The 144,179-nt window shown below is 39.5% G+C and overlaps 6 protein-coding genes and 1 non-coding gene across 15 annotated transcripts in view; 3 read left to right on the top strand and 4 right to left on the bottom strand.

Annotated features, from left to right (window-relative positions):
* Positions 1–1,977: 1,977 nt before the first annotated feature.
* Positions 1,978–70,689, bottom strand: LOC129765386 (ribosomal protein S6 kinase alpha-5). Of its 4 annotated transcripts, none has more exons than XM_055765654.1 (9): positions 70,547–70,689; positions 69,826–70,312; positions 47,049–48,105; positions 14,194–14,262; positions 13,992–14,125; positions 10,269–10,469; positions 9,601–10,204; positions 9,414–9,526; positions 1,978–9,352 (listed from the first exon to the last, which is right to left on the bottom strand). In XM_055765654.1, the coding sequence occupies exons 3-9, from the start codon at positions 47,821–47,823 to the stop codon at positions 7,421–7,423; spliced, it is 3,828 nt and encodes a 1,275-aa protein (XP_055621629.1). In that variant the 5' UTR covers positions 47,824–48,105; positions 69,826–70,312; positions 70,547–70,689; the 3' UTR covers positions 1,978–7,420. The 4 variants fall into 4 exon arrangements, with proteins under 4 accessions (XP_055621629.1, XP_055621626.1, XP_055621630.1 ...); XM_055765651.1 differs by having other exon boundaries at positions 69,480–70,312; XM_055765655.1 differs by lacking the exon at positions 69,826–70,312 and having other exon boundaries at positions 70,547–70,679.
* A 16,309-nt stretch (positions 70,690–86,998) lies between these two features.
* LOC129768504 (iodotyrosine deiodinase) lies at positions 86,999–88,141 on the bottom strand. Its single transcript, XM_055770200.1, has 2 exons — positions 87,859–88,141; positions 86,999–87,791 (listed from the first exon to the last, which is right to left on the bottom strand). Exons 1-2 carry the CDS (start codon positions 88,058–88,060, stop codon positions 87,085–87,087), a joined length of 909 nt encoding a protein of 302 aa, XP_055626175.1. The 5' UTR covers positions 88,061–88,141; the 3' UTR covers positions 86,999–87,084.
* A 421-nt stretch (positions 88,142–88,562) lies between these two features.
* Positions 88,563–89,310, bottom strand: LOC129768505 (CCAAT/enhancer-binding protein homolog 2). Its single transcript, XM_055770201.1, has 2 exons — positions 89,061–89,310; positions 88,563–88,989 (listed from the first exon to the last, which is right to left on the bottom strand). Exons 1-2 carry the CDS (start codon positions 89,136–89,138, stop codon positions 88,675–88,677), a joined length of 393 nt encoding a protein of 130 aa, XP_055626176.1. The 5' UTR covers positions 89,139–89,310; the 3' UTR covers positions 88,563–88,674.
* A 12,905-nt stretch (positions 89,311–102,215) lies between these two features.
* Positions 102,216–119,445, top strand: LOC129768502 (CCAAT/enhancer-binding protein zeta). Of its 2 annotated transcripts, XM_055770199.1 has the most exons (4): positions 102,216–104,126; positions 104,190–104,439; positions 118,229–119,132; positions 119,190–119,444. In XM_055770199.1, the coding sequence occupies exons 1-3, from the start codon at positions 102,308–102,310 to the stop codon at positions 119,112–119,114; spliced, it is 2,955 nt and encodes a 984-aa protein (XP_055626174.1). In that variant the 5' UTR covers positions 102,216–102,307; the 3' UTR covers positions 119,115–119,132; positions 119,190–119,444. The 2 variants fall into 2 exon arrangements, with proteins under 2 accessions (XP_055626174.1, XP_055626173.1); XM_055770198.1 differs by having other exon boundaries at positions 118,229–119,445.
* Positions 119,446–122,373: 2,928 nt separating this feature from the next.
* Positions 122,374–124,172, top strand: LOC129766998 (tigger transposable element-derived protein 2-like). The gene is made up of 2 exons (XM_055767599.1): positions 122,374–123,467; positions 123,617–124,172. Exons 1-2 carry the CDS (start codon positions 122,374–122,376, stop codon positions 124,170–124,172), a joined length of 1,650 nt encoding a protein of 549 aa, XP_055623574.1.
* A 4,606-nt stretch (positions 124,173–128,778) lies between these two features.
* Positions 128,779–144,179, bottom strand: part of LOC129771130 (probable serine/threonine-protein kinase yakA) — a 154,099-nt gene continuing 138,698 nt past the window's right edge. For all 5 annotated transcript variants that reach the window (XM_055774500.1, XM_055774504.1, XM_055774502.1 and 2 more), the window contains 2 exons: positions 138,578–139,133; positions 128,779–138,516 (listed from right to left, as the gene is read on the bottom strand). In XM_055774500.1, the coding sequence (XP_055630475.1) occupies positions 137,130–138,516; positions 138,578–139,133 (1,943 nt within the window). In that variant the 3' untranslated portion in view covers positions 128,779–137,129. The remainder of the gene's footprint in view (positions 138,517–138,577; positions 139,134–144,179) is intronic.
* Positions 143,574–143,644, top strand: Trnag-gcc (transfer RNA glycine (anticodon GCC)). Its single transcript has one exon. It is a non-coding gene; the product is annotated as a tRNA-Gly (tRNA).

Below are 144,179 nucleotides of genomic sequence, written 5' to 3' on the forward strand. Positions count from 1 at the left end.
AAATGAAGCGAATAAGAATCAAACTTCGGACACTAAATCAAATTTCGGACAGATTGAATTCAAATTTTGGACACTTTATTTTGTAATATTTTGGACGAAAATTACATTACACTTGATTATATTTTATAGTCAACTGCGAAACACTTACCAAGCCCAGTAAACTGTTAACGAGGATGAGAACTGATTAAACACGGGAGAATATTTATGAACGGGTAAATTCTACGTGCTCACGCTAAGCAACGGTCAAACTTAAACGATAATGAGAAGTGTTTTCAGATTTTTGCCGATTATGTTATAATTCAAATGTAGTTCTCATTGTTTTCAGATTTTTGCCGATTATGTTATAATTCAAATGTAGTTCTCATATGAAATGATAGTGAAACCAAGGGATTACTCAAAGAAGCAATTGTGATGTTAGTTTTATAGTCATATCATCAGTGCATTAAGCATTTCAAGATATTCCGAAATATGATGTTGTCCTAAATATGATTCAGAACGGTAGAAAAAAATTGTTGCAATATAGTTACTATCGATCGTCTAGCGTAAAATGTTGGTGTCAAAATATTTGTCATTGCCCGGCTAGCGTAAAATGTTGGTTGCCACCTGCCCATCTAGCGATAATGGCTCCAAAATGAAAAGTTTTTGACTTTTTCGCGCTCAAAAAAATCAGGCATTTTTCTAGATATCAGTACTACATAAGGCTAGAAGTAATAATTTATTGTTAGAGAAAAGAAAAAAATTAAATCGTTGGTGGCAATAGAGTGCAAATATTTCCCTCCCGCTATCTCCCATACTTGTTTAATTTTATCAATACGGCTGTATAATTTGCACCACCAAAGAATCTTCAATCATAGCATCAAAATATTAGGTGATTGCATCGTGACAGGGCCAATGCACACGGGAGCAGATACAAATGGGGTTTCAGCGTAGCGAAGATGCACTATTTTTACGTACGGGTAATGAAGCACGCATAGACGCACACAAATATCTGTATATCGATGGCTTGAAGCAACTAAATATACACATTTATCTCCGTTTTGCACTCTTCTCAACAGAAATCCTTTCTGTTAACATTACCGGTCTAGATTAGCGCATCTGTCATCCTTGGTGGAGAGAGCCGACAATAGCCTAGCTTGATCATTGCCCACACAGTTGTGTAGCTCAGAACCTGAATACAATAGCGTCAGTTTGATGCAATGATTGCAATCCCAGAGACATCAGCGAGTGAGTAATTTAGTCGCGTCCACAGCTCAATTCGAAACGAAGACATGTGATGACGCAAAACTAGGAAAAACAAGCGATGTTCATTGCTTTAAACATCAGAAAAAGTCTGAAAGTTTGCCTTCCTTCCTTTATTGAAGTAAAGAGACTTTCTTCAGTTTATTCGTCTCTAGCCTTCAAAAAGGCCCTTGGAAAACTCTATTCTTTCCCCCACCCCGATTGCCTTGAGGAAGGCACTCGATCCCTCGCCGTCCAGCTCGCCCAGCAACGGTGTCCTCACGAAGAAAGAAAGTTTGGCTCAGCGAGATCCACTGTTTATACTCTAGGCAAATATTCCCCTTCGTTCTTCTTCTTTTCCTTTGTTCACGGAGACTTTAAATCTTACAATTTCCCCTTCGTTTCTCGTCGATGAGTTACTCGATATTTATGGCACGGATAGAAAATCTCACAAATCAGCAGAACAAATGTATGGGAAAATGGAAAGCTTATAGTTTTCATGAATTTTAACCATTCACACACCAGAGGATTGTAATATGTAGCATATCAAACAAATCTTAGGGAATTTCCGATTCGTTTGGTATGTAAATCGCCAAAATCCGTTCGTGGTAAAAATAGTTATTAACGTTAACTTTATTTCATAGAAACGTGACCTGTTTTCTGATTTGGCACACTTAATGAAAGACGTAGTTCTACGTCAAAACAGTGAGACGAATTGGGATGTGATCTTCGCAATACGGGAGACAGCGCAATGCCGTGTTCATAGATATTTTCATTCAAAATTTTATTTATAATTTGTTTCCATTCAAATAAAAGTGTTTAACCTTCGCGTCCTCCTCCTCATCGTAACACATCGTTCAATTTGATAATAGAAAAAAGTGCGCTTAGAACTAAGCAAGAAAAAACAATTGCAATTAACTAAAAAACGTCTATTCAATTAACTTATACTTGTAACTAAAAGGATTTCCACTAACTGTTGCGTCAATCCAATGTTAAATTTGTCCTGTCCTACCGGATGTACATATTGTTAGATTGGTATCTTTATCTCTGATGCAATCTTCTGTGTATTTGTCGCTAATTATAGAATACAGCTAAAATGATTACATGATGGTAATTATGTGTTTTTTAAATTACTTGTTAATAAAAATACGGCTAGCTTTCCTCTGCCTGTCTCTTTCGCATTATCTATTTCGCTAAGAACATATGTTTTTGTTTTGTTTTATTCTCTACCTCTGGTCACTCTATTCAATTAAACTAACTAACGTTTCTCTTTTTTTTTGTATTTGTATTGTGTTGTGTTTTTCAGAATATGTTTGTCTGCACTTTTTCATAAATTATTATTTTTAGCATGGTCTTATCATCGATGATATATATATATATATATATATATATAAATTTTGTTTTTTTGTAATATGGTCTACTAGTACTGTTTCCTTGATCTAAAATAAACAACATTTCTTCGTGAGATATACCGCCCCCAACCGCATCTACTTCTTTAATTACAGTCCAACACACGCACACACACAACACACACATGCAGACTCGCGAATACCCATTTTTATCTTCTTATCAACTAGACACACACATGCAAACACACTCGATTGATACTATTTGGCATAGCGCCTTTACTAATTTGTTGTTTTGTTTTCACTTCGCGATTGCATTGCACATCCCTACTAGAGCATGTTCGTTGCATTCGGAAACTAACCCAGAACAATTCTGGGGATCTAATCCGGATGCAACAGAACACAACTTATGGTGGGATGGCTTCGGTACACTTTCTACTAAGTTTGCCTTGGTCACACAGCATTTATACATACTGTCTCTATTTACACGCGCTACAGATGATAAATAATTAATTGTTAAGAACAATAAAAAAACCTCATCATCCCTGTACCAACGTCTTTTCCCATCGAAAAAAAAGTTTTGATGTTTTCACCGGAACACATTGAGTCATACGCATCCGTGTCCAGCCCCTATTTTTGTCCTATGCTTTAATTTTAAGTTCCACCGTGATGCGAGAATGACAGATGTTGAGCAATTTTGATGAGTAAACCACTCAACACAACCTCCAACGATTCGAATACAATTTTCAATATGTCGCTGCTTCCTACACCGAAATAACGATCCATCCCATTGACCACCTTTGCAACTCAAGATAAATTTTTCGAAAAGTCATGTGTGTTTTCGCATATGCATTTCTTCGTGAACCATAGCTCGAGAACCGTTGATTGTAGTGGAATAGTGTCTGAGAAACAGTTGGAATTCCCTCAATGTAAAATTTCTAGATTTTGTTTTTAAACCCTTAAATTGATAATAATAAATATAGGAAAATAACTATCAAAGTATTTACGAAATTTTCTATAACATTCTTAAGACTGTCCGAATCAAACGCTCATAGCGATCAGCATTCTCATTACAGTGAATTTTTTTCTTGTGGGATCGATGCGTGCGCACAAAAGAATCGCGTAATTTATATTGCCGGCTGAACAGAGTGGTATGATAATCATTTCGATTGAAAATAAAATTTCCAACAGTAATATGCTTGTTAATTATTGGCCCGAAATTTTGATTCAATAGCTCAAAAGTTGCTTTGAAACAGATCATTGAAATCACACCAATCTGTATATAGGCTGGCGCCCGCTCGGAAATTCATTGAGTTGTGATTGCGATGTGACATGAGGATGGTCTCGCTCACAGGCCTATGCATTATGCTCTTCTCTCCCAACCCGATTTCGTTTCGGCCGCCGGACTGAACGGAGGCTTTAGCAGAAACGAATAGAGAATATTTCATATAATATCACATGAACTCCAACGCCGCAATCGATTGATGATTGTAATTGGTGGGGTGGGAGGGTATTATTTGTGCTGGACGAATAACCTTCAGGTTAAAGTACCTTAAATAACCGAGACCTGAACTGGAAATCCATTTGGTTATAATCGTGAAGCAGGTGTAGAATGTTATCGCTCGCTTACCAAAAACACTATTTTCCGTTTCTATTCTACTGCTGATCTAATCGAAGCCTCTAGTGAAAAACGAACTATCGATAATAAATCGATATAGATTGCGTACAAATGATGCCATTGGCTATGGAAAATTGCCGACTTTTCATGGGTTTACCTTCACACGCACTGACGAAACTACCCATGCAGCATCAATCATAGTAACCCATGAGTCAGCAGAAAAAAAATGACAGCTCTATCAGTCGAACTCCGTGATGGCTATCAGTCGAACACCGTGATGGCGAAAACAGTGAAGCTACTCCGTTCAGAAGTGTGCGCGTTCAAAGGACGGTACCCCGCCGCGTCGAAACCGACATCGTGCTGCACTTTGTGGACGCCGGATACGCCCGTTCCGTCATCTACAACATCTTGGCACTGTTGGACTACAATCAGAGCATCGAATGAAAGCCCGGTTCCGGACGGCCGACGACCCTGAGCGACAAGAAGTTCTAAAGTATCTCCAAGGGAAACTGGCAACATCGCTGCGTGCGCTTGGCCGAGAGGTCGGTGCAACCGGCCAAAACAATGAAAAAGTACCTGGCGAACATGGACATACATGTCAGAAACCGGAGGTACCGTCCACTGGCCTCGGAGCTGCAGGTAATGATGCAGCGGCAGCGGCTGAATAAGATGGTCAAGTCGATTCCCCAGCGAATCGCGACATGGCGGGATTCATGGACGACGAGACCTACCACACCCTGGATGGTAACGACTGGTTTTCGTCCACCATGGCGAATGTTCCGGTTAACTGCCGGAAGGCCGCTCGCAAGGGCGTACCTTTTTTTTGCAAGAAAGCTTATATAATTACCTTCTTTGGGAAATTTATCAAACTCATTTATCTGTCTTAGTTCTTTTTATCACCATCCGATAAAAGTCCATTTTTTAATGCCAATGATTCTTGACAAATAAAACACAGTTATTTGCGAAAAATGATAATCCAAAATGGCCGCCACCACAAAATGGGGATTATTTTTTTTCCAAAACCCAATCAATATGGGTATCAAATGGAAGGGCTTGACTAGTAGAATACAGTAGGTTTTGAAAAATCCAAATCCAAGGAGACCGCAGTCACAAAATGGCCCATTATTTTTTTTCCATGCAACACTCACATAGGACCCTATTCCAGAAAACGAGACGAGCAATTCGTCTCGTCTCGTCTCGGTTTCAGTCACTGTCGAGACGAGCAAAATATCCCATTCCAGTACACGAGTTTCATTGAAATGTTTTGTTTGGTAAACTGGAGAGACTTCAGTCAGTTTTTCTCGGTATGATCAGTGATGTCAGATGAGAAGACATGTTTTTGTTTTGAGAAAAACAACAAACAATTTTAAAATTGATCAATCAATACTCTTTTCTCAGTGCCAAAATTTTAAAAAAAAAAAACAAAAAGGAATAAGTTTCATATATCTTTTGGTTTCATTGATATTTTTCCTCGAGCATATGGTTTCATCACTCAGACGTTTTGTTATTATGGATTTATTGGGGGCAATGTTTGTTCACCTATTCAACGATTCATCTATATATATATATGTATTTCCAATAAAGTAGTTGTTTTGAATTACTCATTTTCGTTCAATATGTGAAGACCCTTTTCGACATTTGGTTGTGTTGTTTGGAAGAGGCCCATTTGAAAATCTATAAAATCTTGCAATTACTGAATTGAATTTGATGATTGCAGTTGAAAACATACATTGCTTATGCAATACTAGTTTAGCCGTGAAACCATTCTTGAAGATAAAGGCGGAGCAGAAGAATACCGATGCTTTCAATCAACAAGGTGAACAAACACATCTAACAAACTAGACGATTCGACTGATTCATTGACGAGCGCGGCCAAACGGTCGTCGAACTAGACGAGCTGCTCGTCTGTTTTTAGTCGAGCTCGGCTTCTGGAATATGAAAACAAACGAGACGAGCGCTCGTCTGCTCGTCTCGTTTTCTGGAATAGGGCCCATAATTTCATTTTAGTCTCATCAGGGCACTGATGATTAATGAGATTAATGAAGAAACGGGTGTAATAACTTTAAACTGCTACTTGCCTTTAATTACATTTCTGTATTATTATCATGTTCAATCATAATGAAACCGAGGAAAAACACATTAAGTGTATTTTTTATTCAGAGAACAATAAATTGTCTACAACTTTCTCTCAGAGACCATTCCGCTACAACCAACAGTTTTCGAGTTCTGATTTTCGAAAAAAATACGTATTTTGAAACATTATTCTTGAGTCATAGTGGTTAATTTGGATAAAAACATTATCTCCTTCACTGAAGACATATTGAAAATTTCATTCACACTGGATTTCTGATGAAAGGTCTGTTTCCCAGGTAGAAATTCGAAAAATTCGAAACTGAAAACAATCACGAAAAACAAACCAAATGTATGGTAATACACTCCGGAATTCGCTCGCTAACTGTTCGCTCATTGTTTTTTTTTTGTTTCTTTTGCTTGCTTGTTTATGTTTCGCTTTTGGTGATATGATTTAAGGCATATTCCTTCCGAAGGCTCTTCTTTTATATAGCTACTACTACAATTGATAAGTGGTTAACAGTCCCCCGGTTTTGGTCTGAATGAGTGAATGAGATAAGCGCGATTCGGGAAGATGGATGGATGGATGGATGACCATGATGGAATCGTTGAGTGGTAAATAAATATAAATACGACGCATCGCACTCAGCTCACAGGTTAAATACGTGTTGTGATAGACGAAACTGGCAGTTTTCAATTTGGGGAAAAATAAAAAATAATTAATTCACCTTATTCGTGACATAATGGTGTTTTGGTTCCACCAGCTAGAAACCGGATTTTTGTTGTCGTTTGGTTACAACAGCGGGAAGCCGTCCCCTCCGAATGTCAAATTCACGCGCCTTCAAATTGAACTCTGAACATAGAGGACATCTCTGCTGTCATTGTGTTGTATATGATACACGGTCTTAAAAAGTTGTGGTTCGTTCGGTTGGCGTACATTTATTTTAACAATGTGTTTTCCCCATCGTTAACACTTCGCTCTCTGCTCGTACTCTATATATAGTAACAAGTCTAATAAGTGCACTTAATGGTGTTCCATGTCTTACTACCAGAGTGTCCCTTTGCTTCAAGAGATGCTTGATTGCGTATACCGTCTCAAACAAGTATAGAAAAGGTTGTTTATGCAAGTACGAAGCGGAAGTGTCCGAACGACGGATGACGAACAATTCTAATATACATAATTAACGGTCGGTCGTAACCGTTTGGGTTTTCGGTTTGGTATTTCCTCCTGCTCGAGTCGTCTTTTGCGTAATCTACCCAAAGGATTGATTGTGAAACTGAGACTGATTGGGATTTCACGGTCGTTCAACTCAGATTCTTCGAACCCGCGGAATATGAACTCGTCGAAACCCAACTCTAGTTGTTCGGCATCGATCGAGGCCCTCAAGCCTTCCACCATCGATTCTTCCGAACAGGATGAAATATTATGATCGAATGCTTCCTCTAAATCTAAAAATTCGACTACCTCCTCATCGTCCTCCTCCGCCTCTTCCTCCTCCTTCTCCTCCTCATCATCATCCTTCTCTTCAGTCGCGACAGGAAGTTGTTCCTGCTGCGGCTGAGGACTCATGTTTTCATACACCAGAGGAACAGTACTACTGCTGGTTTCGCTGTCACATGATTTACTTCTTCGTGCTTCCACCACCCTTGCCTGTTGCCTCCTCGTCTCCGCCTGTTGTTCCTCAACGACCTCCTCGACATCATGGAGTATCTGATCCACTAGGAAATCGTCGATTTCATCCGGCTCGTCTTCCACCTTCGACGAGCTCAACTTTTTCACGTCATTGTTATTGCTTTCAGTCGTTGGCTTCGCCGGTTTCGTTGGCTTCAGCTCAATCTCATCCTCGTCGTCTTCGTCTTCTGGTTCGTCTATCACCACCACTTCGGAATTGTTGCTGGAAACGCTGGCAGTCCGCTGGTTATTGTCAGAAATAGAACTACTCTTGCTCGATTTGCTTCTTCCAATACCACTGGAGGTGCTTTCCTCCATCGAACTACTGTACTGGCTCTCGGTCGAATTCTTCGATTTGGTTCCATTCGACCGCCGCTGTTTCCTGTTCCCCCGACTTACCTCCCGAAGTCGGAAGCCTTCCTCCTCTGCCCGCCGGAACGCATCGTATGTATTCCTCACGTTCGCTTCCAGCTCTGGCAGGCTCTGCTGGGCGTAAACCATCTTCAACTGTCGATGCACTTCGGCCGTTCGGGACAGGTCCAGCCAATCGTGCACCAACAGCTGTTCCATCGCTATCCGCCTGCCCGGATCCACCGTCAGCAGACTTTTGACTATGTCTTTGGCATCTTCACTTACACAAACCCACGCGGAGGAAGCCAGGTCAAACGAACCGCGTCGAATCTTGTCGGTGATAATTTCCATCTGTTTCGCGGACGAGGCTAGATTTGGATGGCCGAAAAATTGCCTCGGCGTAAAAGGAGCCTGGCCGCACAGCATCGTGTACAGTATCACACCCAGTGACCACAGATCGCTCGATTCCAGCGCGTACGATCGATTTTCGAACACCTCCGGCGCAGTATAACCCAACGTTCCAGTAATCGGAGACGAAACCAAACAGTTGTTGTTCTCGATGCTTTTCGCGAACCCAAAATCGATCAGCTTCAAATGCTCCGAATTGGGTGACTCGAACAGCACATTCTCCGGCTTGAGATCACAGTGAGCGATGCCCTTTTGGTGCATAAACGCGACCGCCTGTACCATCTGGCGGAAGTAATGCCGCGCTTGGCTTTCGTTAAAACTCCTATTCTGGTTTATCCGATGCAACAGTTCGCCACCATCGAGCAGCTCCAAAACGATGTAGATGTGGTTCGAATCCTTCAGGGCCTCCACAAACCGGACGACGTTCGCGTGCCCCTGGCAGGCCTTGAGCGTTTCGATCTCTTGCCGGGCGTACGCCGCAGGCTCCGGATGGTTAAACAGTACCTTAACCGCGAATTTCTGGGACTTACTGCTATGGTTGTTACTTTTTTGGCTATTGCTGTTTGTGGAAGAGCCCGAAAGCGGACGACACTTGAGGCAGGTCGAGAAGATACCATCGCCAATCGCGTGATCAGACAATAGCTCGTATTTTTTGTAGAACGGCGAACTCTGAAAGGATAACATAAATTTAATGAAACACAAAATACAAATGAAAAGTTGGTAAACTCACCCTGCTAACAAATCGTCTAATGGAAGCCTCATGCGGTCGCATGTTTTTGTTCTTCGCGTACTTATTTCTATCGACTTTATTCGATAGTATACCGGGTGAAACGTACGAATAACCTGAAAAGAACAATACAAAACGTACTTTAATTTCACACCACCTAATGATCACCCATTTTCCCCCCTAAACTTACCTCTAAACAATCGTTCCGAGTTTGGTGGCGCGGAGGTGGGCGAATCGACCGGCGTTTGCCGCGTGAACTCATCGCTAAAGTTATTCGTGTCCAGTTCGTTCTCGATCACCGGCTTGAAGGGGGCCGCAATCTTCTTGTCCGCCAGCAGACGCCAGTTTATCGACTTGAAGAAGTTGTGCGATTTCAGTTCGGACGCATCGGCCGATCCCCCGCCCAACCGCCGGCGGGGATCCTTCACCAGCAGCTTGCGGATAAAATCTTTCGCCTCGCGGGAAAGATGCTCCGGTATGATCGCCTCGGTGTTGGTAATTTTCTTCGAGATTTCCGTCTGGGTTGCCAGTTCCTCGGAACTGAACGGTGAGCTGCCGGTGAGTAGTTCGAACGTCAGCACGCCGACTGACCACCAGTCGACCGACGCATCGTGACCATTCTGGTTTGATTTCACAATCTCCGGCGCCATGTACTCGATGGTACCGCAGAAACTGTGTGCCCGCTCGTTTTCATACACGAGCTCCCGAGATAGGCCGAAATCTGTCAGCACGATGTGCCCATCCGCGTCGATCAGGATGTTCTCCAGCTTGATGTCGCGGTAGATGATTCCCAGCTGCAAAATGCATACAATCGTAATTTTAGTCATGAATTCATAGTGAAAATCATTCAACACTGACCTTATGAAGTTGTTCCAGGGCGACGATGATTTCCGCGATGTATATTCGCACCTCATCCTCGGTGAAATGTTCTCTGTTGTAGAGATGGGTGAACAGTTCACCACCACTCACGTAGTCCAGAATTATGTGCAGCTTGGAGTCCGTTTGGAAAGCATAGTACATCGTCACTAGGAAGGGAGATGTTTTGATCGATTCTAGAACCTGTTGAAAAGGAAAAAGGAACCTAGTGAGCAGGGCGGACGAATTGGTTGAGACTTCATCTGCAACACATATGAGAGATTACTCTAATTTTATTATCGCCAATCGGTGGAAACTTTTTAAACAACGTTCAAAATGTGACGGTTCTATTCTCGATAGACCAACTTCAATTTTTCACATCATGATGTTGGTGGAATTCGTTGTCTTATCATGTACGTTTACTTAAAAGGCTTCTCAACGCAACAGCAGAAGCAGTCAAAAATTACATAGTCGGACATACTCAATTATTTATCTGAAAAATTTAAACCTAACACTTGATTTAGCCCTTTTCTCAATGATTTTGGGTCGTTTTTGACATATACTGTAGGAGCCTTGAACCCATACGACCATTAGTTATGAACACAATAATGATCACGCTGTAAAAATTATTTTTTAACGAAAGCCATTGGTGATATTTTGATTATTGTTCATAAATGATTTATTTTCCGGTAAATCACGAAAGTCGAAAAATTGTCAAACAAAAACATTGACCAAAACCTGTTTTTTTTCTTTTTAAGGAGGTTCAATCCAATGGTTTTTTTATACAATACAATTTTTTTATCAAACTATATGTACTGTAGAAAAGTTTACATCTTCTAGTATTTTATTAGGTTTAGTTATTTGGTTGATTATGTTAGGTTATGTACGTTCCACACATACTTGCTTTAACCGAATTTATTGCCCATTAAAGTTATACAGACTGCAAGCTGTTTCCCGCACAGAGACTAGAAAATCATGTACCGTGACGAATCTCATCACTGACTATACTAGAATAAATGAACGAACAAATGAACTTTCAAGTTTAAAACCTCTATAAAAAAACAAAACCAGTCCAATCCTGACAATACAATGTTTGTTTTTCATTTTCCATTCTAATGTTCAAAAACCTAAGTATTGTGAAAAATATTGAAACGAACGAAGCAATTTGGAGTAGCTACTTTTAGTATAATTTTCAACGGAATAGCAATATAATAAATAAAAATGAAATGAATTATGGTCCTAATCTCTCTGCACAAAAATACTTTCAAATCAATGGCACGAATTCTTGTCTTCGTTCTACGAATTTGGCACGCCGTATGAAACCACAATTTTGGAATAAGAGGCATATTGAATGTCTTGAAATATGGGGAAATCAAACGCTATCAAAAGATTTGAAAGTCCATGTTCCACCAGGAATATAAAACTCGAATAGAGTGGTCTAGAAGGGTTAAGGTCGGTAGTCTTACACAAGAAATCAAATCCACAGCTGAAGCGGGAACATCCTTTGGGATTTCAAGCAATAAGGATAAAATCGCTCGATACAATGTCTTACTTTGAGTTACTTTTTACACACTTTTCAAATAGAATGCATAACGGTGCAGAATCCATATTTCTTCCAATTGTGAAAATTTAAGTCCGTAAAGTTGAAATTGAAAGAAACGACTTGGCGCGGAAATGGAATGAAGAGAAGCGAATAGAATTCGGAGAACAGTAATCAACCGTTCCGTCTCTACCTGGTAGAGTCTACCACAAGGCAAGGTAGGTTTAACAGAATCTCGTAATTCAACAATAACATTATCCGCGAAATAGTCTGGCAAGGTCACCGCGAATAACGAAAATCACGGATAACGCGATATACGACTACAAATGGGGTTTAAACACAAAATAAAGATATTTCAGCATGAAAACTATGTTTTATCAATGCAGAAAGCATTAAACTATCTATCTGCAAGGTCGTCTGCACCAGTGGTCAGATAATATAAAAGCTATGACCAAAACAAAAGAGCAAGCGCCTACGTCTTACTGACAATTTTTTGGGAAGTTCTATAGAATTACTATGGAACTCGCTTTCGCGGATAATCGGGGTCCACTGTAAGTGTATAAGCTATTCGGGCAATCCAGAAATTAGTAGACGTTTTTGATTTTTCATTGCAGCGCACATTTCAACTGGTTACAGTGAGAGATATGTACCTCTCGCTAGTACAGTTTGTTGCGTACTAAGCGCTGGAAATTTCTAATATCAAGAGGGCAGCTCCAGTTTCGTTGCTGTCGTGCTAGTTTACAACGTTTGCTACTTTCTGGATAGACCTCGTATCTCAGAAAAATGAATACGAATGAATACAAAGAAGAATGAATACAAAGAAGATTCCCATAACCAAAGCCCTTAACCAAAGTGAAAATATTGATATGTAGAGGGTGAAAATTACTCGAGTATATCATCTCTTAACCGAACTTTGATGATAGCATTGAAAATGGATAGATACTAAAAAAAAAGGAGACTGAGGCACATATGGGAACAATTAAAAAAAAGATATTCTGCCATAACTAGGCCCTTACCACCGCAAAATGTTATGCATTTTTTTCTGAAAAATTTGTGTTCTTTGGATTGTAAAACTGTAAAACTTCATGAGTCTTAATGTTCCACGCAGGTATGGTGTTCAGCGATCTTAATGACGATGCTGTCGCTCTTGAATAGTGTTGGAGAAAACCCAAAAAATTGTTTTGCGATGGAGCACAATACTTCACGACTGTTAAACAGTGGTACCAACAATTCTGAGTTGAATTCACGATGTTGTAGTTACTTCCTAAAAAGAACTATACTATACAAACCATAAAGAAACATATCCTGATATTCAACGCAAAACAGTACATTTTTATTTGTATTGAAGAGCCTTGCCTAGCTTTGAAAAATACCGTTGGATAGGTCGATATGGCGACTGTGAACAGCTACTCTAGCGGCAAGAAAAAAAAAAGAATTTCTTCATCACATCTTAACGGGTGATGAAAAATGAATTTCTTACAACAACTCAAATAATTGAATGTCATGTTAACTCGATCAAATTGGCAATGTTTTGAATGATTGATTTGTAACCATTTTTCACAGTAAAACGCATTTTGTTAAAAAAAACAGTGAAAACTTAATTGCGCACCGAATATGAACGTTACAATACCTTGAGATTATCGAGATTTCTATCTAGAAAAACTGGATAGTTTTCAATAATTTTAAAGAGCTGAGAAATGCTTAAAAGTCTACTTAACCAATTGGGTTATCGCTAGTTTGTTCTTTAAAATGGAGTCATACCAATAGGAAATGAAGAAAAAATCTAGTGAGTCTGTGCCAGTGAATAAATCAAACTTTAAAGCTCATTACTGTCGACAGAAAAATTCGTAGATCTATGTATTTGTTTGGATATACGAATCCGCATGTAAAATATGCCCAATTCGATACAATCTCAACGAATGTTTTTCCGGTGTATGTTCTCTTCAAACACTATATATTTATCTTATCACTTGTCAATTGTCAGCTCGACGTTTCAAGCAATTTTAAGACATTTAGCATGATTTTTTTTAAACCCTTTGGTGTTCTTAAAATCACGAGATATATCATGTGAGCGTCTGCTGGATATAACGAGTAAGGTTTCACTATTGTGAAACCATTTCGACAAAACTCATTTTTATTGTATGAAGATTTCAGTATAAGAGGTTGTTTTACATTCTTACACATACCTGTCGTTCGGTTTTAGTATGCTCGGCCGTCTTTTTCTTCTGGCAGATGGTGGACTTCTTCAGCACCTTCATCGCGTACAGCTTGTTGTGGTCCACACCGCCGATCTTACGCACCAGGAATACTTTGCCATATGCTGGGAAAAATACGAAATTATTGGTTGATTATGGTTGCTAACTATGAGTAAATGTGTTTCGAACTTACCACCCGTGCCCAGCACTTTTAGCAGTTTGAAGTCGTCGATAGTTACCCGGTCATTTTCGCACAGTTTTACTGAAATGATAAAAAGAAAACATATTGATCAGAAGCTATCCTATAAATGCTAAGAAAAAGGAAAAGAGAGATTAAACAGGGTGTCGACTACCTTGAAACATCCTTGAAAATCAGGGAATATCAGGGAATTTCGACACCAATCTGGAAAAATTCAATTCCGCCATTTAGAATTTTTATTATTGCAATAATTTTGATGACACCAAAAGCTGAGGGCGTGATAAAATGAGCTTCATGATGATGTTAGACTTTGCCACGAATTCCAAACCTGAGAATTCTGAGCTCGATGAACTTCGCAAGCTATATTTTGTCGTTGGTTTCGACAAGTCTTTGAACAAGACTACAAAGAGGCTGCAGTTGCATCTGAATATCAGATTTTGGGATGAAGAATAAATGGAGGTGGTAAATCGTTACATGACGTCAATGTTCTTGGATCGTTCCCAAGCATCAGAGATTTACTTGCAGCTTTCAAAGAAGGTCTGGGAATTATATATTTGAACAAACTTCTTCTGGGGGTCTCTGTAGCCACATTGGTTGCGCGTTCGCTTAGTAAGCGATCGATCGTGAGTTCAAAACTCAGGACCCTCATTGACCATCTTTGTGTTGTTACAGAATAGCTACGTCCACGCAACAATCATCAGCGATGGAAATCGATCCACGGTCGAAATAAGATCGATTCATCCATACAACTGCTCTGCTCTGCAAGACACATCGGGCTGCTGTTCTATAAATAACTCAACAATGATCACTCAACTGTCTCCGCTATCCGGTGGTCCAACTGGATAATGGAAGAACAGAAAGAATACTCTTACGCCTAGATGGCTACTGTGTGAATGTACCATATGTAATGGTATAGAAGGAATAGTGGCGAATGGCAGATGTTTTTTTTTATCCCATTTATTTATTTAAGTCTCATTAGCATTTTAGCTGTAACAGAGCCGAATTTTAATCGTGTACATGTCACATGGTTATCATATCTATAATTAGCACATTACACAGTCTGAATGGCAACTGTGTAATGTGCTAATTATAGATATATGGTATCCATGTGACATGTACACGATTAAAAATTCAGCTCTGTTACAGCTAAAATGCTAATGAGCCTTGAATAAATAAATGTCTGAATGGCAACTGTGTAATGTGCTAATTATAGATATATGGTATCCATGTGACATGTACACGATTAAAAATTCAGCTCTGTTACAGCTAAAATGCTAATGAGCCTTGAATAAATAAATGGGATAAAAAAAAAATGGTTCTCAAATGGGGATCAACACTAGGGTAGGAGCCTGCCCGTTGGTCTCAACTGTTCCTATCTCACGCCTCCACGAAGATCATATGACGACATTTTTAGATCGGGCGTGAACTGGAAACACACACCTGGTCTTGGCTCCGAGAACGGGTGTCGAAAGTGGCTAAGTGAGGGGGTGCGAGCGAGTCAGAGCGCTATATCTCTCCCGGGGAAGGCCTCCCGGGTCATGGAGGCCTTGCCAACCCGCTGTCTCCCGGGCAAAGGAGATACACCCAGAAAATGGAGCTACGTTCACGAAGAATACTTAGAATGCGATCGCCCGAGGAGGGTCCCCGAACTGGAGCTGGTCCTGGAACGGGAGTAAGAGCGAGCGGCCAGCGGCTGGAGGGCGAGGTGCAAGAGCGGGCCACCAGCCGGGTTCAACCCGAAGAGCTACCGCCACACGGAAACAGCAGCCATCGACATCACCCAAGAAACGCTGCGCCTACGAGGCGTGTTGTGACTGCCAGACGGCAGTCGTCCACACTCGTGGGTACCACTAGGCGCCGGATCATGTGGACACACGAAATGAACGAATTCGTGATCCGCGCCTATTACATCTGCACTGCTTTGGAGACGGACATGAGCGGTCGCCCTCGAATACTAACAATGTTCGAGGAAGCGTATCCAGAGTTCGTCGGGAGGCTTGATCAGAACGCGATGAACGCGAGGCGTAGAGCGATAGTACGCAACAACATGCTCTCCCAAACGCAAATTGACGAGATCAAGCAGCAGGTGCAGAGAGAAATAAGCTCCAGGAACAACAGAGCAAGCGATGTGTCGAGACGAAGTTCAGTACGGCTGAGCAATTCATTCGCGAGTGGGGCACGCGAATCAGCACCAGTGGAGGCCACAGTACAACAACCCCCTGAGCCGGAAGACCCACAGCCAGATCAACAACTACTACGCGATCTGGTCTTCCACTACGACGAGGCGATCTCACAGTTCCGCGACACAGACCCATTGTCGCGCCCCAGGATCCCGAAGTTGCAGCATTCCCGCAAGCTGACAAGTGCAGTAAAGCTCATGAACGAGCACGTTCTTCCGCTGCACTTGGTTGATGCTGAGAACATGGAGGAGCTGCAACTGAAAGTTTACTGTGCTGCTGTGGCGACCGCCAAAAGTGGCGACCGCCAACATCTCCGTGAAAGGCGTGAGCCTCCATGGCGAAGGAGATTGGAGCAACGGATCCTAAACAAGCGCGCCGCAATTGGAAGACTGATGGCGTACAAAAGAGGCAGCAGATCGGCGAAATTATGTCGCCAAGTTGCTGTGATCGTGCGGCCTACTGAACTTCGCCAGCTGGGAGCTCACCAGCTGACGGAAAAACTCGACACACTGGTACAGCAATTGAGCGTCCTAACTAAACGGCTGAAACGTTACTCTGACTCTGCAAAGCGCCAGGAACAAAATCGGATGTTCAGAGATAACGAAAAAGCGTTCTACGACCACATTAGCGACGAGAAGCCCGACTACCGCGAAGGTTTGCCAGATATTAGCGATGTGACGAACTTCTGGGCTGGTAGTTGGGAGACCCCAGTACAACATCGCGACGGGCAAATGTGGTTAAGACGGGAGGAGGAGAGTTGTGGTAAAATTGGAGAGATGCCAGCTATCATCGTCGAAGAGAACGATGTCCGCGAAGCCTCGCGGTACCTGAGGAACTGGGCAGCACCGGGCTCCGATGGTGTTCAGAACTTCTGGCACAAGAAGCTAACCGTCGCACATTCAAAGATAGCTGAGTGCTTCAACAAGGTGCTACGTGACCCACACAACCTCCCTGAATTCGCCATCCGCGGCGTCACATTCCTCCTCCCGAAAGACAGCAACACATTGAACCCATCAAAGTACAGACCGATAACGTGCCTATCGAGTCTGTACAAGATATTAAGCAGCATCATAACCGCCAAAGTTTCTGCTCACTGCGAACAACATCACATCATCGCAGAAGAGCAGAAAGGATGCAGGAAGAATACGCATGGCTGCAAAGACCAGGCCATCATCGACGCAGCTATCGTCGGCCAGGCGGTTTATAACCAGCGGAACCTAAGCATGGCCTATATCGATTACAGGAAGGCTTATGACTCCATACCTCACTCGTTTCTCGTCCGGGTATTGGAGCTCTACAAAATTGATCCCGTCGTCGTTAGGTTCCTGCAGCATGCGATGAGGCAGTGGAGTACGTCTCTGCACCTTAGTGATGGGGAAAATGTGTTGCAGTCTAGAACGCTGCAGATAAAGAGGGGGATATTCCAAGGCGACTCTTTCAGCCCGCTTTGGTTTTGTCTGGACCTGAACCCCCTCAGTAGGACGCTCAATAGGAACGGTCATGGCTATAAGATAAGGTATGGGGATGGCGCCAACGAAGAAGTGACCCATACCTTTTACATGGACGATCTCAAGGTCTACGCTGATTCACGTCAGCGTCTAGGTGTAGCTATCCGGGTTGTCGAAGATATAAGCAGGGACATTTGCATGGAGTTCGGCCTCGACAAGTGCCGCTGTGTCCACCTGCTGAAGGGACAACTTACCGAATCCGGAGGCTACGAGGTCTATGACGGCGAGTTTATAAGAGACATGGTTCGTGGCGAATCCTATAAATACCTTGGATTCCGACAGCTCACCGGGATTCGCCACTCCGACATCAAGACGGAGCTGCGAGACAAGTTCTTGAGTCGAGTGAACTGTGTCCTGAGGACGTTCCTCAACGCGGGGAACAAGGTACGCGCGATCAACACATTCGCGGTTCCCCTGCTGACCTTCAGTTTTGGTGTAGTCAAATGGAGCAAAACTAACCTAGAGGACCTTGAGAGGAGGATGAGGAAAGCATTTAAAGAGGCCAGAATGCACCATCCTCAATCGGCACTGGAGAGAGTTTCACTGCCACGCAAAGAAGGGGGACTTGGAATAGTCGACATATCTGCACTGTGTGTTGCCCAGGTACGACAACGCGCTATACCGGGCTGTCTGCGCCGCTGACAGAGGATACAGCGCTCTGCACTTGGCGCAAGCGGAGTACCAACTAAACTGCAATCTGCAGACAGTGGAGGAGAAGATTGCAGCTTGGAAGCAGAAGGCAGTGCATGGTGCCCACCCCCATCAACTGGACCGGCCACACGTCGACAAGGCCGCATCTAATCTGTGGCTAACGCGTGGTGAACTCTCTTCAGTAGTAGAAGCCGACATGATAGCCATCCAGGACAGGTTAATGCCGACGAGAAACTGCAGGCGGTACGTCTGGCATCAAGACGTTGATGACATTTGCCGGATGTGTCATCAGCCAGGTGAAAACATAGAGCACATTATGGGAGGCTGTCCCGTTTTGGCCAACGCAGCCTACACCGAGCGCCACAACAACGTGGCCCGTATTGTTCATCCACAACTGGCGCTCCAATGTGCTCTACTGGAAGACAACGTACCAAACTACCGGTACCTGCCTGCACCTGTCCTGGAAAATGACCGTTTCAAGCTGTACTGGGATCGCACTGTTCTGACCGACCTCTCGATCCACCACAACCGCCCAGATATAATGGTTTACGACAAGAGCGACCGCAAAGTCACCATCATCGATGTCGCTATTCCACTGAACTAGAATCTGGAGGAGACCCACGGTCGCAAAATCTGCAAGTACCGACCATTGGCCGTGGAGCTCAAGGAACTGTGGGGGCTAAGGGAGGTCCCAAGAATTGTTCCAGTCGTTCTCTCTGGAACTGGAATCGTCCCGAAGACACTTCTGGAAGCGCTAAAGGTGTTGAATATGGAGAAGGAATTGGCCGGCATCCAAAAGTCGGTCATCCTTAGCACCTGCGCGATTGTCCGACAATTTCTCGGCCAGGACTGAAACAGCACGAGCATGCAGATACGTGCATTCCGCAGAGCCTAGTCCCCCTTTGGCATTCAGAAGCCCGGGGGCAGGGGAAAACTCTGGCTAGGTTCGCCTAGTTAAGAAGTGAGATAAGTCTGCCAAAAAAAAACTTCTTCTTGTGTCGATGGATGATACCAACTTGAATTGGTCATATTACGCGAGCTGCAACTGGACTTTCACAAAGGAGAAGAGAAAACTCTTGAATTTGGGTGGCTCCGGATTCATCAATAGATTGATGGATTAGCACTCCTATACTCTCGCGAAAATCGTAATTTGCGTACTCTAGACTATGCGCGTCTCTGTGTTATTGCTATTTTGTATTTTTAGGAGTTATTGGTATTTATTCAAAGAAAAAGATAAAATAGAGTGAAAAATCTTCAGAAAATATTTTTTCTTTAACTTCATTCAGTTTTAATAGCATAGATTGCAGTTGTAAAAGATTTGAATTGATTGATTGAAGTGCCTTTTAGAAGTGGAAAAATAGTTAAAATTTTTCGTTTTTTAAGGGTTTTATTATTATTTGATGATAAACTTGATTGTTTCTATCAACAAAATTAAAGCTCTCCAATCCTTCTACAATTCCTTCCTCGACACCACAATGTTATTCCTATTGTTATCTTTCACTATTTAAAATGTTCTACAACAGAATATTATGGAAAATTTTCTCATCTTTCAAATGAATTCAATTAAATTGTTCTATGTAGCGTACTTTTAGATTTGGGATCAATTTCAAGCAAAAACTGGTCTCAAGAAATGTTCAACTTTCATAGTTGAGATATGAGCTCGATTTCATAGTTGGGAATCAATGAATCGTGAGTTTTCTGATGTAATGCTTCTCCGCGAGCACTTTGGAAGCCGTCTAGACACTCAATGCAGAATGGTCTATAAGGATTTGAAAAATAATAAAATATCTTAATACGCTTTTAATACCCTCTGAAAATTCTCCGAACTATGGCGGAAAAGATTTTGAATTGTGCTACCGAGTAAAGGTGAATCGGAAATCCAGAGATTAGCAGTGATCGATCATTTTCCGGAGTGGGCAAAGATTTTTTTCATCTAAAATTTTGAGTAACACTGTAACTCTGCCATAAAACAATGCAGAACAATGCATCTCTGTAGTAAAATGTTCCATTCAAATGTAAAATGTTACATATGAATCAAATGGAAGCAAATTAATCAAGTTGATTGGATTATTACTGGCGTCTATGTGATATCAACGTATTTTTTTTGCAAGTGTTTAGAAAACTTTTATTATTATTAAGTGTATTCCATTTATCCATTTATTTTTATTTGATTGGCGATTGGCAATTACAATTAGTAAAGCTGAAGATCAATCTTTGAAGTTGTGTAGTTTATATTCAGATGCGAATTGTTCCTCATCTGGTCAACTGTAAATTGCGTGTTTCTGTGTTAGCAAAACCAGATAACCTTTATATATTCGCTTATAATGGAAAAACAAAAAATATCATATACTCACAAGTATTTCAAAATTAACCTCATATGAAGCATGTGCTTTGTTATTCTACCCATTTCTCTACCATACAAAAACAATGGGCCACGACTGGTACAGGGTACAACTAGTGAAATTTTAAATAAAAACAACCTAAGGGGGGGACCCCGGTCTGGAAAATCGAAAATATCGAATTTTTGTTATTTTTTGCATTTTTGGGAAGCTTATGCCCCTTTTAGATATTTGATTTCGTTGGAAAGTTACAGCCAAATGTATGACCTCACCTCAAGGGATATAGTGTTACTGTACGAATTTTGAAACGCGTTTTCCTCGATACCGTGTTTTTTCAACTGGTGGTATCAATATCTTAGCATCTGTTCGACCGATTTGGCTGAAATTTTTTATCAGCCTTTAAAAATGGATTATCTAAAGCGTTACATAGCGGTTTTTCGATTTTTTGATCTAATTTTTTCGATTTTTTATGAGCTTCTAAACAGCGATTTTTTATGAAAAATAACTCATTTTTAACAAAAATGGCCGCCATTTCGGCAACTTTTCGAATTTTTAAAAACCCCTATGTAACGCTTTAGGTATTGTCCTAATGTTTCAAAATATTCATTGAAATTTTTTCTACGACACCCCGTTGCTTCGGAACCGATTCCACCAGCAAGGTACCAATTTTCGGACAGCATCTACGCATCCAGCAGTGAACAGCGTAATAATCATTATTCATGCACTTAAAAAATGAAAAATACATCTACAAATATACCTTAAACAATAACTAAAATACCCGAGCTCTTCACTTTATTCGTAACATTCGAAAAAAAAATCCAAGAAAATTAATTATTTTCCGACCTTCCAGACAGGAAGAAAATGGAATTTAGGTGCAAATCAGTTCTTTCCTCAATTATTTTGATTATAAAAGGAAAAATGTCCACGTGGACAAAGGGGGGTAGGGCTATGAAAATGTCCACGCTTGTCCACGGAGGGAGAGGGGGGAGTATAAAACCGTGCTTTTTCTGTCCACGTGGTATGTGGACAGCCCCTAATAGGAAATGTAATTACCAGTCTACATCTGGAATTTTTCTGAAAAATTACTGGAAAATCAGGGAAATTTTCTTCGAGTTTTGAGTCGACACCCTGTTTAAAAAAGCTACCATTTGCTCGATTAAATAATCGTACCGCGCATTGAAAATAGTTCAAGATTCGCGTTAGTCATACGAACACCGCGTTCAAGCTCTTCAAGCAGGGGTCTGGACATTTTCCATGTTTGTTTTGGTTTACACCTTCTTGGTGTGGATGGTGGCCTTCGCGATGTGAAATAAGAGAGAGATAGCAAAAAAAAAAAAGAACCAAGTGGGTGAAACATAGCAGCACACAAGTTGGAAATTGACGAAGAGGAAAGTGCGATCATGTGGTCGTAGCGGATGCGCGAAGGTGGTGAAAGTCGTCACGAATAGCGGAATTAAAAGCAACAGTAAGTATACTGGTTTCATTTTCTGCGTTTCCTGGTCTACAGCGTCTTTAGATTACATGATGAGAGATTTGCCGTATGGCTAAAATCCCAATAATCTACCTTTTTTGAAGTGTATAGTCAATATTTTTCATAACTCGACTCCCGCAAAGTGACCCACCACCATCCTGTAAAGCGTAAACGTGTAACGAATGAAAAAAAAAGGCTGTACACCATGTATTCTCATCCCAATAAATGGTGTCACAAATTGAGACCATCACGAGTATACACACGATGCGTCACGCAAGAAACGCACCGACTTCTGAAGAATTCCATAAAGAACACACAGCGGCGGCCCGACACAAATTGACTGACCCACTTTTGCACCCGTCCGTAACCGTATATATGTATACGAGAATACATAATCACAACGGCAAAAAATTGCGTCTGTTCACCGTCTGTGTAACGCGAATGCACACAGCCTAACTTATCATCTTCGGAACAGCCCTTCCTCCGATGTAGTGGTGATGGTGGTGGTAAGCAGTACCTATGTACTCATCACAACATCACGTCGTTCATCCACACAACCCACCACCCACAACCATCGGCCTCCCAATAAAACATATGGTTCTCGCTATCGAACACATCTAAGCACCGCTAGAATGTGTAGTTGTGGGGGACTTGCTCCTGCTGAGAGGGGGGGGGGGGGGCGGATTGTACCAACACACGCCAAAGTCTGAACTTAGCTTTTCGCCGGCCGTTGTTTGGCTGTGTGCGGCAGGCGGCAATTTGTGCGACCTTCCCGTAGTCTCTCACCACTGCCACTGCGTCGGCTTTGTCTATGTGTGCGAAACTGTACTTGAAGCCAAGGAGCTTGAGAGTAACATTGGACATTGTAGGCAAAATTTTTGTTTTGCAGCTTTATATAACTGCGCTTTCTCGTTGTACATTCCGATGCACAACGTCTCACAACACTCGCGTGCGAACGTGAATGCGTGAATGCTTCAATTTCAAGGAACGGAAGCGATAAAGCAAGTCTTTTGAACACCTGTAGCTTGAAAGGGGTATAGATCTAATGGTGCACCGGAACAGACAATAAGGGGGTTTTCGGAATGTAACTGAATTAGGTTCAACTTTAAGTGGAATTATCAGTTATTGATGTGGAACTTTCTTTCAATAGCTATTTTGTGATGGCATATAGTATTGTATTCGAAGTATAACTTTTACATTTGACCTCAATATAAATTGACCCTGAATTCGTGGGGAAGATTTAAAGTCTGCTCTCGTGCAATATTTTTTGAAAAACAGTCATGAAGTTCGAACAAATCTACAAAGTGACATATGAATTTATGTGATAACTACAGTTCACCACAAATACCACAGAGTCATGATAACCACGATAAAAACCAAGCTTTTTAAATTACTGTATCTTGAACTGCAGTGATCGGAAGTATGTTAACCACGAAAGTGGACTCGATTTCCTTCTGGTTATTTATCTTGATTTGTGATCAGCATTTTCAAGAACGCCATGTCGAAAAGTGGAACTCCACATTCAATGATATTGAAAGGACAAACTTTTCTACACGTGTCTCGCGGTATCGTCGATACTTCCTGGCTCCTATGAAAATGAAAACAAAGCATCGAATTTCATAACACGCTACAGCAAGGTAAAGAAACAAATAAAACGATATGCAGTTGCGACGACATTAACAACGCTCTCTCCGTCATCGCTTGGGCGATATAATGATTGAATGCGTCGAAGCCAGAAACACAAGAACAAATTTCGCTACAATTCGTAAACAGCGAAGCAAGGCGGCGCGGCACGCGTTTCGGATTGTTTTTTTTTTCTTGTTTTCTCCACTGTAGACAGCGAATTACGTCAAGGCTGCAGCAGCGCGGTGTCTGTGTAGAGGAGTTTCTTGCAGAGCTTTTTTGTGCAAAGCAAAAAAAAATAAGATTAAACCATCTCTACAATTGTGGCATTGCAAGTGTGACTGACTTTAAAATTCAAGACTGCAAAAGAATACAATGCAAAACAGTATTTTGGTAACGCAAATCACATTATCACAGTTTGATGCAAGCACTTGTCGTTGTTATTATTCCCGCTTTCGTGAATTTAGAAAGTATTCAAATTGATTGATTAGTTGCGAGGTTCAATAATGTTTCATAGCTAAGTTTGGCAATTATAATTTTAAAAAATCAGGAAGAAATCAGGATAGCTCATATCGGGTTGTCCGGAAAGTTCGTGCCAATTTTTGGGGAAACGAAGATTTTATTTTTCTAGGCCAGTGGTTTTCAACCTTTTCTGCTCCATTCCCCCCTTTACGAAAATTAATCCCAGTGCTTCCCCTTATCAGTATTTTGTAAGATTTTTAATTTTTTAGTATTTTGTAGCATATCAGAAAAATAATGAAAGAATACAAAAGGCCTTCAAGTTATATTCGCAACAAATATGATTTTGTACTTGTATCTGATTACAAAAAAGGTTTATAAAGTCAGTTTGGCACCTGCGTCTGAATGATTTCCGCCAAAATCGTAATTCTTGAACACGTTGACGAAAAGCACACCTCATGTCATCTTCGATATCCACTCTGTTACGGTGTTTTCTTTCCATCAGCAACATTGTAGGAAATCCAGATTCACATAAATACTACACATAAGACAACAACACTCGTAACGCTTAATTCGCATATCAGGATAAAAATCGATCATTTGCAGATCGATGAGTTTGTTCTGAAATTGATCCGGAACTTTCGTCACTGCCAGTCGAAAGGGAATTCAAACCATGTCCAAATCTTGTTCTTTGATATAAGTAAAATATGTTTCACGTTTAACTTGTGGTAAAAAATCATGACAAATGCTGTACAATTTAGTTTTTAATGGCCTTCTGTACCGTTTCGTCGTCCGTTCCATCACCATTCTCCGACGAAAGTCTTTCAAACATTGTGAACATGCCAGATTTGGAAATGTTTGCCGAGGATCGCAAATTTGTGTTAATCATTGTCAAATTTTGTTAATAATTGTCAAATTCAAAGCGAAGTAAATGTGCAATAGTCCCTTGCAGAATTCCCCCTTTTAACGACCAAATTCTCCACTATGGGGGAATTCCTCACCGGTTGAAAATCACTCTTCTAGATGGACATAATTTTATCCAATTTCATATGCACAGTTTGGTTCCACAATCTTTCGCTGTGTTTCAAGCAACTTGAAAATTCTATCCTCCAGGAATATATTAGCTTAATCGCCGAAAACTGTTCAAGATATTTTTATGTTGTCCATGGAGGCATTGTTCTTGAGAGAATTTTGCAGGTACCTGTACCTGTAATAATCTGAAGGTGCCAGATCCGATTAGTTTAGCTGGGGAATAACACCTCCCAGTCAGACTACAAAGTAATGTGTCGTGTTATTGAAGAAACATGAAATTCGGCAATGTCCTGATGGAACACGACGTCTATCACATTAACTAATTCTAGAAGTTTTTCCTGCATCACCGCCTTTAATTTATCCAGTAGCGAACAGTACTTGTGAGAATATACCGACTGGTTGCTTGGTAGAAGCTCAGGGGTATTTCGCTAACCTCAAGTGTTTTTGCCACTCAACATTATTGTATCCATTTTCCGTTTCCATCATCACCCGTCAAGATTTGCTCCGAAACGGCATTTTCGTTGCGTTTATGCATCGAGTCGGGGATGGAAATGCAATCAATTAAAGTTTTTCCCATCAATTTGTGTACAACCCGCACATCGTGACGATTTTAATTATTTTCTTTCAAAATATAACATTGAGGCGCTTAGAATGCAAAGGGTGTAAGTGACTTGATCGATTTCTCTTCGTCAACAACAACTAATAGCACAAAGGTCCGATGTTTCTTGCTTTTATACTGCTTCGGAACTGGATTGATTGAAGGTAGCGATCCAGGGAAAACGCCTAGAATTAGTCATCATAGACATAGGCATTACATTGCAACAGGATATCATCATACCCCTTGATAATCCGACATTTTTTTAGAAGTTGGCTGGGATGTGCTACTACACCCGCCATACTCACCAGATTTTGCACCGTTAGATTACCATATTTTCGGACTTCAGAAAAAAGAACGTTGATAATTATTACGACGTGAAACCAAATATGTTCTGGTATGGATGGAATGTTCAAGCTGCGCGACAGATAACAAAAGATTGTTGAACAAAACGGTGCACATAAAATTGAAAAAATGTAAACACTACTTATAAAAATAATGTTTATTACTTTCCCCAAAACATCGGCACAAACTTTTTCTCATGTTTTTGCTCTTTTATATTTTCTCTCTCTCTAATACATCCATACCTCGCTTTACGGCTTAGATCCGTTCCACGAAACTTGGCCGCAAAGCGAAAAGCAGTATAAGGAATCAATTATAACAACACAAATTCAATCGGATCGTCATTTTATGATTTTATCTTTTTATTTCATTTAAAATCGAAATTACATACATAACAAGTACACACATTTGTACATTATATAATAATAGACTCCGAAAATCAACAATAATACATAAACAAAAATAAAACAACTTCATGTTACATAAAATATGTGTATGTATACTGCAATTCCAAACCAAACCACCACTATATCGATACATCGATCATCTGAATAGGTTCAGAAGTGTAAAAGATATGAATTTTTGAAAAAAGTCATTTTTGGAAAAAATGGGAAAAAGTTGATTTTTCGGAACACCCTAAAATGTAAATAGGCACCTCTATGAAAAATAAGAAACACGGGACCACTATTTTCCTACAAGGAGCAAAACTACCACTTTTCACGAAAATCTGAGAACTACTACATCGGTTTGACATGAAATGGTTGTATATCTACATCGAAAAAAAGTTTTTTCTGCCGTTATAACGAATCATTTTAAGCCGTAAAGCGAAAACCTGACTTAATTAAAGAGGGCCGTTATAGCGAAATGCCGTATAAAGAGCGGCCGTATAGCTAGGTATGGGTGTATATTCTTTATCTTATATTTTCTTTCTCTTATGTTCCCTTTTTCTCTTATTTGCTCTCTCTCATATGATCCACGTCTATTTTCAATCTCTTATATTATCTCCCTCTCATATTTTTTTCTCTATAATATTTTCTCACCCTATGATATTTTTTCTCTCTCTCTCTCTCTCTCTCTTATATTGGGTTGAAGAATAAATTCATAGTGTTTTTATATTTCTTTTATTTTACAACGATTTGTGTTTTGTTTGGTAAAGCGGAAGTTTTCATTTGACAGAACTCTATCTGTTCTACAAAACTATGTTAATTGTATTTTCTGTTTTTTAATTTTTAATTAGTTTAGAAATGGAATACCCAGGAGGCAAAAATCAACATTTTCGACACCTGCTCTTCTTTGCTTTTCATCGAGGTAAAAATGCTGCCGAGGCAGTCCGAGACATTTGCGACATGTATGGAGAAGGTCTACAGAACTTATTCCCCAACCCAATATTTTCTCTCTTCCTTTCTTCTCCTTCTTCCTCACATTTGATTTTCCATATTTTTTTTTAGAATTTCCTTTAGAAGAATTCTCTTTTCAGTGTGATAATACTATTCGACTCACCAAATTACGTTAGGTTTCATGATGCTCACTCGATACAGCCGAACAAAAAGGTCTGAGAATCATCCCATCGTATGATGGAAGAATAAAATCACATGATGACCATGACTATTTGCAATTCGGGTCAGACTGCGTAACCTAATTGGCCCACATTCTACAACATAGTAAGATAGAGAGAAAGTCCGATATCAAAAAGAAGTCTGAGAAAGAATGCAAAAGTGAAAAAAATGAGAGACTGAGAGAGAAAATGTGTGAGAAAGAATCGGAAAAGGATAGAAGAAGGAAGGATTTGCTTCGATTGCGCTCAAATTATCCATCGTCATCGAAAAAATACAGACTCGTATATATCGTATTATACTCGCACTACCAAATATTCCTCTTTTTTCGAAAAATCGTAACTTTCGAAATGCTATACCGATTTTCAGTCTCTTGCCAGCAAATGAAAGATATTTTGACGTAGGACTACGTCTAACCGGAAGATATAGGGGGTGAAATAGAAATCTAGGCACTGAACAAGTAGGAAAAAATGCAAGATTTGGAACGCTTATAACTCGAGCATTTCTCAATAGATCGCAAAGGTTTTTGCATCAATTGACAGGAAATATATCTACGCATCTCTCATAACGAATAACATTTCATTTTTCTTGAGATAAATAATTGAATAATTGTGAAATATCAAGCATTGTCCAAATACACTATGTGCCCATTTTTGATTGGTCCATTTTGTGCTCCTCAAATCGTACCGACCAAAACGGGCAACCAGAGCAGCAGCGAAATAGAATGAAGCACGATTGGAAAGGAAAAAGAAAACAATGAACGAAACATTGGTCGCAGTCTCACACATGCGTAATTCTCGAGCCAGCCAGTCAGCTTAAAAATCCCCGCTCCGCTGCCGTAAGGATCATTCTCATTAAAACCGTACACCACATCGGTTCGCATCACAACATATCAACAAACCAACACAAGCAGCCATGGTTGGATATGGCAAAGGAGGAAAAGTGAAGGGAAAGGCAAAATCCCGCTCGAACCTTGATCTGGAGTTCCCGCTCGTGTTGATCTGGAGTTCCCCGCAAGGGTAGCTAGGCCGAGCGCGTTAGTACCAGTGCACCAGTCCACCTAGCCGGCGTTATATAGCTTCGGCCGCCGAAGTGATCGAGTTAGCTGGCAAAGCTGCTCGCGACGATAAGAAAACCTGCATTCGGAACAGAACACATTCGGTTCGGTGGACATCAAGACAACAGGCAGTTGCAGCGAGTGGCGAGTGGCAAACGCAATCGCAAAACGGCATCAGGTAGCAGAAGAAAAAAGTTTGTTCTTTATACAAACTGCTTTGGTGGCAAATCCAGAACAAGGCGGCTTCGAGGGCGTTCGAAATGGTTTTTTTCAAAACCACGAGTACTAAGTTTTCTAAATTGGAACCATTCCATAAAACAAGGCGCTTTTCAGGGCCATTAAACCTTCCAAAAAAGAGTTTAGGAAATAAAGTTCAATGCTTTCTAAAACATTATCCAAAATAATAATAAAACACAAATTGATGTTTTCATAATTTGTTTGCCAGGATTTGATGAGTATGTGAATTTGGCAGTTGTTCTGAGCTTATTGATAGTTGGGAACTTTCCTGATTATTCAATTTTCACCAATTCTTAAATTGTTTCCAGATTGAAAGTACAGTAATCTACAATTAGTTCGACATTTAGCTAATTGGACGGACATGTAATGCGACTTATTTAGTTGGACATTTTTGTAAACATAGAGATCCAAATTATGACCCCACATTGAAATTCGACACTGTACCACTGTCATCGCAAATGTTCAATTACAGGTTAAAATTACCTCCAATCCGGCACTGAGTGGTGGTAATGCGACGTGCCATTGAATGGGAAGAAATTTTCCAACTGTGAAAGCTGTGGCGAGTGACAACAAATCGCTAAACAGGAAGGTTTAGCCGAACAAGATGGGGATATCGAGTGATAACAAAACAATAAACTCTTTAGACTTTTTGTGATCCTGAAAAGGACCCTTTTTAGTCTGTATGTGAATCCAACGAGCGAACAAATCGTAATGAATGTATTTTTTTGCCATCGCTCCCTTTTAACGCTCATTCGTTCGTCTCGTTGGACCCGCCCCTTTGGCTGAGTCTGCCGATTTGTCTCTATCCTGTGAGTGTGTACCGCTAGAGTATAAAAGCTGTCCCCTTTGTATAGTCCTACGTCACTCCGGTTATGTCCCCGACATTACCCACCCGTCTTTTTTAGCTTTATTCAGAGAATAGTATACTGCCACGAACATCTTTGAAAATAATAGTTTTTGTGTAATACCAAAAAGATTTATGATTTACGGAAGACTTTCACATAGCATGACAGATATAGCCGAATATAGCCATATACAGCCAAATAGTAGCTTTTCAATCGCATGCCCGATTTCCAATTCTTTCATACAGAAAATGAAAAGTATTTTGATAAAATTTCAAAGAAACTGCATACAAATGAAACGCCCTGATTTGATTAGTTCCGCGTATAAAGAGCCTGCTCAACTTTAGTTTTTGTTTATTTGCCAAATTTTCGGAGATGGCAAGTTCAACATAGCGGTTTGATTATATAACGGGGCTCGTACAGAGTCAGCACCACGGAAACGTGTGCGTACGATTCTAGCGCGATCTAAAATTAAGTTAGTAAATAAGAAATAAATGTAAACATAAGGGTTTATAAAAAGTTCTGAGCCAGTCGGCCCAGCGGGTTGCATGCATAGTACGCTAGATACCGCGTCGTCTTTTTACTGACCGGTGGCAAAACCAGCGCACAAAAAACTTCTTTTTTTTAAGCAAAAACTTTAGGAATATTAATTTCTTCTATTGAATTTTTTTTTTTAAAAACTATGGATGGGTTATACCTATGATATAACCGTAAGTTGGCGTAGGACTGCCGTTGGCTTAGTAATCAATTGTGTTTCTTCAATTAACAATAATCCCACCTCAGATGTTCCTCATTGGATACGATATCGCCGCTGCGCAGGGCTATCTTTTGTGTGTATTGATTAAATTATTGATTAAACTAGTGAATAAATGGAACTATTAACGAATTCAATTGCGACCAAATCCCAATTTGTGTCAATTCATGCATTATAGTAGTAGTTATCGCAGCAAATAGTTATCAACGTTTTGGCTAATCATCAAACGATATGCGTAGAAGTTCAGTGAGCTGGCGACATGGAGAGATATCCTCCAATGCAGTCTTGAATAGTCGAGCCAAAGCGATGCATTTGTACCGGCTTTTGTTGAACGTGTTAGCGGAATTCCGGAGTGTAAAAATGCATGGGGACATAAAAGTATAGCCGACTTGAATATATCTGCAATGCCGATTTTCCCAATCTGTATTGAATCTGTATTGGGAAAACACCTTCCGATTTGCAAAAATGCAGGCGAGTACAAAAGTACCCGCAGCTTGCATCTATTTTGCAATGTTGATTCCCCCAGGCTTCAAGTCTTTGTTAGGAAAACATTCCAATTTGCAAAAACGCAAACGAGTACAAAAGTACCCGCTGCTTGCATCTAATTTGCTATGCCGATTTCCACAAGCTCCATAGTTTTGAAGTCTGTGTTAGGGAAACATTCCGATTTCCAGAAACGCAAGAGAATACAAAAGTACCCGCAGCTCGCATCTATTTTGCGATGCCGATTTCTCCAGGCTTCATGATTTTGAAGTCTGTGTTAGGTAAACATTCCAATTTGCAAAAACGCAAACGAGTACAAAAGTACCCGCTGCTTGCAGCTAATTTGCTGTGTCAATTTCCCCTAGCTCCATGATTTTAAAGTCTGTGTTAGGGAAACTTTCCGAATTCCAGAAACGCAAGCGAGTACAAAAGTACTCGCAGCTTGCATCTATTTTGCAATGTCGATTTCCCCAGGCTTCATGGTTTTAAAGTCTGTGTTAGGGAAACATTCCAATTTTCAGAAACGCAAACGAGTACAAAAGTACCCGCTAGTTGCATCTAATTTGCTATATCAATTTCCCCTGGCTCCATGGTTTCGAAGTCTGTGTTAGGGAAATATCCATCCATTCCAGCGATCGTACCTCAATCGTTGCGCAATCATAACTGAGTGGATTTCCGAGCGACACTCGCTTATATACCGATTGGTGTGATTTCAATAGCCTGTTTTGAAAGCAATGTTAAGGCTATTGAAACAAGTTTTTGGATCAAAAAGTAACAAGCATATTACGCGTAGACATTTTATCTTTCGAATGAAGTGTTTATCATACCATTTCGTTCAGTTGTTTGGGAGCTATTAACACACAAAATCTTGATCTCCGGCGTAACGCTTTCGTTTTCGAAACTTTGAACTTGCATCCCAGTATAGAAATGGAAGACGTAGTCCTACGTCAATATATCTCAAAAACCATAGTTCTTCTTAAATTTTTGATATTTTATGTAATCGCATCGGCACTTTTCACAGAACGCCAACAAAAAAAATCCGGATCGGATCGGTTGTGAGGTGGCAACGGCGCCTTCAGTTTTCAATCGAAGAACATAGCTCTCACTATTTTCCTACTTCACATCCGGTCTAGAATGTGCAGAACTTTGACGTCACTTTTAACTCGGAAATAATGCCTGAATTATAGCTCTCATTTCATTGAACAAACACATATTTCATTGCACAGAAGGTTTCCAGTGAACGGCACGAGCAATCGGCACAGCAGCAATACTCTCAAATTAATTCCCAGTTTTAACACGTATGGTATTGGCTGATCGCTGTTTAGTGTGAAACCAAAAATTGAAACCACAAAGCACAACAAATTTATACCTCTTGCTCGATGCAACGTTACATCGAAGAAAGAAACCACACTTGTTAACGAACGCAAAAATTTTACATGTTGCATTGTGGAAGAATTTGAGTTATTTTTTGACGTAGGACTACGTCTTTCATTTCTATACCGGGGTGTAAAATCAAAGTTTGGAAAACGAAAGCGTTACGCCGGAGACCGAGATTTTGAGCGTTAATAGCTCCTAAACAACTGAACGAAATGGTATGATAAACACTTCATTCGAAAGATAAAATGTCTACGCGTTCTATACGTGTTACTTTTTGACCCAAAAACTTGTTTCAATAGGCTTAAAATTGCTTTCAAAACAGGCTATTGAAATCACCAATCGGTATATAAGCGAGCGCTCGGAAATCCACTCAGTTCTAATTGAACAGCGATTGGAGCATGTTGTCGCTGTTGTGGTGAAGCTCTTCGTTTATCATGAAAGCGCGGATGAACGGTGTCACCAAGAGCTTGTTTGTGCACCTTAGGCCAGACATGAATCCATCAGGAGGAGAGTGATGCCACAAACGGTTCCCCGGGAAGATCTCGAAGCAGCCGCTACACACACACACACATACACGCGCGGAATTCTTTCCGTTTGGATGCCATTCAGCATCGAGAAAGATCCGGAAAATAATCTGCCAGTTTCTCTGGGAATTTAAAAATACATTCATGTGAAAGAGTTCATTTGAATGTTTTCTATCCATGTAACACTATGATCAAATATATTTTGTTTTGTGATTTTTCAATCAATCGCAATTAACAGGATAGCTTCTGAAGATTATTCTTCCCCATCAGGAGGATATTTCCGTATCCAATATTGTATGCGCCCGCAATCGATTATTGCTCAGTCGCCGAAAGTTCCGAGCTTAGAGAGTTCATTCCCCTCTAGTTTGCCTTCCAAATTGCCATCGTAAACCACGCCTTCTCTCGATTCAATCACGCACAAAAAGCATACTTAAGCGATATTCTGGTGGTGAGACGCATTCATTTTTCGTGAGGACATCGACAAGACAACATCGTTGCTGAGGATGCTGGACGGCGAAGGATCGAGATCTGCCCTGAAACGCAAGCAGTTTGTTTGAAACTGTGAGGGAGCACAGAGAAGCCGATCCTTCAGGAGAAGAGAAGGTGACCATCGAAGCAGCCGCTACACACACACATACACGCACGGAATTCTTCCCGTTTGGATGCCATTCAGCATCGAGAAAGATCCGGGAAATAATCTGCCAGTTCCTCTGGGAATTTAAAATTACATTCATGTGAAAGAGTTTATTTTGATGTTTTCTATTCATGTAACACTGTGACCAAATATTTTTCAATCAAGTGCTATTAACAGATGGTTATCGAGTTAGCATAAACCACTGGTGGGCTTCCAGTGTCGAGGAAAATGTGGAAATATCTAATCGTTACTGAAAATAATCTGCCGGTTCCTCTGGGAATTTAAAAATACATTCATGTGAAAGAGTTTATTTGAATGTTTTCTATCCATGTAACACTATGACCAAATACATTTAGTTTTGTGATTTTTCAATTAATCGCAATTAACAGGATAGCTTCTGAAGATTATTCTTCCCCATCAGTAGGATATTTTCGTATCCAATATTGGATGCATAAAACCTTGTACCTCCAACGTAACGCTCTCGTTTTCGAAGTCCCCCAAATATTCATTTATTCATTCATTCAGAATGGATTCAGATTCAACTTCAAACAAAGGATCACTGAATCAACGATAGTCCTACGTCACCATTGCGGTTATACCATAGATATAACCCACTTTCTGTTTTTTTTTGTATTAATTTTTGATTGATTTTGTGAATTCTTCAAGACTCGTACGGTCACGTTTAAATTCAGCAACTCATCTTTCTCGAATGAAAGTAAAAGGTCCATTTAGAGTTTAAACAATCGTTCAAATTCAGAGAGCTTCGCATTCACTTTCATCGGTTTCATGCAACTTTGCGTATACATCTCGTGTCGAACAGATCCGCTAACGTCATGTGATGCACATATCGCCCCAATCATAACAACGATTCCGTGCACGATTATCGGCGTCAATCGAGATTAGCTGATGGATGATTGCCATCATCATCATCATTATCATCGGAGTCCGACCAATTGAGAGGAGGACACCTTGCAGTTGTTGAAATGTTTGTTTGTTTGTTTGCTGTCTCCCGCTGCATTGCTGTCCGCGGCAAACGGAAATTCCACGAAACTGTCCGAAGTGTAAACAACAAGAATACAACAAGCAATTAGGTAATTGCATAATTCTCTCGAGTGGTGTTGTCGTTCACTTTGCTTCGAGCGGTGGAAGTGATTCCACCGAGAAGTGATAAGCACATTTCCTCAGGCGTCAATTATTGTCTTTTTATTGCTGCTGCTGCTTCTCTGGCGAGGCGTAAAAGTGCATCTCCACAGTTGTACAATAATAATCATTTTCTAGGTTGGAAGTAAATGTGTGAGCGTGGTATTTGTACTTTTGGGAGAGCTCTTCATGTTCGTAAACAGAAGCAGAGTGTGGTATATACATGTAAAATGCATTGCAGTACACATATTGACGTGCGCAACGCTGGTTTTCTGATACCCCCACTCATGCGTTCGTACTTCGAAAAATGCGGAACAGCGGATGAGCGCTTGTTTTTTTATTTTGAACCAAAAATCTCCAGGTGTGTGGTACATGAAAGAATCTCTGCGTGTGTGTTGCTATTGACAGCTACCTTGAACTAGTTCTGCAGCTCCACGGATGGCACATATTAACTCCAAAAAGTCAGACTGCTGCTAATTGTTTCACAATTTGAACGGATTCATGTTGTGCGAACGATATATTGTTGTTACACAAGTTCATTCGATCAGTTTCAGAAATCACGTGGGAATTGAATTTCAGTTGCGGATAGTTATTACCAACACATTTTTGAAACGCATCCACTCGAATGCAATGCTGGAAACATTGCTATCGGTATAAAACGTTATACTTAATTTACTTAGTACACCCATACCTCGCTATACGGCCGCTCTTTATACGGCATTTCGCTATAACGGCCCTCTTCAATTCAGGCATGTTTTCGATTTACGGCCTAAAATGTTTCGTTATAACGGCAAAAAATGAAAAAAAATTGATTGGTTCAAAAATCACTTTCGTACAGAAGTGAAAAAATATTTGCGAGACAATAACTTAAGCAACATACAAATTAGGTAGGTGTAACATGAAGTTGTTTCATTTTTGTATATAGATTATTGCTGGTTTTTATGTATGTATGTTGTATGTATTGTATGTTTTATGTTTATATAATGCATGTATTTTTGATTTAAATGAAATAAATTTAAATGTATTCAATTTTTGATTCAAATGAAATAAAAATAAAAGGATAAAATGGATTTTGAATGATATACCATGTTACATATTTAGCAAATTTGGAGCCGATCTGATTAAATTGGTATGAATTTGTATTAGAATAATTGATTCCTTATGCGGCTTTTCGCTCTGCGGCCGAATTTCGTGGAACGTATCTAGGCCGTATCTAGGTGCTCCCGTGGCCGAGTGGTTAGCGTCATAACTAACATGCCGGGTGTTCGGGTTCGATTCCCGTTCTGGTCGGGGGAAATTTTCGTCAAAGAAATTGCACTGTGATCACGCGTATTCTAGAGCTTGCCACTCAGAGAATGCATTCAAGACGTGTTATTTGGCATAGAAATCTCAACTAAGTACTAATAAAACAAATGACGCAAGTAATACTACGTTGAGACGGCGAAGTTCCTCTAGGAACGTTAGTGCCATTGAAGAAGAAGAAGAATCTAGGCCGTAAAGCGAGGTATGGGTGTATATGTAAAGCAAACAGAACTGTTTTTTTAACTATGTTGAACATCTCTTCAGAATATGATCAACGAAGAAAAACATGAGATGTCTTGTTCTTCAAAGAAGCAACTAGACAAATACTTATAAAGGATATATAAAAGACACTAAAGTACTGTTAGAACCGATAAATATAATACACAAATCCAGAACTACATTCAAATAGACTCAAAGTAAAATGTTTTTGGAATGTACGCTCTGCAATTGACAAACTTTTTAACATAGAATATGTTTCACTATTTGACTGATTTCCAATGATGAAAATTATCTATTTCAATGACCATAATAATCCTCGAGGTGAGTGACTATTTTGTCCAATGCGGCTACCATCGACTCTGACACTCTCTCTCCGCATCTCATCGCGAGTGCTGTGTGATGCGGACCGGATGAAAGTAAAAGTTTCCATCTCTCCACTCCCTCCCCCACCCACGGGGTTGAGTGTGGAGTATAGTTGTAAAGTGCCTGTCTGCCAGCTAGCCAGCCAGCAGCCAACGGGGATTATTGCATAGTCCACACCGCCCGATCAGCGCGTGGCATTTGGTGATGAAAATGTAGATTCGGTTTTTGGAAAAGAAATTGAGCTCTTTCCACATGCACACAGCGCCGAAAGTTTTTTTTTTTTTTTTGTAATGGACACGATGATGCGGCACAACAGGAACTAATGTTTTTTTTTTGTTTTATAGATGGCATCAAAACAAGATCCCGCCTTGTTCAGGCAGAGAGGGAGAGAAAGGAGAAATGATGGCTGGTTCCACTTTGGCGATAGGTCCTCTACGACCGGTTCGTGGATGAATTGAAACATTCCGCGCTGGAATGACGCATATGGGCGGACAGGAAGGAAAGAAAACTCGGATATGACCTACACGGGAGTAAACCACTTCCAAGTTGATCTTATTTAACGGTTGGCAGAGAAGTGAATGTATCAACTCCATTGGAGTAAAATTGTGTTACCAACCGTTTTTTTGTGTAGAGCATTTACGAATCGTTATTGTCCAATAGTCCACCATCCGAAGATTACATTTTTGTTTATCGTGTGTTGGAATTTTACATCTTTCGATATTATGGTTATGAATTATACAATTAATTAATAATTCTAAGGGTAATCGTCCATCCACTACCCCAATCTTTTTCGATATTTTTAGATCTCCGAAAATACAAACTATAGGTACAAACCTAGCCCAGTTTGAACTACTCATGATGTTCTGAACCAGGTAATAATTATTTAAAGCTTCCAACAAATTCCAGATCAATTTATTTATAATTTTTTCGTAATGAAAGTTATCAATTCATTTTTTTTTTTGTAATGAAATTTATTCTGAGGTCAATAAAATGGAGCCCATTTTTTACTATCGAGGATAAAATAGAGGCGGCCCCAACTTGATTCGAGTCAGCCGCTGTCCAGCCGCTGTCCAGCCGCCGTCTCTCGCAGCCGCCGTGTGTTCCTCTGATTGCCCGATTGAAACATAGGATACGATCCTTTAGTATGAAACAATCGAGCTTTAGCGAGCGTCGGACGACATACGTTCGCCTGGTGCAATTTTTGGAAATGTTAGATTGATAAAACACTGCGCTTTTTTCCGTGTGACATTCATAGCCATGAGTATTTTTCTGCGTGAGAATATTTCTAGCAAACTATTGTAAAATTTCGCTTTTTTCTCTGCGGTTATTTTCGTTGCTTTTATATAAAAAAAAATTATATAAATCGAAGTTCAATATATCTCTAAATCCATAGAATAAATAGGGGTTCGGTAAATGAGAGAAAAAAACAGCAATAGTGGAAGAATAGATAAATATTTTGCTATTCGAGTTAATCCTAGTCGTTCTTATCAGAGCTACATAGTCACATTCAAATAGAGTTTTGTTGATTACAGTTAAATAAAACCTTTAATAAATTTATTCTTTGATGTACAAAATTGCATAAAATTTGGGATTGCTTCAGCGAATCAGGCAAAAAGAATACTCCTATGTATATCAGAAAACGTGCCAAAAAATCTGGAAAAACCTGAAAAATCTGTGTCACGATGGTTTATATTCTCTCGTTCTGTGAGTTGATTTTGTTTTTTTGTATTAGAGAGGCTTAACTCTACAATATACGTTTGCCTCTAGTCTTGAAAAAGGCCTGTTATAAAATCAATCAACGGAGAGCCCTGGAATGGAACCCACGGCCCCTCGCTAGATAAACAAAAAACAGATATTTCTGAAATTTCAATATTTTGACGTTGGACTTTGATTTCCATCTAGGAGGTCACTTTACGTAAGCTGAAATGAGATATGTAACGAAAGTTTCGAAGGTTACGTGACAATGGTGATGTGATATATGCCATACAGTATACCACTAGATGGGGAATTCATCCAACATTTTTGCCCACGATATAGATAGCCATAAGAGTTGAATTATCAAACAATTTAACGATTCTTCTATTCCATTCTCGTTTCAACCAGCGAGCAGCCCACACCCGCACACAGACCCGACTCGAAATCCGTGACGAATGCAAAATACCACTTCGCAATGCGGTACAGACGAAAAAGTCTTAGAATACCAGCTATCATAAAACTTTTCATGGGTAGCTTTCTTTTTCTGCAATAAATTTACATAAACTGAAAAACAAATTGTAATAAAAATTAAGTGAATCGAGTGCAAAAAGAAAGCGCTTAAACATACACGAGTAACCTTACAGGGCGACTAAATTAAAGTAAACCCCACAAAATTGGTGAAAAAACTATTTCATCGCGAAAAACTAATTCTACGCGATGAAGCAATGAAAACTCGAAAATGAAAAATAAAATCCGAATCCTTTGAATGTTTTTTTTGTTGAGAAGTTATAATCCGTTAAGAAATTATAAAAATTCACCCTTTGAGTTAGTCACTTTATATGACAATCTAAGTACACTGAATTCTTTTTTTACGCGACTGAAAACGACTGAAAAACGAATCCAGTGTAGTCTTTGTTTCAAATGCCCTTAACCCATTAAAGACTAAGCTGAAAAAAAAATTGTTTTTTATTTTTGTTTTGGTGTATTTTATTTTTGTTTTATCATCATTGGCGTTACAGAAACCCCGATCTTCAAGAATAATTTTTCCGTTTTCTGGAAAATGACAAAAAATCGCCAAACAGAAACAGAAATTTTTGTTCCTATAGGATATTCAATCCAATAGTTTTTTTCCTACATCACAATGTGTAAACTTTTATCAAAGTAATATTGTAGAGAAGTTTACATATTTTTAAATTTTATAAGGTTTTGTTTTTTATTAGGTTATGTACCTTTCGCACATAGTTGCTTTAAACTGTACTTATTGCCCAATAAAGTTATATAAAAAAGAAACGAAATCGATGGCATGTGTTAGCTGAAAGACTAAGCTATCATTTGATGCCAAAATTCTACCATATGGTTGCTTTCCAAAGCCATGAAAAATTATCAAAGTTGCTGTTCGATTTTTCGAACGCTTGGCCTAAAATGGGTTAAGATATTTTTTAAAATTTTGCTCAAACTATGCTCAAACCTTTTATATTTATTACTGTTCGTTAAATTTCAAGAACATATATTTTTGTATTTCGCATTTTGTGGTGCACTTTTTCACGCTTAGAGAGGCCTTAAAATTAGAATCTCTTGTCCCGATACCTAAAACATTTTTTCGAAACTTCGCCAAAAAGTAAGCCTTAAACGTGCTTTTTACGATTTTTCCTACCAATTCCACTCAAACACCTTTCTTTGGTTGTTAAAAAAATCGAACATCAATCAGGCGACTTTAAAGTTAAAATATTTTTAACACTAAATCTACCGATGTTTCATGTATATATGTATTCTTACCACAGCGGGTCAAGTGACCCTTTATGAATAGTTAGTGAACAATGACTCGATTTATATAGTTTTGTTGAGAAACGTGACATACTATAATTCTTCTGTATATTTCGACATTTTTAGGATAACAATTATTAGCAAAATAATGAAATTACAATTTTTGACACACAAAATAGCATTGTAGCTTGGAATGGTCACTGTTCGCTCGCTTGGATAGTCAGCAATACAATTAATTCTAATCATTCACAAACACAACAAAGTATATAAGGCAATGGCAAGAATGTGTAATGCAATGATTTTGTATCACAACCACACATACAAATCTTTCTGATATCATATGAATGTCTGCACGGGTCATATGACCCGTGGTGGTAGTTAGGGCATATATTTCTCAGTAGAAAAATAACAAGAGAGGAGTAAACACTAAAAAATACATTCGATGTATGTATGAGATTCAAAATATTTTACAATTTTATGTGAAAAAAAACAAATTTTTTGCTTAAAAGTAGGTGCTTGGAGGCTGTCCAGTTTTTTTATATTTTTCTAAAAAAATATCAATTTCATGAAATTGTTGAATACAGATATTAAATATGTAGACGGCAGGAAACTTTACAACAATTTTAGAGATTACAGCATTGGCCCATGTTTAGAAACGAAACGAACAAGAAACATGAAATTTTGAATCTCTCAAATTTTTTGCCTAGAAAACCGAATCCATCGTAAGACTGAAATTCGATTCGGATCACTATCATGGTGGTGATTGTAAAATTGAATAAAAAACTATCAACTGTCAAAAGCACAGGGATCGCCGCAGTACAGCCTGCCACGATTCCAGCAACCGAATAGTCATTCTGATAGTCAGGATTCGTAACTCAGAACATTTACCCCGGGGTGGTCTGAAGGCTTAAACGAAGCCTACAATTTAATTTTATTTCAGATCAGCTCCCGCCACACCTTTCACCAAAAAAATCGAAGAAGAACATATGCAACGGCAACGGATTTGTACACCGTTTTATATCGTATTTTCTCGATTAATATCGAGATAATTGTAATTATATAGTAATTGATAGGTTTGAAACTGTTTATGTACAGTCAAACCCTTTTATATGTGATTTTATTATTAAATCGAAACATGAGTCACCCAAAACAATCGCACAAATAATGGAGACACCCAAACAAAAAAACGCGCAAAAACTGGATTGACTGTATTATGAATATAATTTTCTCGTGTGCAATTGAGTATAAATCTACGAAACGTAACGGGGAAATTTAATACCCGCGATAACTGATAAACCACGAATGACTCATTGATCACAAGGTCTAGATATTATAATGAGGGCACGAAATGAGAACAATGACTAGTTCTTTTGAGAGTCAAATTCAAAAAAGCCACAGTCCAAACCCACGTACACTTTGAGACGCAGCATTTCATACTATCCCTCCAAATCTTCACCCATCTAGCATACACTTTTATGTCGCAAATGACTCACTCGACGGCCCGCTGCACTGAAGGATACACCGCATATCCGGCGCGTCCGTTACGTTTATAATGACGGGTAGATGGATATGTAAACAATTTTGGTCCCGAACCTATTTCCAATAGCATTCAATAGAACATCCACACAGCCAACATCCGAATCCGGTCATTGCAGCCGGTGGATTTGTCTCCGCCATGGTGAAGCGCGGCAAACAACGCAAATGTGTGGCTGCTTATTGCGCACCAAAAATTCCTCAACCGAAATTGGCACGGCCTCGTTTCGGTTTCTGTTTCGTTGTTGGGGCAGCCCCTTCTTCTCCCGTGATCGGGGGCAGGAGGAAGCGATGTTTGTCGTCTTCTTTTCGTTGTTTCGTGTAGCTGCGACCAGCAGAGGTTGGTAAGGGACGATGGTTGCCACAACTGGTCCACGTCACTCTCTCTGCGTCTGTCGCGTATGACATTCAATTGTTGAAATTAGTAGTAGTTCTTCATGGGCTACTCGTGCGAATTATAATTGAGGCTTGTCGGCTGTTTTTGAACCGTCCATCGATGACATACAGAACTAATAATCGTAATAAGATAAAATCAATCTGTGTTTTTAAATATGAATGGCGTTCTACCAATGTATCGTCAGCTCTGATGAATACTCATGAAACAAACAAATGAGTAATTGTACTTTCAAAATTCAACCGGTCATGACGTACGGGGAATCCTGCTTCAGGTAAGGTTCGAATTTCAACTGAGTTCTCCATCTAAATAAGGATTTTTTTCTTTATTACCGGATTGTAATTTGGACAACATTGACCAGTACTTTAGGTAATTTATCTACGACCAATGCCACGCCAACTCGTCTGGCTAATGGCAGCACCATCTTGTTGTTGTTGTTGGTGTCAAGACAGAGGGTGGAAATATCGAGCTTATTGAGTAATATTGAAAATACATTTGCTAGGAGATACTGCTATCATTCATTCGATGTTAAAAAAATACTGCTGTATTCATTCGTATTCATTCTGTTCTATCTGAGCTTTCTCCAAAGTTCGAATCATGAAAATTCATTCAAATTTATTCATTGCAATTGAATTGTCAGGAATGTTGTGACTGTTCATTTTCAATATCCTGAGAAGTGTGTGATTTTCTCAAATGATTGTTCAAGCGTAAATACAACACGATTGCAACACTCGGAATTATCTAGCGAATACGATCTGCTGGAGGAGTTTGATCCGTCACAACCTCGGTAGTCAATGAGCCATTGTAGGTTCGATTACATCGATATTTCCATCGTAAAATTAAAATAGAATCGATTTCTACGAAATGTAGTTGCTTTGTAAATATTTTTATTTCAAATGTAACTGAATTCACTTTTTGCTCAGTTACGCGATCTTGCACCTTTGGTCTTTTTAACCTAATTTGCTGTTTAATTTTCACCATAGAACTAAATAAACCTATACTTTTCCACATCGGTATTGGAGTGTTTCTGAAGCATTTCTGATAAGTTGGAATTGGAATTGTATACTTAATATGTAAAATGAAAACATTTAAAAGCTTAAAGTTTTTTAAAAGCCTGTTCCTCGACTTACTCTGTCGATTCCTCCACACTTCGCAACGCTAACCTAATTTGCTGTCACACATTGTGGTGAGATTTTATCAAGAGACTATTTTGAACGTTAACATCTCATTGCCGGATGAGGGAAGTGGTATGACAAACATTTCATTCGAAAGATGAAAGACCTATGAGGAATGTTTGTTACCCACGTATTCAAATATTTCAATAGCTCAAAAATAGCATTGGAAATAAACTATTAAAATCAACAAATCAAAATCTATCATGATTATTCTATGGATCAATTATGCTCGCTCTGGCTAATCCCGTTTTAATTTCGCTACGAGTTGAACGGACGCGCAAAATTTTTCACCTCAGAATGCATCCGTAGAATATGCATGAAAGAAGCTCTATGCTTGCACTTGCTTCGACTTTTCAGAGATTTCATATTAAATTTTATATTTTATATTATATAAATATTCATTCATCGAAAATTGATTCAGATGCAATTTCAAACATATGATTACTAAGCCAACGGAAGTCCTACATCAACCTTGCGTTTGTATCACAATATAACCTACCCCTAGTTTTGTGAGTTCTCGCGTTTGACATGTTCTTGACATGTTTCTCAATAAAAATAAAAAAATTAAAAAGTTTGCAGAACATGTCAATTGGGATAATTTACACATAAAAAAGATACGAGTTAAACTTAAGTAGTAATTTTGCAAAGAAAACATGAAAAAGTTGTTAGGAAAATTCATTCTGTTTAGCAGTGCATTTCTTCCGATGTATTGATAACTTGTTGGTAATTGTAAGGGTTATTCATAATTATTTTTCTCAGAATTAAAAAAAAATTTAACCCTTTGCGATCGTTTTTTTAATTGAAAAATCAATGATGTATATATATCTTTGTGAGATTATTTATGAAAGATGAAAAAGATTTATTTATTTTTATGTAAACTAAGTATTTACTAAACAATGTGTTTTCATGTGTTGTTTTCATAAAAAATATATGTTATAATTCGTATAATATCTTTCGGAACAGTCCCTTAAATGCAGTTCAGGTGTTCGCATGTATCACCAAAACAATTAGTTTGGCTGCTTCCGCCTTTTATTTTTCTGTTTGAACATACAGATCAATGCTCTTTGCCGCAATACATGAAGTTTTCCATTTGGCCTTTTCACAAGCATAAGGAGGATAAGTTTTGTTTATACTGAGTACCGTTATGCATTATTTATAGGTGCCCCGTTTGGACTCATGAACAGATTCACTAGACATTAAAATCCTTTTAGGAAAAGGGTGAATTGATATATTGTTGAATAAAGTACAAGATAAGTATACATCATTGCTCTGGTGGCTGAGAGCAGACAAACGACCGCAAAGGGTTAAATTTGCAAAATATTTTTTTAATTAATTTTTTAAATTGTAAAACATTGACCCTATTAAAAGTAGTTTCTGACGTAGGACTACGTCATTGATTTCTATATAGTGGGATCACTCTACAAAAATTGTAACATAAGATTAAGGGATTTCAATTGCATACTAAGCCAAATCGTTATTACGATACATTACGATACAGTTCGTTATTACGTTGAAATAACTATAAAATTTAATTTATTATTAAAAATGTTTATAGCTCAAACATGTCTCCTTTGAGCCTTGAATAAATAAATGGGATAAAAAAAACATGTCTCCTTCGGTATTTTTTTTTTATTATTATTTTTTATTAGAAAACCCCTTTCAATTCATAAAAATTTGACGTATTGTGGACTCACCAATATAACGGTATGATTTAAAAAAAATTAAATTTTATTACTTCGCAAAATCGTTACCATGTTCAAGTAATCAAATAACATTAAATGAGAATTTTAAATTTAAAAAAATATAATTTCCTTCGTGTCTTGTAATCTGATAGAGAGTAATTTGCTCCCCAAGCACGAATGTTGCCACCAGACGCCGACATTGTACATTTGTCATCGCGGAAGTGTGACAGTTTGATGAGGCGTAAGTAGTGTCATCTGACCGTTTTGTGGGAGCTTGGCCACAAACCCCGTGACACAAGATTTTTATATATCAAAAAGATTTGCGACTTCTAAAAAATAAGCACAATTTCTTTTCTCAGTAATTAAAAAATAATAATTACGTCAAATTGTAAAATGTCCTCCGAAATGTCCATGCCAGGACATGAATAACTTTGAAACTGCATATGTATGTCAATTCAAAATCAATTGTCCTCAAACTCCCCAAACTCAATTTTCCGTCCATGCCTCGATGCTTAGACCCTTCTGCTTTTTTTTTTGAAGATTTCAAGTATGCAAAGTTGCTTAAATGGCCAATGTCTCTATACCCAAAACGTTTCACTGCTATCTGAGATGGTGCTGCCTAATCCTAAGACGAGTTGTCTTTAGATTCGTCATACGCTAGGCTAGGCGAAGCTAGGCTACAGATATATATTATACAACAGTTTTTTTCGTAGCTGTCTGCTAATTCTACCCCCATGAATAATCCTTTTACATATTATTGAGAGCAAGGATAAAGAGCTGCTGAAGAATTGCCAGAGAGACTAGAATTTCGGGCAGCTAGAAGATTACAGACAAGCACAATGTTATCATGTTTTCTACCACCACCAATGCAGTAATGAAAGGTATCGAAGAAAAACCAATCGGAAAAATGTCGTCCATTTCGTCCAAAAGGCATAATTATCATCAGACTTTAAGACAACCAAAGTTTAATTGAGCTCATTTGAAATCCATTACAGCGTTGAACATAATAACAACACACTCAGCGAGCTTGGAAAAACAGCCGACGACTTGAGGCACACTCAGACAGATGCGCAAGCAACCCAATCTCACATACGTTTGGAGAGCCTCACCAAAACAAAAATCAAGACATCAGGCTTTGTGCGCGCGCGCCTAGCAGCAGCACACAACGCAGCCACGCAGGAACACCGGTGCCGTGGAACGGTGGAAAGTGTTTTATTATAAAAATAACTGTTGTTTTCACTTGAAATTCATTCGAAGAAACAAACAGCTTTTGCTGCCTGCCTGGCTTTTGGTTGGTTTCTTTTGGTTCCCTTTCTTCCTCTCCGCTCTCCCATTCTCAACTGTGTACATATGGAACAAATCCGGGCCGAACCAGAAGGTAGTAGCGCTGACGGAAGACATGCCGTTATCTTTTTAGCGCACCAAGTCTGTTACGTTTCCATTGGTTCGGCTGAAGGCGAAATAGTTTCCCCTTGTTTGAAGAACGCAGTGACACAACTTGGAGATTGATTAAATTCCTCCGAATGTGGGAAGAAACGTTCAATAATATCAAAATATTGAATACTCCGCGTAAAAGGAAATTCGATCGGAGGCTGAGAAGTTCAGCGAAAGGCCGGTGGATCCCATTTCCGTTTGGTGTGAGCACAATTCGAAAGCGCAAAACTTTTACTCTCGTTCTGCTCGATGGTTCCGTAAGAGGAGCTCCCATAAAAGTTATTTATGGTTTGCTTTCAATGCTTTGGGCCCCTCTCTGCTTCTGCTTCTGTGTGTTTCTCTCTATCCACCTGATTGGTGTGAGAAACCCAAACGCAATCGAAAAGAATATGATTCAAACAATAAATCGGCATAACGGAGCTTATTCCCGTTCGATTTGTGGTTGAAAATGATCGATTCAGTTATTTGAACAAGTGACTCAACTCACCTTTGGTGTTGATGGTGGAAATCTTGATCATCTCCAACCCTTCCTTATCGACAATCGTTCCGTTGTAGATCACACTGCTGCTGCGTTTCTCCCCGCGCTTCTTGGGCGTTTCCTGTGCCGCTTTCGGCTGCGGGATTTGTTCCTCTTCCCCGTCCTCCTCATCATCTTCATCCTCGTACTCCTCCTCCTCTTGCACACGATGGTTCCCGTGAGTCTGCGACTGATATTGGGGATGATGCAACCGCTTCGGGTGCATCTCTCCATCGCTTGCACTTTCGTTCCCACTAGCGGCGCCTCCATTGTCGGAGTCTTCCGAATCAATGATAACCGCTGCTTCTCTCACTTGAAGGTATTTGCTGTTGTGACAATTATTGCTACTGTTACTGCTGCTACTGCTAACCATCGAGTGCTGCTCCAGCTGTTTCTTTCTGGCCGCTGCCTGTTGCAACAGTTTCTTCTCCTGATCCGCCACGATCTGATTGATCAGATCCGGTGGTTCAATCGAATCGCAGGCACCCTTGCGCTTTTGCTCAGGCTGCTGTTGGTAGTACTTCAAATTCTCGTAGTATCGATGCTGGTGGTGATGTTGATGATGCCGGGAAGAGGACGAGGAGGATGATTTGTTACTGGCAGAGATTTTTAGATCCTTCATGATGCTATGCGCCGCCGCAGCGGACGGCGCTGATGACGAGTACTCCTCGTAGAAACCACTCTCGTGTTGTTTCTTGGGAGCGGACGTAACCGCAGCTCCGCCCTTCGTGCGATTACGGCTCATTGCGCTAGGTTTGGAAGTACCACTCACTCACTCACTACTTTTTCTCACGCGTGAAAAAGAGGTAACACTTCCCAAAAAGATATGATCTTTTTTTTCCAAAACACTTTCAGTAGAACGCAAATGATTAGTGAGCACCGCTAACTTATTGTAGCACTCCCATCATGTTTCACTGCTGAAAGTGGGTATAATTTATTCCCCTGTTTGTCACAAACTAATTTTTTCTCAACACAATTGATTGATTTTTCGGCACTTTCTCGTCACTTCTATTCATCCTGACTGAACCTGCAATAAGATGAGAAAATAAAGACGTTAATAATTTACATGTGCATCATATTCAGTGGTAACTATGTTGAGGGAATATGCGCTATTACTAATGTGAAGAGAATAGAACAAACTTCAAACAATTAAATACACTGAGCAAAAAAAATTTGTTCCTATTTTTTTTTTTTTTTAATTTTATTTATTTTCAACTGGCTCAGCAACGTTAAGCATCAATGAGCCGTGTTTATGTATAGGGAAAAGCCTCTGTGAGTAGAACTATGCAAATGTTCTTTCTCATAAAGGCATAAAAACTCTATGATTTTTTCAAGAAATAGAACAATATAAATAATTATACAACAATTCATTATGAAATATTATTTAAGACTTCTTCTTGAGGATTTTTTATAGAGAAAACCACCTCCTTGAAGATTGCGAGCAATTGCGGGCATCGGAGTATTTTTGAGTTCTGAGGAAAATAGTTCAAGAAAAATGAAAACGTTAATAACCATATATTATTGATAAATAATAAAAATATTCATAACAAAAAACAAAAAAGTTGGAGAAGTAAACGATAATCAAAAATAAAAGAAAAATACACACATACTCATACTTGAAAGTGTATGGATTTGAGGAAGTAATAAATCAACATAATTGCATCGAGATTACGAGCAGCCAGAACGTCACGGATCGAAACATTGAGTGGCATTCCCTTTTTGCGAAAATTTTCTATTAAAGATAACCTTTTATTTTGAAATTCAGAGCAATACCATACAATGTGATCAATATCGTGGTAACCTGTACCACAAATACATAGGTTACTATCACTGATGTTAATTCGAAAAAGATGTGCATTCGAGGAATAATGATTAGACATGAGTCTGCACACTACTCGAATGAAATCACGAGAATAATTATATCCTTTGAACCATGGTTTGAGGGAAACTTTAGGAATGATAGAATACAGCCACCGACCTTTATCACTACCATTCCAACTTGTCTGCCAACATTGAAGTGCACGTTCACGAGGAAAATGGAGATATTCATCAAAAGTAATTGGCCTATGAAATAACAGTCCTTCCGTAGCGCCCTTCTTAGCAAGAAGATCAGCTTTTTCATTTCCTGGTATCGAACAATGAGAGGGAATCCATACAAAAGTGATATTAAATGATCTACTTATCAAAACACTTAAAAGATGTTGGATTCCAGACAAGAAATACGAAGAATTTCTAGACCTTACCGAACGAAGTGCCTCTAAAGAGCTGAGACTATCAGAAAAAATGTAAAAATGTTCAGGGACAAGGTCTGAATATGTTGTAATGCAGTGTATATTGCAGCCAATTCCGCAACAAACACCGAACAGGGTAAACTAAGCTTACGGAATATGGAGAAGTTAATATTAAATACCCCAAAACCTGTGGAACCATTAAGACTAGATCCATCAGTAAAAAAAATTTTGGTTGAGTCAATATGTTTATATCTTGACAAGAAAATTGCAGGCATGACTATTTGGCGGAGATCACTGGAAATACCACTCACATAAACTTTCATTGACAAGTCAAAATTAATAGAAGGATTGAACAAAATTGAAGGAATGGTCTGGAAACCAAGTAAAGCAGATGGGCTTTCCAGGGTCAGAAATTCAAGATATAGCGACATTCGCTTAGATTGAGTGCCTAAGGTTAGCATTTTTTCAAAGTTTGTTATCACTATCGGATTGAGTGTTTCACAACGTATCAAAAAACGAAATGATAACTCGAAAAAGCGCACAGAAAGAGGAAGGATACCAGCTAAAATTTCTAGGCTCATTGTATGTGTTGACTGCATACATCCTAGAGCAATACGCAAACAGCGATATTGGATCCTTTCCAGTTGCATAATATGAGTACGGGCAGCGGACCTGAAGCAAAAACTTCCATACTCCATAACAGATAGAACGGTTGTTTTATACAACCTAATCAAATCGACGGGATGCGCCCCCCACCAAGTCCCTGTTATGGATCGGAGAAAATTTATTCGTTTCTGACATTTTTGTTTCAAGTAACCTATGTGTTTACCCCATGTGCCTCTAGAATCAAACACAACTCCTAAATACTTGAATGACGGCGAGTGCCTAATTGTTCTATCCAAAAGTTTAAGTTGCAATTGTGCGGGACGGTGTTTTCTTGAAAACACAACCATTTCTGACTTTTCAGAAGAAAACTCAATACCCAATTTACAAGCCCACTCAACCAAATTATCAAGAGAAATCTGCAAGGGATTATACGGATGAATACCGTCTTTGCCTGTTACCGACACTACACAATCATCTGCATATTGTCTCAAAGTACAGTTTCCTGATAAACAAACATCGATGTCATTTACATAAAAGTTGTAAAGGATTGGACTAAGACATGAGCCTTGAGGAAGGCCCATGTAGCTAATCCGTAAAACTGACGAAGAACCATGGGAAAAACTCATATGTTTTTCACGCATTAGGTTAAACAAAAAACTATTTAATTTTGGAGAAAACCCATTTAGATGAAGTTTTTCAAAAAGAACCTCAATGGGAACTGAATCAAACGCACCCTTGATATCTAGGAACACTGATGCCATTTGTTGCTTACTACACAAGGCTATGTCAACCTCTGATGAAAGCAGAGCAAGACAATCATTAGTTCCTTTACCTCTACGAAACCCGAACTGCGAAGGTGAGAGGAGGTTGTTGGATTCTATCCAGCTGTCTAAGCGACATAGAATCATTTTCTCTAATAATTTTCGAATGCAAGAGAGCATTGCAATTGGTCTATAAGAATTATAATCAGACGCAGGTTTAGCAGGTTTCAGAATAGCTATAACTTTAATCTGTCGCCACTCATGCGGAACAACGTTCTGCTCAAGAAAAACATTGAACAATTTTAACAAACGTTTCTTCGCATTATCAGGTAGATTTTTCAATAAGTTGAATTTGATCCTATCTGACCCCGGCGCCGAATTGTTACATGACAGAAGTGCAAACGAAAATTCAGCCATACTGAACGGAGGCGCAATATCATCAGATGTCTCCAAGAAGGGAGGTGGAGCAGGTGCTGAGTCTGGACATATCTTCTTGGCAAAGTCAAAGATCCACCTTTCAGAATATTCAACTTGTTCATTTGAATGAGTTGAATTTCTCATTTGTCTGGCAACTCTCCAAAGAGTGCTCAAGGAAGACTCTCGGGAAAGCCCATTCACAAAATTACGCCAAAAGCCTCTCTTTTTGGCTTTTATGAAGCTTTTGAATTTACGCTCCAGATAAATGTAATTGTCGTAACGTTCGCAGGAGCCTGGTTTACGCCAATTCTTGAAAGCATTCGATTTTTCTTTATAGAGATTTGTACAATCTTGATCCCACCACAGATTAGGAGAACGTCTGCGAAACGAATTCCCAGGAAAACGTTTCGTTTGGGCATCAATAGCACTGTCATGAATTAAACCAGCTAGAAAATTATATTCTTCTAACGGGGGTAACTCATTAACTAATGCCGCTGATTCTGAAATAATTGAAGAATATCTCTTCCAATCAATGTTTCTAGATAAATCATGCTGAACATTTATAGTTTCAGACGATTCAGAATAATTTGAAATAGAAACGGTGATCGGCAAATGATCACTTCCATGTGGATCTTGGATAACCTTCCAATGACAATCTAATGATAAAGAGGAAGAACAAAGGGATAAATCTAAGCGACTTGCGCGGCCTGATGAAGGAGCAATTCTTGTTATATCACCTGTATTTAAAACTGTCATGTTGAATTCATCGCAAAGATCATAAATAGAATTAGCTCTTCGATCATCAAAAGATTCACCCCAGCCAATGCCATGTGAGTTGAAATCTCCCAAAATAAGATGAGGTTGTGGAAGAAGCTCAATTATATTCACAAGGTTTCGATAATTAAGCATTGTACTTGGTGGAATATAAATAGAAGCAATGCACAAATCTCTACCCTTGATGCGTGCCTGACACGCAAGAATTTCAATTCCTGTGACTAAAGGCAGGGGAATCCTGTAAAATGGATAACATTTTCTAATACCTATGAGAACTCCTCCATAGGAATCATCACGGTCTAAACGAATAATATTGAAATCATGGATGTTTAATATATTGTCCGCACGAAGCCATGTTTCAGATAGAGCAAACACATCGCAATTAAAAAAATGGAGCATTTGCTTGAAAGAGTCAAGTTTTGGAAGAAGACTTCTACAATTCCACTGTAGAATAGTAGAATTCTCTGACTCATCCAATAAATTAGGCATCGAAATTAATGAAGGAGAGGAGGGGCCACTTTGCAACCATTTGTTTAGCTAACTGACTGATAGTAGGAAGCCAAGCAGAAATGAGACATTTCAATGAATCTGAAATTCCGAAAATATCAAAGATCCATCTAACAATTGAAGAAAAGCAAATACCTCCTGAAAATGATTGGGGTTCAGGAACCGATCGAGAAGCAAATCTGGGATGACTTGACAATTCAGGGAAATGAACGTCATAGTTAGAGGATCCCCAACCAGGAGGAAGGAGCAGAAAAATGAGAAGAAGCTTCTGGTTGATTAGAGGATAATCCTCTTTTTTTAGCAGGCTTGGAGGAGGAAGTATTTTTTCTCTTCCTGGTTCTTCCCGCGATTATTGGATCGAAAGTAGTATCCGATTCATCATCCTCTGATAAAGCAGAGAAACGATTTTCTGAAATCTCGGATACCTGAGCTGCCTTGAGTATATCAGCAAAGGATCGCTTAGAACGATCTTTAAGTGACTGTTTAAGTTTAATTGAACGGGATTTGTATTTTGGACAGTCTTTAACTGTGTGAGGAACACCTCCACAAAGAATGCATTTATCAGCATCCTTGTTGCAAATACTTTCATCATGATCGACTCCACACTTAGAACATTTAATTTTATTGCAACAGAAGGTTTTAGTGTGACCTAACTGTTTGCAATTAGTGCATGACATTATTTTGGGAGTAAATAATCGAACTGGAAGACGAAGCTTATCAATGAGCACATAATTTGGAAGAGCTGTGCCCTCGAAGGTGATTCTAAAAGAACCAGATGGGAAATATTTCTTCTCGTTGCCATCAATTATAAATGAATTCAGCGATCGAACTTCTAAAATTTTCACATGAGGAAGTTTTACATCATGAAAAATACCCTCTGCTTTTTCGAAATCTGCTAGTTGGAGAGATTTTTCCGAAACCACACCATCGATTTCAACAATGTGTGCCGGAATATACACTCGATATTCAGCAGTGAACAAAGAATTATTTACAACTGCGTTAGCGTCTTTACAATCCGAGAGCACAACACGAAGTTTGTCTTTATTAACTTTTGTAATCTCCAAGACACTTGAGTAATTAGATTTCAAGTCTTTACAAATTTGGGTCACTCTTAACGGTTTCCCTTTGGGACGGAAGAATACCACCCAACGATTTTTCGATGAACCCGAAACGTCGGATTGTCGTATTCGAGAAAGATTCTTGGGAGGAATATTCTCAATGATTGGATGTTGAGGAGAATTAATTAGATTTTGAACCGAACTGAGTGAAACAGAATCAATTGTTGGCTGTGTCGAATTTAACTGTGATTGTTTTTTTATTTTTCTTCGAAGGACGAACTTCAGAAAAACAATTACTAGGAGAAGCTACGATGCTCATATCAACATCGGAGGGTTCGTTCCCCTCCATTTAGATAGAATTGTGTAATAAAAATGAGAGCAGAGAGAGCATAAAATGCCTAACACTCACAGAAAATAAAACTATTATTTTTGTATATATAAAAAAAATGAAATAAAATTAATTAATTAATTAAGTATCACAAAACAAAAACTTAGCTGTTTTATATTTTCCAGAGGCAGGGAATCTTCAGAAATCCTGCACCAAGGTTCAATACAGCGGGAAGCTTCACACACACCGAAAAACACTTGAAAATTCAAAATTCGTATATCTTCTTCGGGGAATTCCACTCGCTAAACAAATGGCTCCAATAACTTCACAACTTCTTCGAGAAATAGTCTTCAAAACACTGAAATGACCTACAAGAAAAAAAAATCACGAAGAAAATCAGCAATATTCGTTTTGATGAAAATTATACGTCACCTTTATTTCACGGCTTGCTGATGTATAAGTTCCTATCTCTTACCGATTGTTTGTTGTGTGCGTAATGGAAATATACAAAAAAAACTTAACATGAATTCATTCAATTTCGTTTTTATTTTAGAGATTTTTTCGCTAAACTTAGAACATATTCTTGTACATATCGTCCATCGAATGAAAAATAACCCTTCCAAGAATCAAAATTTCTGGCCTCGGGTTCCAAAACTTCAAGGTTTCAAGATTCTATGATTCCGAAAATCTAAAATTTTAAAATCTAAAATCCGAGATTCAAGTTCGAATTTCTGGGATTCCATAAACCATAATTTCCATGAAAAGAATCAAAATTTTATAGAACCAAATTTTACAGATCTAGGATCCAAGTCCAAGACTTCAAAATTCCATGATTCCAGAATTCCATGATTCCATAATTCCGCGATCCCATGATTCCAAGAATTCAAACTCCTAAATCCAATCATCCAATGTTTCAAAGTTCAAGATTCAAGATCTAAAACTCAAGATCCCAGTCTGAAATTCTAGGATTCCTATATTTCAAGATCCAAGATCTGAAATCCCAGTTCGATTGTTTATGATTCCATGACCAAAATTTTCTAGTCTATAATCCAAAGCCTAGATTTGAAAATTCCATGATTCCCAGATTCCAAAAACCAAAATTCCAAGATTTCAAGAACCAAAATTCCTTGATTCAAGATTCGAGAATCCAAAATTCCAAGATTTCAAGATCCAAAATCTAAGCTCGAAGTCCGAAATTCAAAAATTCCATGAACCAAGTCCGAGTCCAAGGTTTCAAGATTCCATGATTCCATGAAACCAAGATTTCAATATCCGAATTTCATAATTCTAAGATTCCATGAACCAAAATTGCTAGATTCAGAATCCAAGAAACTATGCTTTCAAGATTTCAAGATTCCAAAATTTCATGACTCTAAAAATCCATGGTTTTAATGATTTCAAAAATCGAAATTCCAGGATTCCAAGATTCCAAAAACAAAACTTGTTAGATCTAGGATCCAAGTCCAAGATTTCAAAATTCCATGATTCCATAGTTCTATGATTCCGAGAATGCTAGAAACAAAACTCCTGAATATTGGATCCAAAAGTCTTAGACTTCAATATTCCATGATTCCATTATTCTAAAATTCTATGATTCTATGATGACTCCAGATCTCATGATTCAAAGATTCCGAGACACCATAATACAAATTCAAAATTAAGAACACAAAAGATTCCAAGTTTGAGATACAATATGCTTCAGGATTTAATTGGTTCCGAGATGTAATCCGCTCCAAGATTCATTCAATTTGTTTCAAGATTCAATCTTCGCGATTCACTCGGCTCTAAGATTCATCTTGCTTCAAGGCTCACTCGGCTTAAAATTCAATCTTTTTTAAGATTCATTCGGCTTCAAGATTCAATCTGCTTCAAGTTTCAATCGGCTTCAAAAATCCAAAAATCAAAATTCCAGAGCCGAGAGGCGAGAGACGTGGGTCTAGAACTAAGAGTCAACAAACACGGATCAATAAACACAAATCAAGAGTCCAGAGTCCACTCCAGACGGCAGAGTCGAGAGATTTTAAAATTCATTTTAAATTAAAATTCAGATTCGCCATCCAAGATTCCAAGATTCCAGGAATCCGAGACTCGAAAATTCCATGATTTAAAAATGCGGAGGTTTCAAGACTCCAAGAATCCATGATTCCTAGCTTCCAAAATTCTAAGGTTTTAAGATTCCAAGAGCCAACATGTCTAATCTAGATTCAGGATCCAAAGTTCCATGGCATCAAAATGTGAAAATTCCATATCTCCAATACTTGAAGATTCGGAAATTCGAAGACTCTATTCCAATATTCCATGATTTGAAGATTCGCAGATTCGAGAATTCGAAGATTTAAACATTCGGAAAATCAAAGGGTCATAGGTTCGATGTTTCGATGTTTCGATGATTCGCAAATTCAAAGATTCAAGAATCCATTATATAAAGATTCCCAGAGTTCATGATTCTAAAGTTGCAAGATTTAATGTTTCTAAAACTCCATGATATAAAGATTCGAATATTTCATAATTCGGAGATAACAAGACTCCAAGATTCCAAAACTCAAAGGGTCAACATTCCCAGATCTGGTTGGTAGGTATCCTTAATTGTATCCTATTACCTCTAGAGATTTACTGATAGTTTGATTTGAAAGCTGTTATTTGTGTTGACACAACATACAGGTAGTCTGCAGATGGGTATATATTAAAAAAGTACATCTCGAACAGTCATCTCGTTCCAGTCAACAAAGGTAACATTTACCTGTGTCGTATTTTTGTTTGAGTTATCATGGCATTGATCGCGTAGTTTTGCTCTGAACAATGCCTCCCAATATTCCGGTTCGCAACGATCGCAAAATATTTGCAATATTTTGGATTCTTCATTCTATCAAATCCATTCATCTTCAAAAATTAGATCTGAAGTTTTTGTAGTATTTGATTAATAGATAAATTACATCGAATGTAGGCATTCATCCTCTTCAATTATTTCACTTATTTTATCTCGATTCGATACGCACGTCACGTATTTGTTTACCAGTTTCGTTCCAAAAACATGATTATTTTTAAGAAAATTCATGAATCAGGAAACCTTAATCAGTATTATACCATAAAATATGTTAATATCGTTTTTATGTGGCCGAAAAGGTATAAAAACGAAAGTTTGGTTCTACTCATTGAAAACTTCCCCATTCTTCTGTTGGTTGTGAAATATTACACAATGTTATTGAAAAGCTCAATTCCTACTAAATTGTTAAAATTATTCCCAAGTTTTCTGGCTTTTAACTGCAAAATTATATTCGTTACATGATGGATCCATATTCTTACGAATATTTGACAGGAATTGCCTTCGGTGTCTGAATATCTTCGAATAAATTCCAACCCAAAACTCAGATTAAGCGATGACATTATCTCAATAATTTGAGTATGTAGACGTTTTCTAATAACGTTATACGATTCCAGATATTCATTATAATCCCCGAGGGAATCGATGGTCAACTACGATCAATGTTCATCAAAAACGATTCATTGCGATATGTTTGTTGTTCTCTCCGATAGCGGAAATCTCAAACTATGGAACACAAACTGGAATTCACACAAACATGATTTATGGAGCAGACGACAGTGTCTGAGCTGCCAGACAACAAAAGCAAAGCACACATAACACGTCATCATCATCATCATCATCAGTATGGAAAACCTAAAATACTTGTTTACATTATCGCTCTATCTGTTTTGCCTTGCGATTCACTGCCAGCGCATTTCTCATAAAAGGTCACCGAAGATACGACCTGTTTTTCCTTTATCACTGCTATAAACGGATTACCCGTCTGTACTAAACTATCCATTATATGTCGATTCCGGAACTTGTTCGTCGCAAATGAAGCTACACCATTAGAAAAGATGAATTGACGGAAATTAACGACACAAGTGTTCCTTGGGAAGTAGCTTATGTCCAATTTTGTTGTCAGTTCATTCATCAAAATTACTAATTCTCTGATAAATGGCACCCAAAAAAATCAAAACTGGCCGCTGTAGCCGCGGAAGAAATTGGGACATACAGTTATATGGGCACGCATTCATCTCTGTTGTAAGTGCGAAACTATTTCAATTTTATCACTCGCATACTTTATTGGGCTTACGCTAAAGTAACAACAGGTACTACATATGATTACATGAAAATGTACTCTGATCATTCACGCATTAAGCATACTCCCAATACTAACCACTTTTCGTTGCGAAACATAGCACTCATTATGGTGTACTACTTTGAGTCCTTCAACACTTCGAACACTAATACACACTATCACCAGATATTCTAATCACTTCTAATACGAAGCGGGTGGGCTCGGAAGCCCTTCAATATGCACCTTAAGTGCCCCGATCGCACTAGAAAAAAAACGCGCGCGTGGCAAATACTATGTTAACGTTACACACGGCACACACAACAGTCCCTGCGGACGATGGGAACCCAAATGATTTTGGCCCCTCGCGTTGGTCGTCGTGGATTTCAGATGATCAGACAGATGCCACAGCGTGTGGTGAGGATGATGATGGTATTCGTCTGTTCGTCTCTGCCGTCTATTGTTGGCTTTGTATGGTGGTAATATGTTTACACTCAAGCAAGCGCATGCTCCTATATACTAAACGTAGACAAATACTACCCTCTCTCGCATAGACTATAGGTACCCGTGGCTGGTCGGTCGCTCGTGGGGTTTCCCACCTACGCGGATCAAGCGGGAAAGCTTTTGCCTTCAGTGAGGAAAAAAACACGAACGCACACACACAGGTGGGATGCAGTGTTGCCGGATGATTTGGATCAATATTAATTTTGATATTTTTTATTTTCAATCTAAATGACAGCTTATTTTATTCTCAAAAAAAGAATAACGAAATCAAAAATATGCGCCATAAATCTTAGATTTATGGGTGATTTCGATAATATAACAAAAGTAGGCCAGTATATATCATCACAACTAAGTTTGGTCATGTTCGAAAAAATGCTTGTGATGATTCCTACCTCTACAGAGGTTTGAGCAAGCCGAGCTATCATGAAAAGATTATGTTTCACAGCATTAAACCCAGTTTTACAAAAAAAAAAACAAACTGATTTTGGTTACAGACATAAATTTGATAATTTGTTATTTATACTGCATAATCAAGAGGCAAACAAATGTCCAATCAATTCCGCCACTTAGCCGATATCGACAAGACCCTTGGAAGTGGTCCACCAAAACACAATTTCATCCGGCAGTCTAGCTTCGAATCAATAATAAATATCCAGAGAACTAAAAAAATATTTTAGAAAAAAATCGGCTCTAAAAAAACTTTTACTTTATATTCTTTATATCTGTTCACGCACAGAAAGCAGCAACTCTTGTAGACTGTTTTTTTTTCTAATTATTACAAAAAAAAACAACACAATAAAAATAGTCCATCATTACCAACATCATGACAAACAAAATAATAGTGATCAAAACAAATAGCTTTTGAACCATTCATAAGCAGTCCTCATAATTCCAAAGTGCCTTATCGTTCAACAACGAGGGCCCAGAAGTTATTCCGAAAGCAGATCCTAAAAACAACGCAGATAAACGAACTTTTACTCTCTAGTTTGAATTTCCAATTTGCCAACACCTTGTTCAATGCGGTTTCGCCTTCCCGATTCCCGATTATTTTTTGGTTTGAGCAAAGCATTATACAGTAGAACTTCGATTATCCGCGAACGCGAATTCCATCTTAATTATATAGGCCTTCCAGAAATGGGTCAGTGTCAGTGGATAGTTTCTTGCTTTTTTGCTTCGGTCATGGCTTTCACACCATCTAACCACTGTTGTACGCGACCTCACAGAAGAGTATTTCAGTGATTTCTATATTAATAAAACATGCTTTTCTGTCGAAATACCTTTGTTTCTAGACCTTCATTGTGTTATCCGTGGTAACGCGGTAAAACATTCCAACAGCTGGCCCTTAACAACTAGCTCTAATATTTTGCTAACGTGTGGACACCCGAAAGCCAGATGGGTCGCCTCTATAGCGTGGTTCCCTAGCGATTATCAAGGAATGGATAGTTGTTAGTAAGTTTTGAGTGATGTGATTATGTAAAAGCGAAAATCTAATGTGTCACTGCCAGGTAGATTGATTTTAGGTATCCTGAAAAGGAAAACCTATAAAATTTATTCGACCACCTATAAATTATTATATTTACGGTATTTTTATCGAAATCCAATTCGCACCACCTTCAAACATTAATCCAAGTTCAATGCAATCACAGAAAGAGTTGCAGGACAGTCTCATATCCCATCTTTTATCGTCGCGGGAAAAGAGATGCAGTAGCAACGATCGACAATATTTGACGGATAAAATATGAGCAACCCTAGAGGCCCTTACTTTGCTTGGATTGACTTTGCGAGAGCAAAAATGGCCCCTCAGAGTGCAACGTTGTGCAGAGAACAGAGCGAAAATTTATGAGCGGAGAGAACAATTCCGCACCAAAAATCACAAACATGTATGAAAAAATTAGGGTAAAAAACTATCCATGGCGAAATAGGACGATTATGACGAATGCTGCTTGAGAAACGATTCATTCGCTCTACTGCATTCTCACTTACTACCCATCGCTCACTCTCACTAAAATAACCGCGAAAACCTTCATGGCCATTAGGGTGGCAATGGATGTATAGGAAAAATCTCATCATCGAATTTCAAATACCGACCATGTACATTTTGTTTATTGGCCCAAAAAATGACCTGTGCAAAATTACAGCTCAATCGGATATGATTCAGGGGTGCCTCAAAGCACTCAAAGTTTTGATTTTTTGGCCACTCAGGCTAAGTCCCAAAAAGTCGATTTTCGGTCAAAATTTTTTTTTGCGGGATAACACCAGATCTCGACGTTTCATGCATTTCTAAGTCGAAAAAAAAATTGTTTTTCTAAATTTCCGAAACTTTGAGCGCTTTGAGGCACCCCTAAATCATGTCCGATTGAGCTGAAACTTTGCACAGGTCATTTTTTTGAGCCAATAAATAAAATGTACATGATCGGTTTTTGAAATTTGACATGACCATTTTCGCTGCCACCCTAATGGCCATAGACGCACTACTCTCACTACGAGAGTTCCTCTGGACACTATTCAACACACCACCATTATCGCTTCATTTTATTTTTCTCTCCTACTTCTGTTTCTCTTTTGGGACGTAATTGGCAGCTACTTTTTCATGGCGTTTATTTGTTAGCAAAAAATACGTAAATCACACGTATTTTGTTACAGAACCGGTATTTGCATCACAATATTTAATTCCGGCTTTATATCTATCAATTTTTAAATTCACTTTATCGATCATATCAACTACAAAAAGATAATCGCAACGCAACAAGAAGCCAATAACGCCGAACCAAACGCGACTGAACTAACACATACTAAAAGAAATTTCTTCAGCCACGGAAACCACTTTATAATCACGTCTTTGAAATTCACGGGATAATTTAAATACGTTCCAAGGCACAGGGGACAATTTAATTCAGAACCACCACAGCACCTTCAACTAGCACAGAATGAATTGTACCCAACAGAAAATATGTCCGTCCACGAAGAAAGGGTCAAACGGCGAATGAAAAACACGTCCTCTCCCGACGGCTGCCCAATCGAAAACTCTATTTTTTGTATTAATTTATACTCTCCATTTACTTATGCATAAATTCTATAAAATAATATAGTTTATAGTTTTATTCAAAATAATCTTCATGTGAATCATTACGAATATGAAATCTGCTGTAGAATGTTTCCGAGCACTACAAAAAATATAGAGCTATCGAGAACTTGTATAGAATCGAACAAACGCAAAGTTTTTCTAACCAAACCAATAACGTATCTGATCAGCCTCATCATTCAACTCTCATTTGCCAGGGCCCTCATTGATCATCTTTGTGTTGTTACAGATTAACTACGTCCACGTAACAATCATCAACGATGGAGATCTATCCACGGTCGAAATAAGATAGATTCATCCATACAACTGCTCTGTTCTGCAAGACACATCGGGCTGCTGTTCTATAAATAGCTCAACAATGATCAATCAACTGTCTCCGCTGTCCGGTCTAACTGGATAATGGAAAAACAGAAAGAAAACTCTTACGCCTAAATGGCTACTGTGTAAATATGTACCATATGCAATAGTATAGAAGGGAAATATACTATATATAAACGCCGGAAAAAAATTGCAACTGTGTAATGTTCTAATTATAGATATGATAAACATGTGACATGTACACGATTAAAATTCGGCTCTGTTACAGCTAAAATGCTGATGAGCCTAAAATAAACAAAAGGGATAAAAAAACCCTCATTTGTTACATAGAACGTTGCATTACTACCTTCGGCTACCTTCTACTAATTCTTTGATCGAATGAAAATAACCTTTTCGTCTTTGATAACAACTTTTTAAGAAATAAATATCGCACAAAAAAACGATATGCAGTTTTCAAAACATAATCAACTTTTGTACAAGGTCGAACATTTGCTTTGGAAAAAAAAAGTTTTATTATTATTAAGAAATTATCCCCACACGACGGCCCTCGTGCTAATAAGAAACAACCAAAAGTTCATAACTATCGGCAACACTGCACTGTTGACACGAGTACGGAACATAGTGGTGTTTTCTGTTACGCGACGTTGTTTTGATTCAACACATTCAAAGCTGATTGTGTGAATGACGACATGAAACGTCGAACGTGCGAAAGCGTGAGGGTGTAAGTGTATGTGTTGATAACCGATAGGCATATGTACTCATATTTTATGAAGAGCATCTCACCCACCACTAGCACTACGACAGTCAGCCCTTTCGAAAATATCTACGTAATGGAAACGGCTCCAAGTCGAAAAGGAGGAAATGTTGACAAATTTTCCGCCCGCTGTTGCCCCTTTATCAACTACGAGCCGCCACAGTTTGCGATTGAGAACAGATCAATTACTGTGGGAAGTTCAGGCTAATGGTCGGCTTGTTGTTCAGATTAATATTCATTATACCATTGTTTTTACATAACTATTAAGAAGAAAAGAATAAGAATAAGATCCCTAAAATTCATTCCATTCGTTGTATTATTTTGATAATTCTCTAATTTTGTTCTGTTCCGTTAACCTCACTGTGAAATTGATGTTTAATCGTATTTATTTATTTGAAACTGATTTTGGCATCTATAAGCGGAACCCTTCCACTTTCCATCTTTTCTTCATCGATAGCGCTAACGACATTGATGTGATTTCGTTGATACTTGGTTGAGATTACATTGCCAATTGTCATACACAGATTTTATCTTGAGTAAGGAATTTAGAAATGTCGGAAAAATTTATGTTCTGAGACGAACCAGGCTGAATGTCTGAAAAATAAACAATAGAAAAAAAAGAATTTATGTTCCTGTAAAATTGTATTCATTTGTAATAAGTTACCGTAGAAGTAACTTATTCATTTGCTGAGCATAGGGTTTCGATGCCGCGAAGAAGTTTTAATTTCACGATAACTTTGAAAACTCATAATCAAATAGTTCTGTTGTTGCTGTGGTGTATTTTTACAAAGGTGCGCAAGAGATTCAGGCTTGCAATTTTCTTCGACATCTCTGAGGTGCCCCAAGAAAATGAATCTACTGTCAAATCTTTCTCTGAGAATCCTGATGTTTTTGATTTTGATTAACAGTTGATGGTCGACTATAATTACATATGTGCACCCAAAGTTAATTTTTAGCACATGTTATAGCGTTCCGATTTATTACATTAAATGAGCCGAAAAATAACAGAAAACAAAAAAAGGAAATTGAACAAAATTTGGACAATCGAATTTTTTTCGATTCCAAACGACGTCGACGTCGTTTTTTCTGTCGAGATCTGGTGTCATCTCGAAAAAAAATTGGCCGAAACTCGACCTTTTGGGAGTCTGAGTGATGGTTTGAATGTATGGAAAAAAATTTATTATCGAATTTAAAAAACCGACCATATACATTTCGTTTACGACCATGTTTTTGTTTACATTTTTGTTACAGCTCAATCGGAAATGATTTAGGGGTGCCTCAAAGCACTCAAAGTTTTGATTTTTGGGTCACTCATGTTAAGAGCCCCCACAGACAGCAGACTTTTGTCGGCCGATAGATTGGTCGGACGACTTAATCAGTATGGAGCGATATGCATATGCGTACACTACACCGATTCAGCATCGGCCGATGAAAAAGTTTAATAGACTTCCCGATTGCATTGAACGAGCGGCTCTGAGTCGCTCACTGAAATGAACCGTTTTGCCCACCTCTACTTCAGACCGTCTAACGTCAAAAACGAGTCCGATATTTCGCCCGCTAACATCCCTAACATGGAGAACAGATGCGGATTGCACTTCTCAGTCTGCATACAATCCCAAAGGGTTCAAACCCGATCTTCACTAAGGTTATTCGTACACTGGTTGATACCACGGGGAAGATGAGATGGGAGTTACTGGACAGAGGTGAATGACTGCAAATGGAGTTCACGAAAAAGATATAGGACAGTAATTATGAGATTCTGGAGGACCACTGTTCTTTGTTAGTGGGACTACAAAGCTGTTTCCATTCTGCTGAAAAGGCATTTTGCCGTCAGATTATTATTCAGCATCCCGAGAAAGGCAGTTTCAGTTTCAGTTGCAGAGAGGTGTTTCAGCGAGAGGTATCCGATATAAGCAGATTTGGAGGAAGTTATCAGGGCAGATTCATCCCCGATTGCTCGACGATCGGTCAGATTTTTACACTGCGGTAGATCCTCCAAAAGTGCCGCGAGTATCACACACTACCCACATCTCAGACATCGTTTTTGTCTGAGACTCACAGGGGACTTCGTCAAAGTGATTGACTCTCCTGTCTGCTCATCAACGTGGCGCTGAAAGGTGTTATGCGGACAGCGGGCTTCAACCTCCGAGGCACGATTTGCAACAAACTCGGTTTATCTACTTCGCCCGACTTGTATACTAGGATTGGGCGATCTTTAGAAAAAGATCGATCTTGATGGATCGATTTTATAAACGGCACAGGGATCGATCCACTGATTAAATCGGTACCAAAGAATCGATCTTTGAAAAATCGAATGCATTTTTTCCAATTTATTTACTTGTTTTATATAAGTTAAACATTTCACATTTCTATTCAAATATTAAAGGCATTTCGGTTTGATTATCAGAATGAAAGTCACAAAAAACTCGAAAGCCCAGAAAAAATGTATTTTCCAGAGCATTCATCATGGACCGTCATGGAGTTATTTAATCAATTAAATTAAAAAAAAATATTAACAGAAATTCAATAACTGATGTTCATCCAGAACTCTGCTGACAATTATCCCGTTGAATCCAATCGTATCATACGCCTGGCATCTGGTCGAAATCTTGCTAGTAGTCCCAGTTCTAGAAAAGAACGCTTCAGCTGGACCTAATGTCACTACACCTTCTCGTCACAATTTTCACTGTCAGCCTAGTGAATGTGATGGTGTAAATATAACTTGTGACCATTTGTTTTTCAATGACCAAACTTACAAAAATGCTTCTCCTAAATTTACGACCACTAATTTGACAACTTTGAAAAGGATCCAATGTTTATGAATTTTGTGGATTTTGGTGAGAATCAATGTTCACAAGAAAACAAATTTACCAAAAATTTTCTACGAAAAAGATCGGAAAGATAGTGAAGAAAAGATAGACTTTCGCAATTTTATTTGGAGTAGGAAGAATCGATCCAAAAAATCGTAAATCGGTGAGAAAAAAATCGATCTTCTAAATATCGATCCAAGATAGCTTAATCCTATTCACTATCACTAATTTGACATTCTCGAAAGCTATCCAAATGTTGACATTATGTTCATAAAATTTGTCAGGTGGTGAGATTAAAATCGATGTACATTGAAAAAAAAACTCTAAGATCGAAAAGATCGAAAGAAAAAGATCGATCTTTACGATTTTTTCGGGTACAAAGAATCCATCAAAAAAATCAGAAATCGAAATGGAAAAGATCGATCTTCTGAAAATCGATCCAAGATCGCCTAATCCTATTGTATACCCAACTGAAACACGAAGCAGGCCAGATTGGACTTAAGATCAATGCGTCCGAGACTAAATACATGATAGCAGGAGTGGCTTATGGTCCCAGAATCCCTATTGTTAGTAACGACGACAATGGACGAAAAGGTCCTCTACCTTAGCTTGGTGTTTGCATCGAATCCGCTGGGGACAAGAAGAGTAGTCCAGCGAACAAGGTGGTTGGACCAGATAGAATAAAAAGTGAAAGGAATTGGTTTCACCAGAGGTTGGAGGACTGCAGATGTGAACAGGGTTTATTGGCGAAACGCTGTAAAGATCTAATCTCAATGAGATGTGAAATCATCGTACATAAATAAATAAATCTTCTAGACCAATAGAATTTCGTTTGCTATAAGCCGATGCTTTGTCTAATTCTGCTAAGGAGAATGATTGATCAATGGTTGTCGGTAAGGAGCAGTTTGAAATCAGAAAATTTCGATCTGAATGGAACCGATCCTTCGAGAATTTTTTTCGAGCAAAGACAGATTGGAATATCGAGGAAGATAGAAGCCATTTGTTCTTTACAAGCCAATGCTATTTGAATTTGCAAATGGAATCCAAGCCTCTTCTGGACCCGAACTGCGTATCTATAAGATTTTTTTACGATTCAACCCATTTGTCCAGATGGGGAAGAATTCAGTGATTGCTGGGCGCAGAATAACATTGCAATTGGCCATACGAATTGTGGTCGCAAAATGGTTTGTTGGGTTTCCAGGAAGAATTGTTAAACAAGTAAAGCATACGACTTTCGGCGACCACTTATTTACCTTATGATACAAACAAACTTTAAACTTTCAAATTCATTCGATAGCCTTAAAAAGGGCCAGAAGTTTGTCATTTGAGTTCTATGATTGAACGCACGATTGCTCGCTCAGTTAGCGATCACGCAACACATGGGGCTAAGGACAGCTTCATATCACAAGAAAAATCGGTTTCGCTTAACTGAAACTTTGTCTATTATTGTTTTAGTTTTTCTCCGCTATGCAGCTATGCGCATTCTATAGCTCTTGTTAAAATCATGAAATATTTACCTACCGGAATCTCAGTGGAATTGATCATTGATAAACTTCTAATCTGTCTAGATAACCCTGCACTGAAATCTACTGTAATTGATTCAATGATTACGGGTGTCCCTTGACAAATTTCGTTTTTGAAACCATAAATACCACAGGGATTTTGACAGGATACAGTTTATCTCAAGATTATTCTCAATGAAAACTAAACCTTACATGGATGTGATTTCTGTCTACCGGTTAAAGGCAGTGGTATTTTTCATTTCAAATACCCTACATTGGTCTGTCACAATGCCAAGAAAACATGTTTTGACGCGAAACTATGTCTAACAGGAATATAGGAGGGGTGAAATGAAAACCTGAACACAGAACATGTAGGAAAAAATGCAAGATTTAGAATGCTTACACTCGAGCATTTCTTAGTAGATTGGACAGATGTTTGCATCAACTGATAGGAAAAATTTCAACGCAACTATCACAATTAATAAAATGTTATTTTTCATGAGATAAGCAATTGAATAATTGTGAAATGTCAAGTGTTATCTAAACGCCCTAACCGCCACTTTTTGGTTGGCGCGATTTGTGCTCCCAAAATTGTGCCCCCCAAAAGGATCAACCAGAGCAACAGCGAAACACGGTTTCCCCAACACAGACTTCAAAACCAAGGAGCCTGAGGAAGTCGGCATTCGGGGATATTTTTGTTCCCACCGAAGTGTGTTTCTCTAACACAAACTTCAAATCCAAGAAGCCTGGGGAAATGCACATTGCAAATACATGCAAATCGGGGGTATTTTTTGTTCCCATCGTTATGTGTTTTCCTAACACAAACTTCAAACCAAGGGGCCCGGGGAAATGCATGTCGGGAGCACTTTTGATCGCACCGAAATGTATTTCCCTAACACGAACTGAGGAGCCTGGGAAAATCGCCATTTCAGATACTAGAGGCGAATGAATGTTCAATGAATTGATGCTAGGATCGTTAGCAAAATCTCAGGTAGAACTGTCAGTGGGATACCCAATTCATGTGAAAACGAAGGGAAAATGTCAGTGGGATACTCAATATGTTGGCTCCTGTTAGTTCAATAGGGGTTCTCTAAAGACGTCACCCGGGTGGTTCGAGAAATACGTACACTTGGGAGATGCAATAACTTCAGAGCGAAATGTAAAATACAATGATCGTTCCCCAATTCTTCCGTTCACATATTCTCGATATCCCAGGCATTATACCAAATGAAAAAGACGATCTTCAAATTTACTTGCAACGAAGAACATAGTTTATCACAATGCATGAATTAACCATACATGGTATTTATTCAAACTCTTTACTTACCAAGCAAATATGTTGAATCCAATTGAATTCGGTATTTGTCCATTCAATGAATAATTGAATCAATACAAACAAATGATTACTAAGCCAACGGTAGTACCAAGTTAACCTTGCAGTTATATCATAGATAAAACCCACCCATTTTGTTTTCAAATAAATTGAGTGAATATTTTCAAATTCTAGAAGATCGTTATCGTTATACATTCATCTCACCCATGCCGATATATCCAGAATAAGCAATGTGTCATGAAAAAATCTATACAGGTCGGACTCGATTATATGCAGTCTCGGATTTCTTTTCACTGTATATAATCGAATCCCGTATATAATCGAGCCGAAAAAACATTTTTTATTCGTTTTTTATGCATATATTTTTCGTTTATTGAAAGTAAAAGAATTTAATTTTTTATTCATCCCCTCACATGAAAATTTTTTTTTCCAGAATCTCTGAGAAGGGAATAGACAATAATATTTGATGAAAAAAATCGTTCTACTCATATGTTCGAACTTCAACAATGACAGAGTTATAGAGCTTTTTGCTTGTTTCGGACTCAAACTGGCTCTACATTAAAAAGTACGCTACGTAAGCCGATTCTGTTGTTTTCATTTGAAAGATGGATTCAAATAACATTTTGGAAGTGAAAAAGTTAGAAGTTTTTAATGTGTAATTATTAATTTTATCCCAAAAAATGCTTATGAGAACGAATAAAATCAAATCTTGAACTCGAACCTATAAGATGTTTCGAAAATCTTCTAATAAGATGTTGTACGTAGATATTTATCATACAATCTTTTGGATTCATACAATCAAAGCCGCGATCACTATCTGAAATTTCTTACCATTGATTGACAGCAGACAACACCCATAGAATCAAAATTTACCGGAAATTCCGCGACGAAATTAGGAAATTTCATAAAGATCCGGGTTTCCCATTGGAACTCCAACGGGTTTCATCATTTCAGCATCGGAAATTGTGTGAGCAACGCGACGCAGACACGACACCCAAAGCCCTTGTGTGTTAAAAATAAACAGGCTCAAGATAAACGCGAAGGCTTTTTGCGTTCAGCAATTACAAGAAATGCGCAACAGAGAAACACATCAAGGTGAATTACTTATTTCATGCTTCCTTTTTTGTTATTGTTCCCGTAGTCCTTCACAAAGCTTGAGCACTGACTTTTTAGCTGTTGCTGCTGCTGCCGTCAAATGAGTGGATAAAATTTGTAAACATCGCATAACCTCACATCTGCCGTGGGGCCAAAATCGATCCGGGCTTCAGGCGAACATAAACAATACAGAAATGTTGGAAAACTAGCGCAACACTTACCGAGGCTTTGAAATGATTTAAAATTTCTACCGTAAAAATCATGTACTCCTCCGGAGAACCCTATAAATCTGTTTAACAAGTTCGAGTGAAAACGTCCAAAAATGGCGATTACATTTTTACTCTTCCCTAGCCCCACGTAGCACACAGCACTGGCCGTTGGATAGTCGAAAGAAAAAAAACAGCACCAATAAATCACGCACTCCCGACTGCACTAGGTTTAGCTTTCAATCTAGTGCATTATTGTTTTAACAGTCGTTTTTTTCTGCAATCAAACGCACTGAAACTTCAAAGCTCACTTGCACCTCCTATTGTGGTCAATAATAGAAAATATTTTATCCTCACATACCGTCTTCTTGACACGTTTAAGACGCTTGCTTACTATTTCAACACTGTTCGGTCGGTCGCTGAGATCGAAAATTTCTCATACACACTGGCGGCGGGTTCACGCACATTCACACACTCCACGGCCTCTAACACGGGTATGTGCCAAGATGGCGCTGGTAGTATTTGACAGTTACGAGGGAGCTGTCGCAACTGCACTGGTGTTGGTGTTGTTTACTTCGATAAAAGCCAAAAGTCGCTCTATTGGAAGAGTGAAAACGACGAAAAACGATCCCAAATCCAGCCTTTTTAGCAGAATTCGTAATGCCGAGAGTAAATTAACGTACGGTGATACCTTTGATTGCACTAAATATTTGTTTTGAAGCACTTCCGACAATAATTTATAAGCACATAAATTTCTGCGAACCGCTTGATGACACCTCTCCCTAAAAACTGAAAATCTACTGAAGTTTGGCGATGTTAGCCCCTTTGTTTTGGATACTCTGGCTACACTGAAAAATATTTATAAATGGAAATTTAAGTTTACCTCTAGATGGGCATATGCTAGAGGTACTCATACACTGTTTGACCGAAGCCAAATATTTGACACTTTTTGACAGAGAAATTTGAGCAAATATATTTGACACGAAACACGACAAACAAATGTTCAGGTATTGAAAGCCATTTCTTTCAATCTTTTCGTCAAACCTGTCAGTACATGATTACTTTAGGGGCTGCCAACATACCACGTAGAATTCAAATGCTGATTTCGATTTGAAAGAATCAGATGCAAAGCATGCAAGATGCACACCGAACAACCATCGCGTTTAGTTTTTTTTTTCGATCATTCGAGAGTCCGTGATAAGTTAACGTTTAAAAATCGTTTATTTTTTTCGCGAACCGCGAACAAGGATTTAGGAAAATGGAAGACGAACAACACATTCTTCGATTTATTCACGTACATTTTCTCTGGAGAAGTGTTCCCAGCAGTGATGCTCTTCTCAACACTGGAGAAAAACTTTAGTAAATGCAGCTACCAAATCTTTAGTACACTGAGAGGAAAATTTAGTAAATATGACGAATTTTTTGGTACATGTTACCAATTCTCTAGTCATTTTCTACCCTACTAATCATTGGTACATGTTACAAAAAAAGAATGGTAGGCACATATGTCAAACAAACTACAAATTGTTGGTCCAACATTGGTGCAATAACAGTGAAAATTTTGCTTCATATTTGTGAGAAGTAATCATCAGGGATAATGACAATATTTTTTATTTATTTTAATGATTATTTTTAATTTAAGAAATTGTATTTTTTTTTTTTTTATATATCTGTATTATAGTGATTTTCAACTCATTTGGCTGGTTCGTCACTTTTTACTTCCATTTTTGGAAGAATGTCGGGAGTGAGAATTGAACTCGTGACCTTTAGCGTGAGAGGCATGGATGTTACCACTACGCCAGATCGCCTCCACAAGAAATTGTATTTGATTGCGTTTAATTCTACATACTTAGAATACATTATACTAATAACTTATTCTATAAACAACATCAATAATTCTCGTTGGAATCATTCTATAAACTGCGTACAAGAGGCAAATTTTAATCGCAGCCTCAACCACCTCAATTTGATGAGCATTTCCAAAGCAAGTTCCCGTTCCTCTTCCTGCTGCATCGCTCTGATTTGCATTAGCTGATTAGCAGCTGATTAGCAGAGTGACGGTAGAATTAGCACGTTTCATCCATATTTTGTTCTCTCGTGTCCCTATGAAGAAAATAAATACATATGTTAATGATATTAAATATGCAATAAATTATGTATGTTCACCTTAAGTTTTTTACGGTCGATGATGTGTTGAAGAAAGATTCCAATCTTAGCGACAAACTCGCCGTTACCTTCAATCCCATAACTTGGATGGTTTTTGGTAAATAAGTATTACGAGTCTGGGATCATGCCAGCTGTAAAAACAAAGAAAAAGGTCAAAAGTGTTGTAATGTATAGAATATAACTGATGTTTATCCTTGGCGGGAATATGAAAATAGTTTCCCGACCGAGGTGACTGATGTAATGATGTAAAAAAAACGAATACTTATTTCCGATTTGTTTATGATGAATGATTGTACTGCATATAATTTTAAGGTCAACTAAAAAAGAAATAATGGTATTAGGTCAATTATGTTAATATGGATCAAAATTTTTTGTGATATTTTCCCCGCCAAAAATATGAAAACAAATTCTCGGGGGAGATGAATACATAATTGAATTCAATAAAAACAAAGTGCTTACCTCCGAATCGCTTCGTCTCCAAAAGACAAAAGACAAAGTGCGCACATCACAGTTGTTAGGTATGACAATAAAAGCAAACTTACTAATGGTATGAAGTAAAATATACGAATTCCTGGTAGGAACATTCATTGCGTCTGACATCTTTTGACGTAGGGTTACGTCTTTCGGGAACATATTGGGGTACAAATTGAAAATCGAAAATTTTGCACATTGTGAAAATTGTCCAATTTCAAACGCTTATTGCTCGGTCATTTCATGATGGATTGATTGAATTTTTGCGTCAATCGATTTCGGCACTCCATAACAATTTATTATATTGAAGAAAAAATATGAAACCAACTATCGAACAATTGCAAAATCTCAACCTCTATCCTAACGGAAATACCCACTTCTGATTGGTCGAAATTGACGACACATTCGGCGGGTCCCTAACAGAGACATCAAAACCAAGCTGCCTGGGGGAAATCGACATTGCAAATACATCAAAGTAGGGGGAACTTTTGTTCCTACCGAAATGTGTTCCCTAACAGAGACATCAAAACCAAGGTGCCCAGGGGAAATCGACATTGCAAATATATGCAAGTCGGGGGCATATTTATATTGCAAGTAAGATGAGTGATACGATTAATTCTAGCAAATAAAATTTAAATTCGGATCTTTGATGTTGGTTGCTTCGTAAAATGTCATACCAATGGAATATTGTGCATTGTGAAAAATTTAGCACAAGTGTAAGTGTAAAATTGTATATGGTAGCAATTGTGTTAAAAATGACTTGATATATGAAACGATTTATTTATATTTATATTTTCTTAATAAAAACCAAGGTGTGTTCCCGCTCGAGAACGGGTCGTTTGGTTTAAGCTGTCAGTTTTGTTGTGTTTGTTTTCACCCAAGGAAATCATATCTCGTTCCACTTCGATATCTTTCATCTTATACGCACCATCCAACGACTGTTTACAATATTTCTATCATCATCACTCGGTAAACACTGGTGGAGTGAACAAACAATATCCAACAACCTTTTCAGGGCCACCAAATCATTATCAAAGAATTTAACTATGTAATTCTTCAAACATATCCAAAATCAACAGATAGCCTAACGGAATCCTACGTCAACTATGCGGTCGTGTCTCGGACACAACCCTCCTGTGACTTTTTTACGCAATTTTAGTAATATTTACAAAAAATGTGTATATTTTACCAATGTTTTTGCTACTAAAGATTTGGTAGCTGCTTTTACTAAACTATTTCTCCAGTGTAGTTGAAACATTGGTAAATTGTACACATTTTTTGTACATATTACCAAACTTCGGTAAAACTGATGTCAGATGCAAAGTACATCCCTACCAAAGATTCGTATATTTTACTACATAGCATTTGTAGCCTTGTGTGTTTTCATGCCTAGCAAATGTGTGTGTGCAGTCACCTTTTTTCTACTGGAAGCGAAGCGATTTGGAGGTAAACGTTTTTTTTGCTTTGATTCACTATATCTAAATATCTTTTTTTCAGATTCTAAGCGTAGATAACAATTTATTACCATAATATATGGCACGTTGGAGCAGAGTAACAGTAACGAAAATCAACGAGTGGAAAAAGACGGGTGGGTAATGTCGGGGACATAACCGGAGTGACGTAGGACTATACAAAGGGGACAGCTTTTGTTAAATATATATTTTAAATATATTGTTTTATTTTCTTCTCCTACGTGAATACCTACCTATCTACCTGAAAAATGGATTAGTTTACTGTTTACTCTTTATGAATATGTTGATGGTTCTGAAAAGAACCTTTGGTGTTGTGTTTTTGTTATCACTCGATATTCCCATCTTGTTCGGTTAAACCTTCCTGTTTAGCTATTGCGTTTGCCACTCGCCACAGCTTTCACAGTTGGAAAATTTCTTTCCATCCAGCTTGTGACATATTGTTCAGTAAATTACATTTAATGCGACGTGCCGGAGAAACATTTTGCCACTCACTGAAACTAATTGTTGCCTTGATGAGCGCCGAACCGAAGCTGCTCTGTTCTTGATGCGGGTTTTCTGATTGTCATGAGCAGCTTTGCAAGCCAACTCGAGCACTCCGACGGCCGAAACTCTATAATCGCTGTTAGGTATACTGGTGCTCCGGCACCAATCCGTTCGGTCTAGTTACCCTTGCAGAGCAATCAGTGAATGCGACCAACAGGGAACTGGAGACCTGCACGGTTCGAGTGAGACTTTGCCTCCCCCTTAACTTGTCCTCCTTTGTTACGTCCACGATGCCGATGCCGTACAACCACACGGGTTTACGGTTTGAAAGAAAATAAGATATTTTTTTGGGGTCCGCGTGTTTTATACTCTAGCGGTACACACTCACAGGATAGAGACAAATCGGCAGACTCAGCCAGAGGGGCGAGTCCAACGAGACGAACGAATGAGCGTTAAAAGGGAGAGATGGCAAAAAATACATTCATTGCGATTTGTTCGCTCGTTCACATGCATGCTAAAAAGGGTCATTTTCAGGTTCACAAAATTATCTTCAATCTAAAGAGTTTATTGTTTTGTTATCACTCGATATCCCCATCTTGTTCGGCTAAACCTTTCTGTTTAGCGATTGCATTTGCCACTCGCCACAGCTTTCACAGTTGGAAAGCTTGTGACATATTTTATAGTAAATTACATTCAATGGCACGTCGCATTACCACCACTCAGTATAGGATTGGAGGTAATTTTAACCTGTAATTGAACATTTGCGATGACAGTGGTACAGTACAGTAACAGTATAAAGAACAAACTTTTTTCTTCTGCTACCTGATGCCGTTTTGCGATTGCGTTTGCCACTCGCCACTCGCTGCAACTGCCTGTTGTCTTGAAGTCCACCGAACCGAATGTGTCCTGTTCCGAATGCGGGTTTTCTTATCGTCGCGAGCAGCTTTGCCAGCTAACTCGATCACTTCGGCTATATAACTAACTATATAACGCCGGCTAGGTGGACTGTTGCACTGGTACTAACGCGCTCGGCCTAGCTACCCTTGCGGGGAACTCCAGATCAACACGGTTCGAGCGGGATTTTGCCTTTCCCTTCACTTTTCCTCCTTTACCATGTCCAGACATGGCTGCTTGGGTTGGTTTGTTGATGTGATGTGATGCGAAACGATGTGGTGTACGGTTTGAATGAGAATGATCGTTACGGCAGCGGAGCAGGGATTTTTAAGCTGACTGGCTGGCTCGAGAATTACGCATGTGTGAGACTGCGACCAATGTTTCGTTCATTTTTTTCTTTTTCCTTTCCAATCGTGCTTCATTCTATTTCGCTGCTGCTCTGGTCACCCGTTTTGGTCGGTACGATTTGAGGAGCACAAAATGGACCAATCAAAAATGGGCACATAGTGTATTTTGACAATGCTTGATATTTCACAATTATTCAATTATTTATCTCAAGAAAAATGAAATGTTATTCGTTATGATAGATGCGTAGATATATTTCCTATCAATTGATGCAAAAACCTTTGCGATCTATTGAGAAATGCTCGAGTTATAAGCGTTCCAAATCTTGCATTTTTTCCTACTTGTTCAGTGCCTAGATTTCCATTTCACCCCCTATATCTTCCGGTTAGACGTAGTCCTACGTCAAAACTAAAATTAATCAACAAAAATAAAGTCCGTGCTCCGCTTGTTCGTAAGGATTTCACCAACAGCACTTCCTCGCGATCGAATTTTGCAGGTAAACAGGTTCATGATACAATTATAAACAAGCCTCTTTAGCTAAAATCCGCCACTTCTTCATTTCTACAGAAGTACTCTAGCGAAAACACCACACAAGAGAGTACCGAAAGACAAAATTCTTTCACTATTTTAACCCCTCAGGAAGCGGCGTACAGCTGGGATGGAGAAATCTGACTCCGAGGGGATTTGCCAGATTATTTTGTCCAGTATAATTGCTTATGTGCAATTTGGAATTCGGAGGTAAGTATTTTGTTTTCATTAAATATTAATTTGAATCCATCTCCTCGGTCGAGAATCTTTCCATATTTCCGCCGGGGAGAAGCTTTTTTTATTTTCTTTTTCAGCTGGCATTAAAAACCTAAGTGGTGCGGACTCAATCCACTTCAGTTTCAAGCAAATTCATGCATCTTTTCAAGCGATTTCTTGCAACAAATGTTCAGACCACCAGAGATGCCAGATTTAAAGATATGTTTGTAAATTCACAGACATACCTGTAAAATACTTTTCATTTTTGTTGCAGACTTTTTGAATATACAGTAATTTACATTCAATGCGACGTTCATCACATCAAAGATATTTGACTCACCGTATGACATTTTTCCATAGTTTTAATACATAAAAAGTTTTTATATTTATTTTATATCAAAACACATTACGTTAGACCAATTTTTTGAGTTATTCATTAACACTTTGCCGTCCGGCTTAACCGCAATGGTTACGTGTGCAAACTAGCGCCTAACTGCCAGTGTCACCACAGTGGTTACGTGCGCAAAATAGGTTGGACCGCAGTGATGTCTGAGCATAGTATCGCTCAGTGGCCGACGACAGTACTTCAGTATCTTTTGCATTCTGTTGGTGTTTTGTTTTGTAACAATATATTGTACACGTCAACGTTTCATGATTTCATAAGTACGTTTGCCCTGACATCATTGCAGACGAAAGAGACGATATGATTCTTCACGATGAATGAAAAATTGCATTCATTTTCTATACATACTATACATTTAATATACTATACTACGAAATTTCATGCTAAAAAATCATAACTTTTGAACAACTGAACCGATTCAGATAATCGACATATCAAATTGAAGCCAATGATAGATCTTCTTTGAAAAAATATACATACTTGCGAAAAATGTGGATTCTCGTTTTTGTAATTATTGATTGTGTTAGTTTTCCATAGTTTTTTCGATTGAAGATAGAGGGCGCTATATTTTTAAATATTTTTTTTGAAAGCTGGGGTTTTTTACGTAATGTATTTCGAAACAAAGTGTCTTTTCAGATTTTGAGTTATGAATTTTCAAATTGAAGTTGTTTTCAGTATTCGTTCAATACTTCTATGCAGCTAGACTAAATATATGCAGCTGGAATCACAAGTGCAATAATTTTTTAAATAAGACTAGCCCATTGGCTTCAATTTAATATGTCGATTACCTAAATCGGTACATTAGTTCAAAAGTTATGAATTTTTGAAAAAGTAATTTTTGGAAGAAAAGGCAAAAAAATGATTTATCGTACCATTGGTTCAATTTGAAAAATCATAACTCATGAATGACAAAAATCACATTTCTGATTTTTAGATATGTTATGTAAAAGACCTCAGTTTTCAAAAAAAATATATAAAATAATATAGCGCCCTCTAGTCTGAAGCCATGAGAACATCAAAAATCAAATACAATCAATAATTACAAAAACAAAATCCTTTTTTTTTCAAGTGTTTTCCTAAAAAATACCATCTAATTTGATATTTCGATCATCCAAATCGGTTCTGCAGTTCGAAAGTTATGAATTCTCGAAAAAGTCATTTTTGGAAAAAAAAACCGAAAAAAATTATTTTTCGGACCACCCTAAAATATGAATTAGCACCATAATGAAAAAATGGAAAAATATTGGTCAAATATTTTGCGATAAAGGACAAATCTACCACGTTTCACGAAAATTTGGAAATATATACACAGCCATTCCATGTGAATGCGATATAGTGGTTCTCAAGGGGCAAAATGATTTTTCGAATCACCGGTTAACTTTGAAAAATCATATCTTAAAAAAATAAAAAAGCATATCTGAAATCGAGATATGTAATGTAAAACGTCCTCAGCTTTCAAGAAAAATATAAAAAAATATAGCGCCAATGAAAACAATAAAAAACAACTATAATCGATACGAAATAAAATTAAACGAAATTACGGAAATGAATTTTTTTTTGCTAGCTCAATATTTTTAATAAAAGGCTACCCCATTGGCTTCAATTAGATATGTCGATAATCTAAACTTATTCAATGGTTCTAAAGTTATGAATTTTTGAAAATGTCAGTTTTGGGAAAAAGTGGGAATTTCGGACCACACTAAAATGGAAATGGTCACCCCAACGAAAAAATAAAAAATATGGGTCTAATGTTTTGCGATAAAGAACAAAACCACCACTTTTCATCGCAATCTGAGAACCACTTTATCGGTTTGGCATGAAACGGCTGTATATATACAAAATATACATACACAAAATATATAGTAATATACAAAAGACAATCTTACGTGCATCTCGATGTATAAAGCATTAATAAATCTGTGAAAATTAACATTGAAAGACAATTCTACAGATCCGCACACTTTTACAGACATTTCCACAATTTTAACAGACTTTCACATATTTTTACAGACCTTTTTTAAAAATCATCTGGCAACTCTTCGTTCCACTTTTTATCGAATATTTTCAAATCGCAGGAGTAAACATTTACGTGACTGTGACTTCGTTTGTTTTTATTTCGTTCGGAAAAACATTATATTAGTGAAAGTAGACATTGAAAATGCGTAGCTCAGTGAAAGGCTGCCCGAATACGAGTGAAAATGTTTGCGTTAGCTTTTATTGTATACCCTTGGAAACGTTTTTACAGACGCACTGGGTCGATTTTTGCGGAGACAAAAAAACTAGTTCCGAATAAGGATTCCCGTATCTGTGGAGTAAGTACGATGTTTGAATTATTGAAAACCAAGTGTAGCTAACCTTTCATACATATTATCAGGATCGTTTTGATAGAAATACATCGTTTCGTTTCAACTGGAAAGGAAACCTCGTGAGAAACTGTAATGCCTTCCCAACAATTAAACCGGCATTTGACTCGGAGGATTACGTCCATCATCAACAAAAAGTGCAGATTGCTTTACCGTTATATTCATCATCAGCACTAGCGGATCATAATTACGCGAATTCCATTCGGTCAGCTTCACTAGCAAGGCTGTTAGAAAAAACGTTATAAAAAAAATATTTCACTTTTGCTATGTATTTATGTATCGAAATTCGCCAATGTCGAATTTTGCTCTCACATTGAAATCTTGAAGTGAACTAAGCGTTATTCGTAGGTTGTTGATATCCTGTCAGGTTTTGATACCTTGCAATATGAGATGTTCTTTCAGAGATGCAATGATCAATTAAACAATTGACGGAAAATGTAGTTCATTCATTTTATAATGTTAATTATTTTTGCCTTTGATAACAATACCTTTTTTATAGTGTTGATTATCATAAGAAAAATAACACTCCTGATCGTTGGATCTGTTTTGACATTTCAATTGGATCTTTTTAGACAGCCGTTTTGATTCAGTCCGCACTACCTAGTTAAAAACTAATATAAAATCATTAACATATTTATGTTTCATGTTTTCATCAGGACAAGGGAGAAAAAATATGGAGGCAGAGTGCTGCTTTCTAGTATCATCGACTGTCTGCTAATCAGCTGTCACTGTCCCCAAAGGAAAAAAAACAGCGATGTAGCCAAAAAAGGAACTGTTGTTTGTATTATAAATTACAATGTTATGATTATTATTATGTAACTATAATTGTAGAATTACTGCTTTTGTATATAGTTACACAGCTTTTTGAATTAATATTGTTAATTAAAAATATTGTCTCAACCCTGATATTGTACCATTGGTGGACCAATAAATCTGCCATTATTAAACCGACGAATCGCTTTTGTTCGACCAATATTGATCCAATATCGGTATAACAAATCGTAATTTTTGCTTGACATATTTGCCTACCAATTGTTTTTCGTAAAATGTACCAATGATTAGTAGGGTCGAAAATCACTAAAGAATTGGTAACATGTACCAAAAAATTGGTCATATTTACTAAAGATTTCTCTCAGTGTACAGATTTACATGAAGCCACCAAACACTTTCGAACAATGTTTTGTGTTGTGTAAAAGCCGGATACAATCATCGCTGCTCAGACGAACTGGTTCCGACAATAGTATTAAATATGTAATGATGAGGTTCTTGATTACCCACCATAGATACTCAATAGCGTTCAAGTTCAGTGATTTCAGAGGCGTTTTAAGATGACTGGGAAATTATAGAGCAGGCATTCCCGCACCACGAAGTCAGTTTGATTCGGGTCATTATTCTGTTGAAAGTGAAATTAACGAGGGAGATCGAATTTCTGAACGGAAGAATGCAGGTTACGTTTCAGGAAGATCAATTAAGCCATGTTGTCCACCGCCGAATCGATAAACACCACAGTTCCAGTACCAGAAGCCGCCAATGTACCATACATCAACTGACTACCGCCGCCGTGTTTTACTGTGGTAACCAAATGCTGAATATGAAGCACCGATCCTGGTTTACTCCATGTCATCTGTCTTCCATTCGATTCAAAGATGTTGGTTTTCGGCTCATCCGTATGAAAGACCTTGTTCCAGAACTCCTCAGAGGCTCTCCACATACCACGTGGACAGAAAAAGTACGTTTTCAGGCACCCCGTCCCCTTCCGTGGACAAGCATGGACATTTTCTATACCCCTTTCTTGGAAAAAAATCGGAAAATTAGTTGATTGATTGCTTTGATACGTTTACATTCGAAAAAGGTCTTGCTAATTTGTTTGATAAAACGAATTATTGCACACAATTTTGTGTTGCATACAACATTCATGGGAACGAAGTTGAAAGAAAGAATCCATAATACATGATTAACTTTCGCATCCGCTCGCAAAACATACCTCTTTTGTTTGTTAAATTGCTCACTTGTTTTATTATTTCTACTATTGATGTTTCAGGCGAAACAAATGCTGGATAAAATTACCGTCTAATGGTTTATATTATAACGTATATCGTAGAAACGATTCTGTGTAATATGCATTTAAAAACTAATAATAAACGTCACATTTTTAGTAGAGTAACCCCTCTATATAGATATCGAAGTTTTCATTGCATTTACAAAGCGAGTTGTTGATAGAGATGCGATCCATTTAATATTTTCGGTCAAAAGGTGTAGAACTCCTACATTGTATCGTTTTACGTAATCGAGCTTCACCAGGTGCTCATGAACATAGATACTTGTGAGGAACCTGCTAATTGATGTGTCATATATTGAGGATTATCATCAGTTGCGCACAAAAAATTGCTGGACAACCCAATAACTAGAAGCGTATTCCCGAAAATATTACAACTCAATGAAAAGGGCGTCGCTGCTAGGCAAACTTCTTTAAATATACGGTCCCCATGAGAAAAAAATGGGTGGGTTATACCTATGATATTACCGCAAGGTTTACGTGGGACTACCTTTGTCTCAGTAAGCATATATATTATATTGAAATACATTTCGGTGGGAACAAGAATACCTCCGACTTGCATGTATTGGCAAAGCGGATTCCCCCAGGCACATTATTTTTGAAGTCCGTTTTAGGGGAACACATTTTGGTGTGAACAAAGATACCCTCTTCTTGTATGTATTTGCAAAGCGGATGCCCACAGGTAGATTGATTTTGATGTCTGTGTTGGGGAAACCGTAAAACGGGCCAATCAAAACTTGGCAGTAAGGGCGTTTAGATAACGCTTGACGTTTTACAGTTATTCGATTGTTTATCTCATGAAAAATAAAAATTCACTAATTGTTATAGACGCGTAGAAATATTTCCTATCAATTGATGCAAATATCTTCCCGATCTATTAAGAAATGTTCGCGTTATAAGCATTCGGAATCTTTCATTTTTCCCTACATGTTGTGTGTTTAGATTTTCATTTCACCCCCATATACTCCGGTTAGACGTAGTCCCACGTCAAAATGTAGTTTGATTTCTTAAAAAAACATTAACGAAGCGGTTTTTACATTGAGAGTGGAAGCTGAATCGAAACATCGAAAACAATGTCGTGTATTTCCAATATTACAACATTCCAACATGCTTTAGTGACGTCTGAATCCCCTCGATAACAGCATCTCAATTCTGATGAATAAGGCCCTGTTCTCACTGGAGCGGGGCGTCAGCGTGGCTTGGGCGGAGCGTGTGACGTTTACAATTAATCCTGTGTGTTCCTACCGATGTGTTCACACTAGGATGATGAGCCGTACGCGAGGTTTTGGCGGGTTTGTCACTACTACAAGCAAACATATTCAAGAGAGAATCGGAGAAGTACAAATATTGCCGGCGTGAAGTGTTTTCGTTTGTACGCCAGCCACACGCCAAAACCCCGCTCACGACACGTCAGCCTGGTGTGAACACATCGGTAAGAACACACACGATTAATTGTAAGCATCACACGCCCCGTCCAAGCCACGCTGACGCTCCGCTGCAGTGAGAACAAGGCCTTAAAATATAATGACGGAAAGTAAAAGCGCGATTCACATACAACGTCCACGTCACGTTCCGTCACGTTGCGTCAATTATTCTTCCATGCAATTCCTATTGAAGCATTCACATACACCAACAACGGCAAGTCGAAGTTGCATATGAATGTTTGCATGTGTATGTGAATGTTTGCATAAAAACTGCTTGGAAGAATAATTGACGCAACGTGACGGGACGGAACGTGAACGTGCCGTGGATGTTGTATGTGAATCGCATTGAACACGCCACGCTCAAGCCACGTTGACGCTCCGCTGCAGTGGGAAAAAGGCCTAAAGTGCGCTACACATACAACGTCCTGTCACCGTGAAGTCAACGTAAAATGTCAAATATTCTCCCATGGATTTCCAACCAGCAACTTTGACGTCGGCAAAATAAGTCCAAGAGAATAGTTGACGGGACGGTGACGGTGACGCTGTATATGTAGCGCACTTAATGCTAATGCGAGATTCTTTAAAATCAATGAAAATAAATCGATTGCTCTCAGCTCATATGCGATACTCTCAGAATGCATATTTCAGAAAAATTTTCAACGATATGAAGAAATATCAAATTTCCACCGCGCAGTACTATCAATACTATCATATTCAGAAATACGGATAAATTTTCTGGAAAAGCAGAATATTTTTCATATATTGTTGAATATAGATATATATCTATATATTTTTTTCAAAATATTTATTAGTGTCCACGTGGATGTAATCTATACCCCCTCCCCCTCACCGTGGACAAACGTGGACATTTTAGTAACCCCTACCCCCCTTAATGTTGTCCAGGGCCCTGTTGCATAATCGAAATGTCACTAATAATATTAGTCTTGTAACTTGTAACTTGTAGATTCCTGTTGTATAACGAATCTAGAAGTACAAATCTACAAGTCTAATATTACAAGTTGTTTACACTAATATTATTAGCGTTACATATTACATATTACAAGTGAATGTTGCATAAACAAAATAAAACAACAAATTATTAGTGTTGACTTGTAATTTTTTCTATAACTTCGAGTGGACACATAATTTCATTTACAAGTTTGTTTTTTAAAAGTTCGATTTTTCTTTTTTTTATTTTTCTGTACGAAAATGTACCGTTTCAACTTTTTGGACGAATCCAGTGACGAAGAAAGTGTTAATTTGTGTAAATAAAAATACCGTAGAGTGAAATATTACGCACCAAGAACAAATTTCACTTTCAATCATGAGGCTGATTTTTATGCAGCGTTTCGGATGACTCCTGGGAAAGTAGAGCAAATTTTGCGTGTGATTGGTCCTGATATTGAGCTTTCAAACCGTGGAGGTGCACTCAAGCCATACCAACAATTGTGTACAACCTTACATTGGCTCGGACAAGGAAGCCAATACCATGGTACCGGGCTATGTCACGGAATTCACAAATCAACAGTGGGAAGAACGGTACATAGCGTCGTGGCAGCGATTAACAGAAGATTGTGTCAGCGCACAGTTCGTTGGCCATCGAATATTTCGGCGGTAGTGGAAAAAATTTATAAAATAGCAAACTTCCCTTGCGTGATAGGAATTATAGATGGATCGTTGATTCCAATCGATGCGCCTACACTGAATGAGGAAGCTTTCGTTGATAGAAAAGGTTTCCATTCCATCAACTGTATGATAGTTTGTGGCCCACAACTTGAGTTTTTCTACGTGAGTGCAAATTGGCCTGGAAGTGTACACGATGCAAGAGTGTTACGCAGAAGTCGCTTGTACCAGCATATGGAATAAGAAAACGTATTCCCCAATGGAGTCATATTAGGTGATTCAGCTTACCCGTTGAAGGTATGGTTGATGAGACCATTGAACAATGACCCAACAAGCGAGCGTAAGCGTAGATACAACAACAGATTGAAGTCCACACGGCAAACAGTTGAGCGGGCACTGGGAGTTCTCAAAGAAAAATTTCCATGCTTGAACCATTTAAGGGTAGATCCCTGCTTTGCTGGACAAATAGTGAAATGCTGTGCGACATTATGCAATATAGCCAGGGAAAATGAAGCAAATGACCTAAATCTTGTGAATCCAGTGCAACGTGAAGATGAGCATGATTCTGAATTGATTGATGAAGACATAGAAATTGATGCTCGTAGACGACAGTTGCAAATCATACATTCTATGTGTTGAAAGCTAGAAACATTTTCACAGGAGTGTAATATCCATAAGGAAACTTAACCATACCACCATGGATTTTTTTTGAAAACAAATACAAAATATAATTGCTAGTCAAAGCTTGTCAGAATACGGATAGCTAAATAAATGTAATCAAACTATGTTTTTGTATTTCAAATGTATTTGATTTATCTCTATCTCTTGTTATAATTATTTTCCAAACATTAAATATGATCGTTCGTTTCTTCGATATTTACGTCCATCTTTGGATAAATGTACTCGACTTGAAATAAATCACTGGAGGAATCAACTAGAGCGTTCTCCAGATTTTCCGTATACTTGGATCTTCGAAGGCTGTGCTTTAGCTCAAAATCATAAATTTTGAGGTTCATTAGATGACTTTCTTTCAACATCTTTTCAATTTCAATTGATTTCAAATCGCGTTCTTTCTTAAGGACTTCTGTAGTTAATTGCAATTTTTGACGAATTAAATCTGCGTTTTCTCCTGTAGAAACGAAAGCAGGTGTATCTTTTTCGTTTAATTTTTCTGAAATGAAAATTTATTACAAAAACAATGAGTACTTTTAAGATAAATTTATCTAGGATATTTACCATTTATTCTTCTTTTACGTGTCGACACATTTAGCGGCGATTCAAAGGGTTTGACCTGATCTCTAGAGGATTTCTTAGAAGCCCAATATGTGGTAGGTTGTATTTCTTGTTCGTGAAAAGTTTCTTCCGCTGATTCCTCCATGCCTTCTGGAATAACCAGCCCCTCAAGGACTGGTGATTTTTCGCCAATAATATCGAAAACTAACATGTCGACATCATTGGTCCTAGTTTCCGGTCCGCCGCTAGCTCCGGTTTTTCTTACATTGTCTCGTTTTTCCTAAAGTTTTGTAGTTTTTTTTATCAAAGTGATCATTGAAATATCTTTATACATACCATCGACATTTTTCGGACATTTGGCCACCGAGACGTGAATATATAACGGATCTTTGTCGCCTGGTAGAGCTCCAATTGATTTTGCATACTCTCCTATGCTCGACCACGCCTTGTTACGTGTCTCTTTTGTTTGTGAAGCAGAAAAAGGCCCAAACAATATATCCCTTTTGTTCGCAAATGATATCGAGAACACAGAGCTTCAGTTTTCTTTGATCTTCACGTTTTGTCACTTTTTTCGAGGACATTTTTCGGAAATACTAATAAATCCCGTTCAAAACAATGACATGATTCAAAGTACGTAGAGTAAGAAGGAAGTCTCCTCCCTGCTTTGTTCAAGTAGTGGTAGGCAAAGAAAAAAAGCAAAAAATAGTAATAACCAATCGATCGAATCCGTATAAATTCGAACATTAATTTTTTTTAATTGTAACACAAGAACTGTCTCAAAATATGTTTCGAAATGATGAAATAGCAATTTACATAATCATTTTGAAATTGAAAATAGTAAAATAATCACACCTGTATTATAAAAATAATGCAAAAACCGATGAACAAATGTGGTTATATCGAAACAGTGTTGCTCCCGCAAATTGGTAATATGATGAAAGATTAAGTTTGCTGACCCACACTGCTGATTTTTTCTCTTTTCTCGGCTCGGTTAGACCTTGATTACATGTCCCAAATATATGTATTCCTTAAAGCTATCGATCTTCGTGTGTGATTGTCCTTATACCCTTAGTTTTTCCTTTTCCTTTTCCTTTGTGAGAGATCGGATCCCTTCTTAAGAATAAGATGAAATGTAAATACATATTAGATATAAGATAGGTTTAAGAATTGAGTGTGATGAGTGTGATTGTGTGAACATATCCTCATATCCCCTCCTTTTCCTGAAGAAAATATGTCACCCTTCTAAACTCGAGTCGACCGCGAGTAATCGGTTTCTTATATTATTAACATTAGAAATAAGGAAAAATGTATATTTACTAGTAATAATACAGTAAGGAGTTCGGCTCCTTTAAACCTATGTAACTGAGCCTGTAAAAATAAACGATTTAAATAAAAAAAAATGTGATGAAAGAAGGGGAATGATTTCAGAAGTGGATAATTGAGACGCAAATACACTTTTTCCGCACTGAAATACATATAAACCATCGAAAAAAACTGAATGGACGATAACTTCGCCAAATATGCTTCTTTTCATACACCGCCAAAAAAATTGCACAAACAAACCGTACAAGAACAGAAATTCGCGCAAAAAAACCGCACAAAAACTGGTTTTACTGTATCGTCAAGTAGCATGTGTTTACTCAATTTTTCGACTGACTCTAGATTAAAATGATCACATGATGTTGGTGAAATGATAGAGGCGAATGAACCGCAATTTAAAAGCCTCTTAAAAACAAGGAATTGAATTGAATTGGTAAAATGAACAATTACACATATCATACAAAATGGGATAGATTTATACGATGATAACCATACAGTTATTAATACTGTATTTGATACAAACACTGAAAAATCTCATTTCCTTTTCATTTATTATATTTATCAAGCTGTTGGAGTCTACTTTGCGAGCACTGGGTATTATTGAACAGTATCGTGAAAGTTTATCAATATTTAACAATAATATCCTCAACTTGTTTGCGTTTCAAATCCGGTACTGTACAATCATCGGCCGCATAACCAACTGGGAGCAGTACCAACAATTTCTCGTTTAATGGGCGACCCAGGAGATTTCGGAGGGCAGGTCCACAGTTCAAGGGTGTTGTTACGAGTGTATTCAAACCAGCGGCTTGGAGTGCACAGAGCAAGATACCCGTGGCAATAGAAGTTGATATCTCGTTATAATAGTGCTGCTTCTTGCCACCGTCTTGCTTAATGCCGTAGGTTTGTTTGAAAATCAAAATCAGATGAGGTGCCTCCGTGAGGTACTCTTTCACGTGATTTGTTTTCAGAGGTCTCAGATTGGTGGTCCACTGTTTGGACATCCGCTGCTCATAGTTGATAAACTCTTCGGCCTCGATAATCTCGCGAACTTGGAGTTTCATGTCCGGATCGGAAACGAGACAGAAAGTCCACGGTTCGGTGTGAGCCCCACTTGGACCTGTTCCCGCTGCGTGGATACACCTTTCGACCACGGACACGTCGACCGGCCGTCGGCTGAACTTACGAACACTGCGACGATCGTTCACGATTTCGTAGAAATGATTTGCAGCTTTGATGGGATCTTTGTCCAGGGTCACTTTGGCGCCTGCAAACGGAATATGCTCTCTTTCTTCTAGTTCAGGCGTTGGGTCGAACTCGCCCGTCTCGATTTCTGTAACGCGAATTGAAATGCGAAAACCAAATGCGACAGTTTTGGAATCAGATTCTCAGCAACAAACCTCCAACATATTCTATTCCATCTAGTTTCTCCTTGGCCCCGTTTGGCGTTGTCGGTGGTTTTGCCGCTTTTCCTCCATAGCGATGCTTGTCATAGAGAAAAATGAACAGATAAAGTACCACCAGCACCGGAAAAATGTACTTCCAACAGCTGATAATGAGCGATTGATCGAAGGCTCGAAGTATTTCCTCCACAAAATTCATTGTTGACTCGTGATTCCCTTAAAAACGACTTCGCGTACTCCACGTTTGTTAACTACTAATTGCTAAGTGAACGCAGAAAGTGTGTATCATTGCTTGGGAGATGTAGATAAGGATGGTGTTGAGAGAGGTGGTGGAGAGCACATGGGAATAAGTACAAGCGTTTGCTCATCGCAATTGCGTTTCAAGTGTTTGTGAGTATTCAACTCTTACCATTATTCCTTGCTGAGTCGAATGAAGTTGTAAGAGTCAATCTGCTAGGAATTTGATGGCGACACAATCGTGGAATCATAAAGAGGACAACATTTGCGCGGCTCTTGACCTCGCAGATATTTCGCTTTGCAGTTTCATTAGCAAAAACTTCGTTGCAATCATTATTTAATTTCATGTTACATGGAAAACAAAGCAAAAACTAGGTCAAAGTGACGACTCGAGAATAAAACTTGGAAACAGTCAATTAAAATCTCTTTGAATGTTTATGTTTAGGATTGATTACTTTATTCCTAATCCTCCATATTAACATACAGTAGGTGACCTTAAGACTACCTTAAACATATTAAGTGTTGAAACAATATATAACAAGTTTTATCTTAGAATAATTCTGATTTGATCAAAACTTATGTTTTACTGGTTCCAGTTTTGCCGCTGTCACTCCGTTGCTTCTTCTTCTTTTTCTTACTATCCATGCTTCCCTCATCCGATTCCGGCTCCTCCTCGTCGGAGCTCTTCAGCAGTTCCGCCAAGTTAACACCCACTAGCTTATCAGACTTCGCTTGTGCCTGAGTCAAAAATAGCTCCTTAAGGAATTTCAATTCCTTGGTTTGATTCTTAATCTTATCTTCCAACACTTCGTTTTTGACCCGCAATTCGTTCACTTTTTGCTGAGTTTCCTCCGTGCGCTGTTTGGATTTCACCCTGCTTCGCTTGACCGCCTTCAATGACACAGCAAAGAGTGAAAATTAATCTTGGGATGACGAAATTATGATATGGAATTGGCGCATACTTGATTATTACGATCGCGTTTCTTACGATATTCGTCATCTTCTTCGTCCGTTGTGGTAGTCTTCCGCTTCGGTGGCATCCTGTCGCAGTTTTCGCGTAATTCAGTATTATTCCGTGAAAAAATGGTAAACTGGGAAATAATTTAAGCATATAAACAATAATCGCTCCACGAAGCGGAGAACTTTTTGATGGGGGATAAACAAACTCATACAATTTCCATAAATTGCACAATCAAAATATAAACAACTGTAAATGTCAAACTTTATCGTCCCACTGGTTTTCGGTGAACATATTGAAAATGTATCAAAGTGAATGAACAATGAACAGGTATGTTACCTCGCCTGTGTGATTCACACGCTCTCCAAGTTAATTATGAAAAATTCTCGGTTTGTTCGACATCGTGAAGTTTTAAAAAAAGACGGGTGGGTAATGTCGGGGACATAACCGGACTGACGTAGGACTATACAAAGGGGACAGCTTTTGTTAAATATATATTTTAAATATATTGTTTTATTTTCTTCTCCTACGTGAATACCTACCTGTCTACCTGAAAAATGGATTAGTTTACTGTTTACTCTTTATGAATATGTTGATGGTTCTGAAAAGAACCTTTGGTGTTGTGTTTTTGTTATCACTCGATATTCCCATCTTGTTCGGTTAAACCTTCCTGTTTAGCTATTGCGTTTGCCACTCGCCACAGCTCTCACAGTTGGAAAATTTCTTCCCATCCAGCTTGAACATGTTGTTCAGTAAATTACATTTAATGCGACGTGCCGGAGAAACACTTTGCCACTCACTGAAACTAATTGTTGCCTTGATGAGCGCCGAACCGAAGCTGCTCTGTTCTTGATGCGGGTTTCCTGATTGTCGTGAGCAGCTTTGCAAGCCAACTCGAGCTTTCCGACGGCCGAAACTCTATAATCGCTGTTAGGTATATTGGTGCTCCGGCACCAATCCGTTCGGCCTAGTTACCCTTGCGGAGCAATTGGCGGATACACCTACGGGGAACTGCACACCTGCACGATTCGAGTGGGACTTTGCCTTTCCCTTAACTTGTCCTCCTTTGTTACGTCCACGATGCCGATGCCGTACAACCACACGGGTTTACGGTTTGAAAGAAAATAAGATATTTTTTTGGGGTCCGCGTGTTTTATACTCTAGCGGTACACACTCACAGGATAGAGACAAATCGGCAGACTCAGCCAGAGGGGCGAGTCCAACGAGACGAACGAATGAGCGTTAAAAGGGAGCGATGGCAAAAAACTACATTCTTTACCTTTTGTTCGCTCGTTGGATTCACATGCAGGCTAAAAAGGGTCCTTTTCAGGATCACAAAATTCAATCTAAAGAGATTATTGTTTTGTTTTCCGTCGATATCCCCATCTTGTTCGACTAAACCTTCCTGTTTAGCGATTTGTTGCCACTCGCCACAGCTTTCACAGTTGGAAAATTTCTTCCCATCCAGCTTTGTGACATGTTGTACAGTAAATTACATTCAATGCGACGTGCCGAAGCGCCAATCAGTGTCGCATTGGAGGCGATTTTAACCTGTAATTGAACATTTGCGATGACAGTGGTACAGTGTCGACTTTCAATGTGGGGTCATAATTTGGATCTTTTTGTTTACAAAAATGTCCAACTAAATAAGTCGCATTACATGTCCGTCCAATTAGCTAAATGTCGAACTAATTGTAAATTACTGTACTGGAAATCTGGAAACAATTTAAGAATTGGTGAAAATTGAATAATCAGGAAAGTCCCCAACTATCAATAAGCTCAGAACAACTGCCAAATTCACATACTCATCAGATCCTGGCAAACAAATTATGAAAAAATCAATTTGTGTTTTATTATTATTTTGGATAATGTTTTAGAAAGCATTGAACTGTATTTCCTAAACTCTTTTTTGGAAGGTTTAATGGCCCTGAATAGCGCCTTGTTTTATGGAATGGTTCCAATTTAGAAAACTTAGTACTCGTGGTTTTGAAAAAAAAACATTTCGAACGCCCTCGATGCCGCCTTGTTCTGGATTTGCCACCAAAGCAGTTTGTATACTTTTTTCCTCTGCTACCTGATGCCGTTTTGCGATTGCGTTTGCCACTCGCCACTCGCTGCAACAGCCTGTTGTCTTGATGTCCACCGAACCGAATGTGTTCTGTTCCGAATGCGGGTTTTCTTATCGTCGCGAGCAGCTTTGCCAGCCAACTCGATCACTTCGGCGGCCGAAACTATATAACGCCGGATAGGTGGACTGGTGCACTGGTACTAACGCGCTCGGCCTAGCTACCCTTGCGGGGAACTCCAGACCAATACGGTTCGAGCGGGATTTTGCCTTTCCCTTCACTTTTCCTCCTTTGCCATGTCCAGACATGGCTGCTTGGGTTGGTTTGTTGATGTGTTGTGATGCGAACCGATGTGGTGTACAGTTTGAATGAGAATGATCGTTACGGAAGGAAGGTCTTGAATTATAGAGACTTTAAACTTTTGCAGTTCATTCGTCTCTAGCCTTGAGAATGGCCCTTTGAAAACTCTACTCTACTCCAGCGCTACCACCTCCGCCCTCTTGCCTTGAGAAAGGCACTCGATCCCTCGCCGTCCAGCTCGTCCAGCAACGATGTTGTCCAGTCGGTGTCCACACAAAGAAAGATCGTTACGGCAGCGGAGCGGGGATTTTTAAGCTGACTGGCTGGCTCGAGAATTACGCATGTGTGAGACTGCGACCAATGTTTCGTTCATTTTTTCGTTTTCCTTTCCAATCGTGCTTCATTCTATTTCGCTGCTGCTCTGGTTGCCCGTTTTGGTCGGTATGATTTGAGGAGCACAAAATGGACCAATCAAAAATGGGCACATAGTGCATTTTGACAATGCTTGATATTTCACAATTATTCAATTATTTATCTCAAGAAAAATGAAATGTTATTCGTCATGATAGATGCGTAGATATATTTCCTATCAATTGATGCAAAAACTTTTGCGATCTATTGAGAAATGCTCGAGTTATAAGCGTTCCAAATCTTGCATTTTTTCCTACTTGTTCAGTGCCTAGATTTCCATTTCACCCCCTATATCTTCCGGTTAGACGTAGTCCTACGTCAAAAAATTCGTTGTTACTTGCATAACAACTCATAGAAAGTGATCACATTTCAAGCCGCTGCGACGACAAACACGATACTGCATCCCTTGAAGAGATTTAATCTGATTCGCAACATTGTTCCGCCAATGAACTCGGTTCATAGTTGCAGTTCTCTAACTTCCGGCTGCACCGATTCTCACCAAGTCTTGATCCACCTGGTCCGAACACCTCACTCGCTGGGCTCCTCTCCTTCTCTCCTTCTGGATTCGATGCGAACATCATCTTCATAGGGCTTTATAGGGCTGTAAGATAATCTTGCAACATGTCCTGTCCATCGCACTCGTTCAGACTTGGTGACTTTCTGGATGCTGAGCCGCGTAGAGTTGCGCCAGTTCGTGATTCATCCTCCTCTATACTCCGTTTTCCTGTACATCACCGTATATTGTTTGCCGACGACGTTCAATTATTCTGTATACAGCCTAGCATGTCAGCTGAGCAATTAATACTCTGTATTAACCGTGATCTAGAACAAATAATTCATTGGGCTAGAGAGAACACACTTCAAGTAAATCCTACGAAGACGAAAGTTTTAATGTTCGGAAATATTCGTTTCCTCGACGGATTACCAAGAGTGAATATTGAGGGAACTGACTTGAACTTCAGTAATCATGCAAATAATCTTGGTGTCATCTTCCAGAGCAACCTTGGAAAAACTGTTTCGTTGCAGTGTGGCAAAATTTATTCTTGCATTCGTAGTCTGAGAACATCGACTGCTGATTTTCCGCAAAACATCAAAATGAAGCTGTTTAAAACGTTAATACTGCCGCATTTTATATATGGAGATGTAATACACTTTAACATGAGTTCTGCGATGAGATCAAAGCTAGAAGTGGCATTGAACGATTGTGTGAGATACGTGTTCAGTTTAAATCGTATGGCTACAGTGCGGCATTTGCAAAAAGACCTAATTGGTTGCCCCTTCCGTAACTTCTACAACATGCGTGCTTGTTTGTTTCTATTCAGGATATTGACTCGCCAGAGACCTACCTACTTGTTCTCCAAACTACATCTATCTCGAAGTCAGCGGACCTGCAACCTTGTGGTACCTATCCATAGTTCAGCTATGTACGGCAATTCATTTATAGTGAGGAGTGTGGTGAACTGGAATAGTTTACCTTCCAATTTGAGACGTATTAAACATGAAGTAATGTTCAAAAATGGCTGCTTATCATTTTTCAATCAATAGATTAGATTTAAGTTGAATAATATGTAGTAATGGTTGCTAGTCATTGTGTGAACAATTTTGCTGCGTTAGTGACACTTTAAAAGACAAATGTCTTATGTCATGTATTCTGGTTAAATAGAATAAAATAAAATAAATAAATATTGTTCTGAACACTCGGCGTTCGGAAATACCAGGGGCTTGTGAGTCCTCTTCGAGTATTGTCCATGCTTCGTGCCCAAATGCCCAAATCTTGCAACAAACGCATCGTCACTTTAGCGATTGAGTGAGCTGTGCACTCGGCACATTTTCCGCCATATTATCACCGCTCGACTTTGTGTGGTCTTCGATTATCCCGCCTCTACCTTACGATCACCTCATGTTCGTTCGTCAAGATGCCTCCTTCATGGTTCCTGCACATTGCGGCGCGGGGCAAAGCCTTTGTGGAAGGCGTTTAGTTTCTTGAAGAATTTCTGCAATTTTCGAGAACGATAAAGCAGATCCATCTCCCCACACTCTTTCTCTTCCATTCGTTCCCTTGTCCTCGTTGCTTCTTTCAAGGTGTTCCAGCGTTTATCGAGAGGTTCAGCATCCAGTAACGGTAAAGCAGATTCCAGACGCTGCGAGTATGTTGCAGCGACGTTCGATACCTTCAGTCGTCGTAGGTGGTACCGTGATGAGGTCTGGTGTTTTATGTTAGCACCACGATAGACTCTGACGTCGATGACGCCGAGAACCGTCACCGACCGTCGATCAAAACGTGGTCAATTTGTTTTTCTGTTTGCTGAGGTGATCTCCAGGTTTAACGGTATTGGAGGCAGTGCTGGAAGAAGGCGCGTCGGAATGTTTTTTTTAGAAATTGGCGTCGTTTAACAGGGACTTTTCTCTCAGGACATATTTATTTCGTGTTATTTTATAAGGTGTTCGGCAATCTTCCTTTTTTAAATTGGTTATGTTAACTAAATAAGAAGTACTACTTTTCATTAGTTCTTAACTTATGTGTGTTCTTGGGTCATCATATTACATGCTGTTCCAGGGAGATTGGACTCTGTGGTATTCAATTGTATTGTTTCCATCAACTTGAACAGCTCGGATGCATTAAAGATTCCATCGTTGCTTCGTTTTCCATATCCACCTATTTATATGCCAATGAACATACATTTGGCGTGCGATGCGATGCTATGCGAGGCGATTACTTGGATCTCTTCACATCCTACAGTAATTTACATTTAATGTGACATTTTTTTAATTGGACATACCTGTAATGCGACATGTTTAATTGGACATGTTTACATCTAATTGGACAGAGGTAAATCCGCACTGACAGTGGTTAGTGTCAACGTCTGGTGGCGACTTTCAATTTGGGACAAAACTCGATAGTGTAATCTATATCAGGTTAGAAGGCACGAAGCCAGTTTTAAAATAATAAAATTTTATTGAAAATTTCTACATCATGTTAATTAATTACTTGAAACACGTATTTTTGACTCTTATTTAATCGTTTGTCTATACATTTCTGATATTTTGACTGAAGCCTTTCATTATATATAATATAAAATTGTCTTCAAACACGATTTATGTATGAGATTATTTTAATACCTGTAAAAAAGTGTATTTCATTTAAATAGAATACTAATTTGATAGGAATGAGTTAATTTTGATTCATAATTTTAATTTTGAAAACATGTTCATTCCGCCTGAAAATTATTTACTATCTTTGACGCTCCCGAAATCATGAAATGAAGCACAGTAAAGTCAACGCGAATATCAACAAACACAGCAAAAACGAAAAACAGAATGTGAAAAACAAGTTAGAACCAGAAGAGAAAAACATCAAAATGGACTCACAAGGCCTGAAGAAATCAAATAAGAACATTAATAAACTTATCAAAAAAGGTTTAGATGGATATTTTAATGTTATTTCCGCATGTTCTTATCTATATTAATTAATTGCAGCCTCAAAACACAAATCTTATTTACGATATGGATTAAAGGATGTTCAAGTGCGTCCGCGGAATAATAAAACAGGGTAAGCAATGTGTATATTGTGTGTTGAAATGAACAGTTCTATAAACTGAAAGTGAAAAACCAATGCCGTCAACACGAATATACCATTGTGCGAATTTTTACAACACGATAAATTTTAAGGAGTGTTTTCAACCATTTTTCCAATCAAAACAATTCATGGTGTTACAATCAATCATTTTGTATTTTTGTTATCATGCCATATACTTAATTACAATTCACTATTGTTATTCGTTAAGAAGGCGAATAATTTCATTTTCATATTCGTTTTTCCATTTTTCGACTTCCACTAATTTATGGTCATCACCAACAGCAATAAGAACATTTTTAAGTACATCTATGATAGCATTCTTATAATCAGTGCGTTTTTCGGATTGACTGCTCCAAGAGTACATATAACCCGAAGTACTAAGATCACCCTCAGCACTTTCGTTAGCATCGCAATCTTGCTCTTCATGGTCGACCTCGAAAATGTCACCAACAGAAGCAATACACTGGATAACTAAAAACTAAAAATAATACTCACTAACTTGGACTCGAAAATGTAATGACATTATTACTCTTAAAAGCATTGATGATTCCTTGATCCATAAGCTGCAGAATGCTTGTCACATTTGGAGGAAGGAAGATCACCTGAATTTCTGCGTCATCCACTTGAGACTTATCTTTACTGCAATGTGCTGTACAATTATCTATAATTCGAAGCGCTTTAGTCGGTATATTCTGTGCAGCTGCCTTCCGTTTGATTTCAGGAACGGAAACGGAGTAGAACCAATCAGTAAACGTCGCACTAGTTTGCCACGCTTTCTTATTTGAAAAATAGTGTATCCCATCAGGCACGCCTTGCGTTTTAAAGCATCAAGGATTTGATGCGCGGCCAAGCACTTGTAATGGTAATTTGTGGCTACCACTTGCATTGCTGCAAGGTGTGCAGTCCGGGTGCAGTTTTTTCGCTACAACCAACCAATGACTTTGTAGGCAAGACCTTTACAACTAATGCCGTCTCATTAACGTTATAGATATCATCAGCACTTAGTTGTTTGATGTTATAATCTCCGTCAATTTATTCAAGCAATATCCATATAGCAATATCCGCGTCAAGTTTCTCTCCCGAGACAGTTAACGTTCTGATCCCGTTTCTAGCTTTGAAGCTACGTAACCAACCATAACTTGCTCTAAATCGACAATCGGGCGTCGTGCACGATGTTTCGTGGAGAAGCTTGCATTTTCCACTTAAGAGTGCATCTGATATCGGTATGTGTTTCTGACGTTATCGGTAGAGCCACAATAAGACGACTTCATTCAGCAATACATGCGTCGGAGGTCTTATCCGTTTGTGAAACTGGATCGTTTTTCTTCTTGATTCCGTAAACCGTCGACCGTGGAAGGCCCGTTTCGTCAGCCACTTGTAGAACAGTCTTACCACAATTTAGCAGGTCCAAGACTATGTTCTTATCTTTGATGGTGAGGACATTATACTTTCGTCTCTTGTATTTCACTGGACGGTGAATTTGATCGGGCTTGCTGTTAGCTTCGCTGACGGCACTGAGCTTCGTTTCACGATTTCGGGAGCGTCAAAGATAGTAATTAATTTTCAGGCGGAATGAACACGTATTCAAAATTGAAATTATGAATCAAAATTAACTTAGCCGTATCGAATTAGCATTCTATTCAAATGAAATACATATTTTTTACGGGTGGTGAAAAAATCTCATACGAAAATTGTGTTTGAAGACAATTGCATATTATATATTATATAATGAAAAGTTTCAGTCAAAATATCAGAAATGTATAGACGAACGGTTGAATAAAAGTCAAAAATACGTGTTTCAAGTAATTAAATAACATGATGTAGAAATTTTCATTCAAATTTTAACATTTTAAAACTGGTTTCATGCCTTCTAATCTGATAGAGGTTATACTATCTAGTTCGGGACCCGAATTGAAAGTCGCCACCAGAAGTCGACACTGACCACTGTTAGCGCGAATGTCCAATTACAGGTCACAATCTCCTCTAATGCAACACTGAGTGGTGCCTCGGTATGCCGCATTAAATGTAAATTACTGTATTAGCGAATGTTAGAAGTAGTAGGCGTTCAGACCGAAGATTCAAACACAGCAACCATGTAATAAATTAGGAAATAAAATTTTTCACTTCTGTTTCAACCACTGAAGAGAATAGTACGTTTTACTGCCTAATCTAATAGGTTGTGAGCCCAGTTATTCTTCAAGATTTTTTCGCAAGATGTCTACCGGAGCTGGTGATGGTCAAGCGATCCCGCAGCAAGTCCAGCAGAATCTTTCAAGTCTTCCGCCGATCGAGCGTCTGAGCGGCCGAGAGAATTGGCCAACGTGGAAATTCGCGGTGGAGACGTACCTGGAGCTGGAGGAGCTGTGGGAAGCCGTGAAGCCGATTCCGAACGCGGACGGAACGCTGCCAGCGGTGGACCAGCGGAGGTGCAGAAGAGCACGAGCGAAAATCATTTTGCTCTTGGATCCCGTCAATTACATTCACGTGAAGGACGCACCGACGGCCCGTGAGGTATGGGCGAAGCTTGAAGCAGCTTTCGAGGACACCGGACTAACCCGCCGCGTGGGACTGCTCAGGAAGCTCATCACCACCACCCTCTCGTCGTGCGGCACGGTGGACAGGTATGTAACGGAGATCATTTCCACCGCTCATAGCCTTCGGGGAGTTGGTTTCGACATTTCCGAGGAGAGGGTCGGTTCCCTACTGCTTGCGGGCCTTCCGGAGGAGTACAAGCCAATGATCATGGCGCTGGAAAATTCCGGCACCCCGATCACCGGCGACAGCATCAAGACGAAGTTGCTCCAGGAAGTCCAATTTTCCAAGGACCAGACGGCGTTCGTTGGACGAAAACCGTTTCCATCAAAACCGAAGCAAGGTGCAGCCGAAGGACGGTCAGCTGAGCAGCCAAAAGGTCCAAAATGCAAGCGTTGTCATCGATACGGACACATCGCCAGGGAGTGCCATGTGAAAAACGAGACAAAAAAAGGGTCGGCGTTTTGCACGGTACTAACAACCAGCGGTTACCATAGCAACGATGGCTGGGTGTTTGATTGTGGAGCATCAGACCACTTCACCAAGGATCGAAGCCTGCTACATGGTGAAAAACCGGCGAGTGGCGTTGTCATGGCAGCCGACAAACAAATGATGAAGATTGTTTCCACGGGTGTCGTCAAGCTTTCAGCTAAGTGCAGTCCTGAGAGTCCCCCCATCGACGTGAACGATGTCAAGTTCATTCCAACGATGTCCAACAATCTTCTGTCGGTGAGTCAGATCGTTCGCCATGGTCACGAAGTGCGGTTCAGCACCCAAGGCGTGAAGGTGATTGATCCGGATGGTGAGGTGATAGCTACCGGGATACATGACTTGAAGAGTGGATTGTTCCGATTCGAAGAGGGTGACGAGCAGAGCGCGTTGTCGCTCGCATCCACGGCAGCCGATTTGAACGTTTGGCACAGGAGAATGGGTCATATCAACGTCCATAGCCTGAAGCTACTGAAGAATGGGCTCAAGGAAACGAAAATGGGCAACTGTACAGTATGTGCCATGGGTAAGCAAACCCGTCTACCGTTTCCGAAGAACGGTCATCGTGCCAATGGCGTCCTGGAGCTTGTCCACACGGACATATGCGGACCGATGGAAGAAGAGTCAATCGACGGAAGCCGGTATTACGTGTCGTTCGTGGACGACTGGACACGGCGGATATTCATCTATTTCCTGGAGACGAAATTCGAAGCTGAGGTCCTACATGCATTCAACCAGTTCCGAGCCCTAGCTGAGAGACAGACCGGGTTCAAGCTGAAAGTTCTTCGCAGCGACAATGGTAAGGAGTATACTAACCGATCGTTTCAGAAACGCCTTGCCGATGCAGGGATTGTACACCAAACGTCCACCGAGTACTCTCCTGAACAAAATGGGTTGGCCGAGCGAGTCAACAGAACCGTCGTTGAGCGAGCTAGGTGCATGCTGTTCGAGGCGAAACTACCGAAGTCGTTCTGGGCGGAAGCGGTAGCAGCTTCGACGTACGTCATCAACCGTTCCCCTACCAAAGGTCACAAGCTGAAACCGGAGGAGGCCTGGTCCGGTCGCAAGCCTGATCTTTCCCATGTTCGTGTATTCGACTCGAAGGCGATGTCGCACGTTCCGAAGCAAAAGCGGAAGAAGTGGGACGTAAAATCGAAGGAGTGCATCCTAGTCGGTTACGATGAGCAGACCAAGGCATACCGGTTGTACGATTCGGTGAAGAAGAATGTCTTCAAGAGTCGGGATGTAGTTTTCCTCAACGAGTCACCCCAAATCGAGACGCAACCTGCAGCTACGAGCGGACAGCAACTTCAAGTCCGGAATTTCGTGAGTCTCGATTTCCTTGACGACGTTCCGGAAGCAAGACCGGTGGAACCAACCGAGCCGGATGTTGAAGAACCAGCCGAGACTGACGATCATAAGACAACCGATGAAGAGTCGTCGGATCCCAAGGAGTCATCGGATTCCGAGGAGGATTTCTTTTCGCAAGTTGATACAAGCGCTGGCGAATCATCCGATGAAACCGTTTTTGACGTGACAATTCCGGCGCTCCCTCCACGACAATCTTCAAATCCACCCGAGTCACAGGTGTTGAGGCGCAGTGATCGGAAGCGCGCGATTCCAGACAAGTACCATGACTTTGTCTTCACGAACAAAAACTTTCCGTTCCACAATTCCCCAGTTCCACAAAACGAAGCTGGACCGAATGCCGCCCAGCAAGGCCTCACGGTGAGCAAGCGACGGGCGACGAGGAAGACCGGCGATCCTCAAACTCCGGCGGAAGCGTTACGAAGTGATGAGGCGTTCCAGTGGCAAGCCGCCATGGACGAAGAATTTCGGGCGCTGTTGGAGAACCAAACGTGGGAACTGGTGCAACTACCGCCAGGCAAGAAGGCTGTCGGATGCAAGTGGCTGTTCAAGACCAAGCGGGACGAGAAAGGAAACGTGGTACGGCACAAGGCGAGAATCGTTGTACAAGGCTTCACCCAGAAGTACGGCACCGATTATGATGAGGTCTTCGCACCGGTGGCAAAGCAGACAACCTTCCGAGCTCTGCTTTCCATGGCAAGCCGTAGGGGATCCATCGTCAAGCATGTCGACGTCAAGACCGCATATTTGAACGGAACACTCGAAGAAACCGTTTACATGCGGCAACCGGAAGGGTACACGACGGGTGATGAGCTAACCGTCTGCCTTTTGAGGAGGAGTTTGTACGGCCTGAAGCAATCAGCGCGCGTATGGAACCGGAAAGTGGATTCCGTTTTCAAGGCCATGGGATTCCAGCCAACGAAGTCGGATCCATGCTTGTACGTGCAACTGAAGAATGGTACGTGGTCGTATATCCTCATCTACGTTGATGATATGATCGTCGTGACGCAGACGGAAAAGGAATTCAAGGGTATCTTCCAGGGTTTCCAAGCCCATTTCAACGTGACGAATTTGGGAGACGTTCGTCATTTCCTTGGAATGGAGGTGGAACGAAGTGCGTCCGGATTCAAGATCAACCAGACCTCGTACATCCGGAAATTGGCACAACGTTTTGGCTTGGACAAGGCGAAACCATCGAAAATTCCTATCGACATCAGCTACCTACAGCAGAAAGAGGAGATGGATCAGTTACCCAATAACCACGATTATTTGAGTCTGATCGGTGGTCTCCTGTACGTAGCAGTGCACACACGGCCGGACATTGCGGTGAGTGTCTCGATATTGGCGCAGAAGTCCAGCTGCCCTAACGGCCAGGATTGGACTGAAGCCAAGAGGATCCTGCGCTACTTGAATTCCACCAGTGACCACAAGCTGCAGCTAGGTTCATCGACCGGTGGATTGAAGATGTTTGTGGATGCGGACTGGGCCGGAGATTCTCGCGACAGGAAGTCGAACTCCGGTATCCTCATCATGTTCGGAGGTGGACCAATTGCGTGGGGTTCGCGGAAGCAAATGTGCGTTGCATTAAGTTCGACTGAAGCGGAGTTCGTGGCGCTTGCTGAAGGCTGCCAGGAGCTCGTCTGGACCAAACGTTTGATGGAGGAAATCGGCGTAGGCATCGATGGTCCCATTACTGTATTTGAGGACAACCAAAGTTGCATCAAGTTGGTGGAAGGCGACCGAATCGAACGACGCAGCAAGCACATCGACACCAAGTTCTTCTTCGTTCGCGACCTGCAAGAGAAGGAGATCATTAAAATAGAGTATTGTCCAACGGAGTCCATGTTGGCCGACGTTCTCACGAAGCCACTTCAACGACTTCGACTGGAAAAACTACGCTGTGAAGTAGGAATTCGTCCGGATCTGATCGAGGAGGACTGTTAGAAGTAGTAGGCGTTCAGACCGAAGATTCAAACACAGCAACCATGTAATAAATTAGGAAATAAAATTTTTCACTTCTGTTCCAACCACTGAAGAGAATAGTACGTTTTACTGCCTAATCTAATAGCGAATTCGTTTTTAAAACTGAGTTAGTGCCAAACTGACTCTGTAATATAAAAACGCTTTCAGTTTCATGACTGCGGTGGTTTGTGGTTTTTTCGTAAATTGAATCACCCCTCGTAAAAAACGACGATTCAAATAGGATGCTGAAATGACCACAGAATCCAACAGTCAAGTAAATTTACAATATAAATTAGAATAAAGTTATATGATTTATCGAACAATCCTGTTTTCATTGCGTTTTTTTCAGTCACGCATATTCATATATCGCTCCACACTAACTTAGTGTTCCAATGGTTACACCTTCTATCATGTATCATCTTGATTAAGACATAAACATTGGCGTAAATGTCAACAAAACGATCACATTGGTCGCGCACATGTAGTAAATAACGTGCGCGTAAAACAAGTTCTTATTTTCTGATAAAAGTGTCATTAAACAGCGGCATGGCAATTGATAGCGAATCGAAAAAGTCACACAAAAAGAAGGATGTCAGTAAAAATGTCCCAAAACTGGATACCAATCAGCAGCAACAACCGGTGCACAAGAAAAAGAAAATAGTTTTCGGGGATGATGGTGAACAGCGAGAGGTTCCGGTGGATGTTTCGCAGACAGCCGACGAAACCGATACCGGTCAGACGAACAAGAAGAAAGATGCTAAACGAAGTACAAAGACCGAAAGCACGAAGGAAGATGTCGACAGCATGGAAAAGCGTTGGTATGAGCACTTCGACGGATACAACACCGTGGGCGAACTGGTGGACTTGAAGGATGCCGAAATAGCCGAGCTGCGTAAGCTGTGTCGGGTGGCATTCGAGGCGGAATGTCGGAATCAGATGAAAAATAATCCATCAGATGCGAAGTGGTTGATGACGGCCCTGGAGAAAGGTACCTCGCGGGATCGGGCCAATGCGGGTGCGCTGCTGGTGCAGACAAATCCGCTGTGTAATTTGCAAGCCCTGGAATCAATCGTCGGGATGGTCAAGCTGTCGAACAAGGGACACGTGGATGTGGTGGAAGTCGTCACTGAGCTGATGCTGAATTCTATCATGCCAGCGTTTCGGAAGCTGATCTCGATTCCGCTTCGGGGAGCTGATTGGAAGAATGTAAAAAAGTTGGAACTTGAAAAAGGATTGCGCGATCGAATTTACGCCCACTGGCACTTCGAAGATGCGCTGCGAGATATCTATTTCGCGTATTTGAACAATCTATCAGCGTTGGTTCAGACCGGACAGGATGTTACCAAATTGAAGGTTATTCAACATGCTTCGAAGTTGTTTACGATGATTCCCGAAAAGGAGGCGTACTTGTTGTCTCTGCTGGTGAACAAACTTGGAGACCCAAGTAAGAAGGTGGCCGTGAAAGCGTTGTATCACTTGACGGAAGTCGTCAAGCGACATTCGGCCATGTGTCCTATAATTGTTACCGAAACTGAGAAACTGTTGTTCCGAAATAACATTTCAGCGAATGCTCAGCACTATGCATTAAGTTTCCTCGCAGCGATCAGCAATTATGGAGATTTTAGTTCGTGCGAAAAAATGATTAACGTCTGCTTTTCGTTTTTCAAAATTCTCATCGAAAAGGGCGAAGTAAACTCGCGAACTATGCAGGCGATTTTGGCTTGCATTCGGAAGGCAATCGGCAACGTCAAGCGGGATGTTGACGTCGCCAATTTGGTTAAGCCGGAGGTGTTGAATACGGTTTACCGGATGATTCACATGGCGGACATTTCCATCGCTTGCCAGGGACTGTCACTGATGCTCGAAATTACGGAAGCCAAAGGTGTCGAACAGAATCGGTTCTACAATGCACTGTACAAAAAGCTGCTCGATCCACAACTAGCCAGTATAGGGCCAAGAATATCGAACATTTTCTTCTACATCACTCATCGGGCGATTCAGAATGACCCCATTTCGGATCGGGCACAAGCTTTCATCAAACGTTTGCTGCAGGTGGCGTTCTATTTTCCGCCGGCTCGAGTCTGCGGAGTGCTAATTGTGATCAATAAGGTGCTCCGGAAGCGGAAGCATCTTCTGATTGATGGGTTGGTTCCATCGAATGACGCAGCAACGTACACAGAAGCAGTGGAAGATGAGGAAACATCGGTTGTGAAGACGGAAAGCAATCGTAAAGTCACCCAATACGATCCATACCATCGGGCGTCTGAATTCGCCGGAGCAAAGTACACCGTGAAATATGAATTGGCGCGTTATTTGCAATATTTCCATCCAACGGTGAAGAAGTTCGCCGGTTGCATCATCAACAGTGAGATTCAATGTCCTTTTTTCTTCGAAGCTCGAATTTGATTGTATTCTATCTCAATTTCAGATGCACCCCTCACATATTATGGCGATCCATTGAGAGACTTCTCGCTGGGTCATTTTCTGGACCGGTTCGCCTTCAAGAATCCTAAAAAGCCAAAAACGGAGGAAACAGCCGAGGGGGAAAATGTTCCCAAGAAAAGGATTCTCGGAGTGGCCCAACGGAAGGGTGATTACGTGCCAAGCGGATCCAGAGGAATCCCTGTGCAGTCGCTTACCGCCGATCGTTGCACGGAGGACGAACGATATATTTTCCAGTAAGTATTCTGTACGAAATTGCTCTAGATTGACTCGGTATCCTTTTTTTTCCATTGTTGGGTGTGAACTACTGCGTCCACTATTTTGAACTATTCCGGAATGCCCCATTTTTTCCTACAACGCTTCAAGTTTATACTATGAAACTTCTAGGGTTAGTACTTGGTCGTGTAACCTTTTTTGCCCATCACTTCACGCACCCGGTTCGGCATGGATCCCTCCAGCTTCTGGCACGTGGTCACCGGGATGGCGTACCAACAAGCTTGGATTCTACCCCACAGTTGCTGCTTATTCTTCGACTTTTCCTTGCACACCGACCTTCTCACGATCTCCCATAGGTTCTCTATAGGGTACATAACCGGTGACTGCACTGGCCACTCCATGACATCGACTTCATTATCCTGGTTATCCCTTTGGTCTTGGCGGTGTGCTTCGGATCGTTATCCTGCATGAACTGCTACTTCATAGAAGAAATGTGAGGCTTTTATACACATGATGTTTTTCCCGCGCCACAATATTACTAGCCTACTACACTTTTTTCTGTTTCTGTTACAGTTGTTTACTGCGGCGATTCATTCCGGTCACGGAATTCTATGTCTACGTCTACGTCTAGCCGGACTATATGGGGGGTAAAATAAAAACCTAAAAACAGAACACGCAGGAAAAAATGAGAGATTTCGAGTGCTTATAACTCGAACATTTCTCAATTGATCGGAAAGATGTTTGCATCAATTGATAGAAAATATTTCTACGCATCTATCACAATGAATAACATGTTATTTTTCATGACATAAACAATTGAACAACTGTGAAATGTTAAGCGTTATCTAAACGCCCTGCATGCCACGTTTTGATTGGTCCGATTTACGGCTTCCCCAACACAGACTTCAAAATCAATGTACTCGGGGGAATCCGCTTTGCAAATACAGCACTCGTTCGCTAACTGGGCGTTCTTTGCCTGCTTTTTAGCTGGGTGCACGCTAACTGGGCTATGGGAGGGTTAAAAATCAGTTAAACGTCAAACATAATATAAACAGCAAAATATGTGAGGGGTATTTCAATGGATTCAACGGATCTACAATCATCAATACACTGAGAGAAATAATTAGTATATATAACAAATTTTACAGTAACTAGTACCAATTAGATAGTCATTTTCTACCGTACTAACTATTCGTAAATACAAATGTCAAAATATATAGCAGAATATCGGCTCAACATCGATACTGGTTTCGGGATTTCGGACCAACATCTTCTTCTTCTTCTTCAATGGCACTAACGTTCCTAGAGGAACTTCGCCGTCTCAACGTAGTATTACTTGCGTCATTTTTATTAGTACTTAGTTAGGATTTCTATGCCAAATAACACGCCTTGAATGCATTCTGAGTGGCAAGCTCTAGAATACGCGTGATCACAGTGCAAGTCGGAGGAAATTTTTTGACGAAATATTCCCCCGACCAGAACGGGAATCGAACCCGAACACCCGGCATGTTAGTTATGACGCTAACCACTCGGCCACGGGTGCACAACCAACATCCAATTTATTATTATCGGGCTGCATTCGTATTGTTATTGTATTTTCAGTTCTTGCAATAATGACAAAAAAGATTATGTTTTGTTCATCTATTCCTATCAAAACAAGTTTCAACATACATAATATAATCGATTAGTTTGAGAAGCAGAAAATCGGAACTTGGTGCGAATGAGGTGTGTGGCGATAGTCTGAGGTTTTTCAGACTTGGGCACTTGTTTATGCTGGCACAATTTGCAGATGGGTTCACTTCCATGCTCGCAGCATTTTGCTGCCGAGTGATTGACGAGTTGGTAATGCATATGGTATTTTGTTGCCGGTGCCACCTGGAGAGTTTGATTAGCACAATAATTGGATGAATTTCGCAATATTTGTACAATAGATGAAGTACATCAGTTGAGGATTTATTGAAGAACTCAGCCAACATTGAATCGTATAACCATACATCATCATTTATCAGATATTTTGGGTGGTATATGATGCATCTAACTGGCATATACCTAACTTGGCAAAAGCTTGCGAATTAGTTTGGATAAATGAACTATTAGTATGTCTTTTATACGGCTATTGTCACACGAATATACGATTTATTACATACATAGAGAAAAATGGCGGAAAATATTTACGTCAACTGTAATTATAACCTTTCGAATTGTCTTTTCTATGTATGTGAGTATTTATGGGATACAAATGATGTATCAGGACGTTGCAACAGTTTTTACCCATCTGTGCGTTTGCGGATCCGTACAAACGAGAACATGATGGGTGCATTCAATGGTCACGAATGTTAGAAGCAAGGTGGAGCACAGTCTGGCAGCCTGCGTTAGAGGGGCAGACGATAACGCGCATGATACGACGTCAAGTGGCCTGCGTAAGGGTGGGTTTAGACTAGGGATATATTCATGTGAAGAAATATGATGAGATTTATAGAAATCGCATCAACCGTTTACACCTGCGTGAACTTCTATAATGAATATATTCATATCTTCGGTGAATTTATTCACCTGAAGTAGAACTGCATCTAACTTTAGTGATTTCTCACCAGTGAGCAATTCACAAGCGTTTACATATGCTGAACTTATTCAAGTTATATATACCTCGAATAAGTGTATCATATTTATTCTCACCCGTTTACACCTATTTTCACGTGAATAAATCCATCTATAGCTATAGATCTCCCTAATGTAAACCCGCCATAAGAGAGGTACGATAGCACGCATAAAGGCAGCATGCGATGCGCTCATCGAATGGTGGAACGCAAAACAGAGCACAGTCTCGTAAGCCTACATGACGGTCTCGTGCATACGATGGATTACCGAGTGGCCTGCGATAACGATAGTGCATGATGGGCGCAGTTGCTCCGTTTGAGCATATGCAGCATATGCATATGCATGAGCATATGCAGTGTATGCCGAGTATAGCAACCCATGCAAGATGAGGCATCTCTTCTGTGTGAAAAGAATTAGGATGGTGATGATTATGCTATTCAGGATAGTGCCAAACACTTAGGAAGCGATTGGCTTTTGGAGGTAAAAACTTTTGGAACACCCTGATATATATAGTGGGAGTGGGATATAATTGAATAAAATGGATTGTATCGATGATTAAGAAAATTTCTGTGATGAGATTCGAACTCTGGTTACTTTGATTGTATAGTAGCAGCTATCTCGCACGGGCACCCGAAATATAATTTAAGAGCTTTAAAACACGTACATATGAAACGAAAGAGATGCTATCGAATACGTCATTCCTGGCCGTCTATTGTGTTTAGTGAACATGTCTTGAAATTTTTATAGAAATGGTTAATTAAGGTTCAGTGCTACGTGTTATAAGTAATCATATAACATGAAGTAAAAATTTTTATTCAGATTTTACCAGTTTAAAGCTGCTTTCGGGCCTGCTGATCTGGTAGAGATTGATTTGCCTCCCTTTATCACCATATCACCAAATAGATGTCGACACTGTACATACGACACAGCGGATCTTGATATGTCAAATTCCTAATACCATGTAATATGGCCTCAATCACGATCTAAAATGATTTACTGTTGAACAATTTCCCACAGCATGTAATACAATTTTTCGCAATACTGCATTGATTTAATCAATATGTTCATGTGACTCACAAACTGCATCAGCCTGATATACATATATGATTTCGTATAGATCGATTTTACGATGGTGTATATCATAAAACCGATATTTGTTACACCGAATTAAGACATAATCTGTAAGGATAAAAAAATAGTGGTTTTCGCTTTTTACACAATGGGCCTGATCACGAACGTCACTTCACGGTGAAAACGAAATGAATTGTAAGACATTTGTATGGACTTCATATCGTTTTCACCGTGAAGTGACGTTCGTGATCAGGCCTAATGATTGCCATTGTATATGATTTTGATTCGACCTCACTTTATATGCGACATCTAATATGCCAAGTTATGCGATTTTTTGTTTTATGGGTATGTAAAATGAATGTCAGATTCAATGGACATCCCTACCAGAGGTTAGTATATTTTATTCGATAACATAAGTAAACTTGAAAATGTGTCATATCTGAAGACTGTGGTGAGAAAAGCACGCATTTACCATTTTAATGTTTGCCATAAGGCTATACGAAGGTAAGAGTTTTGATATAATTATAACACGTGCATTTTCACCGGGAAAATGTAGCCGATATTCGGCGTACGAATCATGGTGTTGCTTTATATATATGTTTACCAATTTCTCCACGTAGACTAAATCAATAATTAGCACACGGTAGAAAATGATTAGATTGATTGCATTTATCAAAAAGTTCGTTATATTCACTCACTATTTCCCTCAGTGTAGATTTTATTTTGCGCTTCCATATTTTTCAACTAATATCTTTTGAGTGCATCCATTGACGTTCCCCTCGGTGTTTTTTGACATTTAAAAAGTCAGCACAGTTAGCGAGCGTAATTCGTTAACTGGGCTGTTATCTCCGCCCAGTTAGCGGGCAACCGCTGCACATGCAAAAGGAAAGGGGGGGGGGGGAGTATATTTTTGTTTCCATCGAAGTATATTCCCTAACACAGCCATCAAAACCAAGGTGCCTTACATTACATGGCGTTTGTTCCAATTCGTTACTCACACAGTAAATATGTCGAATTCAATTGAATTCGAAAATTGTTTCATTCAATAATTTAGTCGATACAAACAAACGATTACTAAGCCAATGGTAGTCCCACTTGCGGTTATATCATAGATATAACCCACACATTTTCTTCAAGAATTCCAATATATCCCTGTTTATCTTTCTGTCTATTCCCATCCATTTTTTTTCATCACGCATTCATTCCAAGCAAGCGCTTACAATCCATTTAAGGAAAAATCCCCAGAAGAATCGTCCCCCCTCAAAATTAATTATAAACTACCGCAAATTCAAATGTGCAAGATAAATCACCTATTTTATTAAAAAAATATGAAAAAAAAATCAAAACTAAGTTGTCTAATCCACAAAATTTCATGATGAAATAAATTTTTATCAGCGTTTTTTCTCGGCTTGCTGTGGCGACCAGGACTCTACATAGTCATAGTCAACTGAGGATAGTCAGCTGACTATCTGACTGACTATACCCGTATTCAGTTAGTAATTGTCACTCTTGTCACTCAGAATATATTCAGGGCATGTCACATGGTATAGGCAATTGAAGAAGAAGATGAAGAGCGTCGTATGAACGGTGTCGACGATGAGCTCCAGATTATTGCTTCTTCTTTGAATCACAATTTCTCGCGTTGCTGTGCAGTCGCCTACCACGATTCCAGCAACGTCTTCAACAACTTGCGCTTCGGATCTATACATGTGAGCTGGTGTTGGTGTTTTATCAAGATTGATGACAACAGCGCGATTGCCATTTGGCAATCTGAGCACTTCGGAGGGTTCTCGAACAGCGTGACACGAGATTTTTATATAAAGATTAACCACCTGTCAGATTAACCACCTGTGAGGATGTAGAAGTTCCTCGATTTTCCTCCGAACCAGTAGAATGTTTTTGCCTTGGTGATTTCGCGACATTTGTCTGAACATTCCCTTCCGCTTTAAAACACACCAATGAATGGTGTCTACCTTTACAAATTCGACAAGAAACCTTCGAATTGCAATATTTTGCCCGGTGACCCTTTCTGAGGCAATTACGACAAAGAGAGTGAGCCTGCAATGTTTTCTCCTTGTCAGCGATAGGCATTCGCTGGAAGTCCAAACACTGATAAAGCCAATGATTTGCTGAACACACAACACATCGAATTCCGGGCTCTTGAAGTTGTTGCTGCTGAATTTGATTTCTCCTCTCAATTGGCTTTACTGGCAAGGAATCCAGCACTTGTACCCTTCTCTGGAGAAAATCGACCAAGTCCTGGAGGGTATCCTGCTCCCTTGTTGCCGAGAATTCCTCCCATCCTCTATGAGTCACTGAATCGAGGCGGGTTGTCACCATATGGATCAGTAGTAGATCTTTGTAGTCAGCGGGATTGACTATCTGATCCAGAATTTTGATGGTTCTCTCCAGTCCTTCCAGCAGGGCATGCAGTTCACCAGCGGACTCCCTCACCATCGTCGGTAATTTGAACAGGGCCTGCATTTGTCGCTTTTTAAGTTGCTTGCTGTTGTTATATTTGTTCAGCAAGATATTCCAAGCAATTTGGTAATTTCCCGCTGTGATTTGCAGGGTATCGATCAAACTCTTCGCTTCGCCTTGGAGACAACCTTTTAAGTAATGCAGCTTCTCCACGTCAGGTAGATCGGTTTTGGAGTGAATGAGAGAGGTGAACAGGTCTTTAAAACTCAACCACTCATCAATGTCTCCACTGAATGATTGAAGCCGAATTTGAGGCAGACGCACATGTTCAAAGGTACTCTGTGTCGACAAGTCGGTGGTCCGAGAGGATTGATTGAGAGTGGTTCTAGACTCGTTCTCCTTCATTTTGTCCACAAGAAATGTTTTAGCTGCGTAATACCTGTCACTGAATTCTTCTCTCTCCCCTTCAAGATCATCCGCTTCTTCGTAGTCATCATGTACCCTTATTTCGACCACCGTATTTCCAAACTTCTCCCAGAGTTCATCCAGTTTCTCTAAACGAATTTCCACCTCGGAAATGCTGGTGTCCCCACGGAAGCCTTGAATGAAGCGCCGGATGTCATTGAAGGATGACTGGATTTCCTTCAGCTTGGCTATCAACAACCGTAGGGATGGAGGCCTCAACGTAGAACCAGTTGCGACAGGCATGATGACTCGAACGGAAGTGAAGAGAGTGGTGTAGTATTCCGAATGAAAGCCTAGCTTCGCCAGGCATATACTGTGTAAATTACCTGTGAAACTAGTTTCTCCTGCCCAAAGATTTGAATTGAATCGGAATACCAGCACACGATCGGTAAACCAGACCTCAGAACTCCAGAATAGTTAGGTTACAGGAAAAGAGGAGGAAAACCAGTATGTAGTATCAAAATTTTCCAGGCTCCGGCGGACCATATACTGTTGTATCTCACCTGGAGAAACAACAGCTGCACCAAATATCCGTGATACTACAAGCGCTCTCAACGAAACGAAAGATGAACGAGAGTTTGATCCAAATTCCGAGATATGAATGCCAAATTGCCAAGAAATCCCTTCTTGTGTTCAGAATGGTCGCTCAAATAATCTGAACACGAAGAAAAATGTGGAGAATGCCAAGTTTATGCTCCCTTTATGTCGATAATGCAACAAAAGCTGGATCAAATATGTCCGCTCACTCCAACATTAATAATGCAGCACATCCAATTGTTCCCAGACGCCATTATGTATATATTTGTAGTAAGTGAATCGAAGAGGTGTAAAATTTTATTTATTTAATTGTGTAGCACCGTATATTGAAACTTCGGCTGGCATATACTAGCAATAGTTCCACTCACCACACAAAAAAATTTTGTCCGCTTCCTCTTCGTCCACCGCCTAGTCCCAGAAGGCTGCGCCCTTTTCACCGGTCCAAAATTGACTGCAGGTCCAGCAGTGAGTTGCCCGAATGTCCAGCAAGAAAATTTCCACCACCAAATAGTCACAATGCCCAAGGTTGCCTCGATTGAATTTGTCCTGATCCGCTCCAGGTTCCAGCTTCGTCCACTCCAGAAAAGTAGTAATGCTCCACCGCAGGTCCAGTTACACGTACACACCAGTAAAAGTTTTTTTTTTTTTTTTTAAATTCGTCACACGTAGTACATTTGTCCAAACACGTCAATAAATTTCCACAAAATGTTTGAATTCGTTTGGACGTCCACAATCGTTCACACAATTAAATTAAACTCCATATAAATATTTAAAATTCCACTGAGCTCCAGAAAATACGTCTACACTTGCCGATGGTCCAGAAGATTGTGTCCAGTTCTAGTCCAAGTATTCTTCATCAACTCAAAAACCGCCAGTGTGAAACAATTCCGCGATTATTTGCTTTCTATGACGATTGTTCCGCGAGATAAAACCCTTTTCACTACACTAAAGGATGGCGATTCACCATTCAAATGAACTAAAAGTGCTTATTATGGCGATCCATCCCTTTGAAACGCGAATTCCAATGGCGATCATAGAAATCGCGAACACAATAGCGCGCTGTTTCGTTGATTGTGTATTCCAAAATCCGCCAATTTTCGCTTATCCGGTTCGAAGGACCATTAATGTTGGCTACCTGGCGTCTTCGATAGCCTACCAGAAGGTGCCAACACCACTATGTTTAAACAACGCTCGAACGAACGATTCCACGTAGAACCATATGATCCGAAATGCATTTTACGTCAATGAAAATAATTCCGACGGCGCACCAACCTTCCATTGATAAATTTTCTCCACTGCAGCAAGTGCCGACGGCGGACGAATATGAACTACACCGGATAGTGACCAACAGTTTATTACATTTCACATTACTAACAATACATTTTCAGGTTCACAATATTCAATATTCTACATTACACTCGTACATTACATTTAACAATAATCCATTTTACATTTATTACATTTTATTTTACAGGTCACAAATATAACAGATAATCTGGCACAATCTTCTCCATATACAATGAATACTCCGCGGCGGACCAAGTTGGAATGATCTGCTCCGCAGATCAGCATTTTTCCCATCCGCAGCTCTAACCGAATTAACTTCGGCTGTGGTGAATTTCGCCCTCTGCTTTGATGTCTGTTCCGATATCCTGCAGCAGGAGCGAGATGTCCTGTTTCACGTACAAGTCCCTTTTACACTTACTATAGTGCTTTGTTTGCTGCTTTTGCTTGTTGCTGTGTTTGGTATTGCTGTCTGGACGAATATTGTTGTTGCGTAAAAGGTCGTTGTTCGCACCAGACAGCAGCTGATTGTTTCCAGGGTTGTAGTGAAGGGTTTCATTCACTATGCAACAGCTATCCCACATCAAATTGCATCACGGCCGATCTAGTCGGCTAGTTGACCGATCCTTTTCAAACTTTCAGACAATAAAATAGAACCCATTAGTAAGCTTTTGGCATACTTAATTTATTCAAGTTCAATACCATAACCGTATGCTCGCACCTTACGCCTTACTCCACTTATAAGGTTCTGTACAATTGGCTCAAGCTTCCTTGTACAGATATCCACTTTTTCTTCATGTCTTCTTCAGATTTTATCACCTTGGGATACTTCCGTAGTCCCTGCTTCATAATAGTCCAGTATTTTTCGATGGGCCTTAGTTCCGGGGCACTGGGAAAGGTTCATGTCCTCGAGTACGAATGTACGTTTCCATCACCACTCCAGGATATCCTTTGAACAGTGGCACGAATCTATATCCGGTCAGAAGATCGTAGGGTCCTCGTGTTGCTTCAACAGAGGAAGCAGACGCTTTTATAGACACTCCTTTAGGTAGACCAACCCGTTTACAAGTAGTCACGAACGGCGCACATTTGCTACATGAGCGCATCGCTAGGCGAAGAACAGTAGCCCGGAAGTTCGCCTTGACCTAAGTCTCATCATCCATGATGAAATAATGAGGTTTCGTCAGCATCCCACCATATTTCGCCGTTCGTCACGATTTTGAGCCTTCTGCACTTTGTACGTACGCGGTTCCCCTGGTTCTTGGCTCTCTGAAGGAAAGACTTGGACAGATTCAACTTTTTGGTCACATTCCTGACCGAAGCATTGGGATCCTGCTTAAACCCATTACGACACTCTTATGATTCTGATCACTAATAGAACATCTATTCTGACCGCATACCTCCTTCCGTTCGATGCTCAAAAAGTAACGTTTTATCACACGACTCACCGTTGACTGCACGATTCCGAGTTGTTTTCCGATGTCCCGATGAGAGAATTGAGGATTTTTCAGGTGCTTGCGCAAAATCAATTCGCGGCTTTGTTTTTCGGGTGACGCCATTTTTTCCAATTTTCGAAAAACTGACAACGATAAAAATACAGTGTAAACAGTACACTCTAAACTACTTTTACCGAAATTTTGCAGTAAAAATACCCAATAGATAATTTTCTACCGCGTTTTTCCGTGATGCAATTTAATTTGGGACACCCTTTATATTTAGATTTGTTTAAAAAAAATTAAAGTAGTCTACAAAAGCTTGAGCGTCGGTCGCGTTACACAGGTATAAAGGCCCATTTATACGTTGCTAGTAGCTGACTTGACAGTGAGCAGCTACTGGGCCGGTGAACTCGCTTGACAATTTGTTGACTCGCCTTGTCCGTTCACACAGTGTGAGCTGCTGACGAGAAACTAGATACTACAGCATTGACTTACCAGGGATGCCAGATGATTTTCAAATGTCCATCAAATAGTCAGAAACAGCAATCAGGTCCGAATTTAACAAATGATTGATCCGAAATCGACTTCTCTTTTTGCAGTTTTTGTTTCAGGTTTTCAGTTGCATTTATCATTTTATCGCAAAATACACTTTGACCGTGGGGTTTTCAGATTTGTTTTATAGCAGATCACTTTTTATAGCAAAAATATTTGATGGAGTGCCTACATTTTTTAATCGATAAAACAAATCTTATTTGCATTGACATTACCCAGCTGAAAACAATTCTGTTTCTGTTACACGTCGCAGTTACACAATATCTGACCTGGAATAAACAAGATAGATCACCCCAGCCCAGTGAAATTAAATTAAAGATTTTTTTCCAAGGTGGGTTTTCAAGTGGGAGCATTTGCTATAACTTTGCGGAGCACAAATTTCCCGCGAAGCACCATTTGAAAACCCCTGCTCTAGAGTACAGAGCAGTGTTGAGAAAAACACCTGAATAAGTGGAAAAACTGTTGAATTTCATTGGTCCAAAAATACAACGCCAAGATACACTCATAAGGGATGCTATACCTGCAAGAATAAAATTAAAAAACGACATTGATGTGCCTTTCTTTTGGAATATCATTCAGATTGTTGTCGATATTTTTTAGAATCTCGAAAGCATTAATAGCTAAGATAATTACGGAAGTATGTGATGCTATAAATGACAGTCTAAAAGATTTTTTTTTTAATTTTATTTATTTCGCCTCGCCAGCAGCTTCGTGTACCAATTTGTGAAATGAAAATGATAGTAGATTAGCAGGAGGAATAAATACACGTCAAAAACTAAAATAATGAATGAAAATGTGAATCGAATATGTATTCTGTTTTTTAGAACAATACTTTTTTTGCAAGTTGTGAGTGAATTTTGAATGAAAATTGTGCCTGATAATGATTCTATATTAGAGATTCTCAAGAAAACTATCTCAAAAAGAAAATGTGCCCCGCCAGCGTGCAAAACAAAATAAAAACGATTTCGTTTAGAAACTATGAGGGTTTTTTTTTTGTTTTTTCAATAAATTTCATGTCTATCTTCACATATTTTCAAATATCTAAAAAATAGAGACATTTCTTTACATTTGACAACCCTGTTTTGAGCGCCAAATTCTGTTTTTGACGTTTTGAAGGGTGCGAGTGCGAGTAAATTTAAAAAATTAAAGGAGGTTGTGTCCAAGATACGACCGCATTGTTGACGTAGAACTACGCTGTTATTTTATATAAGACGTCATACATATAAGCGCAAATTCAATCCTAGTTGAAGGCAGATTTGCGACTGGCACGCGAACCCAAATAACTTGTAACATTCCAGTAAGACATTCAAGATGCTTGGTTTTCCCCAAATAATTTTTTGGCGCACAACTTTAACGCCTGCTTTGCCATAACGTCAGTTTAATACATTGATGCATCCTCAAAGGCACCAACGAAGCCCTTATGATGACGGAAAACAAACAATATTAACTGCTTGGAAAAAGACTGAATTATGCCACACAGCTTGTACTCTGCTGTAACACCCATCGATGCGAATTCGCTGATGAGTTTGTCAAGAGCGACCGCCTTCACCACCAGCGGGGGGAGCTTGATTTTGGTTGCTGCCTGGGTAACGGCGTTTACATTTTCGAACGACGCGCCGAAATCGCCTACTTCGCTGTTGTTCGATGCGGTGTCACACTCGCAAAGGCTCGGTTCAGTGCGAGCGCTTTTCACTGCACCAACATCGCGTGCATCATTAGATGACGCTTGCCTCGAAATTTTATTGCCCCTGGCAATGCGTTCGTTTTTTGTAGGGCTCGAGCCTGCCTTCCTCTTCTTCTTGCTCATCACACAGCGTCCAATTTATGGAGCGGAAAGAAAAACACACGATGCGAATAACGCGAAAAACGAACAGAAAAACCAAACGACGATATCCAAGTTGGATTACCACTGTTGGGGTTAAAATCTTAGATCGAAGCGCAACGAAAGCAAAGTGAACTGGATTGCTCAACAGTCCGATGCCGAATGAAAGTTTGCCTCAACGAGATCCACTGTTTATACTCTAGGCAAGTGTTCCCCTTCATTCTTCTACTTTTCCTTTGTTCACGGAGACTTTACACCTTACGCTTTCCCCTTCGTTGCTCGTTATTGACAGCTCTGTTCGGGAAAGCACACAAATGGACAGAACGAATGTATGAGAAAATGGGAACGCTTGAAGTTTTCATGAATTTTAACCATTTACAAACCAGGGGATTCTAATGTATAGCGTATTAAACAAATCTTAGGGAATTTCCGATTCGTTTAGTATGTAAATCCCCAAAATCCGTTCGCGGCAAAAATAGTTATTAACGTTAACTTTATTTCATAAAAACGTGACCTGTTTTCTGATTTGACACCCTTAATGAAAGACGTAGTTCTACGTCAAAAACTTTGAAGTAGCTCGCACGCCGGATCACACATGACACTAGCTGGCATGACGTGTTCACACGGTGTGAGTAGGTGCACTGCAGTAACTGACTAGACCGACTCGTATGCTTACTCGCACCGTCTGAACCCGGCTTTTTTTATCCCATTTATTTATTTATTAGGCTCATTAGCAGCATTTTATCTGTAACAGAGCCGGGTTTTTATCGTGTACATGTACATATGTTTATGTTTCTATAAATTGTAAATTACACAGTAGTAGTAGAAGCCAGCCATTTAGGTGTTAGGTTTTCTGTTTCATTACATTATGGTAAATAACACTGTAGTAGCCATTTAGGCGTAAGGGTATTCTATCTGTTCTTCCATTGTTCAGCAGACCGGACAGCGGAGACAGTTGATATTGATCATTGTTGGGTTATTTATAGAACAGCAGCCCGATGTTTCTTGCAGAGCAGAGCAGTTGTATGGATGAATCGATCTTATTTCGACCGTGGATCGATCTCCATCGTTGATGATGGTTGCGTGGACGTAGTTATTCTATAATAACACAAAGATGGTCAATTGAGGGCCCTGAGTTTGAACTCACGATCGATCGCTTAGGAAGCGAACGCGTAACCAAGTGGCTACGAAGACCCGCAAACTGAATCCGGCTTAAAGGATGAGAATTTAAAAGTTTTCTGAGGTCCGGTCTAGAAATTTTTCTCGATTTCTCTAGATGGGGCTATTCATAGTCAATTCAAAACAAGGCTGGCGGTTAGACTTGTGCTCTGTTAGACCACGTGGCTGTAAGGGCCTTGTCGGGAACGTATCGGCTCTGAGGCTCTGTGACAAGACTGAGTATTGATTAGTCTTTTGGCATTGATCGGAATCGATTCGTGTTTTTTGTGCTAAACTGACTACAATGCTATGAAAAAAATATCTTTTAGATAACTCGTCTTGCTCAAACCTTTGTAGAGGACGCAAGCGGGACCACCATCACCATCTATAATATTCATCAAAACATAACCTGAAAAAAACGCATAAATTATCTATAAATCTATAAATTATCAACTATTCCAACAGGTTCCTCGAGCAGAAGAGGGAGAAAATTCGTCTCGCCAAAGAGTATGCGAAGGCCAAGAAAGCTGCCGAGGGCATCGAGGATGGCGACGAAGAGGATCTATCGGACGCGGAATCTCTCGATGACGATGAGTTTGATTCGTATCTGGATCGGTTAGGTGTGGCCAGCGGAAACGATGGCGATGCCGATCTGGATGGTGAGGTTGATTTTATAAATGAATTCGAGCAGGATCTGGCTCGGAAGGCTGAAAAGAAGAAACGCAGCAAGAGCCAAGCGGACGAAGAGGATGGCGAAGATGACGAAGAGTTTGGTGATTGGGATGACGCAGAAAATGTGGACGACGAGGATGATGATGATGATGACGACGAGGGTGATTACAGCGATTTGGATGAATTCAGTGACGACGGCAGCATTTCGTTGGATGAGGATGGAAGCGGTGACGACGAAGAAGGCGAGGAAGACAGTGAGGAAGATGACGAAGATTCGAGTCTGAAATCGAAGAAAAAGAAACGGAAGAATGCTGATGGTTTGAGCGACAAGGCCTTCCAGAAGAAGTTGAAGACGAATGATTTCAACTCGTTGTTCGCTGCGGCGGATGATTTCTCGGAAATGCTAGAGAAGAATGTCGGAGCGAAGGACAAATCCCACGGCACGCTGGGTGAAGTCTTCAATAAGGACAACGCCAATCCTAAACAGATGGCGTGGGAACAGGCTCGTTTCAGTGGCAAAAATAAGATGCAAAGTGGAAAGAATCGATTTATCAGCAAGAAGCAGGGTTCGTCCAGTGGGGTGGATAAGAAGTTTAAAAATGGTAAAGTTGCCAAGAAGAAGCCGTTTACGAAATCCAAGAAAGGGACCGGAAAGGTTGGTGGCAAGCGCAGGAAATGATGAAGGAAAATATCAAAAGTATAATAGTATAAGTTTATGAATGTTACTTCAATATACGATCTTTTCCAATTGTAGTGATTTATTTTTTCCCCGAAAAGACAGTCACTAGAATCTGCCAGTATTCGAAGTATTTGCATTCGAAGAGTGTTTGTTTTTCGGTCATCTGCTGCGTTGCTATTCGACTATTTCAAAGGCCTTGTGTAGTGAGTGAGGAAGCTGTGTATTCTGTAAACTGTACAGTACAATAGGAATTATGGAAATGGTGCGCCCGTCTGGTTTACTGGCATAGCAAAAAAAAAAAAAGAACACGTGAGTCATAAGGCGAAAGAAACATTAGATGAAGATAACTAGTATAAATTGAAATTCTATCAGATTCTTTTGAAATTTTCAAGAAATAAAGTAATATTACTTATCGTTTTGTCTCAAATTCCGAACACTTAGCTTTGTTGATCAAATAGTGTCTCATTACTCTGGAATTTTTTCCGTGACTTTCTTCAAATTATTTTGTAATGAAAATTCAAATCGGACAATTCCAACCAAGTTAGCAGCGCCGTTTGTCATTCGGTTTGTTGTCATTCATTTTCGGGAAAAGTGTTCAAACTTGACGTCAATCCTTGTTTGTGCGTTTTATTAATGGCCTGATCACGAACGTCACTTCACGGTGAAAACGAAGTGAAATGTATGCAACGTTATTTCGGCTGCCACCGCGTGTGTAGAATTCGGAAGAGTTCATCCGTCGTTACAACTTTGATGAACTCGGTGTTATTTTGAATACCACGATACTTGTCACTTGTGTTTTAGATGGTGAAAGCTAGTCACGCGGAATGGAGTAAGTTTAATTTCGGATTTATTTAGCTTTTTTGCTAACATTTTGAATCTTGTCTTGCTTTTTAAGAAAGAAAGATAAACAAACAGCAATTTACCCGCTTGGTGGCATTTTTAGAACGAAATCCTGACGTATCCAGAGGACGTAAATTTGTTTATTTGGATTCGATAAATGCGCTATGGGATGTAATTTAGGACTAAAAATGTAGCTCCCGTAGACCGATTGAAACATGGCGAAAGGTCTAATTTCGATTGTCCTAAATAAATAGAAATTTTTTGTTTCTATTTTAAGTTTTAGACTAACAGAGAGTTGCAACCCCATAAAATGGCAATGGAGGCCACTGGCCCAAAACGATCATTATGTTTAATATTGATTTGTTGATATTTTTAATATGAAAAAATAACAGTAATGTTTTTCCAACATTGCAGAGCTGGTTTTTGTAATTCAAACATTCGCAATTGGTGGACAAGACCCAAAACAGGACGATAGTTGCATCGGATAAGGCCATTGATCTTTTGTTTTCACGTAATAGATATTTTCACCGATATTGTTTTGAAGACATACTTTGAATGAAAGAATATTTAAGTTTCAAATAAGGAAAAAATGAATCTATCATTGCAAAGCTTTTAAATTAATAATTTTTCAATTATTCTCTAGTTCTTTTTCCATAATTTTGATATCCGTCTAGAGAAAATCTGAATCATTTGCTGCTTTTGGCAAATTCGTTGAAACTCATCAGATGTTTCATATGAAAATTATGCTTCTGACCGACGCTACTGACCAGTTTCCGTTTAAATAATTATATCAAACCTCATGTCCCGTATATCAAATTACACGAGAATGGGAAGGATAAGAGGATTAAACTTAAGAATCCCATATGGGAGTAGCTCAGATTATACTGATCATGAGATGGATAAATTTGGGTTTATTCTGAGATATAGAAGATATTATTATTCATCAAAATTGTAGAAAGGGTTCTACATTCTACATTTAACTTCAGTATTGATTTGTTATTTTTTTTTTAAATGTATTCTAAGACTCGTGTCAGTGAAGCGTCACACAGTCTGATAAGTGAATTGATCTATTTACGTACAAAGATCAAAACAAACGAAATAAATTGCTCTTCTCTCACAAACACTATTACCCCATTTTTACACGTGGTTTTACCAATACGACTACAAAGGCTTGCTTCCACCTTCACATTAACATGAGAACATTGCGGAGAGAGGCGTCATCAAACTGCCGGCTGACACGTTCGGTAAATACTTCCAGTATGAAGAAATTCTGTTCACGTTGAATTCTCTCAGTCAGAGGAGTTCTCCTGAAATAGTGAAACCCTTAGGATTAGCTTCCACATTAGTTTTAGATTCCGCAACTTTTGAGATGGAATTTTTATAGTATGGGGAGGATTTTCTCAAAAAGGCCTGGTTTAGATAGCTTACCACCAACACGAATGAACAGTCAGGTAAGGTAAGGTATTGTATTATAGAGACTTTAAACTTTTGCAGTTCATTCGTCTCTAGCCTTGAGAAAGGCCCTTTGAAAACTCTACTCTACTCCAGCGCTACCACCTCCACCCTCTTGCCTTGAGAAAGGCACTCGATCCCTCGCCGTCCAGCTCGTCCAGCAACGATGTTGTCCAGTCGGTGTCCACACAAAGAATGATGAACAGTCAGAAGTGCAACGAAGTACTTTATAGCGAATTCGTTTTTGTTCAGTTTCAACCCCAGTGTCCCCCTCCTTTTCCTGAAGAAAATATGTCACCCTTCTAAACTCGAGTTGACCGCGAGTAATCGGTTTCCTATATTATTAACATTAGAATTAAGGAAAAATGTATATATACTAGTAACAATACAGTAAGGAGTTCGGCTCCTTTAAACCTATGTAACTGAGCCTGTAAAAATAAACGATTTAAATAAAAAAAAAACCCAGTGTCGCACTAACTGCTGTCAAAACGTTTTTTTATTCACTCAGTTTCCACCTAGTGTCGCACTGGGTTCGTCTCGAAAGCTGTTAGTTTCGCACTGAGGTGTTTCACGGGTTGACACTCGGGTTCACCAATACAACTATACTGAACTGTCAAGTTCCGAGTATTGTTTTGGAAAATCTAAAAATAAAGACTATGAAAATTGAAAACCTGTCGCTTTTGCTTTTGTATTACAGTCGAATTTCACTCGTTGCACTAAGCTCTTAGCCCAATTTGTGAAAGACTTTCACTCGTTGGGCTGAACTGTCAAAGTCGAAAATCGATCGAGGGTCACACCGATTGTTTGTTGTTATGGGAAACGCAGAAAAGTTTTCACACCACTGACGTTTATTTCATTCGTGGTTGAGTTTCGTTCTAGGTTGGTTTAATTGGTAAGTTCTTAATGAAGTTTGATATTAAAATTAGCGTAGATTTAATATACGTTCATTTCGATCGCCAGGCTCAAAATGGATGGTTTGCAAGGATCCAGTACGAACGTTAACCGGAAACGGAGGAGCAATTTCCTGACGCTGGTGGAGAAGGTTCGCATAATTGAAGATTTTGAAGCAGGATGTGGTACGCATGACTTTCTTGGGAAGAAGTACGGCGTAGGATCTTCTACGGTCACGAGAATAATCCAAAAGAAAGAAGCAATTCGTGAGGCGGTGGACAAGTTCAAGGAATATGGTGTAAATAATCGAAAAACATTGAAAGAGCAGACTTCCCTTTGCTGGAAGAAGCTCTTCTGGATTTTACAGCAGCGGCAGTCCAACATTTTGTTGACAGTGGATATTCTTAAAGCAAAGGCGGAGCTGCTGTTTAAGATGTTCCAGGACCGGGGGCTCTATGCGGTGCACGGTTTTTCTGCTTCGGATGGCTGGATGCATCGTTTTAAGCAGCGGTTTGGATTGCGCGTGAAAGCCGTAACAGGAGAAAAGGCATCGGTGAACGTTGAAGCGTACCTAAATTTCAAGAAGGTTCTACAGAAGAAGATTCAGGAAATGCAGCTATCACTATCCCAAGTCTTTAATGCAGATGAATCTGCCTTGTTCATCAAGCTCCTAGCCACACGCTCTGTCGTTACCTGTGATGAGACCGTGGCAAGCGGACGGAAGCAAAACAAGACAAGGTATACGTTTATGCCTTGCTCCAACATAGATGGTTCCCTAAAGCTTCCGTTGTATTTCATTTGCACTGCTGCAAAACCACGAGGAATCAACATCGAAGAACTTCCCGTTTCATATAATCATTCCAAAAAGGCTTGGATGACCAGACTGTTGTTCCGTCAATGGTTCCACGAAGAGTTTGTCCCCGCTGTTCGAAAATTTTCGGCCGAGAGAGGATTGGAGCCAAAGGCATTGCTGGTTCTTGATAATTGCACCAGTCATTATGACGTTGACGAATCTCTACAGAGTGACGATGGACTGATTCAAGTGATCTACCTCCCACCAAATGTAACTGCTGAATGCCAGCCGATGGACCAATCGGTCATCAATGCAATCAAGCGAAAGTATAAAAGAAAACTGATGCTCGCATTAATTCTGGAAAACGAACACTTAAGGTAAATTTCCAAATATTAAACATTAAATTTTTGTAATTAATTCCAAATATGAACACAAAACTATGCGCACGATAGTTTTTCGTCTGTGCTTTTTCAAAATTTAAATTTAAATTCTAATTGAGGTTTTATTTATGTACTTTCCTCTTTAGTTTCGAAGAACGATTGAAGAAGATTAATCTTCAACAGTGTATATCGTGGTTGGCAACCTCTTGGGAGGAGATATCTGACAAAACTATACGTTATTCGTGGAAGAAATTGATCGATGGTTTGCCGGAGGATGCTGTTAATGTAGACTCGAAAGCGGCCGATGATGACTTCAAAGCGCTTGTGTCCAGGATTGACAGTTTGGCAGGAACAAAAACATCTGAGCAAGATATTGATCTGTGGATCAAAGATCAGGTGTATGATGGTGATCATAATCCAGATTGGGTAACCAGTGAAGTGTTCTCTGATGACGAGATTTTGTCATCAGTTCTCAAGAAAGATCAACCTGAAATGCAAGAAGAATGGTTGGTAGACACAGAAGATGGAAGTAATTCGTTTGATACTTCCATTACTAGTACCGGAGATCCTGATTTTGGCGATGCAATCAAGTCAATTGATTGCCTAGTTCGCTATATGAAGCATGATGTTGCAGAAGTATGCCGTTTGAACGCGCTACGTTCGAAAATCACTGAAGTTGAATGGCTAAAACGAGCATGTTGAAGAACTCTACCATTTTGTTGAAAATGAATTTACGTGGTTTGTTTAATTTTGTTTGAAACGTTTAAAATAAATATTGTTTTTGTTGAATAATATTCGATTTTATTTATTTCAATGATTCATTTAAAATTTATTTTAAACCTAAAAACACCATCCACGAGCCCCTCGAAAAAAATTTTACGTTGTCAGAATTGACGTTTGTCTTCGATTTAGTTGGGCTATAGCCCAACGAACGGGAGCCCAACTAAATCGAAGCCCAACTAAAGATAGCCCAACGAGTGAAATTCAACTGTATTGGAATCGTAATGCAATTCGGATTCTGATTTTGAAGAGTATATTCGAGTGGACGGCATTAAGCTACGTGTGCTTTCATTGGGAGGCGAAAATAATGATGGATATTCAGGTGGAATAAACCTCCTTTCAAAATCAAAATTATGAATGGAAATTTATTTTAACGTATCGAATATTTAATTTATGTGATGAAATAAGAGGTTTTTTTCCGATATCGCAGAAACATATTGAACGAAACTGTGTCTAATGATGATTTTATATTATAATAGCAATTATTTGTGGAACAAACAGGAAATGCTTCGACAAATGGTTAAGTGAGTGTCAGAACCGTGCTCCCTTGGCCGAGTGGTTAGCGTCATAACTAACATACCGGGTGTTCGGGTTCGATTCCCGTTTGGTCGGGGGAATTTTTCGTCAAAGAAATTTCCTCCGACTTGCACTGTGATCACGCGTATTCTAGAGCTTGCCACTCAGAATGCATTCAAGGCGTGTTATTTGGCATAGAAATCTCAACTAAGTACTAATAAAAATGACGTAAGTAATACTACGTTGAGACGGCGAAGTTCCTCTGGGAACGTTAGTGCCGTTGAAGAAGAAGAAGAGTGTCAGAACCAAGGATGCAAAATTTCGAAAGAACATGTTGAAATCCAAAAGCAATTTTTATCAGTGCAAAATATCTCCACCGACACTCGTCACATCTTTCTATCGCGGTGCCGCTGTGCCTATGACCGCTGGCTCACCATCTCGTTTGTTTTGATATAGTTTTCGTTCCATCAACAGAAATATCAGTTCATTCTCGATGTCAGTGAATCAAGCCGAAAATATCACCTTTCATTGCGTCCAGGTGAAATTTTCGTTGGTCATACACCCATAAACTCAGCACTCAAATGTGCTGTTGCCCATCGATGTGTGTGCAATAAGCGGCACAAAAAATGGGACCGGGGCTAGAAACATACCAGGAAAACATACACACGAACACGCGTTTAAACGTCTGACGCGGTGTCAGTGAGATGTTATTTCCTTGTATGGAATTTTGTTCCCTTCCACTGTCAGCTGATCGAAGATGCGTATGAAAATTTCGGGCGTAAATTCTCAGTGAGACAGTGGAACGAATGAGTGTGGGGAATAATGCAAAAACCAAATGTTCCACGTGACTGAGTGTCGGTTGCATGGAATTAAGTTTGGTTCATTTGTCATGAACTGCAGGGGAATTGGTGGTTGATTTTGATGTTGTCTCAATATCTTGCGCTGTCAGTAAAGTGAATGTGAAATTTTGCAACTCTGGTCAGAACTACATGTAATCAAACAATATGAAGTAAAAATTTTCATTCAAACTTTTATATTTTTACACCGCACTTGGCTCTTCTGATCTGAAAGAGAATAATTTACCTCCGTTTTTTTATTACAGAGTCAGTTTGGCACTGACTCAGTTTTAAAAACGAATTCGCTATTAGAATCATTTACGGCTGTTGACGTAGGATTACGTCTTTCGGGAACATATTGGGGTACAAATTGAAAATCGAAAATCGAGCACACCGTGAATATTGTTCAATTTCAAACGCGCATTGCTCAGTCATTTCATGGTGGATTGATGAAATTTTTGCGTCAATCGATTTCGGCACTCTATAACAATTTTTATATTGAATAAAATAATATATGTCATGAAACTAACTATCGAACAATTGAAAAATCTCAACCCCTATCCTAACGGAAATATACACTTCTAATTGGTCGAAATTGACGACACATGCAGCGGTTCCCTATCAGAGACATCAAAACCAAGCTGCCTGGGGGAAATCGACATTGCAAATACATGAAAGTAGGGGGAGCCACCGAAATATGTTCCCTAACAGAGACAACAAAACCAAGGTGCCCGAGGGAAATCAGCATTGCAATATATGCAAGTTGGGGGCATTTTAGATTGCACCTTACTTGCTATATAAAAATTCCCCCGAGTAATACGATTAATTCTAGCAAATAAAATTTGAATTTGGAACTTTAATGTTCGTGAAATTTCAAACTTTAATGCTTCGTGAAATTTCATATCAATGACCGATCGTGTATTGTCATATCTCATTCCACTTCGGCTTCTTCTATCTGATACGCACCACTCAACGACCGTTTATCATACTTCTGTCATCACCATTCCGTAATCACTGGTGGAGTGAACAAACAATACCCAACAACCAAACAAAATTGCCCTTTACAGGGCCACAAAATCATTATCAATGATTTTAACGAAATAATTCATCAAACATATCCAAAATCAACAGATAGCCTAACGGAATCCTACGTCAACTATGCGGTCGTGTCTCGGACACAACCTTCCTGTGCGTTTTTTTGCATTAAAAACAATGTGATAATTGGGTAATTTGGCATCAATTCATAAAATCTTGAAGGTAATGGCATGGTTTAATGAATAGGCGCTACAGATTCTGAATTGGTCAGCTTGTTTAACAAATCAAAATCCTGTCAGGAACTTATGAGGAGTGATCGGACGAATAGTAGATGCAGCTTACCAGTAGTATGAGTGATTTGAGGAGCCTAAACGAGCAGTATCTTCTGCGTAGAACGAGATATCCATTACAACATGGCGCAGCTTGGTCGTAACCACCCCGAATGGGTTATTTGAACTGATTGAGAACTAAAGATGACCTACGCATGAGAAACTTATCGTAATTCGTATTAAAATGGCGTTAATTTTGTAAAGGAGTGAGAGTTTTTCCATCTGGTTCTATAGTTATGAAACATTGGAATTTCAGTTTTTTTTAGTGTTTCGCGCTTGAATACAACAATAAAGTTGAAATGGCCAGTCTTATAAATGAAGATAGTTGTACGAAAAATAACTATTCAGCACGGTTTAACGTATAAGAAAAAAATATAGGAGGTTGTGGTCAAGACACAACCGCATTGTTGACGTAGAACTACGATGTAGATTAATTTAAGTCGCTTGTTTATAACTGCGGTTATTATTTTATAATGCTACGAAAGTTTATGGAGTTTCGTGCTCCCAAAAACCTCCACATACCAAAGTTGGTTCGATTTTCTTGATTAGATCTCGAGTTATGCAGAAATGTGTGTTTCATTTGTATGGCAACCGCCCCTTAGACAGGGGGTGGAGTGTCTAACCACCATAGAAACATTTATTGCACCTTTAAATTACCATATGCCTAATTTGGTTTCAATTGCTTGATTAATTCTCGAGTAATGCAGAAATTTGTGTTTCATTTGTTTAGCTTGGTCCCGGGACTATGAAAACAGTAAAAAACGAATACAATCAATAATAACGAGAGCAGAATTCAAATTTTCTGCAGGTATAGCATTTTTTCAAAAAAGACCAGATGATTGGCTTTAATTTGATATGTCGATCATCTGAATTGGTTTAGTAGTTCAAAAGTGTTGAATTTTTGGAAAAGTCATTTTTGGCAAAAATGCGAGCAAGCAGAAACTATCTAAGTTTGCCAAAAAGTACATGGTGTGGCAAGCGATCTGCTCTTGCGGAAAGCGGAGCGCCCCCTTCGTGATGACCGGCACGGTAAACGGGCAGGTTTACCTTAAGGAGTGCCTACAGATGCGCTTACTATCACTATTGCAGCAGCACGAGGACCCGATCATCTTCTGGCCGGATCTCGCTTCGTGCCACTATTCAAAGGACGTGTTGGAGTGGTACGAAGCCAACAGGGTCACCTTCGTGCCAAAGGAAATGAACCCGCCCAACGCGCCGGAGCTTCGTCCAATAGAGAAATATTGGGCGATTATGAAGCAGGCCCTCCGGAAGAACCCAAAAGTTGTCAAATCGGAGGCGGACTTCAAGAGAAAATGGATTTCTGTTCAAAAAAACTACAACCTGACGTTGTACAGAACCTTATGGACGGGGTAAAGAGGAAGGTGCGAGCATACGGGCTTGGGCTCGAAGTATGAATAAAAAGAAAATGCCAAAAGTTGTTTAATAGTTTTTATTTTACTGTCTAAAATTTTCAAAAGGATCGGTCTACTGGGCGAATTTCTACAGCGTTTTTTCCGTGATGCAATTTGATGTGACACACCCTTTAGATTTTTATATTGGTTATTTTCCTGAATGCTTCTCACTTTTCTCTGAAATCTCCTTTCCCCTTCTGAGGGTCCAACCAATAATTATTCGTACTCTAAAATTTGGGTTATTGATGTATAACCTAATAGAATGAGCTAGTAGTAGTATGCCAGGTAGTAGAAACTCCTCATAATTAAATACAGTTTGCGTCTCGGAACTTAAATCACATACCAGGTATTCTGATAACATTTCGGATAGCTAGAAAACGAGAAAAAAAATACCGCCACGTGTCACGTTTCTATACTTGTTCATTTTTATTGATTTTTCCTATGATCTTCATAATGATGCTGCGTGTGTATGCTACGGTTTGTATGCGATTCCAAACAGATCTGCCACGTTGTAGTTTTTGATTAAATTATTCCACATTGTATTCACCTTTTGCTTTGTTTTGTTTGCATTACTTTGTTTTATTTCTCTTCGGCGCAACCGCTACAAAGGGGGAAAGTTTTGTTTTACTTGTTATTATTGCTATTGCATTTGGTAATATTTTGCTTAGTTTTGATCGTAGTTTTTGATTTATTTTCGTTTTTCTTCTGCTGTTAATTCTTTGATTATTATTTGTGTATGTGTGGGTGTATTTTAAAGTTGTTCTACAGTACGCGTGTTGCAGCTAGATTTAAATTGGTTTCATCTGATTCTACGTTGCATAGCACTTTCTATTTTATTTCCTAGCATTCTGCTTGAGTTGATCGGTTGGGTACTGACGATAGATTGCTGGTCTACTAGGGGCTAGAGGGGCTAGGTTTGCGAATCGTAGCTATGTGGTATTCTGTTGTTTATTGAGACGGGTAAGCGTTAGCTGGGCGTATGTATGTTTTCAGCAACTTAACGAATGAAAGGAAAAGTTAGAATTTGTCGCTTGTGTTTCATTGTATCATTGTATCTACGCTTATTCGTTATATATTTTTTGTTTGTTTCCGTCTTTATCGTTAAATGTGAAGATTATTTCCGGAGTATTAACGAACATTTGTTTTCTTTTGTTTAATTTGAACAGCGTTGTTTTGGGTTTGTTATCTTTTTCCTCTACCAACTAATTAGTAAGTAGATTAATTCGATTTATTATTATGTGATAGTAATATGCTTGTATCAATTAGGTATTTGATTCTGTTTTTTTTTTCCATAATATATTAGACTAGAAAATAGTACTTTAAATTATGTTTATATAGGTACTCTACTTCGTGTTACACCTTTATTTGTTTCATGTTTCCTAATAAATCTAAACACTCAAGTCAAAAGTAAATGATTCCTAAACAATTTAATTTTTTTCGCTTCATAAGATGTCGAATCGCATGAGATTCGGACGAAAAGTCAATTTCGTTCAAACAGAGTTTTCTTTCCGGGGTTTGAATACTCACGGCCAGTCAGTTGTCGTTGCGTCGAAGAGTAGTTTCATTGAGAGGAAATGGGATCTTTGCGACGCAACGAACTGCTCCGTGTCTTACGTGATGGTAAGGTGGGGTTGTAAGAGAATGAGTTTGAGTTTGGAACGAAACTCAGCTTAAAAAGTTGAAGGTTTCTCGTCTTCAGTTGCAGTTATAATCTCCGGTGAAATTCTACGGATAACACGCAAGCGGTTACAACATATTCATTCGTAACATAATTTCAAACCGAAAACATAAAATGCCACAGATATCTTGAATGTGTTTACGATCGAAATAATGCAAATATATTTGATTATATGTCAAAACAGAGTGATTAAAATTCAACCCACAGGTTTCAGTTCAGTGTCAGTTCCGTGACATTTCGTTTCGTAGCGTTCCTTTTCCGATGCATCTCTCGGATTCTTGTACTTATTGTGAATTTAATTTTTTTCTTATGCGCTCACACCAAATGTATTCTGGAGCTCGCAATTCCAAACAGCATTCAAATTAAAGACGATCCATCAAATGACTTTCAATTTTGATGAGATCAATAACTAGTTTCGATGTTTTTAAATGTACGAGTACACATAATCTGGAAAAATTAATAAATCAGAACCAGTTATGACATTTTCCAGTATACGCAGTTTGGTATAACGCCGCAATGAGCAAGTGCGGTTTTTTGGAATCTCACAATGTTTGAAAATATCCGCTTGATGAGCTTTTTTCGACCGAAATAAAAGGGAACACAGCACTGATGTGAATCAATTTGTGGAGACTTTCGGCATAATTCAGAATCCTGTTTAAGAGGTACATCTTTCCGAGCTCGAAGCTCACTCGAATTGTTGTATTAGGCCATCTACACACTAGGCAACCTAAGTTGGAAAGCAACTTAACGAATATGTCAAATAAGATGAGAGCATGTGTAATCAAATGAGAGCATACACACTAGGCAACTGGCAACTTAGGTCGGACCAACTTTTTCGATTCAACCTAGCATGTCGAGTCGCACGCGATTTGTGTCGACAACTTTTTCGTTCAATTGCTGTTGTTGACGTTTTGATTTCTGCGTTCATTGAATTTCAATATCTGTCAGTGGTGATGCAAAACAGTGTTTACAATATTGGCGCATCTGTTTCTATGAACGAACGAGATGTAAGTATTTTGCTACTTTGGTTTAGTTTATATATAATATATATTCGTTTGACGTTAGGAAATGCCATCAATATGCAAGTTCTCTTGATATACCGTCCGGGAAGAGTGCTGAATTGGTCAAGGATGCGTATAATATTGGAGATCGAGCAAGAAGCACAGAATCCGCTGGATGTGTTTTTTCCAAGTTAACAGCAATTGTTGCTGTCTGTTGTTATCAGCGAGCCGAAATAAGTATGTTAGGTAAATATGTCACCTTTAGCTTGATGCCGTCGGTTATAATAATGATTCAACAAATACCAACAGATAGCCTAAGATTGGATAATTCTGGTCAGATTTCCCGGGAAACCGTTATCATCCCTGATTCTCGATTGTACCATGTGCGAAGGTGCGGTCTGCGAATATGTGACCCCTAGGAGAATTTTTCATATTTAGCGTTAGTGTATACATAAATCATTCTTTAGATGAATTGTTGAAAATTTTTCTGTTTTCTTTATATAATTCTTTTCGGCTGTATTCTTATTTCAATGATTTCTTTATGTTTGTAAATATTGTTTGCTGGTTTGTGGTATTACTCCAACGAAAAATAAATATATACATCCATTTTTTAGAAATATTTAGAATTTAGAAAAAAAGCAGAACCCAAAAGAAATTCTGAAATCTATTGTACACACGAAGGAATATTAAATAAAAATGGTATTATTGTTTGATTTATGAGATGAAACACCTTCGAAAAAAGTACATCCAGGAATGCCAGATAAGCAGATTTTTTTTCTACTATAGTGTAAATTGTATTTCAAATGTGCCCTTTTGATTCTATTGTAGTTTTAAGAAGCCGCGTATGCATTCAATTTGATTCGATGATTTGTGAAATTAAGTTTTTATTTATTTTTTCTTTGCCTGGTGTCAAGAAAAATCCCAAGTAAAGTAGTTTTTTTCAAACCAATTTTTCATAATTTGCTCTCCGTATGATTTTTTCGGCAGTTAAATAAATGGCATCTCTGCCAGCGATTAGGCAGTTTATGATGACGGATAAAAACTTAACGAATTCATCGCGTTCGAGTTGTCTCAATGTGCAGAGCTGAGTTGGCGATGCGATTGACATCGCCAACATAGATCGGGTTGCTGTTGCCTAATGTGTAGACGGCCTTAGGTGTGCAACTGAGTTCCCACTGTTTGTCGATAGATGGCTCTAGCAGTAAGTATTGGTTCTGAAATTCGACACACTCAAAACAGTGAGCATCAACACGATTTTCTCGAAGACTATTCAACATCCTGGTACCTGGTACATACTGGTACCGATTCCAGTGAATGGGAATTTCCCGATCGAACAAGATGTCCCGTCCAGCGGTATAAGCCGGTCAGGGATAGCTAGAGAGAGCTAAAACAGCTACGCGAGTAGACGTTGACGATGCCATGTTTTACACTGTGGAGTGTATCGAAAAGTAATCTTAAACATTCAACACGTTATTACACACAAACGGGTGAACTTTCATTGTCGTGTAATCAGAGCATGCTTTGTTTACATGTCAAAAATCGAAATACAAGTCAGTTAGTCGCGGATTGATTTGGAAACAAAAAAAGAAAATTCTGCACAATTGGTGCACCGAAAAGAGTGTTACATACCACAAAATAACAAAAAAAAATCAAAGTTAGTCGCAAAGTTTGGTAATGAGTGTGTCCTGTATTGGACCGAAAAGTTGTAAATTATATTCAGAAGAACAGGTGCATCTATTAATGATTTGGCCAAGAAGTTCAAAATCGGTGTTGGAATGATACAGCGGACCAAACAGATACATGGTCTAAAGACCTATAAAAAGCAAAAGGTGGCCAAACAAATGCCAGAGCAGCAAGATCGCGCTAAAACACGAGCTGGAAAACTATATGCGCGTATTTTGAACAATCCTAACCAGTGCATTCTCATGGATGACGAAACAAACCAACAATGGGCTAGATTTTGGCGTAGGATTACGTCTTTCGGGAACATATTGGGGTACAAATTGAAAATCAAAAATCGAGCACATCTTGAAAATTGTCCAATTTCAAATGCGTATCGCTCAGTCATTTTATGATGAATTGATGAAATTTTTGCGTCCATCGATTTCGACACTCCATAACAATTTTTTATATTGAATAAAATAATATATGTCATGAAACTAATTATCGAAGAATTGAAAAATCTCAACCCCTACCCTAACGAAAGTACCCACATCTGATTAGTCGAAATTGACGATACATGCGGTGGTTCCCTAACAGAGGCATCAAAACAAGCTGCCTGGGGGAAATCGGCATTGCAAATACATAAAAGTAGGGGGAGCTTTTGTTCCCACCGAAATGTGTTCCCTAACAGAGACATCTAAACCAAGCTGCCCGGGGGAAATCGGCATTGCAAATATATGCAAGGGGGGAGGGGATTGTTTATATTGCAAGTAGGTGAGTGATACGATTAATTCTAGCAAATGAAATTTAAATTTTAAACTTTAATGTTGGTTACTTCGTGAAATTTCATATCAATAACCGATCGTATATTGTGAAAAATTTAGCACATGTGTAAGTGTAAAATTGTATATGGTAGCATGTGTGTTAAAAATGACTTGATATATGAAACGATTTACTTCAATTTTCATAAATAGAAACCAAGATGTGTTCCTGTTGTGTTCATTTTCACCCAATGAAAGTTCATATGGCGATAAAAGTTGGAAATGTGAAGAAATATTCGAAAAAGTGATTTCCCATATGCTTTACATATAGTATTAGGTGTTGTTAGTTCAATTAAAATTCGCATTGGTTTGAATAAACACTCAGATAGAAAAAAATATAAAAGGAAATTAACTTTCCCATTTCAGATATGTTTTCTCTATATTAATGTACATGTTTTTACTGATGAGAAAAATTGTTAATTGTGTTCGGTATTGATAATTATTTTATATTACATTGATGAGTTTTTTTTTCTTTATTCCATCCATACGTAACACAGGAGGCATCTCGTCTACGGTCACAGGGCGGTTTTCATCATATCTCATTCCACTTCGGCATCTTTTATCTGTTACGCACCATCTAACGACTAATTATCATCCTTCTGTCATCATCACTCGGTTGTAAACACTGGTGGAGTGAACAAACAATACCCAACAACCAAACAAAACGGCTCTTTTCAGGGCCTCCAAATCATTATCAACGAGTTTAATTCATCAAACATATCGAAAATGAACAGATAGCCTAACGGAATCCTACGTCAACTATGCGGTCGTGTCTAAGACACAACCCTCCTGTGACTTTTTTTGATTTCATTACTATCTAAACTTAATATTCTTCAATAAAATTCACTTTTGTAAACACTTTCTGAACGTTTTCGATTTTATTTTGATGTTTGAAAGTTTAAGACTACTTTTCGATACACTCTTTATTGCCGAAATATTGAGCGATAGGGTCGAGGAGTCACTAACAATGCTGGTCAAGTTCGGTTGATTGAATCGAGTGTCTATCGAATCCACCAGGTCGTGTGAACAAATATCAACGGGGTACCCCTTCACGTTGAGCGTCATATGATTCCAGTATGTGATGGTCTTACTTGAAGTATATACGTTTTGTGCTTATATCGAAGTGAGTTCAGGAAAATCGTTCGAGTAACTCAGTGGTGTAGTGTACGGGGGGCAAAGTGGGCGGTCTGCCCCAGTTTCATCCACAGAGGGGTGATTGTGACCAAGGCGCCTCTATATATACCAGGTGAAACAATCATATGGAATGCACTTTCAGCCATATTGGAATTGCTGTCGGTATTGTTTACAAACAGCATCAGAACGCTGCTGGCGGCTCTCTACAAACTGCTGCGACGCTTATTCGAACGATGCCTACTTTTCGCGAATTTATGTGAAAAAGACGGGATGATTTTGTAGAATTTCATTCTCATCCAGTTCATCCACTACTCTTGCATGTGAAAATACAAAAATGGCGTATCCTAGCAATAACAAAACAAACAACCCCCGCTCCACAAACCGTAATCCCCTTCTCTATGAAGTGATGATGTTGCTTCACTTGTTATACATTTATACAAGCGCCTTGATTGTGACCAGTTATTGGACATTCACGCTGACAGTGGTACAGTGGCGACTTTCAATCTGGGTCCATAATTTGGGTCCCAAACTCGGTGTTTACAAAAATGTTCAATTATTCGTGTCGCATTACAGGTCTGTCCAATTAGCTAGATGTCAAATTAAAGGTAACTAACTGTAAATTGTTTCTAAAAGTTTAAGAGACGAATGAACTCTCAGAGTTTAAAGTCTCTTTAATTCAATACCTTCCTTCCTTCTAAAAATCTTCAAGATTTTGAATGAACTTCACTCGTCAGCGATTGGCGATTGTTCAGTGACAAACCTCACTATTGAAAAGTTCATGTAAATAAATCTTTCTTTTTTTTATTTTTGAATGGGAAACTCGAATGAGAACTCGAATACTAGATCAAGCTCACGGTCCATTTTACCAGCAGTTTGTGGTTTCAGAGATCTGAATCATCTGTACTCTGAAGTACTAAGTGAAATAAAGCGTAGAAATGTTTGTAAACTAAGGGATTATTTCTGGGTGAGGTTGTGACCAGACTCAGTGCACTGCTATTTTTTCTTGCTATTGAAAAGAACAGTCTAGTCGAAAGCCGAAGAACCGCTATAACGATGTAGGAGAAACATGTTGAAGTGAATCGATGGTTTTCGACGGGAATTAAAAATGCGATCAAAATCGTTTAAGGAAGAAGCCAAAATTTTTTGCACAATTCAAGCTCGACACATGTCAGCATCTGACAGCGAACTGAAAAATCGATTCTCTAGCTTACAAATGTCTACGACGATGTTTTGGAGAGAGAGCTTTCGCTAGACATACCAAGATTCAGTGGACATTATGAAAGCAGCTGAAATTTTAACCTGAACGATACAGTACGACTTTCAAGAAACGCTTCCAAATCATACACTGAGTTTGAAAAATCACCCCAAGTAATACTCACATTGCTAAACAAACTTCAAACTTCAGAAACTTTCTAGTTCGATCGAATATTTTAACGTTCCACTGAATAACTCAATTTCGTTTGTTCAAATATGATCTTGCAGAATTCATTTCCCCCAGTGGCATTCGTTTGTTGATATATGCTACGAATCATGACACAAACGAATACGATAGAACTCTGCTTCGGTTAACGTTTCATGACACACTAGCAGGCGAACTAGAACGTCATGATCGCTTTCGGTGTCGAATCAATTACTTCTCGCTGGCACCGGAAATATGTTTAATCTTCGTGTAATAACTATTCGCAAATGAATATGGATCATGAATTGGTTATGCAATCCATGATACATTTTCTAATCAAGTTCGTTCGAAAAATTCTATCGTGGAACACGCGAGCTTTGAGGAATTTACCGTCGGTGAAACTATTTCACACCACTAGAACGGAAACGGAGGACACTGACACTGAACGGCTATGTGTGTTCTTGTTTCAAACGACGAAAGAGGATTAACTATTCGACACTCGTTGGTTCACTACTGTTGGGGGCGAGATTTGATCGTAAGTTTTCTTAGCGTATATTAGTATTTGATTTTTTTTCTAGATCTCTAGCACTAATGAATGTCAATATTCAATTGGTTTTGATTTACTGTGTACTCGCTGTTCATTTAGTTTGGATCTGTGATTCGCGCCCATCCACAACTATTCCTGTATCCGATTTCGTATCACTGTTCTAAAACCTCTGTTAAAACAACAATAAGACGTAGCTTCTTTCTTTGGTTATTCTGTCCGCTATTGCGTATTCCAATGAATCAGTAGCACTACACCCCCTCCTATTCCGAGTTTCGTTACGCCTAATAACGAACTACATTTGCAATATGTAGAAGTTGCTCAGCTATACTGGTTTACCGGCGGAAGTCTCGGCAAGAGTCGATTACCGGCGACTGGTTTCGCTTCCGATGAAATTCGTTTGAAACAACGGAATCCACACCTCAAAGGTTACCGTCGAAGGTCCTGAAACGAACCAATTTGGAGGAGAAACCAGCACCCTTCATCGATTGCCGCCCGCCGCTTTGTCAGCCTTATGTCAACTGCATTTTCTTGCAGTTGCACAGCCACTTGATGATGCGCGCGTTGCGTTCGATGATCGACGGTGGTTCGCTCGGTCGGTACAAGGCTGGATTGTTCAAACTGTTCAACTGTCCACCGATTTGTCCCGGAAGGGTTTGCTGCTGTTGCTGCTGCTGCTGATGCTGTTGTTGTTGTTGTTGTTGTTGTTGCTGCTGCAGCTGCTCGGCACTCGTTTCGGTACTGTCCGGTAGTCGAGTCGAATCGATGGTGCTAACGTCCGAGAAGAACACAGCGCTCGATTCATCCGAATCGATGGGGTCGTCGGCGGATAGACGGTGCATGTCACTGCCGGAGCTGGCTTTGTAGTTGGGTGCCTTGCGCACCTTGCACGGAGCAATATATCGTTCATACGTTTCGTCGTTTAGTCCCAATCGGTCGAAGAAATGCTCCAGCTGGGTTAGACTGTCCGAGCGGGACCGTTGCTTCTCGAGCAGCTTCTGTTGCTCCCTCTCGCGGTCACGTTCTCGATCCCGCTCGCTGCGTTCCGCTAGACGATTCCAGTAGCGATCGCTAATGTCACTCTTGGACCGGAGAATAGGTCGACGATCTTCGTCCCCACCGGAACTACCACGACCGTCCCCGCAGCGAGAGTTGGGGTTACTGATTGCCGATTGACGGCCGCGATTCTTGAACCGAAGGCATTTCTGACGCTTGAACGTTCCCAGCGGAGGGCTCAGATCTAGTTGTTGATCTTGTGGAGACAGTGGGGATACAGGCGAGAGCGGCGACATTGGTCCTGCAGATTTGTAGTATTTGCGAATTGTGGAACTCCGATCTCGAACGTCGTCGTAGTATTTTTGCTGTTTCTGCTTTTCGCTGTAGTCATCCTGGAAGGCCTCGGGAACCTCCGGTGTTGTGAAGTTCAGCAAACAATCAGCTTCCTCGCGAATTTTCGCACGACATTCGATACAATCGTAGCGCAAGGGTGGAATCCCGTAGGCATAGTACGAGTTTCCACTGTGCTGCGTTGATGAACCACTGTCCCGTCGATAGTCTGCTGTTCCACCAATCATCATTGCGTCCTTCTGTTGCTGTTGATGTTGTTGTTGCTGTTGCTGCTGCTGTTGTTGCTTACAGCACGGTTCGCTGTGATGGGTGTAGTGCCCGGAGGAACCTCCCGAGTCACGATTGAAAGAACTGCCAGAGCGATTGGAACGATTGCCGCGGCTGCAGCAGCTGAGGGCTTCCGAATGGGGCGAGTGACGACTAATTTGGGAGTGTAGATCCGGAAGTGATTTGTGACTGTTGATGTTGTACGACTGAGTGGTCGAGTAGTCCGACTCATCCTGGCGAACTACCGCTTGAGAATGCGAATACGAGCGTTGGTAATTGTAGCGACTGCAATCAAAAGAACAAGCATTAGTTTTTGGATAGTTTGTGGTGTCTCCCGTCCGCTTACCTGTGGCTGTTGCTGTGCTTCTCGGGTGAAGCGCTGTTCTCGGCGTACTCCGCCGGTGGACTGATCGCGTGGTAATCGTCGGTCAGCACCAGGCTGTCGTGAACGCTGTACAAGTAGAGATCATCGTCCCCTACCGGATGCGGTGGCAGTGACTGGGGCGATAGGAACGCACTAGGAAAGAACACCGACACATCGCTTGGTTGCTCCGGGTGCACGGTGAGCTGCTGTTGGTAGTTCTTGGGAGGCTGAACGTAACCAATTTTGTTCATACAGTCGTTGCTGGATAGGCCTGCCCCGCCGAGATATCTGCTCTCCAGCGACTGCGGGCCGTATTTAGAATTGAGGGCTACGTCTGAGGGAATTATTGTCTCTTTGCTGTCGGCGGTGTTCAGCAGCTTCCGCAGCTTCGTTTGCAGCAAATCGGATCCGGATGAAGCGCTGCGTCGGCTTGCTGGCCTCTGCTGTTGCTGCTGCTGCTGCTGAGATTGCGAGTGGTGCGAGGACTGCTGCAGTTGAACAGAGGATTGGGGAAGCGTGCGTGACGGTGAGAGCATATCTGTGGAAGAAAATTATGCATATTTAGAATAGGTGGGGGGAAAGGGGCATCCATTATTTTTGATTAAAACTCCAAGACTTTATTCAGTTTTATTCCTATTCAAGTCAAATGTGTACCGTTTGTTCTGTAGCTCGATGAAATTTTAAAGCTAATTCCATTCTGTCTCTCCTATAAGAAAATCTTATCCTTGTTAAAAAAACTGGGACAGTCGATTTTTACAAGCGAATTTTTCACTATATACAAGAATATCATCCACCATATATAATCATCACATGGTGCCAGGTCCGGACCAGAGCTTACCATTCTCGAAACTAGATTTTTGATTTTTTTGAGAGCAGAAGCTTTCATTGAGGTATTTTGGATTTTTGAGAAAAGAAGCTTTCATTGAGGTATGAAACTGCAAAGAGTTTCATTTCGCATGCGGAAATGCCATACCATTCACCAAAATGGGATGTTCCGGATCGTTCTAAAAAAATTGTCAAAAGAGACATACGAGGGCATAGGAATCGCGTTTACCACTACACCAACACCAAGGATAGGTGGTCTACTGCACAACACCTCACCTCGTAGTTATCATTAGTTAGACTGAGTAAATAATTATAAACATTAAAATTCGCTCTGTGTATGACGATTGAAAACTTCGCTTCGGTGTGAATAATGAAACGACTGAACGTGAAGTGAGAGGAGCGTGCACGAGAGAGTCTTCTTCATTGAGCGTGAAAAGAGAGCAGCAAGATATTCAGCCAGCGTGAATAAGCTGCTTCTTAAAATGCAGTAGTTTCATTATTGGATGACGATATGTTAATTAGAATGAATTTGTAAGTTCATGCTCATGAGCAGTGAAGTGTCAATTTCTCATGAATTATATTGACTCTCCAATCTCACGCATCAGCAGGCGACAATCGGTCGATGCTTATTTAGGTACCTTACCATTCAATGAAGAGTGATATATTGGAACTAAACGAAATGAATAAAGATTATTACTGTTTTAACCACCATCCAAGGAAGATGCGTACAAATCAAAAATCCGAAATATCCAAACGTTACATGGCGACCGTTACATTGTGACGGAGAGCCTGTAAGTGATAACAATGCCTACTACGCTGAGACGAATTAGCCCAGAAGCAGCCGTATGGCACCCGCCATGTTTTTGGAGCCAACATCTCACACGTCAGAAGTACTTGTTTTCTTCAAAACAGCGATCCGCGTTGACGGCAGTGAGCTTCATTTACTAGTTTAGGGGAGCGTCAAAGAACAGCTGATTTTCAGTCGGAGTGAACGTTTTCAAAATTAAAATTATGAATGAAAAATAGCTTTTCCATATCAAATTAGTATTCTGTTTAAATTAAAAACATTTTTGTTTGCAGGTGGGGAAAAAGTCTCATACGAAAATTGTTTATGAAGACAACTTTAAATAATAAAGAAAAAAATCAGCAACATTGTTGGAATTGTATGACCATATGGTTGAATGGAAGTCAGAAATACGTGTTTCCAATAATTAAATAACATAATGTGAAAATTTTCATTCAAATTTTAAAATTTGAAAACCGACTCCGTGTCTTCTAATCTGGTAGAGATTACACTAACGATTTTGGGACCCAAATTATGCCTCTAACTTGAAGTCGCCACCAGACGTCGACGTCATCGCGAATTACCAATTTACCACCATCTGACATATCGTGATGTCGATGATGAACTTTTACAGCAGAGGGATAGTGAGATAGGCGGTGACGGTAGGTAGAGTGAGATAGCGATAATCGTGTCATACACCTGCCCAGAAGGCTAAAACTCTCTGAAATGAAGGTATATAAAAAACGCCTACTGATCAATGGCTCGAAAAAGACTGACTGCCCCTCGCTGCTAGATCTCGCAGTTTTATACAGTTTGATTAGCAAATGAATAGGACTTGTGGGACTTAGGATGTAGTCTTCGCTTCTTTGCAGTCATTAATCACCTAGCGATTTGTAGCGATTTGCGCCAATGTATAATTTTGACGTAGAACTACGTCTTTATAAGGGTGTCAAATCAGAAAACAGGTCACGTTTTTATGAAATAAAGTTAACGTTAATAACTATTTTTGCCGCGGACGGATTTTGGCGATTTAGATACTAAACGAATCGGAAATTCCCTAAGATTTGTTTAATATGTTATACATTAGAATCTACTGGTTTGTAAAGGGTTAAAATACATGAAAACTTTAAGCGTTTCCATTTTCCCATACATTTGTTCTGTCCGTTTGTGTGCTTTCCCGAACAGAGCTGTCAATAACGAGCAACGAAGGGGAAATCGTAGGATTTAAAGTCTTCGTGAACAAAGAAAAAGAAGAAGAATTAAGGGGAATACTTGCCTAGAGTATAAACAGTGGATATCGCTGAGGCAAACTTTCATTCGGCATCGGACTGTTGAGCAATCCAGTTCACTTTGCTTTCGCTGCGCTTCGATCTAAGATTGCACCCCACCAGTGGTAATTCAACTTGGATATCGTCGTGTAGTTTTTCCAGTTCGTTTTTCGCGTTATTTGTACCGTGTGTTTTACTTTCTGCGTCATAAATTGGACGCTTCGCGTAGTGTGTGATGAGCAAGAAGAAGAGGAGGCAGGCTCGAGCCCAGCAAAAAACAAACGCATTGCCAGGGGCAATAAAATGTCGAGGCAAGCGTCATCTAATCATGGTGAAGTGAAAACCCAGCCGGGTGACGTCTTTAGAGAACCCCCATTGAACTAACAGGAGCCAACATATCGGGTATCCCACTGACATTTTCCCTTTGTTTTCATATGAATTGGGTATCCCACTGACAGTTCTGCTTGAGATTTTGCTAACGATCCTATAGCATCAATCATAGCACCCGGCTGTGAAAACCGCTCGCACTGAACCGACCCTTCGCGAGTGTGACACCGCATTGAAAAACAGCGAAGTAGGCGACTTCGGCGCGTCGGTCGAAAATATAAACGCCGTTACCCAGGCAGCAACCAAAATCAAGCTCCCCCGCTGGTGGTGAAGGCGCTTGTTTAGTCACCAAAAAAGTAAATGTCGTTCTGGAATTTTGTATGTGATTAGGTTACGCTTATCTCGTGCATAAGAAAGTAATGCAACTTTTTTCGAGGCCAGTAATATTAACAGAGGCATTTCTTTTGAGAATAGCGCAAAATGATGAGGAGTGTTTATATTCCTAGTATTTTCAAGCCGCCTGTGTATGGCTCCGTATACATGCTATGGCGAACGCTTGTTTGGCGCTTGGTTTACGTTGTACGAACGATGCCTAGAGGTGCGATTCCACTGAGGAAATACTAAATAACATGTAACATTATATTTGATACTGTTGTTGTCATTGTTGTTGTTTCCTTGTTGTGCCAAAGATATATTGATGTAGTTAAGAGATGTGGAATAATGGTGCTGGTGCAACATGTATATAATCGACTATAGCCGAGTATATGTCAATTGCGAAAAAGGCCACCGGAATAGCGTTCGAGGTAAATTTTCAATGCATTGACATGAAATAAATTGCGACATACGATCAGCTAGTGTATTGTGCTGCGAGGGCATGAATGACTCATCAATTAATTATCGTCAACTGATTCTACAATGAAAAAAACATTTTAGAGATTATTCTACTAAGCAGTTGTTTCTCAAATTTTACAGATTTATAGAATACTATCCTATGGTATAAACAAGCGACTTATATAAAATAACAGCGTAGTTCGACGTCAACAATGCGGTCGTATCTTGGACACAACCAGCACTTGTCAAAAGCTGGGCGATTCTGTGCCAAACAGGGTGCGGGAAGTCATCAGAAACAATGACGAAAAACCAGCACGGAATGGTGAAGGAAGCGTTTGTAAGTCTTTCCATAATTAAATGACAATGAAAACTACACATCTTTAATTTTGACACATGGTACGAGTCACGCGTATTCTGTCAAAAACAGTGCACTGAAAAAACAATCATCAAGAAAATCACCCCTTATAATCATTCTGAATTTACAAGGAACCAGTTTCGTAGAACCCAGAGCACGTGCTGCCGTCGTCAAGCGAAATACGATCGGGCGAGTGAGAATGCACCGAGAAAATTAGCGTTTGCGACGGAACCATGCAAAAATTTAACCCTACACTTCCGGTTGCTGTCTTCAATTAGTTCGGTGGTGATAAAAGTGTAACACTTCATTCCCCCTCTACCAAAGCGGACGGCGGAAAGCCAGCACACAACATTTAATCAATTTTCGCTTGTTTTAATTAATTCCCCGGTATCAGCCAGCTGCTCGGAGCATAATTAGGGAGCACGAGTATGTATAGTGTGCACATCCCGCATCGTATCAAATTCCACCGGAAGAGTCTCTCATTGAAGAAGTACCGAGCTATATTTGGGTTGCATTTGACCTTCTTCTTTCGTATCTTAATTAAAAACTCATCTGCCTCCTGACGGTGTTGGAGGAAAACATTCGCAAGCATCGGTGGTTCAGTGGTAGAATGCTCGCCTGCCACGCGGGCGGCCCGGGTTCGATTCCCGGCCGATGCATAATTATCTTTTTTGGTAAATATCCAGGCATAAAACCAACAATATCAACAAAAGAAGACATGGAAAATTTGAAAGGAAAAAGGGATATAGGGTAAATGATGTTGGTTTGTACGATTTTAGGTGTGTTCGCGCAACTAGTAAATGCAAATCGATTTTTCTTCATGAAAATTACATGCAATCAAGACGAGTTTGGGTTTGTTGAAAAGCTCCAAGACTCTAGTTGGTAATACAACATAAGGCGTTCAAATTTTCATGTTTATTTTGCCGATTTTCTCCATAGAAAAATTACGATCATGGTTTGTCCGGCTTTAAAAATTACCATTTTTGAACGAAGATGTTCGAATTCTCATGTAGATGTTGCATTTCTAATTACTTGAGTTTACTGCCATCTTATTGCTCCATTCATAATTTAGGCTTTCTTCAAAATATTCCCTTTTTTGGGGATTTTGAAGGTAAATAGCACCCAACACAGAGTTTCTAATTTCCGAGTAATGCAGAAATTTATGTTTCATTTGTATGGCAGTCCCTCCTTAGA

This window comes from Toxorhynchites rutilus, chromosome 2, assembly GCF_029784135.1.
Source record: "Toxorhynchites rutilus septentrionalis strain SRP chromosome 2, ASM2978413v1, whole genome shotgun sequence".
Lineage (NCBI taxonomy): Eukaryota > Metazoa > Arthropoda > Insecta > Diptera > Culicidae > Toxorhynchites > Toxorhynchites rutilus.

Bases quoted from the DNA above. Each gene is read 5' to 3' on its own strand.
- LOC129768504 (XM_055770200.1), bottom strand. From the start codon at position 88,060: ATGAATTTTGTGGAGGAAATACTTCGAGCCTTCGATCAATCGCTCATT. The intron at 87,792-87,858 runs GTTTGTTGCTGA...TTCGCGTTACAG, and splicing joins TGGAATAGAATATGTTGGAG to AAATCGAGACGGGCGAGTTC.
- LOC129766998 (XM_055767599.1), top strand. From the start codon at position 122,374: ATGGATGGTTTGCAAGGATCCAGTACGAACGTTAACCGGAAACGGAGG. The intron at 123,468-123,616 runs GTAAATTTCCAA...TTTCCTCTTTAG, and splicing joins CTGGAAAACGAACACTTAAG to TTTCGAAGAACGATTGAAGA.
- LOC129765386 (XM_055765654.1), bottom strand. From the start codon at position 47,823: ATGAGCCGTAATCGCACGAAGGGCGGAGCTGCGGTTACGTCCGCTCCC. The intron at 9,527-9,600 runs GTAAGTTTAGGG...TGTTCTTTTCAG, and splicing joins CTCGGAACGATTGTTTAGAG to GTTATTCGTACGTTTCACCC. The intron at 9,353-9,413 runs GTGAGTTTACCA...TTATCCTTTCAG, and splicing joins TTAGACGATTTGTTAGCAGG to AGTTCGCCGTTCTACAAAAA.
- LOC129768505 (XM_055770201.1), bottom strand. From the start codon at position 89,138: ATGCCACCGAAGCGGAAGACTACCACAACGGACGAAGAAGATGACGAA. The intron at 88,990-89,060 runs GTATGCGCCAAT...GTGTCATTGAAG, and splicing joins AACGCGATCGTAATAATCAA to GCGGTCAAGCGAAGCAGGGT.
- LOC129768502 (XM_055770198.1), top strand. From the start codon at position 102,308: ATGGCAATTGATAGCGAATCGAAAAAGTCACACAAAAAGAAGGATGTC. The intron at 104,127-104,189 runs GTGAGATTCAAT...TCTCAATTTCAG, and splicing joins CGCCGGTTGCATCATCAACA to ATGCACCCCTCACATATTAT. The intron at 104,440-118,228 runs GTAAGTATTCTG...CTATTCCAACAG, and splicing joins GACGAACGATATATTTTCCA to GTTCCTCGAGCAGAAGAGGG.